General features: G+C 50.7%; 3 protein-coding genes across 5 annotated transcripts; 2 read left to right on the top strand and 1 right to left on the bottom strand.

Annotated features, from left to right (window-relative positions):
* The first annotated feature begins 12,362 nt into the window (after nucleotides 1-12,362).
* On the top strand, nucleotides 12,363-88,023 carry ABCC8 (ATP binding cassette subfamily C member 8). 2 transcript variants are annotated; one of them, XM_045557617.1, is made up of 39 exons: nucleotides 12,363-12,568; nucleotides 13,773-13,914; nucleotides 18,549-18,670; nucleotides 23,166-23,332; nucleotides 24,981-25,223; nucleotides 26,104-26,292; nucleotides 33,454-33,618; nucleotides 36,680-36,835; nucleotides 41,431-41,565; nucleotides 41,845-42,007; nucleotides 50,834-50,874; nucleotides 52,329-52,474; nucleotides 54,574-54,679; nucleotides 54,840-54,950; nucleotides 55,325-55,400; nucleotides 56,091-56,196; nucleotides 65,028-65,060; nucleotides 66,541-66,576; nucleotides 67,266-67,364; nucleotides 68,352-68,436; nucleotides 69,025-69,105; nucleotides 70,689-70,826; nucleotides 72,256-72,381; nucleotides 73,281-73,383; nucleotides 73,611-73,852; nucleotides 73,951-74,117; nucleotides 75,289-75,358; nucleotides 75,859-76,016; nucleotides 77,508-77,600; nucleotides 81,924-82,026; nucleotides 82,573-82,686; nucleotides 83,358-83,478; nucleotides 83,631-83,761; nucleotides 85,120-85,198; nucleotides 85,391-85,499; nucleotides 85,800-85,903; nucleotides 86,670-86,803; nucleotides 87,264-87,326; nucleotides 87,841-88,023. In XM_045557617.1, the coding sequence occupies exons 1-39, from the start codon at nucleotides 12,421-12,423 to the stop codon at nucleotides 87,976-87,978; spliced, it is 4,743 nt and encodes a 1,580-aa protein (XP_045413573.1). In that variant the 5' UTR covers nucleotides 12,363-12,420; the 3' UTR covers nucleotides 87,979-88,023. The 2 variants fall into 2 exon arrangements, with proteins under 2 accessions (XP_045413573.1, XP_045413572.1); XM_045557616.1 differs by having other exon boundaries at nucleotides 65,025-65,060.
* Nucleotides 88,024-93,133: 5,110 nt separating this feature from the next.
* On the top strand, nucleotides 93,134-96,390 carry KCNJ11 (potassium inwardly rectifying channel subfamily J member 11). The gene has a single exon (XM_045557614.1). It carries the CDS (start codon nucleotides 93,654-93,656, stop codon nucleotides 94,824-94,826), a length of 1,173 nt encoding a protein of 390 aa, XP_045413570.1. The 5' UTR covers nucleotides 93,134-93,653; the 3' UTR covers nucleotides 94,827-96,390.
* Nucleotides 96,391-97,862: 1,472 nt separating this feature from the next.
* NCR3LG1 (natural killer cell cytotoxicity receptor 3 ligand 1) lies at nucleotides 97,863-112,207 on the bottom strand. Of its 2 annotated transcripts, XM_045557612.1 has the most exons (4): nucleotides 111,894-112,207; nucleotides 108,910-109,257; nucleotides 103,908-104,234; nucleotides 101,578-102,695 (listed from the first exon to the last, which is right to left on the bottom strand). In XM_045557612.1, exons 1-4 carry the CDS (start codon nucleotides 111,973-111,975, stop codon nucleotides 102,604-102,606), a joined length of 849 nt encoding a protein of 282 aa, XP_045413568.1. In that variant the 5' UTR covers nucleotides 111,976-112,207; the 3' UTR covers nucleotides 101,578-102,603. The 2 variants fall into 2 exon arrangements, with proteins under 2 accessions (XP_045413569.1, XP_045413568.1); XM_045557613.1 differs by lacking the exons at nucleotides 101,578-102,695; nucleotides 103,908-104,234 and adding an exon at nucleotides 97,863-98,000.
* Nucleotides 112,208-116,415: the final 4,208 nt, after the last annotated feature.

The raw sequence follows: 116,415 nt of genomic DNA, 5'->3' as shown, positions 1-116,415 counted from the left end.
TGAGAACTGGAGGGCAGGCACAGCCCCCTGGGGAAGAAGGTGGGGCTGCCCGATGCAGGGAGAGGGCAGAGGGCTGCAGTTGTCCTCCTGGGGCTTGGGGTTTGCTGTCCAGGAGCCGCTGCTGGTCTTAGTAGGAAAAAGATGACTGCTAATTCTAGGTGTGTCAAGCGCTGTGCTGAGCTCTAAATGTGCAATGACTCATTTAGTCATTACAACAAACCCTATGCAGTAGACAAGCCCTTACCTTCACTGAGGAAACTGAGGCACCAGGCATTAAGCGACATGCCTGAGGCTAAATAGACAGTAAGTAGCAGAGCGGGCAGGGTGGCTCCAGGAATCCACATCATCAATCGCTGTGCGATCCTGCTTCCAGTAGATGGCAAAGGACATACAGAATCTGATTTCAGGAGCACCAGGAAAATCTCCAGCTAGAAACTAATTCCTCTCTGTTTCTATTTTCTTCCTGCCTGGTCATGTCTTTCCCACTGCAGAGTGAACCAGCCAAAGCCTGAATCACATCTTCTCTGCCCTGCTTAAAAGTCTTCAATGGCTCCCTTGCTGTTCTCAGGAAAAAATCCAAACTTCTCAGCCTGACATTCAGAGCCCGAAATCCCCTCCCCCTCCCCCCCTCCCCAATTTCTCCAGCCCTGTTTCTTGCCAATCACTTCCTCTGCTTCAGCCACTTCGAACTCTTCCGTTTCCTTGGCCTGCCATGCTCCAGCATGTCTCTGTGTCTCTGCACATGTTCACTTCACCCTGCCCTCTTTATGCCTACATGAACTCCTACGCATCCTTCAAGGCCTAGGCCAATTGTAAAAAGGGAGCACTGGGCCTGACACAGAAAGAGAGCTCAGTCAGTGTGAACTTACTGCTCCCTCCTCCGATGGACCCTTTGGGTTCCAAGGGACAGAAACTCAACTCAGGAGGACCATCAGAGTGAAAAATCCAGGAGTATTTGATGTCAGGTTTGTCTGGATTAAGGTACTAAAACAACGACATCAGGAATCTGTTCTGGCCTAGCCATCTGGATTAGTTAGGGGTCTCCAGAAAATAGAAGCAATAAGTGGGGGGAGAAAGTGAGAGAGAGAGAAAGTTTTTTGGTTTTTGTTTTTTTTAAAGAATTGGCTGCATAATTGTGGGGCCCAGCAAGTCCAAAATCTGCAAGGCAGGCCAGTAGGCTGGGGACCCAGGGAAGAGTTGATATTGCAGCTCGAGTTCAAATTCAGTCGGTTGGCAGAATGCCGTCTTCCTTAAAGGACATCAGTCTTTTTTCTATTAAGGCCTTCAACTGATTAGATGAGGCCCACCCACATTATGGAGGGTAATCACTCGAAGTCTACTGATTTAAATGTTAATGTCATCTAAAAAATATCTTCACAGCAACATCTAGACATGTTTGACCAAATATCTGAGTACTGTGGCCTAGCTATGTTGACACATGAAATTAACCATCATACCATCTCTTAACTCTTCTGGTTTCATTCCCAGACAGGCTCTTCCCATATGGTGCCAAGAGGGCCTCCAATGCTCGAAATGTAGTCTACCGGGCAGTGCAACCCCAGTGGAAAAAGCACACCTATGTCCTAATAGCTCCAGCTAAATCCTGAGTGTTTACTCTGATTAGCTCAACTTGGGGGTATGGCCACCCCTGATTGGTCAGATCTGGGTCACACATGCACCCATGGAGCCAGGAGTAGAAGTCAGCCCCACTAGTACCACGTGGACTAAGAAAAGGGGAAGCGTGGTTCCCAAAAGGAAAACTGGGGTGCCGTTACAGAAGAGGGGAATGGATCTGGGAGGGCAAAAAAGGGTGTCCACTAAGGATTTCTAACGCCAAAAGTGCTCTCCCTCCCTCCTTTCCTGCTGTTCTTCCCTTTTCCTCTCCCTGTGACCTACCCTGGAAGGAGCTTGTGGCTCAGGACACCAGGGGCTCACTGCCTTGGTGTGTGGCACCCTCACCAATTCCCAGCTGCCAGGGCTGGCTGCTTGGCCGCCTCTTGGGGACAAGAAATGGGGAAGTGAGAGGGTCTGCTATGATCACAGGACCCCCAAGGGTAAGATACATGGGTTCCAACACTTGCTCCCCAAATGTCCTGAGAAGTGAGAACTGAAATCTGACTCTGGCCACATAACTTAAATCTCTATCTTAGTCTCTTCAACTATAAAAGGGATATAAATAGAACTTACTTCATAGAATTGTGAGGATCAAAGAAATACAGATAAAGTGCTTAGACACAGTTCTTGGCTCTCAAATTAATGTTAACATTTTTAAAATCTGAGATGGATGCTACAGAAAGAGCAGCATGGGGCCCATCTCACTTCTGAGGATGGAGCTTCCTAAAGATGAGCTCTGAGGCTCCTTCCTCTGCCTCTGTGTGCCCCACAGTTATACCTATAGCAACTGGGAGGGGGCTCTCTCCCCTCCCTGCATGTTAAGTGCATGCCCACATGTACATGTTGGGTTTTTAATGTTCATCTTTATTAATTTTATCCTGAAGGCACACATGAGGTAGAACAGAGACAGATTTCTTGTCAATTACTCTACATTAAATAATAAATGTGGCTGTGAGCTAGGTCGATGCCGTGGCACTCTACTGGGGTGACAGAGCGAGACTCTATCTCAAAATGATAATAATAATTTAAAGTGTGTCAGCTCCCCTTGCCCCAGACCTTCACCCTGGGTGACGTGATGAAAGCTGAATGGAAAATTCTCCTACACGAGTGGCAGGGGGTTCCATACAAGAGGGATTTTCTCTATTTATATACAGGAGATACATAGCCTGTATATCTGCAGAGAATCTTGGATTCTCACCCTAACCTTTGGGAATATAAATGCCCAGGGAGATAGCGGTTCTGATCTTTCTGGCACCTTAGGGGCTTAGTCTAGGGACCTAGTCCTGGATGTGATGCTTTGTTCCCCTTGGGGAGATAAGATTTATTTTCCTTTTTTAAAAATTATGGTAAAATACATATAACACAAAATTTACCATCTTAATCAGCGCACCTCATCCTGGCAGGACTCAGTAGCTCACTCACTGCATCTGGAAAATCCTACCTCATCCTCCCCTTTCACCCTGGTATTCCCTTTCCCAGCCAGACTGTCTTCCATCACCTGTACAGACCGGGCCAACCCTCAAGGTCAGCTTTCACTCTAAAGCTTCCATCAGGTAACCTTTCCATGCCCAATCAACTTTTTTTTTTTTTTTAATGTATGTTTACCTTGTTTCCCTAGCCAGACTGTAAGCCCTGGAGGGCAGGGACTGTCTGTTATTATTCCTCATCAGGTGACAACGTGGTAGAGAGCAATGGTTGTCAAACTTCAGCTCCAGTCACAATCACCTGGAGGACTTGTTGAAACAGACTTTTGGACTCCACCCCCAGAGTTTCAGATTTAGTAGATTTGGGACTGATCTGAGAAATTTGCATTTCTAACAAATTCCCAGGTAATGCTGCTAGGCCAGGGACTGTGTTTTTAGAACCACTGGGTCCAGACCCAGCTGAATCTGGCTTCCAGTCTAGGCTCTGAATCTTACTGGGCTGTGTGAGCTTGAGCAAGAACCTTAGCCTCTCTGGGCTTCAGTTTCCTGAGAACACAATAATATTCTGCAGGGCTGCAGAGAAACCCAGCTGGCACACAGCAGGTGCTTAATAAATGCCCATTACGAACTGCTTCAGTTACAGATCCGAGCACCCACTGGCTGAGCCAAGTTATTTCCCCAATTAGGGGAGCAAGCACCACCTCAGCACCCTCTTCCCCCAACCCTTCCCACTAGGGGGCTGGCCTCTGGGACAGCAGAGGAATTTTATGTGTCTCTGGCTCCAGTGGAAAAGGTGTTGTTTCTCTCCAAACCACTGGGCTCACTCTTAACAACAAAACGTCGCCAGGCTCTGTCCTCTGCCCAGGCCCCAGAGCACTCGCATCATTAAATAATTATCTTCTCAAAGACACACTGGCTATTAAAAAAAAACTTAAAATTTAATATATTTACCAACTTGAATTTTTATTGTACATATTTTAGCTAAAAATAGATTTTGGCTCTACATGGGGCACTTCAGCAATGTTTCCTTAGAGGAAGTAAATGATAGGTCCTTGCTGTGAGTCTGCCTCTGTCGCTGTCTCTCCCACCCCCAACTCTCTCCCATGCTCCCTCCCTCCTTTTCAGGTTTCTGCTTACCTGAGTGGACAGGCCCTTCTCTGACCAAGCACCAGAGAAGGTTTTCCTTCTTCCTCCCCCTGCAGAATCAAGGTGCAGGCGTGCCCACACTTACTTCCACTTACACACCGAGTTTTCACCAGTGCACACATGTCTTAGTCCATTCCAGCAGCTATCATAAAAATACCATAATCTGGATGAATTATAAACAACAGAAATTTATTTCTCATGGTTCTGGAGGCTGGGAAGTCCAAGATCAAGGTGTCGGTAGATTCAGTGTCTGGTGAGGGCTTCCTTTCTCATAGACAACTGTCTTCTCACCGTAATCTCACACGGTGGAAGGGGCAAATGAGCTCTCTGGGGTCTCTTTTATAAAGGTACTAATCCCATTCATGAGGGCTCTGCCATCATGAACTAATTATCTCCCAAAGACCCTACCTCCTAATACTGTCACCTTGGGGGTTAATATTTGGGGGACATAGCATTCAGCCCATTGCCACAGGGAAGTCAGCTACATACATTATGTACAGGCACACACTCCGATGGCCAGCGCCAAATGAGAACAGTTCTGCAGATACTGCCTCCGGACAAGTCCTTCCACCCACCCTCTTCCACATGGCTCCCACTCTCCTTTCAGTCTTCCTCATTTACCCCACCCTTACCTAAACCCACCCTTATATCTCAGAAGGATGCCCCTAGTAGGAGCCTGGACTCTGCCACCTACTTTACTGGGTGGCCCTGGACAATGGAATTTTCCTCTCTGCCTTATCCTCACCTGTGTAATGACAATCATACCACCTGCCTTAAAGAGAGATGAGGATCAAACCAGACAATGCAATAAATGACTTGGCACTAGGTAGGAACTCAGTCAGCTGTAAGAAAATCAGTGTCTTGGGGTTTCAGGCAAGAAGCCCTCAGCTGATCGGACAGTGGAAAAGCTTGACTTGAGTGTCTCCTGTGTGCCGGGCTTTCTCACACACGTGGTCCATGAGGGAGAGGTTTTCTTCCTATTTTACAGCCGAGGCTCAGGAAGGTTGACTCGCCCAAGGTCACACAGCTGGTGGGGGTGGAGCTGGGGCCTGAACTTCCCCTAGCACAGAGTCTGGGTCCAGGCAGGTTCTGCTCAGGTGACAGGAACTGAGATGCCCCTGGGAAGAAGGGAGGAAGGTGACAAGGAAGGGAGGTTATTAAGCAGTGCCCCACTTCACCTGGCCTCAGCCCCAGCTCTGGCCAGGCCTCACAGCTGAGGCCATGCTGTGTCTGCCATAGGCATCTGTCAGGGTCCAGGCTGTGCCAGAGAGAGGCGTCCTCCTTGGCTTGGCCCTGATGGAGATTCTGCTGCAGTGTGGCCTTGGGCAGGGAGAGGGTTCAGCCAGTGCACCTCATGGGATTCCACAGCACCGGGCCAGGCTGTGAGCTGTCCTTGTGCAGCTCACATGCGTCAGTCCCTTCTGCCACTAACAGCAGCTGTCTCTGAAGCAAACACTGCAGGGTCATTTGTGTGCCTCCTTCACCCATGGGGTGATGGCCCGGTCAGCAGGGCTCCTTCATACTTGAATCCTCCCATCTGGCCCCCTGACTGATGCCAGCAACAGGACGAGGCCTTTCCTTTGGTTTCTAACACAGAGAAAAGGCAAAATGTACAGATATAAAGGTTTCTCTAAAGGTCTGTTCTTCGGGACTTTTGCTCCCTCCTTGGGAACCAACGTCTCAGAGGCAGAAAAGTCCTCACCCCTCCAGGGTCCTGCTGGGAAGTGGTGAACAGCACAGGCTTTTGAGCCAGACCGAGCAGGGTTTTGATTCTTTCTCTCCCCTTCCCAGCTGTGCAACCTGGGGAAAGTGGCTTAAACCTTCCTGAGCCTCAGTTCTCTCTGACAGTTGTGACGCCCAGGCAGGTCATTACATCATGTGTGAAATTTAAAACACATAAAGTAGCTGGCATATACTAAGCACTCAACACGAGTTGGTGAAACAAAAAGAACATCTCATCCCCTACACCCTCAGGAAGCTGTCTAGGAAGAGAGCAGGCTTGGGGTCCCTTCGCCTCCCTTGGCGAAGGGAGGCTTGGGAAAGCCCACATGGGAAGGCAAGCTGAAGGCAAGGCTGACCTGCTCTGGGGAGCATGGGCATGTCTTTAAAAAGAGGCCGTATGGAAGGAAGGAAGAGGAGGTGTGAGGCAACACACAAGGGAGAGACCACCGGAGGCACAGGAGAAGTGGAGAATTTAACTAGGCTTCTGCTGCGAGATGGTGAATTACGCCCTTCCACCTCTCTGTAAAGAATTCAGTAAAGACTTCATTTTTTTCATCACTGGACTGGGAGTTGGATCTTTTGGAAAATGCAACAAGAGGCTAAGTTTGACTTTAAGTTGCCTCAAGGGTGTACAGCAACCAGGCCATGCATGGGAGTTGCCCTTCTGGGTTATATACTGTAGGGAGGGTGATCTTGGACCAAAACTTAAGCAGGCAAGAACAAGAACCTAATTTAATTTCTATATCAAGCCCCTCTCCCCCAGGCTGTCAGAAACAACCTTGGCCTTCTTGGAGTTCTTTCCCCACCTTCCCAGTTACGTGGTGCCAAGAGACTGGGGAGGCCCCATCTCGTTCCTGCCTCATACCCCTACATTCCAGTATAGCCGAGGGTCCCTGCCTCTGTCAGTCTGGTGGCCCTGCCCTGAGGCAAGGGAACCTTTCTTCAAAACAGCCCTTGCATAGGTGCACAGCCTGTCCCCTCTGGGTGGCTGTCCCCCCTGCCACCCCTACAATAGGCAGGCAGGAGGCTGGGCACAGGCTCCCTCTCTCCAGAACTCTCTCTTCTTCCCTCCCGACATGGGGCAGGATGGAGATGAGAGGGAGGTCACTTATTCCTCCCAGGTTCCAGCGAGACATTCCGTCAATACCTCCATCCTCCCTTTTCCTGGTTCTATAGTCTTCTAAGTTCCCCTGCGGACATTAGCTTTGAAACACCTGTGTCCGGCTGCATAGTCACCTGCTGGAATGGGAGGGAAAGGAGACATCTTTCCAGGTCAGTAGAGGTTTATCCTCTGCTTTATTCTCTGCACTTGTTGCGCAGTGTTCCACAGTATGGGTAATACATGATTTTTGTTTTGTTTTGTTTTTTTAACCACTGTCGATCGGGGTTACTGAAAGTGTTCATTTCTTAAGATATCACCCCACTCCATTATGTCACCATTATCATCGTGATGACCCCCTCTGCCACGATCACGGGCACACCCCGTCCACCAGATAGAGGTGGGGCGCTGAGGCCTGAACACTATCAGAGCTGGAAGGGCCTTTTTGGAAGCTCTGCACCAGCCCTTTACCTGCGCTGCTCAAGGCCACGCCCACCCAGCAGGCCAATGAGAGTGAGAATCCAGTCCCGAAACTCCAGCCCAGGTTTTCCATTTTGCTGGGAGGATGGCTGGGAATTCTCAGAAGGGGGTACCCTTGCTCAGAGCAGGCTCCCAGGGTCTGACCTTCTTCCAGCTCCAAGCAGGAGGGTGTTGCCAGAGGTGGGGAATTACCAGAGACCCAGCACCTCCCCACAGAGACACACACAGCTCTGTCACAGACATAAATGATTTCACGTGCCACACGCGGCTCGGCATCTGTGTCTTGGACATCTTTCCACGTCAGCACGCATAACCCTCCTTTATTCTCTGTGCTTGCTCCACAGTGTCCCACAGCATGGACAATACCATGTTTTTTGTTTGTTTGGGTTTTGCTTCTTTCTTTCTTTCTTTTATATATATATATATAAATATATATATATTTATATATATAAATATATATATATTTCTTTTTTTTTTTTGAGACAGAGTCTCGCTGTGTTGCCGGGGCTAGAGTGAGTGCCGTGGCGTCAGCCTAGCTCACAGCAACCTCAAACTCCTGGGCTTAAGTGATCCTCCTGCCTCAGCCTCCCCAGTAGCTGGGACTACAGGCATGCGCCACCATGCCTGGCTAATTTTTTCTATATATATATTTTTTAATTGGCCAGATAATTTCTTTCTATTTTTAGTAGAGACGGGGTCTCGCTCTTGCTGAGGCTGGTCTCGAACTCCTGACCTCGAGCAATCCACCCGCCTCGGCCTCCCAGAGTGCTAGGATTACAGGCGTGAGCCACCACGCCTGGCCTCTTTCTTTCTTTTAACCAGCCTCCTATTGAAGGGCATTTGACAAGATTACAGCCCACACTACAGAGGAAGTCCTCCCACGCCGCCTTGTGCACCTGACTCTGCACTTTTCAAAGTAACTCTCGCAGCCACATGGACGGCAGTGTGGTGGGTGCCCTCTCTATAGAGCTAGGTGCAGGGAAAGGTGGAATTTGTCCACGGTCACACTGTGAGTTTGTGCTAGAGATGGCAAACACAGGTCTCCAGACCTAACACTCTCTTAGTCCCAGATGATGTTCTCTTAACAGTCCTTTAATCTTGGGTCCAGCTTAGGCTGGACTGGACTTTTTGTTTATTTTAAATAGCCCAGAAGAGTCAAGTGTATGGGTTGTACCAGGCACTGTGAGGTGAGGGAGAGACCACTAAATAACCCTCATTGACTGAGGGGCTGCCAGTGTGGTCACACAGGGCATGAAGTAGCTTGGATGTCTCCCCAGCTTACAAAGCACATTCACACCCATGATCTCATTTTAATCCTGGGGTTGGGGGTCTGTATTATCTTTTCCTTTTAGAAATGAGGAAACTGAAGTGCAAAATGGTGACTTCCCCCAAATCAGACAACCAGTAGTGGTAGAGCCCAGACTGGTAACCTCATGCTTTAAAAATAAACACATTATTTCTACTAAAAAGAAAGATAGCATTGCTGAAAGTGTGAAAAATCGAATTGTAAGTACAAAAACAAAATAATAACATTGCAGAAAGTATAAAAAAATTTGAACCGAACAAAAAAATGGAAGAAAAAATTTTGTTGGGTGACCATAGACATATCATCTCATCTCTCTGAACCTCAGTTGTCTTATTTTAAAGAAAGGGAATGATGATAACAACTGCAGCAATGGTAGCTAACACATACTGAGCACCACCCTCACCCATTTCCAAGTCTGAGCTTCCCCTGCAGGCTTGCATTCAAACACACATACGAGGGGACTTTAAAAAGTTCACAAAGGTCTGGGACATGGTGGCTCACAGCTATAATCCTTGCACTCTGGGAGGCTGAGGCGGGAGGATGACCTGAGGTCAGGAGATAGAGACCAGCCTGAGTAAGAGTGAGACCTTGTCTCTACTAAAAATTAACTGGATGTGGTGGCTCTCATATATAGTCCCAGCTACTCCAGAGGCTGAGGCAGAAGGATCACTAGAGCCCAGGAATTAGATGTTGCAGTGAGCTATGATGATGCCACTGCACTCTAGCTAGGACAACAGAGTGAGACTCTGTCTCAAAACAAAAAAATTTCATGGAAAAATGTAATTAAAACATAAAAATAAAAATGCAAACTTTATTTCTCAACATAAGCTCTATCAAGTTCAAGACATTTTTGTAAGAGATGATACCAGTCATTTAGTCCATCCGTAAAGATCTGAGGGTCCTGAAATTTAACCATGTCAATGCAGTCTTTTTTACATAAGTACCTGAAGAAAAATGGGTGCCCTTCACAGATTTTTTAAGATTAGGAAAAAAATAAGTAAGAAGGGGCCAAATAAGGACTGTGAGGTGGATGCCTAATGATTTCCCATTGAAACTCCCCCAAAATTGCCCTTGTTGAAAGGAACGGGCAGCAGCATTGTTGTGGTAGAGAAGGGCTCTCTGGTGAAGCTTTTCCAGGTGTTTTCCTGCTAAAGCTTTGGCTGACTTTCTCAAAACACTCTTACATTATATAATAAGCCGATGTCATCATTCTTTGTCCCTCCAGAAAGTCAACAGCAAAACGCCTTGAGCATCCCAAAAAACTGTAGCCATGACCATGCTTTTGCTCTGACTGGACCACCTCCACCTCTCCGTAGCTACTGCTTTGATTGTGCTGGGTCTTCAGGATCACTCTGGCAGGGCCATGATTCACGTCCTGCTACAATTCTTTGAAGAAATGCTTAAGGATCTTGGTCCTACCAATTTAAAATTTCCATTGGAAACTCCGCTCTTGTTTAAAGCTGATCTGGACACAACAGTTTTGACACTCATCAAGTAGAAAGTTTGCTCAACTTTGATGTATTGTTTGTGCCATTAATTGTCAATCCTCTTCAATTAGAGCACAAACAAGATTAATTTTTTCCTCGAAATTCATGTGGATGTGGGTGGCAAAAGAAAATTTAAAAAAAAAAGACATTGATGTGGATAGTCTGTTACAGCGAGTTCATTGTCTCATCCCTTCTTGAAATGAGTTATCTGTTTGTAAACTGCTGATTTCTTTGGGGCAGTGTCCCCATAAACTTTTCATAAAACATCAGTGATTTCACCATTCTTCCACTGAAGCTTCACCATAAATTTGACATTTGTTCTTGCTTCAATTTTAGCAGAATTCATATTGTTCTGATAGGGGCTCTTTTCAAACTGATGTCTTATCCTTCTTAGTGCCTCAAACTAGATCCTATTCAGACATGTTATAACAAGTCAGTACCAGTTTATTTTGTTGCAAAAAAAATTGAAATCTATGCACAGTTTCTTCATAATATGAATTTTCCATGAAGACCTACTTAATATGGCTATAATCATAAAAAACACAATTTTGTTTCCTGTTTTTCACCTGACACTGTCTCCTAAACTTTTTCTATTTGGCTCCATGGACTCAGCTATCACCATTCCAGCAACTACATTTTCCCAGGTTAATTAACTCCTGTCCCTCGTCCTGGACATTTATTGCCACCAAGCCTTCATTCACTATTTTGGCCGGTGCTGCAAGAAACATCTTTCAGCTTCAGAGAGATTCCCAAAAGTCTGAGACTGTCTGAGGCCTTTGGACCCTAAACTCCTGCTCTCTTCGGGCCATGCGCCCACGCCGACCTGCGTGCTGCCCCACGGCCTGGGCACAGCAAGGCCTTGCCTGCCAGCGTGCCAGCATGCCAGCGTGCCAGCAAGGGCTCAGAGCAGCCTTGGCACAGGCTCAGGGGAGCTTGGGGTGTGTGGGCAAAGCTCAAGGGGTCTCCCTTTTGCATTCCCCTGACCTTTCCTGAGAACATGTGCATTTATGCTTCATAGTCTAACTCAGAAAGTTCCTCTTAAATCTAACCTAAAAATCCCATTTTTCTCTTCTTTCTACATACGATATAAACTTTCTTGGGCCACAGTCCCGTGAAAATCTCTCCAGAAAGTATAGGAAGGCATAACATCGTCTTTACAATTTCACAGTGTCCTTGAACCCGTTAAGCCTGCCCCAGGTTGGGTTAAGAATTTCAGTCCCTCTCCATCACCTCCAATCCGTCTGGCCAGATATTAAGACATTTCCAAAGCACCGCTTTCTCCACCTGGGGCTGGGACCTGTTCCACCCACCGGCCTGCCAGTCGCTGGAAGGTTGTGCTGTGTTAGAGGCATGAGTAAAGGAGGCGGGGTGAGGACGAAGGCATCTGAGGAGCGGGGTTCAAGCCATGCTTCCCTGCTTGCTGCCAGTGAGACCCAGGTCAGTCGTGTAACTAACTTCCCTTCGGCTCTCTCCGAAATTCGGTTTCCTTGTCAGAGAAATGGAAGAGATTATAACCTGCACTTGGCAGCAGTGTTGGGAGATCCCTCCCGTGAAAGCGCGGGATAGGCTGCCAAGTGTACCTAGGAGTTCCCCGCGCCTGGGACCCCTTTTGAAAATTTCCAAGCGCCTCCCAAGGTAGCGTGCTTCACCCCTTTTCTCATCCATATGGGGTGGGACTAGCGCCACTCCACCGCCACGGGTACCCTCCGATCTCACCACATCCATGCACACCATGCCCAGGTGAGCTCACACTCGGGACCCCGAACCCGCTCACTGCGGGCCCACGCGGACCTTCTGAGCCCCCCACCGTCCCACCCAGACTCGAGCGTACCCACCCTCCCACCTCCCTTCCTCCCCCAGAGCACGCGCGCAGCGACCCCAACACACATCTGGGCCACGCGCTGCCACATCTGGAGGGCGGGCCCGGGTGCAGCCGGGCTGGTCGGGTTCCCCGGCGGCCCCCGGGCCCCGCAGGTGGCGGAGCCGGGCCGGGTGCGGGAGAGGGAGCGCCGGCGGGGCGGGGCGGGGCCCGCGGGGGGGCCGCCGGGGCCCTGACGGCCGGGCAGGGCGGCGGAGCTGCGAGGGACAGAGGCGCAGGAGGCGCGCGGAGCCAGCCGAGCCCGCGCCCGCGCCCGCGCCGCCATGCCCCTGGCCTTCTGCGGCAGCGACAACCACTCGGCCGCCTACCGGGTGGACCAGGGCGTCCTCAACAACGTCTGCTTCGTGGACGCGCTCAACGTGGTGCCGCATGTCTTCCTGCTCTTCATCACCTTCCCCATCCTCTTCATCGGTGAGCGCGCGCCGCGAACGAACGGCGGAGGAGGGGAGGGCAGCGGGCAGGGAGGAGGGGGAGGCGCGGCGCCCCGCACCGCTCCGCGGCCCCTCCCAGCCCCGCGACCGCCGCTCGCCTCCCGCCCGGGCTGCCTGGCCCCGCGTTCCGCCCGCCGGTCCCCGCACTCCCACACTCGCCCATCCGTCCGCTCCCCGGGGTGCCCCCCAGCCCGCACCAAACACAGCGGATGTTCCCGACCCACGGGGATCCCCAAGTTTTGCCTCCACGGGGCCAGAGCTGGGATGGAGAAAGGGGAAAGCGGAGATCTCCGCACGCGCTGGAAGGTCAGGAGCGGGTCGGTGCACCCTCCGCGGCGCAGCGGAGGGAGCCGGGCCTCCCCTCCCCCAAGGCACCCTCCCTCTCAGCCGCCGCTGGGCCCGGGGAGGAGGGCAGCCTGCGCTTCGGAGGCCGGGATTTATCCAGACAGTGGTCGGTAGTGTTTGGTAGTCCACGGTCGCCGCCCCTGGAGGAGGAGAGGTGGGGGCTTGGATCCCCTTCCCCGCCACCCCACTCGGGCGAGCGTCCCCGGAGCACAACTTCTCAGGCTCTGTGCAAAGTTGCAAAGCTGCGACCCCAGCGCCCTTGCTTGCAAAGTTGGGTCCGCTGTCGGGACAGTCGTGCGTGCCTGTCCTCTTGGTTCCCCTTCGTCCCTTTCCAAGACCTTGACTCTCCCAGGCCAGTCAGCTCTGTCAACTCATCTGATGTCCCCTGGCTCCCAAAATGCGTTCATTCATTTTAAGAAAAAAGCAAATCTTAAAACTCATATACAGCTTTGGGGAAGAAAGGAAAGATTGTTGCAAAATTAAATTAAAAGGAGGTTGCTACAGAGGCAGAGTTGCCAGTTATTGACAAACAATTAGACAGAAATAGGAAGGAAACATACGTACATGCACATATGTACATCAGAAAATCAACAAAGAGCAGCATTTACAGTTCTCTTCTCAACCAAATGGTTTATTTACCTGGTGACTTGGCACATGAGAGGTCAGCATATAAATGGAGACCCTCAGAGATCCAGCCCTGGGAACACTCATGCACAAATGTACAAATGTGTACTCTCCTACCCATGCTGTGGGCCCAGCCCAAGCACCCCCTGGGGTCCATGCATGGTCCTCCAGACGCCCCGGCCCGGCTTCCCACCTCTGACAGTCTCTCCCTGCAGGGTGGGGCAGTCAGAGCTCCAAGGTGCACATCCACCACAGCACATGGCTCCATTTCCCTGGGCACAACCTGCGCTGGATCCTCACCTTCATGCTGCTCTTCGTCCTGGTGTGTGAGATCGCAGAGGGCATTCTGTCTGACGGGTGAGTGACTGTCTGAGGACTCAGGAGCTGAATCTGCCCCAGGGGGCTTCCTGAAAGGCCCAGGGAGACCCCAGCTCACCTGCGTACCAGGAGCCCAGAGGGTGAATTGCTAAGAATTCCAGCAACTCTTTACTTAATGTTTCCTGTGTGCCAGGCTCTCTGAGCCAGACACCAGACTCAAGTGAGACCTGGGTCCTGCCCTCAGTCCAGGAGGGTGATGAAATAATGTTAGAGCCTATCAGAATGCCCCAACTCCCGGGGATGAGGCTGGGCCTCCTCTACAGCTGCCAGAGTTACCTTCTTGGGGAAAGAAAAAATCTAAGCATGTCACTCACTCTTGCTTAAGACCTTTCCTTGGGTCTCAGCTGTTTACAAGATGTAGTCCCAGATCCTCAACCTGGGATCCAGGGTCCTCCCTGTCAACCCCTCCTGCCCCTGACCTCATTCCCAAAGGCCTTCTCCCCATGCCCACCTTTCCTCTGGGCCTCACACCTCTGCTCCAGCACAGATCATACTGTGTGTTAAAGTTTATATCTATTTGCAAAACTGTCTTCTGAGTCAGAAAGGCCTCGGAGTTAGAATCTGGGACTTATTCGTCTTCGTACTCACAGTGCAAGGCATATGACAAAGCTCCATGAACATGGAGTCCTTAGGAGAATAAGTGAAATCATGTTATGAGTAAGTACTCTGGGAGGAGAGAGGAAGGCACAATTGGGCAAGCTCCATGGTGGAGGGGGCTTCGGAGCTGAGTCTGGAAGGATCACTAGGGTTCTGACAGGCAGAGGAGTAAGAAGAGGGAGGCCTGCACCTGAGGGAGGAGGAACAAAGGCACCAAGAAGAAAAGTGGGTAGGATGGGAGCAGTGCAGCCCGGCTGGAGCATTAAACACGGGCAGGGGAGTGATGGAGGCTGAGGCTTGGAAACCGGGCTGGGGATGTCTTGGGAGGGCTTCAAATCCCACACTGCATGTTTGGGTTGGATTTGGCCAGCAGTTTGGAACAGAAGAGGGATGTCATCAACACAGCACTTTTAGGTGAGAACCTGAGGGGAGTGTCCAGGGCTGGTTGGAGGCTGGGAGATGCTGGGGGTAGGAACAGCAGTTAGGAGGTGATTGCATTAGTCTAGGTGAGAGATAACTGCAGCCGCAAATGGTGTCAGCAGTGGCGGACAGAAGACGAGATGGAGCAGCCTTCTCACTAAGGAAGAACTGAAGAATCAGTAAGGCTAGAAACTGCTGGGTGGCGGAGGGTGGTAGGGGGGAGGAATGTTTGGCTTGAGTATTTGAGGTCCAGCCCCTTTGAGCAGGGATCAAATTATGCTCAGACTCCACTCCTGCCAGCCCTGCCTGGCTCCTGCACCCAGACGGCAGGATGATGGCATCCTCATCCTTCCCCAACCCTCCCACCGCGAGTGTCCCTGCAATTTGGCTTCTGTGGTGATCTCTGTGATAACTGCTTGCCTTGAGGCCAGTATCTCCTCCTGATTACTGAGTCCCCAGGGCAGCAAGAAGACCAGGGGGCATACTGCTACATAACTGACAGGTGACAAGTCTGCTTCCGACTGCCATCCCCAGCACCCCTCCCAAAGCAGCACAAATGCCACAGAAGGGAGGGATGCCCTCAGAGCAGAAATGCTCACTGGGTTTTAATAAGTCAGGGTGACAGAGGAAAACACCCTGCCCACAAAGGAAGAAGACCTGGGTCTTCAGCTAGTGCTTCCGCTGCGTACCAGCTATGGGACTTTGGACAAGTCATTCAGCCTTTCTGGGCCTCACTTTCCCTACCTGTGAAACCAGCATCATAGTCCCTGGTTTGCCTGCTTCATGGGACTATGGAAGATGAATTTGAGCATGGACAGGTGCAGTGCCCAGAGTGGCAGAGCCCTGGGAAGACGCTGTATTTCCAGAACATGAGAAACTGGAGTGAATTGGTCGGGGGACTCCCTCCTGCTGGCTGTCAGCAGCCCCTCCTGTGTGTGGCTGCACCTGTGCCACAAACCGTTCCAGCGCAGTGCTCAGGGCCATCTCCTCCCCAGGGCACTTGTCACTTGGTCTTTGTGGGCTCACACCCCTGGGCAGGCAAGCATGAGGGGGCAGCATGGCAGGGGGCAGACAGGAAGAAGAGACATAGACCCTGCCTTGTGGCACCCCCAGTCCACCCCAGCCTGGATTGTCAGACCTTTCTGGAAGTTTAGGGGGCAGGCAGGATTAGGGGCTGGTTAAGGCAGCAGTCTTCAACCTCGGGTTTGATTTAGGATAAGTCTCATTTAGTGACTAATCGAGCCATCTTAAAGCTGCAGCGCTTCCTGTGTTCCTTTGGGTGTTATTTCTGTGTGTGATGCTCTGAATTCAGAATAACCAAAGCAGGATAGGTTAGTGAGGAAGAGTTAAAAATATATATGTACCAAACCAGAATGTCTTCTCAGACCATCACACACTGGATAAAGCCTCTATATAAAACTTTACCTAATTTCTTAACTAACTCAGTGTATTCAGCAAAACAGCTAAAACCTATTTTATTAAGTCATGCCATGGAATACTTACTCCAGTTATGGTTAATCCTTATCTTATTTTGTCTTATAAAATTCTAACATTTCTACCTCCTATTGCAAAAAAAAAGAATTTATTTAAACATATAACCTCTTAGATGTCAACTTAAAAATGTGGGAGAGTATCGAGTGTTTCAAAATTATTTTAAGGAGTACAGAGGCAAAAGTTTTGAAGATCCTTGGGCAGGGTGTTGGCTGTTCCTAGTGTTCCCACTTGTGATTGGCTTCTCTCTGGCCTTGTCTCTCTGGTACCTCCTGTGTTAGTTTGCAGACCTTTTTCAGAGAATATCCACTAATCAAGGCTTAAAGAATGTCAACATTCATAGTCTCATTGAATAAGAAATGTGGAGGTTGCCTTTTCTGGTTGGTTTGGTGGCTCACTGATGTCTTTAGGGACCTAGTCTCTTCCTATCTTTCCATCCCATCCTCTGTGTGTCAACCAAATCTTCCCCATGGTCACAAAGTGGCTGCCCAGCTCCGGGCATCACTTAGCAAGGGCAAAGGGGGCATGCTCCTGACATGCCTCTCCCTTATGAGGGAGATCATCCTCCGCAGACTTGCCTTTACATCTCACTGGCCAGAATTGGGTTATGTGGCCACCCTTAAACCAATCACTGGCAAAAGTATATGGAATGGCTGCTTAAACTAATCACCATCCATTTTCCCGTGTGGGATATATTGCTACTGGAGCAAACTTGTGGTTCCTTTAACAAGGAATAACAAGAGGATGCTACTTGGTGAACAGCCCCACTGTCTCTACATCTGCACATGCCAGACCCCTTGGGGTCCCAACATGGCTCTCCTCATGTCCCTCCTCCTTCTCCATTGGACTCTTATTCATCCTTAAAGTCTAGCCTGGTGCCACCTCCTCCTCTGTGGAGCCGTCCCTGGTTGCCCATTGCCTCTTCTTTGCTCCCTCAGCCTCTGTCCATCTGCAAACCACTTCTGTAGACTGTAGAGTCAGACAGGTAGCTTTGGGCATGGTGGCGCCCACTTCACCATCAGCTTCTCAAGGGCAGGGACCTCGGCGTGCTGGACAGAAGGAGCGAGTGAGCTCAGGCAGCACTGAAGCAGGAGGCTGGAGCAGACCGTCTGGGAGCGGAGAGGGTCCCAACAGGGCTAGTGCAGAAAGAGCAGGCAATGTGCTGGTGAAGTGGCTTGAGGCCAGATTGCCTGGGCCTCTGCTGCCAGGCTGGGCAGGGTGGATTTTGCTGTCTGCAGGAGGGAGTCGGGGAAGGGCATTTTTGGGGCAAACCAAGGTGGCCCCTCAGCATTCGTGGGCAAGCCTGGGGTCTGCGAGAAAGCTCTGGCTCTCTGTGGGGCCTTGTTGCCAGCCCAGCGTCCTCCTGCCACAGAGGCCCTGTCAGTTAAGTGGCCCGGCTATGAGCTGGTATTGACTGCCCCGTCCCCCATCCTGGGGGAGCAGACAAATGCAGTGACCCTGGGCATGCCTCTCTATGCCTCAGTCTCCTCAACATTAAAATGGGGAGACTAAAGTACCCACTTCATGGGGTGTTATGAAGATTATATGCGTTAATAGATATCAAGTGCTGAGAATGGTGCCTCGCCAGGGTAAATGCACAATAAACTTTGACCCTCATCAGTGTTATTATTACAATACCTGGGGCGGGTGTCAATGTTCACTTACATTGTTCATGTTAAATGGGGCTGTCACTAAGTGAGTTGCGGCGTACGGGGCCCCATACTGCTCAAGGGACCCCAGAGGCAGGGACCTAGTTGTGTTCACTCGCAGAGAAGTGGTTCTGGGCTTCGCAGCTGCCACTGCCAAAGTCTACTACCAATGCCGGATTCTACAAGCGTAGACCCAGGCAGAGAAGGCCGCGAGTTCCAAAGGCTGAACACCAAGCCTTCTAGCATCACTGTATGGACCCCTGGACCCCTCAGTTAACAGGCACGTTTGGGTATGGGCTGCGCAGAGCTGCTGGTACATGGAATGGAGCTGTGGATATGATCTGGAGGCCCTACTGTGTGCTGAGCCCTGAGCACAGGCCTGGGCTGCTCTACTGTGGTACTCAGCACATCCTCATCCTGTGTGTGTGTGTCTCTCTCTCTCCCCTCCCATCCCAGGGTAACTGAATCCCGCCATCTCCACCTGTACATGCCAGCCGGGATGGCGTTCATGGCTGCCGTCACCTCCGTGGTCTACTACCACAACATCGAGACCTCCAACTTCCCCAAGCTGCTGATTGGTAGGGAAGGAGGAGGGAGAAGGGAAGGGGGAGGGGGAGGTGCCTGCATTCATTCCTCCCAGTAATGTTTACTGAGGACTTACCATGTGCCAGGCACTGTTCTAGGTGCTAGAGAGTAACAAGGGAAGGAAAGAATCCCTGTCTTTGTGGAGTTTACAGTCTAACGAAGGAGGCAGTCAGGCAAGGATGGTGAATGAACAAGCAAAGAGATGACTAGGTGGTGGTGACGGTGACACTGTGAAGAAAATCAAGTGGGTGAAGGGTAGAGTGACGGCGATGCTGCTGTCTATGTAGGGGGGTCAGGGAAGGTCTCTGATGAGCGTGCAGATATCTGGGGGAAAGTGTCCATGCAGGAAGAACAGCAAGTGCAGGGGCCTTCTGATAGGAACAGACATGGCAGAGAGGCCGGTATGGGCAAAGGCCAACGAGCAAGGGGAAGAGTGGCAGGAGGTGAGGGTAGGGGCCAGGGAGGAGCCAGGGAGAGGCCCAGGCTTTGGGCCCGAGCGCCTGGGTGAACGTCGGTGTTACTAATATGGCAGAGCAGCAGGAGTCGGGGCTGGGCTGGGCATCAAGTTTCCTGTTGGGGGCACATGGCATTTGAGATGTCGCTGAGACAGCAACTCAAGTGTCAAGTGGGCAGTTGGGTAAATGAGTTGGGCATTCGTGGGCAGGATACACATTCAGCAGTTGGGCTGATCGGTGGCATCTAACGCTTGGGCCTGGATGAGGTCACCTGGAGAGAGAAGAAAAAGGCCCAGGACCAGAGCCCGAGGTTTGCCAACATTTAGCCTCAGGAAGGAGCGTCGGCTTAGAGCTCTGACGCTGTGTGGCTGGGGTCCCCGGCAGAAACACGCGATGACTGCTGACATCTGTTGAGCCAGTACTGTGCACCAGGCTCTCTGCTAGTCTCCTTATATGCGATGTCTCACGTCATTCCCACGCCCTCCCTATTGGTATTGTTAGTGTCCCCATTTCCCACACGTGGACACTGAGACTCAGAAACGTTAAAAATAATAACAGCAAACACTCATTTTGCACTTACTATATGCCAGGCTCTATCCTAAGCACTGTATGTATATTAACTCATTTAGTCCTTACAACAGCCCCATGAGGGAGGTGCCATTGTTATTTCCCCTTTACAGATCAGAAAACTGAGGCTCAGAGGATAAGTGACTTGTACTAGTCTACCCAGCTAGTCAGGGGGCAAAGCCAGGAAGGAGTCTGGCTCCTCTGGTTAGGAGCAGACTCCCAACCGTTTCTGAGGAAACTGCATGTCCAGGGTTCCTAAGACTGTGTCCTTGGGGGCAAAGGTATAAATCCACAGGTCTGCCTCTGTGTTCGGGCCCATTCTGCATGTCTAAGGCCTGGGCTATACATCTGGCAGTGAGCTGTATTCAGACTTGTGTCATTAAGTCAGACTGTGATTTTTAGGAATCACAGCTTCTCATTGACATCTGAGTCTGGAACACTGGGTGCTAAACCAGTGACATTGCAGGGTTGTCAGGGGATGAGGGTGTTTCTGAGCCAATCACAGGTCTGCCTTCCTATGTAAGGTGGAATCTGTGCTCCATCAGGATCATGCAGGTGACCCCTCCCACCCCAGGGGCCCCCGTGTGAATGTGGATGGGGCATGGGGCACATGTGAGGGGCGATGTTAGGCACAGGCTTCAGAGAGCCGCCTGCTTCGCTTTCTGAAGCAGCTCCTCATCTGCAGAAAACCCCTCATTAACCACCAGGGCCTGGCTGACCGTGTGCCCTTGGAAACACCCTGTCTGGGCATCTGGTGAGTTCATTTTCTCATTCCCTGGCAAGCCCATAATGTTCTCTCTTTAACACACAAATTACCCCCCATGGATGGATTAGTCCTTTCCAAAGGAACAGGGACTAACTCCCTCCATTCCCCCCGTTGGAGTTTTGCACCCCCTGAGAGGAGACTCCACAGAGTCAGAAATTCTACGCAGCAGAAAGTGGAGAGGGTGCACCCTATGAGCTGCAGGGATAGAGGGCAGTGGGTACTGGGGGAAAGCCAGCCCTCCGGGGAGGCTGATGTCTGGTCATAGGTCTAGAGCCCGCAGAAAGGTGCACCACAGTGCAGCTTATGTTGTCCCATGAAGAAGGCATGATCTTGTGGCCCCAAATGAGGTCAAGGAGGTGTTCTCTGAAAACATCATGTTTGAGCTGAGAACTAAAGGAACTAACTGGAAGAAGAAAGAGGAGAGTACTTCAGGCAGAGGGAATAGCATGCGCAAAGGCCCTGAGGCAGGAGGAGCAACACACATTAGGGAATCCAGAAGGAAAGGAGTGGCTGGAGTGCAGAGAGTGGCAGGAGCTAGACTTAGGTGAAGGCTGGAGCGGCAGGTGTGGCCTATACCAGGCATTGATCTTTATCCCAAGAGCAGTGGGAAGTTGTTTGTTTGGAGGGTTTTTTGTGTGTGGCAGCATATACATAACATAAACTTTACCACCTTACCCATGTTTAAGTGCACAATTCTGTGGCATTAAGTATGTCACATTGTTGTGCAACCATTACCACTGTCCATCTCCAGAACTTTTTCATCTTCCCAAACTGAAACTCTGTACCTATTAAACAATAACTGCCCATTCATCCCTCACCCCAGCCTCTGGGAACCACCATCCTACTTTCTATCTCTATGAATTTGACTACTCTAGGTACCACGTCTAAGTGGAATCATGCACCTTTTGTCCTTTTGTGACTGGCTTATTTCACTTAGTGTAATGTCCTCAAGGCTCATCCATGTGGTAGCATGTGCTGGAATTTCCTTCCTTTTAAGGCTGGATAATATTCCGTTGTATAGATATAAGAGATTTTGTTTATCCATCCATCTGTCAATGAACATTTGGGCTGCCTCCACCTTCTGACTATTGTGAATGGTGCTGCTGTGAACATGGGTGCATTGAGGGGCTTTCAACATACTCGTGTTTGTTGCTTTATGGAAGCCAGGCTGGAGGAGGCCAAGAGGGGGAGGAAGGAGGCAACCAGGGAGAAGGCTCTTGAGGGGGTACAGAGGAGACATGATGGTGGCCTGGACACGGATGGTACCAAGGGCGCAAAGAGAAGCAGATGGATTCAAGATATGTGGGAGGTAAAATATAACTTGCTGGCCGGGAGCGGTGGCTCATGCCTGTAATCCTAACACTCTGGGAGGCTGAGGCGGGAGGATCACTTGAGGTCAGGAGGTTGAGACCAGCCTGAATAAGAGTGAGATTCCATCTCTACAAAAAACAGAAAAATTAGCCAGGAGTGGTGGCATGCACCTGTAGTCCTAGCTATTTGGGAGGCTGAGGCAGGAGGATCACTTGAGCCCAGGAGTTTGAAGTTGCCGTGAGAGCTATGATGATGCCACCACTCTCTAGCAGGGGTGACGGAGCAGGACTCTGTCTCAAAAAAAAAAAAAGAAAAAGAATAAAAGAACTTGGTGATGGGGGGTGAGGCTGAGGGAGAACAGGCCGTCCATAAGGCACCCACTGCACGGCAGGCTTGTGTGCTGCATGCTTTCCGTACGTGCTCACAACAGCTTCAAGGTAGTGTTATTATTATCCCCATTTAATGGATGAGGAAACTGAAGTCTAGATGGGTTAAATGATATATCCTAGGTCACACAGCTATTGTGTCACAGGATCTGAGTCCAGGTGTATCTAGCTGCAGAGCCACACCTCTAACCACTATACTGCACTGCCTCACACAACTGTGACTCACTTTTTTTGTGTCCCCCACTCCCTGAGGCTCCCCGAGGAGCATCATCACACTGTGGAGGGCTCTGGACTGTGGGGAGAGGGATCTGGGTCCTCCCCTTCTCTCCGCCTCTAGCTGGCGGCAAGCTTGGACAAGTCACCTCCTCTGTCGGGGCCTCAGTTTTCTCATCTGTAAAATGAAAGTGCTGGATTGAATGACCATTAAGATCTCCCCCCACCTGGAAATTCCACAAGGAAGTCATTAGGGCCTGAGGCCTGCGTGCGTGGGCTCCAGCATTAGGCCAGCCCAGCTCTGCCACTTAATGGCCATGTCACCTTGGATCAGTTACCTAATCTTCCTGAGCCTCAATTCCTTTGTCTGATAAATTGGGTGTGACGGCAATACTTTCTTTGAAAGGTTATTGTAAGTCATAAATGAGATAATGTGTTTAAAGTGCTCACTTGGCACAGTGCCTGTAACTTAGTTAAGTTCAAGGAATAATTTTCCTATTCTTCTCATTATCCTTTATTGTTAAGGGAAATTTGGCCAGTTTGACTCATGAGATTATTGATGTTTTTGAACACGCCTGTCACGAAGGTTATGACGCACGTACGTCATCTCAAAGTGGCTCACGGGTATACTGCCGTGTGCACATTCCTTTACTCGGCAGTGCGCACGCGCACACGCCCATCTCCTTGACACCCGCGTTCTCTCCTTCCCTCTCACACACTTGCACACACGTGAGTGCACACCCACGGCGTGCACACACGTGCCCCGCGCTCTCCCGTCTGTCCCCGGCAGCCCTGCTGGTCTACTGGACCCTGGCCTTCATCACCAAGACCATCAAGTTCGTCAAGTTCTATGACCACGCCATCGGCCTCTCGCAGCTGCGCTTCTGCCTCACGGGGCTGCTGGTGGTGCTCTACGGGATGCTGCTGCTCGTGGAGGTCAACGTCATCAGGGTGCGGGTGAGCAGGCCGCTTGCGGACGCCCCTGGGCCGGGGCGAGGCGGGGCGGGGTTCTGAGCACTGCCCTGCCCGGTGCGGGCCCCACCCCGCCTCTCGGCCACACCCGAGAAGGAGCCGGCTTGTCTACCTGCCCCGCAAAGCGCCAAGCGGGCGTTGAGGCCAGTGGGAGACGTTTCCGCAGAGCCATGCCACCTGGCCCAGCTGTGCTCTGCGCCAGGAGGCAAGGAGGTGACGGGGTGTGACAGCTGAGGCTGAAGGGTGGGTTTACTCCCACAGAGAGGGAAGAATCTTCAGGGACATGCTTCTCCCGGTTTCTTTTCTTGTGGGGGGAGGGGCCTTGCCTGTGCTTTAATGTGTTCACGGTCACAGGTACACATGAACGAGAGCACATGCCTCTTTCGTTTTGTTACCGTTTTTATTTGCCACTTTCCTTCTCTCTTCCCCACCTCAGGCTCTAATTTTTCCCTTCCCCTGCCCCCACCTTCCCAGGTAACCCAGACTAACAGCCTCGTTTGTCTTTCCATACTTTGTTTTTATTTTTCCATACTTTGTTTTTATTAATGTAATACCATACACATCTATCTAAACTAATATCATTCAGATTTCCCCCCAATATTTGTTTTGTAAAGATAAAATCATATTATGCCCCATTTTCTGCATCATGCTTTTCTCATCCAATAAATATTAATGTTTCTTAGGACTCCCTTCAAGCCATCTGGTCCAACTAATTCAGTTGTCTTAATGGCTGTATAATATTCTATCCTGTGGATAACCACAATTTATTCATCTATTTCCCTATTAGTGGGCATTCACTTTGTTGCCAAGCTCTTGGCTTCACAAGTAATGGTGTATTGAACCTCCCTATATCTTTATATATTGTTGCTTTTATTTCCACAGGAGAGAGTCCAAGGAGTGGCGTTGCTGGGCCAAAGAATCTGTATATTTTAAATTTTGATTGATGTTGCAGATCACCTTCTAGAAAGGCTGTAATCTACTAGTAGTGAATGAGAAAACCCTTTTTCTACCCTCCAGCCAGAATGGGGATTGTAGCCCTTTCTAACCTGAGCTGGTCTAATGAGCATGAACTGCTATGCTAACCTGCATTTCTCTGACTCTTCTGCTTTAGTTGGTGATGCACAGGGTACAAAGCCCCTTGCATTCCCTTCCTCAGCTGACCCTCATAGTAACCCTGTGATGCAAGTGCCACCCCCTTTATAAATGAGGAAATACTTCAGATGAGGTTTGTCCAAAAACACCTTGCCAGTTAGTGAGGGAGGCAGGATTTGAACCCAGGTCTGCATAACTTCAAGTTCTGTGAACTCTATATGAACATAATGGTGTCCTTAGATCTGTAAAGAAGACAGTATAGGGGAAATTCCTGCTCTTCCCCAACTCAACTTAAACCCAACCCAGCCCAGCCAGGGAGTTTCAGACTAGACCTCAAGGAATAATTACAAAGTGAGGAGGCCCTGGCATTGGTGGCCAAGAGATGTTGGGAGATCCTTTTCCTGTGAATAATTATAGGCAAGAGATGGCTCATTTGTTAGAGGTCAGGTGTGGATGTCACAACCCCAGATCCTTGCTGGGACAAAGTGGGAAGCAGTGAAAAGTTGTACTTACCTATCCCCCATGGCCCATGTGCTCACAGAGATACATCTTCTTCAAGACACCAAGGGAGGTGAAGCCCCCCGAGGACCTGCAGGACCTGGGGGTACGCTTCCTGCAGCCCTTTGTGAACCTGCTCTCCAAGGGCACCTACTGGTGGATGAATGCCTTCATCAAGACTGCCCACAAGAAGCCCATCGACCTGCGAGCCATTGGGAAGCTGCCCATCGCCATGCGGGCCCTCACCAACTACCGGCGGCTCTGCGAGGCCTTTGACGCCCAGGTGGTCAGTGAGGGCATGGCCACACTGCCCATTCCCTACCCTCTGGTTTAGAGCCACAGACAGGGACCTCAGAGGATATCAGGAAGGGAAACTGAGGCCCAGTGAGGGGAAGAAGCTGCCCTAAGTCACACAGTGAACGAGGGACAAGTCTAAGACTAAAGATTCATAGGCTAGTCACAGTTGGAAGGGCTTTTACAATTAGGGTCATCTGGTCCAACATCCTTGTCCAGATGGGGAAACTGAGGCCCTGGGAAAGGAAGTGACCCCACTGGACTCTCTCGTGCCCCGTGGTCTTTCTTCTGGAGCTCAATGGCTATAAGGTGGGAATTTTCACTTGATTTGGAGGGCAGGGGTGTTAGTGGCCTGATCCTTACAAGAACTCTGTGAGTTGGGCCAGACATGGATCTCCCCACATCACTAAGGAGGAAACTGAGCCCCTGAGAAAGGCTGTGACCTGCCCAGAACTGGCCCACAGATGGTAGGTGGCAGAGCGAGTCTCCTGACTCCTGGTCCAATGCTTCTTCACTGCTTCCGTCCTAGCATGGGGTAGACCCCAAGACAGATACAGTGGCAGGTGGTAATGAGTGAGTATGGCACTCCCTCATCCCCATGCTGTGCTCATCACATAGGCCCTGACCAGCTCTGTCACCTTCAATGATCATCTGGCCTCAGTTTCCCCCTCTAGACCATATTGGTGCTGATAGGGCCCACCCAACTGTGCACTCAGTGATTCCATGATTTCTTCCTGGAGTTCACCTGTTTGCAAAGGACACAACCACAGGGCTTCCCCAGGTAGCAGGAGCCAGGGGCATCCTGGGAGGCTGGGCCCTGCCATGAACGAGCCCTTGGCCACTCTGACCTGGCCATGGGTCTCTCTGGGCAGCGGAAGGATGTGCAGAGCACGCAGGGTGCCCGGGCCATCTGGTGCGCACTCTGCCACGCCTTTGGGAGACGCCTGGTCCTCAGCAGCACTTTCCGCATCTTGGCCGACCTGCTGGGCTTCGCCGGGCCGCTGTGCATCTTTGGGATCGTGGACCACCTTGGGAAGGAGAACCACGTCTTCCAGCCCAAGGTAGGCCACCCCAGGGCTAGAGCAGGACACCCTCCAAAAGGCGTGAGCGTGCACACTCCTCACATGCACGGTACCCTCCAGAGGATGCTCTGCGTCTCATCAACAGACACTCACTCTAGGAGACGGGCATGTGCCCCAAGTTTTCTGGTGCCTTGCTCTCCCCACCACACCATCGCCACCGTGATACCTCCCCCGGCAGTTAAGCCACTCAGAACGTCACAGGAAGTGCATTTGTTTGCCCAGTGTCTAGAGTGTCTATGATTTGCTAGGTTTGTTGGTATTCAGTTCATATCATCTTAACAGACTGAGAAGTTTTCAGAGACCTATCTTCGGTTCTGTACACGCTACCACCTGAGGTTCTGCAGGGGCCTTGGGGCTGCTGTGGGAGTGAGGGAAGTGGGAAGGCTCCATGAGTGGGGCTCTCTCTCCCCCCACTCCAAACGTCATTCAAAGCTGCCCTCAGTTTTATCAATAGGTTGGATTTTACCATTAATTTTTTTAAAGAAAGGGTTAAAAATACTTGAAACTTATTGGACTAGATGATATCCAGTGGCCTTCCAGATGCGAAAATGCTACAAACTAAAATTTATTGAGCAGAAGAGCTAGAAATCCCTTTCTAGGGCGTGATGTTGCCGCGTGGGGCCTCAACATCCACTTCGGGGGCTGAGAGGTACTGAATTCTCTTGTCTGTTTCTTTGCAGCCACTTAGGTTTAGATGCCACGAAATGGAAAACTTTTCACCCCCTAATAAGACTCAGAGTTTTATTTTCCCAGTGAGAATTTCGTTATAGCATTTTAACCACAGAAAGTCCAAAAATAATGCAGAGAATTAGTAGTCAGGGATCTTAATAATTTATGATACCCCTTGTTTATTCATCTCATGAGCTCCAAAATCACAGATAGCAGTTCATCTTCAGAGGTTTATATCCATTTTTCTGGAGATATAGTCAGCTGAGCACTTTTGGTCAGAAATATGAGATAGGCCGAGTCTATTATCTGATTTATTCAGCGAATGTTTTACTGAACCCTATCGTGTGCCAGGCCTGGGTTGGGCTGTGGGAAGATGAAGGCAACGGTTATGAACACGGACTATTAACTGTAGTAACAGCCACTTACTGACCACATAATATATACCTGGCTGTGTGCAGAAGTTACCCATGTGTTATCTAATTCAATCCCTAAAACTACAGTTTGGGGTGAGTATATTTCTGTAAGAGCTTTACTGTAATATAATTCACATACCATACAATTCCTGAGATAGGTATTCTTTCCCCCATTTTATAGATGAGAAACTTGAAGCTCAGAAAGGTTAAGTAACTTTCCCCAGGGTCTCTCAGCTTGTTAGTAACATAGGATTTGAATCTAAGACCCTTTTACTCCATAGTCTGGGCACTTACAACCATGATGCTGAATTGACTATTATTACCAAGCCATCACCTCTGGCTCCGAGGACTGTGAAATCCAATGGAGGAGAGAAAAATCTAAATAAAATATTTTTATATCATGGGTTACATATGACTGTTAGGAGGTATTTACAGGGACTTGTGGGAAAAGGGAGTGATTAACTTAGCCCATGGTATGGACAGCTTCATAGAGGAGGGGGTATTTGACTGGGGCCTTGACAGAACAGTAGGAGTTTTCCAGGCTGGTATGGGCAGATTTCCTTTTTGATTAAGAATGGAAGGACTCTTTTTGCTTCTTTAGACTTTGATGGCTTTTGAGGCCTTCTCTTGCATTTTGAGCCTCTGTGCTTTACCTGGCCCAAAAAGGAAAGAACAAGTGGCTGCTTCTCTTGTCCACAGGAGTGTCTGTGGACAAGACACTTTAGTCTGACCATAGGTAACCCCAGAACACTCTACACTGACAATCCTGCAGCAGCATGGAGCCAGTTGTTAATATTAGGGGGAAGTGACACTGGCCAGAGCCCTTATCAGCTTGTCCACCCCATCCCCTTCTTCCTGTGTTTCCCAAAACCGTTGTGGGATTCTCCTAAGGAGAGAGCTCTGAGGCAGGATGTGCCACAGAGATGGTGAGAACACTTAGAATTTTAATTCATCTGAAAATTACCTTTGCCATTTTTTTCTCTTTATTTATACACAAACCCTGGAGTTTATTGCCCTCTCATTGGAATGCTCTTGTCCCACTTACTTATCAGCACACAAATCCCTGAGACAGATGGCCCTGCCTCAGTGGCCAGTGGCAGCAGGCCTTATCAGATTTAATGTTTGTTCTCTGCAGCCCAAATACAATCAGCAAATTTCCGACATAGAAACGAGAGTTGAAAGTAAATATAATCTCCAGTTTTCACAACAAAACACTCTCAATCGTGTGGTTGCCTGGGATATGGCTTATTTCTCATTGGGACTTCTGAGCCCAGAAAATGGGAGAAAGGGGTCATTTACTGAGGTCTTCTGGTTCCTCTCCCTGCCCCCCAGCAGTTCTTTTTTTTTTTTTTTTTTTTTGAGACAGAGTCTCACTCTGTTGCCCAGGCTAGAGTGAGTGCCGTGGCATCAACCTAGCTCACAGCAACCTCAAGCTCCTGGGCTCAAGCAATCCTCCTGCCTCAGCCTCCCGAGTAGCTGGGACTACAGGCATGTGCCACCATGCCCGGCTAATTTTTTCTATATGTTTTTAGTTGTCCATATAATTTCTTTCTATTTTTTTAGTAGAGACATGGTCTCGCTCTTGCTCAGGCTGGCCCCCAGCAGTTCTAACCGAAAGAGCTGGGTGCTGTTCTGGACTCGAGGAATGACAGAGAAGGCAGCTCCCTCGCTACATGTCACAGTGTTTAACAGTCTGGGTGAGGAAGCCCTTCTTTCTACCCAGCCTGAATCCATCCTGCTGCAGTCAGCATGGCTGGTCACCCATGGTTTATTCATCATCCGTGGCTGCCCCGTCCTCTCTTCCTTCCAGCACACTTACAGTTGGCAAGAAACACAGCGCCCTTGGTATCCTCAAGGACAAATGTTTCCGATGTCTTCTTTAGTTACTCAAAGTGTCTATGACCTGCTAGATCTTTTGATGTGTCTGTCCCCTCTGCCACTCCCCAGCGAAAGCTGGGACCCAGGCTCTGCCCAGGACCTAACTCTTCCCAGCCCCCTCTCTGGCCCAACCTCCACTCCCAATCTGTCACCTGCTGTGCATGCCACTGATCTGGCTGCAGGGCGAGGGAATTGGATTCAGAAAGAACTGCTGGTGTATGAAGCCTGCCAGCACCACTCCGGGATACCAGCTGAGCCAGAGGAAGAAAGAACCGTCTGGGTTTGATCTGAGGGCCAAAGCTTTAAACAGCCTCTAAACCTCAGTGGGGAAGTGTGTGGGTTTGTGAATGTGTATGTATTTATTTCTGAATGAGTTCTCCTAGGAACTTCTTATGGTTCTATATGTGTGTTCTTCTGTTTGTCCCTTGGTCTCTCAGTGTCTATTGTGTGTGTGCATGTGCGTGTGTGTGTGTGTGTGTGTGTGTGTGTGTGTGTGTGTGTGTGCGTTCCCATTTGGAAGGCCAAATTTGTGGCTGTCACTATGGGTGACTTAATGAACTTACATGCATTGGTGTTTCTGTGACTTTGTGATGTTGATGTGTGGATCAGCATCTTCACGATGATGTCCATGCAGTTGCTCTGGCCTGGAGTACCTGCCTTCACTTCAGTAACTCCTCCTCATCCACCAAGACTCTCTCAAATGTCACTTCTTCCAGGAAGCCTTCCCTGGTTGAATTAGTGCCTCTCCTCTGTGCTCCCATAACATCCTGTGACTCTATCATCAAAGCACCCCTTGTCTTTTCCCTGGCTTGACCCTGAGTCCTCCAAGACAGGAAGCTGCATTGTCTGACCTCTGTGTGCTCAGCACCCAGCCCCCTGTTTGACACCCAGGAGACACATGGGAAGTGGTTCTGCAATGAATAATGTACAAGTTACCCTATATTAAGTGCTTACGCTTGCATGTGTTGTTTTTTCTATATGCATTGAAGTTTCACTGCAGATCTCTGAAGTAGAAACCCATCATAGCCTCATTTTACAGGTGAGGAAACTGAGGCTCAGAGAGGTTGAGGAACTTACCTAAGGACACAACAGCTGATACATAATGAGTGAGGATTTGAACTCAGATATGGCTGACCTCCAAGTCCCGGCCCTTAACCACCATGTCAAATGGCAGTGCAGGATGGGTCAGTGTATTGGTCCGTGAGCTGTCAGAGATGTTCTTGTTTTTACCCAGGTTCTCCCAGGGCTGGGACCTATGGACAACTCACCTTTTGGCCCCAGCCAAAACAGGAAGCAAGAGCCCAAGTGACCACCTCTCCTTTAAGCTCTAGAGAACAAGGGAAGGAGACCTTTCTAGCCACACCTCTGTCCACACAGGGACAATGGCAGTCCAAACTGCAGAGTGAGGAGTCCTGGGTTCCAGTCCTCCCTCTGCAACTAACCCTCTGTGCTGCTCGTCATCCGTTACATTCCGCAGGCCTCAACTGCAAAGTGGGGAGATGTGTAATAACTCCTGTAGCAAGTACATGGGGCCTGAGGATCATATGCATTGATGACTTGAAACACATGTATTGAGCACTGTTGGGGAAACGCCTGGAAGCAAACACGGTATCTTCCTGAGAGCTTGCAAAAATGCAGAGCCAGGGTACGTGACCTTCTAAGCATTTCTTTTTCTCCACACGTCAGGTCGTGGGTCCTCAGCCTTTCCTCTCCTGCCTTGGTGCCTCTGGGGGGCTGGCCAGTGCCCTCGCACCCACTCCCTGCTGCCTAGGGCCCTCTTGTCACTGGACTTCACCGGGGCCTGCCTTCCTCGGGCAGCTCCCGGGCCTCTTGGCTAGTCTGGCACCCATTTCTTAATCAAAACTCAGCTATTCTGGGTTCCATCTCTTTTAAACTGTCTCTTTTTTGAAGAGAGACCTAATAATGACCTCATGACTTATATCTGCAGGGATATTTTCATTTTAACAGGTCACAAAATTCTTGATCTACAGCAATAGTTTTCTGACCCTAGGGTATGTGCGTTGAGGGGAGGGAGGGCGTCAAGGTTTTGCCTTTAGAACTGCAAAAACAGAATTTGTTGCTTTGTTAAAAGTGTACAAACACTGATGAGTACATTTAACAAGTACCATCCATAGTCGAAGCAACAAACATGATCAGTAGACTTTTCCGGCCCTCATCACCCAGCCTGTGTGTTTTCTGAGCACTGTGGCACCGCACCGTGTGGCATTCCGTGCTGCTCAAGAGCTTTCACGCGGTCAGCAGTCTTGGGTGCACAGTGTTCCCAGGAGCATCTTCATGTACCCAGCTGTTCCCTCCGGTTGGACATTTACGTGGGTTTTTTCACTCTCTCCCTGCTCTAACCCCAAGTTAAATGTCTTTGTGCTTACAGTCATTGCCTTGTGTTAACTTATTAATATGTCCTTTGGAATAAATTCTCATGTCGTGTTTTGTTGCTTTAAAATAATAGACTCCATTCTCCAGAACAGTCTCCGCAGAGGACACTGGGACAGAAGAATCTCAGGGCACGTTAAACAGGACCGGGTCTTCCTAAGCCCATGTGCCCACATTTTTGGCTCAGTACCAGCCAAGTGGGCATGTTTCTGCCTCCCACAGGTCACAAGCCTGCAACTGACAATAGGACACACGAGATCAAAGGGCTGGATGAGGCCTAGACGGTGGGTCTGGCTGGGGTAGTGTTTTTGGCAGGTTCACATTCACATATTGTCCCCTTACCAGCATGTGACCTTGGGCCAGCCACTAACCATACTGAAAGCCCATTTCTTCGTGTATGAAATGGGGCTAATAGTGGTACCCTTCTGATTAGGGTATTGTGAGGATGGAGTCTACACCCTCCCCTGTAACGTCAGGTCCCCGCTGCAGCTGAATTTTAAGGTCATTTTTCTGCTTCCAGCCCATCCTTTCCCTTCCCTCTCCTTCTCTTCCCTCTGGTACGTGGGCAAACAGGACAGAGAGTCAGGGGCTCTGGGCCTCTGTAGGTCCTTCCTCTCAGAGGCTTGTATGTGTCCTTCACTGGTCTCCCTGTGGCTGCTTCCTGCTGTCCCCAATAGGGAGAGACTTCTGTCCCACAGAGCAAGGGAGAGACAGTGGTGAACAGGACCAGACAGCTCCAGTGAGCAGTGAGGACTGGTTTGGGGAGCCTCTGTTAAACAGAGAGGTGAGGTCTTTCCTACCATCAGAAAGCCCTGCATCTGAGACCCCGGAGTGTCTGGCCCTAGGGAACGGACTGCACTGAGAGCCCTGGCCCTGTCAGCCTGATCCCGGTCGGTCGTGGACATGCGCACAGGCTCCTTCTCACCACTTTGTTCCATCCCTGCAGCAGCTCCCCCACCCTTCCAAATAGCATGCACAGCTCAGGGCAGTGTCTGAGAAAGGGGCAGTTCTGTCTTCCTGGAAATATTGATGTGGCTCTACGGGGGTATGATGGACTTACCAAGATCAAAGTTTTCCTGGGAGCCACTGATGCTCAATTTGGAAACAGACACGCTGTTGTTCCCTGGTATCTTTAGCAACAAAATCAAAATGTTTGTTTTTCTTCACTGGTTATCATCTGAGATCTTGTGGGAAGTACAGCAAGAGAACCCTACATCTAAAAGGAGGTCCTGGGAGCCCATGAGGCTGGCAGGCTCGGGTCTGTAATCTTTTTAGTCTATTGTAAGTGACAAGCTCCCATCTCTACCCCAGAAGCCACATTTCCCACTATCTTTCCTGCCTAGAGAGCCCTGCAGAGCAGGCTGCTGCTGAGTCTGGGACAGGCCCCTGCTGATTCTGTTCCTGCAGCAGAGAACATACATCAAGAGCCTTGTTGTAGCAGTTCTGGTTTTGACTGCTCCGTGATTTGCTCCTTGTCCCATTCAGAGTGTGTTCCTCTGGGCCTGGTGGTCACGACGCTGAGAGTCATATTTATGGGTCTTAAGTTAGAACTGGGCCCCATTCTGTTCCCTTAAGTGGGAAGGTGAAGGGTGTAGGCAACCTTCCCTGTAGTTAGAAGAATGTTTAGTTGGATTTATTGGTCTGATTTTTCACTCATAAACAATTGCATAAGGCTTTGCAACCATGGAAGGTCCTGTCGTAATCATGGCCATTATGGCACAGTGACGTGTACTGATGGTGGTCATTTTGCTGGTAATGACGGCCACCTCTGAACTTCTCTTTCCGACAGACACAATTTCTCGGGGTCTACTTCGTCTCATCCCAAGAATTCCTTGCTAATGCCTACGTCTTGTCCGTGCTTCTGTTCCTTGCCCTCCTACTGCAAAGGACATTTCTGCAAGCATCCTACTATGTTGCCATTGAAACCGGAATTAACTTGAGAGGAGCAATACAGGTACTGAGATGATTATTTTTTCACTTCACAATAAGAACCAGTATTGAGAATAATGTCCATGAGCATTATTCATCCTCATAGACACTCAAGAATAATTCTGCTGTGAATTTATTCTTTGTTTCCCTTTAACAGTGTTTTGAAATAATAACCGTTGGCAAGGCAGTGTGGGATAGTGGGAAGTGTCTTGGGCCGGACGTGGGAAGTGTAGTTCTAGCTCTGGGTCTGCCTTGCACTAGATCTAAGATGCCAACTGCCCAGCCCCTGGGCCTCCCCAGCCTTGAAAGTGGCAGACATCACCAGTCGATCACAGCACTCTTTCCCACTGAGTGCAAATGCAGCCTTAGAATCCTTCTCTAGATACCATTCCGGAGTTCTGCTGCCAGGAAGTCTTCTTTGGGTGCAAAAACAGGAACAGGTTTGACATACCAGGTCTAGATAGCTTCTAAGATCTATTCGAGCTCTTAAATCTTGGTTACTGATGAGAGAGATTTATCTAATCTGACAGATCACCTGGGTCTAGGCTCTTGGTCCTGCTTTCTATAGAGTTTGTTGGAAGGATGAACAAAGTTAGGGAGTATTCAGGGCCCCTTTGAAGAAGTGATGATGAGAGTTGCCCAAGTCCCAGAGTTATAATTAGAATCTTGGTTCAGATATTGGAATAGAGAGACCCTGTAGGAGAGCAGTTTAAATGAAGTTCCTTTATTTTTCACATAGAGTCAGGGTTGACACAGCAGCTATACAATCATCAGGGACCTGGCTTCTTCTATAATGTTGCTTTGCCAGCCTTCTTACATGGTCTCATGGCTATTGAAACTGCCACTATCATGTCTACATTTAAGTCAGCAAGAAGAAAGAAAGGACAAGAGGAAAAAATGCTGCTTTCTTTTACAATCGTAATGCAGAAGTTGCACATACCCTCTCCTATCCTATTGGTGAGAAATTGGCCAGATGGCCATACCTAGAGAGGCTAGAAAGTGTGGTCTTTATTCTTGACAGACATATATGCCATGGTAGAAATTCTCTACACAAAGGGGAGCATGGACGTTGGGGAATAACTAGCAGACTCTGCTAGTGATTTTCATGAAGCTGTGGCAAAATCCCAAAGCTACCTCATTCTTCAAAACTGTTCCTTAGAATCATTAACATTGCCTGGTCCTGTGGGAGCCAGGATCAGGGGCTTTACAAAAAAGGGACTGAGAGGAGAAGAGTATATCTTCTGAGGAACGTGTCAGGGTCCAAACTCTAGCAATCTTGGGAAAGTCCATGTCAATGGTGTCCCCTGAAGTTGTATAGTGCACAACCTCTGCAGCTGTATATGACAACACTGCCTATCCCCAGTGGTTTTTCAGTAGAAAAAAAAAACACCTCCTCAGGGATGTCATCATGTGACAATGGTGGTAAGAGGCCAGGAAAACCCAACACCATCTAAGATTCATGGGGCCCTGGAGCTAGGAGGAACCAAATTGTTGCTCCATTCAGAAAACCTCTCCAAAAATCCCAGCCTCTGCTCAGACCCCTCCAGTGACAGGCAGACATGCACCACCATAAACAGCAGCCAATTCTGTGGTTGGACAGTTTTGCAATTAAATCTACTTACTATTTGTATGTTGTAAATCACATACCAGCCCAGTATTTTCCAATTACACTAAAAGAGCCAAAAAATCGTTTTTTAATGTGTTAACATGTAATTGTTTTTATCAAACTGTTTTAATCTTTTGCATTAATGAGAGATTAATTACTATGCCACAGAAAGGAAATACTAGCATTACTTATGGAAGCAAATAAAGAAAAAAAAATTTTCTTCCTTTCAGAGATTTCCAGAAAATTATTTACAGCAAATTTACCTTTGTAGATGAGAGTCTGTCTCCTTGGGAGTTTGCAAATAACCACACTTTTTTGCATGAAAAGGTATTAAGCAAAATTCCTGAATTATATGTATAGTTTATAAAACAATATACTAGCTATCAGTCAGTTGTGCACTTCCATGTATACTGGCCTTTACTTAATATTGCATTATCTGTAGATTGCTCTGTGTCCCTACTTCACTGAAACCAGGTGATTATCTTTTGAAGCCTGATTTCACATAACCTAGAAGATGCACAGATTTGTCAATAAACTATTGCCATTAATTTAAACCATGGTTTATATATACTCACAGAAAGACATAGAATAGGTTTGTGCTTTAAGAAACACTGACCCACAAAAAAAGCCTGAGTTTACACAAAAGATGAATTAAGGGCTGGTCATCCACCTTACAGCAGAATGCACAATAGAATTTCACTCAAGAGCAGGCATCCCCAGGACATTTAAGACAGGAATGTATTTTTCCTAGTTCAAGAGTGCATGGCTTGGAAATTGCAATCTTTGTGGGCAACACAATCGCTCTGTACATAAAGCTTTTAGGTTTAGAGCTCAGGGGCAGTCATTACCATGGCTGCTGCCTGTCTGCCACTGGAACGACTCGTGGGATGGCACTGGGGCTGACCGGCACTTGAGGTTGTGTAACACATCAGACCTTCTGAGGCTGAACCCTTGTTTTGTTTCAAGGCTCAGTCATGACAAGACCTGGTCCCCGAGCATCCCTAACCCTAACCCTAACCCTCCCCAGGTTGGAGATGGCCACTTTAAAACAGACAGCTGGCCCTACTTCATCATTTTTATGGCTCTGACATTTGCTCTCCACTGGCCTCTGGTAAATCAAGAATACAACTGGCTGGACATGAAGATCTGCTTTTAAGATTTAAGAACTAATTAAGTCCTGTCCCCAAGGGACAGGCTCGCTTGCTGGGGAAGTAGCTTGCCATGCTGGCATGGATTTCTTGTTTGAATGCTGCCTCCCTGACTTGCTGGATCTGTAACAAAGCCCTTGAGCTCTCTGAGCTTTTGTTATCTCATTTGTAAAATTGGGACGGTGATACAGCTCCCCCTTGTAAAGCTACGCTAGGGCTCCATGGTGGATGCCTGAGAAGCCCCTGGCACATCGTAGACATGTGGCATCTGGGGTGGCAATTAGGATGATGATGATGATGATGAATGTGAAACACTCTGCTCTCATTTCTAGACCAAGATTTACAATAAAATTATGCACCTGTCCACCTCCAACCTGTCCATGGGGGAAATGACTGCCGGGCAGATCTGTAATCTGGTTGCCATCGACACCAACCAACTCATGTGGTTTTTCTTCTTGTGCCCAAACCTTTGGGCTATGCCAGTACAGGTACCAGACGTGTGCTGGGGAGTGGGGGGACAGGGAGGGGTGGCAGCAGGACACAAAACCAGAATCTGTTGGTCCATGTCCAGTGACTAGGAACTCAACATCTTCCATTCTATGTTTCCCTGTACCTTCCACTCCCTTGGGGTCTCCATGGGGTGTACCCCTAGGTTTCTATACTGTCCTATACTCTGCAAGAAATCTAGTCATCTCTCTTGATTACCAGAGAAGGCAGTATCATTAAGACTTTAGAAATGCAGCCAACTTTATAAACTATAGAATAATCATACATGGAACACTTTTGCAGATGTTAAAGGTTATGTTGAAGCAAATTACTTAATTAACATTGAAAAGTGTTCATGGTTGGGCACGGTGGCTCACACCAGTAATCCCAGCACTTTGGGAGGCCGAGGCAGGAGGATCACTTGAGCCCAGGAGCTCAAGACCAGCCTAAGCAACATAGGAAGACCCTGTCTCTACAAAAAATTTAAAAATTAGCAGGCATGGTGGCGCACATGTGTAGTCCCAGCTACTCAAGATGCTGAGGCAAGAGGATTGCTGAGCCCGGGAGTTTGAGGTTGCAGTAAGCTATGATGATGCCACTGCACTCTAGCCCAGGCAACAGAGAAAGACCCTGTCTCAAAAAAAAAAAAAACAACCAAAGAAACAAAAACTTAAAAAAAAAAGTGTTCGTGATGTATTTTTAAACAAAAAGAGTAAGTTACAAAGTAGTATATGCTGTATGATTACTACTAAGTTGAAATAAATGTACGTACAGATTTGCAGAGATTCACACAGAAAAGGAACTAGAAGTCTGCATGGCAGGATTACAAGCGATTTTTATTTTCTTTATGCATTTCTAAATTCTCCAATAATCATGACATCAAAAACGTGGTAATTTTAGAAGCCAGGCAATCTTTGGGGCTGGCTCAGGAGGAGGCACATTCTCCCCCAACAATAGTGGGAGAATCCTCAGCGTGGTCAACCTGAGCCCTGGCCTTGTCTACTCCATCTCCCATCCAGAGATCTCCAGGACTGGAGTCTGACCCCTGTCCTGTGCCTGGGAATGAATCTTAGCACGCTGGTGCCAGACCAGAAACCAGAATCCCAGACCCATTTCCAGAGGGCCTGCAGGTTCCACAGAGACTTTCTGGTATAGCAGAAAGGGTCTGGACCTGGGTGAGACAGGCTGATGCAAACACTTAACCTCTCTGAGCCTTGGTTTCCTTGTCTATGAAATGGGGATGATGCCTAATCTCTGGAGTTGCTGTGACACCTTAGTTAGATAGTGTAAGTAAAGCACGAAGCAGAGTGCCCAGCAGGGTGGTCACGTAGTGAATATCAGACCCCTTTAACTTGCAGACATTTGTTGTGAGCAAGACTTTTCCATTACTTGGGATGCAGATTTCATAAACCTTAATCTTGAGTGATTTTTATTGGTCCTCCCTGTCTTAGAATTCAAAGATATTAAAGGAACATAGGAGGAGGGGCTCACACAGGGAGACCGCTAGGTAAGATGGGGATGTAGGGAATCTGATGTCCTTTTTTACAGAAACGGCCATACATGCCACCCCCCATTACCACCTGCTCACGCCCAGTCTGCTCCCCGGCCCCACCGCCAAGATGGATCAATGACTGCAAAACCTACAGAAAGGCCTGGAGTACTTATCTATTAATAATAAAGTCACCAACCAGCCTTTTTTCCACAAGACCCTTTCTAAGATGCGTGCTGTGGCACACCCTGTAGTCTCAGCCACTTAGGAGGCTGAGATGGGAGAATTGGTTGAGCCTGGGAGTTCAAGTCCAGCCTGGGCAACATAGTGAAACCCCATCTCTAAAAAATTTTTAAAAACCAGGAGAAACGAATATTTCTCACCATGCTGCTCTCGTTAGTTAAAACTTCAGGCTGTGAGGGCCTGGGACAGAGAGAGACAGCCTGGGATGATGCTAACAAGTACACAGCACTCGAAAGTTTATAAGACTCTTTCTGTTGTGTCACCTTGAAAAGTCTATTTCGTACTATTTTATCTACCAAACCTGCTGCATTACTATTGTTAGTAGTACTTACAGTGTTTCTTGCACATGTGTCATTGTTAATAGTACTAACTAGTACGAAGTATCAACCCCTGTGTGTGGCTGGCCCTGTCCCAGCCCCGCTCACTTGTGAAATTTAACCTTCACAACACTTGGGGTGGGGAGGCGAGGGATTTTTATCTCCAGTAATTACTTTCCCTTGCTTATTTATCATGAAGTGTCATTTAGTTTCGGCTTTTAATTCACCAAAGACCATACCTTTGCCACTTATAGATTTGACTCAACTACTAGGAATTGATACAATCCCAGCCCGTGGCAAAGAAACTTGATGTGCTCAGGATTCCGTGTGCGGCCTGGTTAGCCACAGGGCACATGAGGCTTTTTGTAAGATTGAAATTAGCGCAGGAGCCCCATTCCAGTGTAAGCCCTGAGGGCTCTCCCTGGTTCGTAATCTTTTTTTGGTCACACGCACTTTTTAAAATCCACCCATTTAAAGTGTACAGCTCAGTGGTTTTTAGTATATTAAGAGTTATGTAGCCATCATCAAAAATTTAGCAATTTTCATCACCCCTACAAAGAAGCCCATACCCATTGGCAGTCACTCCTCGTCCCTGCCCCCAGCCCTGTGTGACCACTAATGTACACTTACTTTTGAAAAATCTAATGAAGCTTTCTTAGAAAAAACAAGCACTTGTTCACACATTTTGCCTATAATTTTAGCAGCTTCATGGCCCCACCCCTGAAGTTTATCAAGGGCACCAAGTTAAGGAACTTGGCCACAGTGGATACCTCTGTGTTTCCTAATCTCATGGGCGTCAGAGGCCCAGAGAGGGCAGGGGCCTGACCATAGGCCACACAGCGAATGACAGTGTAAGTAAGGATGCTCCAGTAGGAACATCTTACCCACGCATCTCCTTTCTGCAGTTCCCTCCTGACAGGATTCCCCTGAGGCTTTTTTGTTTGTTTGTTTTTAAGGAAGGTTAGCCACCTTGTATTGATCTCCAGGTATATGCCAGGCACTATTCTAGGTGCTTATCACAGAGGTTCATTTAATTGTCACAGCAGTCCTGAAAAGTGGGCATTATAATCACCATTTTAGAGATGAGGAAGCTGAGACTCAGAGAGGTTAAGTAACTTCCCTGAGATTGCACAGCTAAGAACTAGAGCTGCCTTCAAACTCAGAGCCATAGACTCCAGGGACTGTGTTCTCCTTACTGCACTAGACTGCTTTCCTAACCTGTAACTAAGAGACAAAATGGGCCTTTTCTTTCTCACATTTGCTTTGCACACCCAGAATCCCTCATTTCTGGTATTTTCCCCCATGAGGGCCATTCAGACCCCTGCAGAAGAGAGGGATGGACCAAGGAGGCTGGGGAGCACAAGAGGGGAGCATGAGGAGGAGCCGTGGAGCAGCAGCTGCATCCCCAGCTCCAACTCCAGCCACTGCCAGCCCCTTGGCAGTGGTGTGGGTACGGTGCTGCCCCCCAAGGTGCCCTATTAGTGATGCTGGGGCATCCTGGAATCTTTCTTTGTGTCTGGCACAACCGAGTCTGGCTGCAGAACACCCCGATTGCCTCCATATGCAGCACAGCTAATGCCAGGGATAGCTGTCCAGGAGCATGGTGGCAGCAGGCAGGAAGGGGTAGGAGGGGTCTTCATCTCCTAGAGTGGTCCTCTGCCCATCCATTAAACGCTGAGAGGCAGGTGGTGAGGGACCACTTCCCAGCCTCTAAGATACCTGCTAATGCAGGAGGCTTTCTGTGATTAGCAGAACTTTCAGAGCCTCCCACCTACTCCTCTGCCCTTGAGGCGGTGCAGGGAGCTTGATGCCAATCTGGTGCAGGGCCAGACCAGGTGGCCTTTCCCTCTCACCTGTTCTTTTTTCAGCTAAGGAAGCCAGCACATCTGTTCTTTGAGAATAAACCCTGTATTAAGAGTGCCTGCCTTTGAAGGCAACCTGAGAAACTGTCACCTTGCTGCTTTGGGGACAGGCAAGAGCAATTTACACTTCTCATAAATATTCAGAAGTAGACAGTCATTTACATAAAGCTAGAAACAGAATTAATTATCAGAGAATACTTGCTAGATTCATTAAAACATTAAAGGCACCAGGAGCATAAGAATGCAAAGCAAACCCTCAGACCCCGGCTGGTTTTGTCTGGCTGGATGCAGCGGTTGTGGCCCTTTGTTCATGCCTGGCTTTTTTCCAGTGAGAATGGAATGCCAGCCATGATAGACAGAAGACAGAACAAAAGGTGCTGTCACACTCATTGTGCAGTCTCAGCTCTGAGATTTCTCTCTGGAAAGTAGAGTTGGAGAGAATTAAGGTTTCAGCCAGCCTTGCAGATAAATGCAATTAGTTACCAGCCCAGAAACTCTCTGATGGTGTTAACCCATCCTTCTGAAATTGCTGTCACACCTCCTTCCGTGCACCCCCTCCGCAAGACAATTTGGAAACCTGGGCACCAAGGCATGTCCCACTCTAGGGGAAGGAGGGGTTTTCCCAACACCCCCTGCAAGGCAGCCGCCAGGTCAAAGGGAACTCATCCCCACACCCCCTTCCCTAGATCATCGTGGGTGTGATTCTCCTCTACTACATCCTCGGAGTCAGTGCCTTGATCGGAGCAGCTGTCATCATTCTGCTGGCTCCTGTCCAGTACTTCGTGGCCACCAAGCTCTCCCAGGCCCAGCGGAGCACGCTGGTGAGTGTCCGGAGGTGTGCAGGTCTCCCTGTTCCCATCCTTCCCCGTGTCTACCTGCTGCCTCCCCTCACGGCAGCGGGTCTCTTCCCTGACGCCCACACTGTCACTGACCTTGAGTGGGACACGTTTCCTGTCCAGGCCTCAGCTTCTTTGTCTGTGAAAGGGGGTTAATGGAGAGGGCGGGGAGCCTCCCTGTGGGCACAGGATCTGGGTGAGGGTGTTGACTTGGCGTCGGGTGGGGGCAGAGGAATCTCCTCTCTGACCCAGTGACCCCTGCAGGAGTATTCCAACGAGCGGCTGAAGCAGACCAACGAGATGCTGCGCGGCATCAAGCTGCTCAAGCTGTACGCCTGGGAGAACATCTTCCGCACGCGGGTGGAGGAGACCCGCAGGAAGGAGATGACCAGCCTCAGGGCCTTTGCCATCTACACCTCCATCTCCAGTGAGTTTGCCCAAGCAGCCAGCCCCGGGGCTGCTGCCCACATGCAAGGAGCAGGCGTCAGGGCGTGGGTGAGGGGGTGGGGGTGACAGACACAGCGACGCTTTGGTATTATCCCAGTATTCTTCATTCATTTATCCAGCAAACACATATTGAGAGCCTGCTATGTGCTGGGCGCTGTGCCAGCCGTCAGAGTACAGCGGTGAGAAAGAGAGATGAGGTCTCGTTCCTCCTGGAGCTGTTACGTTACTGACAGGTGGCAGTAAGCAAATAAATGACAATGGTTTAGGAGTTTGCAGTAAGTCAGACTGAGCTACCACTGCCCTGGGGAAGCTACGAGGAAGCTTCCGTCCCCCTGGGGACATGCAAAAGAAAAAGGTTAGTTCTCCTTAAAGATCAGAAGCCCAAACTTAAGGTATTCACAGGTGTTGGGACTAATTTATATTAAACAAGTGGTTTGGGAACCCCAAGCCAAAAGGAAAAAAAAGGCCAAAACTGGTAAAACTCCTAAGGTTCCAGCAGACACACATATTAAAACCACTTTACAAAGAATATGGGACTCGTATGGCAAAATTGTTGAACTGCTGAAGAATGAGCCAATAAGAAATAAAAGTCCACAAGAGGAAAATGAACACCAAAGTGAAAGTCACCAGATGCCAAAAAATAGGAGAATTAGTCCCTCAATACCTGGAGATGATAGAATAATCTAAAAGAGATAATAAAATAAGTAAATTTAAATAATTAAAGAGATTTTTAAAAAGGTATAAAACCCACAAGGCAATACAGGAAAGTATTAAGGGAAAAGATCCAAAAGAATTTCCCGAAGTTAACATTTTAGTTATTGAAATTAATTCAGAGAACGATAGTCACCTGGACAGAGTAAGGGCTCGTGTCCGTCAGGTGATCCCTAGAATCCCGGCCCAAGTTTATGTCACAGGTGGTCTCGTGAATCCACCCCAAGTGCATAATTGGAGTGTAAAGATATTTAGCAGCTGGCAGAGCCCACCCTAGTTCCCCGACCTGTCCAGTTTAAGAGCCATCATGGTAAGTAGGGCCAAGTGGAAGCCCACAAAGAGAAAAAACAAAAAAGAAACCAAAACGTCCTCGGTGTACAGGTTAAAAGAATTAGCATAGCTGAAGAGGGAATTTGTGAACTAGAACACAGATCTGTGGCAATTACACAGACTGTGACAAGGAGAATAAATGAAAAAGGTCTTCTGCAAGTTGAGAGAACAGTTGGGAAATCGAGGCCCAGAGGGGAGTGTGTTCCTGAGGTCACTCCTGAGATTAACAGCATGGCTCAGACTAGACCCTACAAAGTCTCGGAGGTCCCCCACAAAGAGCTGGGGACCTATGTAGGGTGAAGAAGACTTAGGACACCACAGGGCATCATTGTGAGGCTACTTTCTCTTAGAAGAGAAACAACCTAGAGTGGGCTCTGCCAGGAGTGGAAAATAGGGGAGGAAATTAGGAGAGGCTACTGACCACCCTCCCCACCCCCAGCTAAAATTCATTCTTTTGGTGTGCCTAGAAGAAACACACCTGTGGGGGACAATAATGGAGGGTGTGCTGGGAATATCTCCCAGTTAGGATTGTACAGCAAGCCTCATGGAGAATGAGACGGTTGCTCAGGTCGTCTGTGTGTCCTGGCATTCATGCTGCCTAGAGAGAGGGTCTGATGGAGCCAGGTGGCCGCCACCCTGGACGAGGGTTCTCACGGGGCTGGCACTGATCACCCAGGTGTCCAGCCTCCCATGTCCAGCCAGACCACGGTGTCCTGTGCCTCAGGCTGGGCCCCTGCTCCAGTCTAGTGGCTAAACCATCCACCATACATGGCACAAGCCATGGTATCTTTATGCAGGAAGTCTGCTAAGATCAGATTTTCTAGAATGGAGCTGTGAGCATGTCAGGCAGTCATTGCTGGATTCCTCACCAAGACACACCCAGTTCCAAGTCTCTCTCCTTTATCCTCATCCCTGACTCAGGCTGAGCACTCCATAGACAGGGGAGATTGGGAAGGAACATCTAGGAGCTCAGAAAAGCCAGTGTCCGCAGTGCCAGGCCCACTTCAGCCTTCTCTCTGTCAGCTCTGCCTGCCTGCCCCTGGGGGTGGTTAGTGAGCAGTAGCCCCACACTTGTGCGCAACCCCCGGAGTCACAGACAGTTCCCAGCAGTGGGAACAGCTGCTGGGGTAGGGGAGGGCTCCTCCCACGACTCGGGGACTTGCTCTCCCAGCAATGACATGGCAGGGTGGGAAGGGCAGGCTCACCATTCTAAGATGAAGAGAGGGAAGAGAAGCAGCAAGGACAGTGGGTCCCCAAGATTCCTGGCACACCAGGCAGCAGAGTGGGGGCAACCTTGGGTCATGTAGCTGGGGGCAGGAGGCAGCTACTCTGACTGCTCCTAGGAGATGTACACTCATTTCCAGCATTCCAAACGGCAACCTGGGCTATTTCCCTCTGTAAACAACATCGTAAGATGCTTAGAGTCTGGCTAGCCTGTCTAGTAGGCACTCCTTGTCCCATGGGGCCCTCGGAAGACAAGCCATTGCTTTGTGATGGGCCTGGGCCCAGGAGGACCTAGGGACATGTTGTCAAGAGCTGAGATGACTCTGGAAGAAGTAAGGGGCTTTGGAGCCGAGCAGGAGCCTACCAAGGGCCCCTCAGTTGTCCAAGCAACCTAGTCAGATACGCAGAGGAGCCCAGGTTGGAAGAGGGGAGTGGGGGGAGGGAGGGGAAGAAAGGAGAGGGAAGAGCCTCAGGGAGAGCTTTGAAAACCAAGTGCTGTTTGCTTAGTGTGTTTGCCCTTCCTGGGATGTGCTAGTCAGCAGTGGAGGGGGAGAGAGACGGGTGGCAGGAAGAGGGCACCTCCTGGCTGCAGGCATATGCTTTGAGTGTGTTTTCATTTACCTCCTCCCGGACTTCCTGCCTTCTGTTACCAGGGATCAGGACACAGGTCATTAGGCATGAGGTAATGGGGCATCTCTTGTTCTCACCCCTGGCGCCAGTCATGGGGTCTGGGCGCTGCAGAGGAGCTGCAGAGTCACATTTCCTGATGGGCCCGTCCCGGGGATGCCTGCTGGGCTTTCAGTCTGGCGGTCGCACGCCAGGCCATCGGGCTGCCGGGCAGATGACGTTACCTCTGACACGCTATCTGATGGCCTCACCATGAGTGTCACTGAGGGCTTCTGTGTATGCAGCCCTGAGCTGGTGCAGGGCAGTGTGGGGGACTGAAACGGAAATGGGTTCAGTGTCCCCAACATCAAAATCCAGAATCGATATTTCCTCTTGAAGACAAATAGAGATGTAAGTTATTCAGTGGGTGCAGAGTGAGCCCCCACCTGTGTGCCCCAGCCTGTGCTAAGCACCAGGAAGGAGGCAAGGGACAAGATGTGCCCCCCCTTCTCAAGGAGTCTGTGCTCTGCTGAGAAGTCAGGGCTGGCGTGCACAGAGCAGTGTGGCAGCGAGCCCCAAACCGTGTCCAGCCCTGTGCTGGCTGCCTGGCAAGCCCGACTGCGCTTAGTCCTCATAACAGCTTGGGGGGCATGTTGCTCCACTGTTCCATTTTGCAGCAGAGAGGACTGAGGCTCAGTGAGGCAAAATGACTCGATAAGGTCCTCAGCCAGTAAATGGCAGAGCACAGAGAAGGAGGCCCATGTGGGCCGGGAGTTCAGAGATCCGTGTGGGGCTACACCTTGCAAGATGGCAGGATTTCAGTGCATAGGGGACAAAGTGGGAGGAGGCTGGAGGCAAATGCCGTGGCCACTGCCTTTACAAGTCAGTTTGATCCTTTCCTTGCAGAGCAGTGAAACTCTAGGTGCTTCCTCGGTATCTGAGGACAAACCTGGCAGAGGTGACTAAGGGGTCCCAGGTCCTACTGGTCAAACACCCGATATGCTGCCAGTTCGTTCTGTCCTTTGTGCAGCACCCATTCTAGAGCCTTCTCTCAGCGCCAGGCTCTACAGAAGGCATGGACATTAAAGAGGAGGCAGGCATGGCCCCGGCCCTCCCGGTCTTGTGGGAGACTGACCAAGCCCATGAATGGTGGCTGTGCATGTGGTAGAGCCACACAGTCAGTTCCAAATACTCCTCTTTCTCTTTTGTGTTACTCGCCCAACCCTGGGTCATTTGTTTCTTGCATTCGCTTCTTTAACAAATACCTGCTGAGCACCTTCTTTGTGCCAGGTGCTGTGCTAGGCATGGGGGATGCGGAGGGGGGGCACAGATCAGTCCCAGCCCACAGGGTGCCAGACACGCAACAGCGTCATGAGTGACAGCAACAGAAAGGGGTATTCTGGGCATGCATGGAGTTACGAGTTGCACCCGACCTAGTCTTAGGAGCGGTGGGTGTCAGGGAAGTCTTGTCAGAGGCCAGTCCTCTTGCTAACTCCCAAAGGACGACCACCAGTTAGCCAGACGAGGGGAGCAGTGGCCCAGGCACAAAGGCTCAAGACTCAACGTGACTTGATGAGGGGAGGGTAGCAAGACCAGCCCACGCGGGACCCTGTGTGCTGTGTTCAGGCCCCTGGGTTTCCTCCTGAGCCAGGGGGAGCCACGGAAGAAGTTTAAGTAAAGGAAGATGAGTTTGCATCTCTCTCCATATTCTGTGCTCAGAGCTCTTCCCTGTTCCCCGTCGGGTTGGAACCACAGTCTGGCGGGGCCTCCTTGGATGAGTGGGACTGGCCTCATGCTGTGTCCTGAAAAACAGAAAACAAACCAAAACACCCACCTCAGCCATCAGTGGGCGGTTGGGGGACAGGATGGTGCTGGCGAGCCCCATGCACAGGGCACACAGCCCGGGGCCTGGCTTTTCTTTGCAAGTCTTGCTCTCCCTCTGTCCTCCTCGGCGGAGGCCCTGACTCAGAACAGCCAGCCTAGGGAGACAAGGTGACCTGGAGACCTGGTCCCCCTCCTTTTCCAGCGTCTCTGAAATTCTTCTTCGATATCTGCCCTTCCTTCCGCCCGTTGGTGCAGCTGCAGTGGGTTGCTTATGCATACCCTGGCTTGGTGGCAGGGTGGCTGAGGCAGAGCCTATGCTCATCAGTTAAGGAGGCCAAAATTAGTCTGGCTGTGGAGCCTCCTGCGCACTTCCTCAGCGGCCGGCAACAGACACACCGGTAACCTGATTGCCTCCCGCCTCTGTTGACTGTGCTGACTACTGGGCTAACTGGGAAATAGCCCCTGGAAGAAATTCATTTCCTCTCCTGCAGGTGCACCTTGCAGTTAGGCCCAGGCTGTGAGCCTGCACACCCCTCCCCTGGCCCTCTGCGGGCACCAAAGCTGAAGTTAACCAGAGGCACAAAAGGCTGGCTGTGCCTCCCTGGCTTCCGAAATATTTGTCGATGCTTTGGAAATGAAAAGGTCCTGGTATTGTAATGGCAGGCTGGCGCCCACACAGCCAGACAGCATTCCCTGGGCAAAGCCAGGGGGTGGGGGTGATCTGAGCCCTGCTCTGGTTTGTTAATTTGTTGTTTTGTTTTGTTTGGGGCAGAAGGAGAAGATGAAAAACTGACACAATCACTCATTACTACACCCCCTAGAACCCAGCATGATGCCTGGAACAGGGAAACCCTCAAAAAATAATCTTTGAATAAATAACTCTTAAAGGAAGTTTTTGGAGAGGATTAAAAAAAAATACCCATGTCTCTACACTATACAGAAAGGCTTTCACTTTTGGTGGCAGCCTTTCAGGCCTGCCTACACGCAACTAAACTTTTCCATAGCGGCGTCACACTTACACAAGGAGGTTTGGAATCTTTGTTCCACTTCACATTAATGTATTTCTTGCTCCCTAACATTTTTTAAGATTTGAGCATTGTCATGTTCTTCATTTTTTTGTTTTTGTTTTTTCCAAATCAAATCAAGGTGAGTCACGTGCCCATGTTGGAGAGAAATCTATTCTTGGCCAAATTTCTCACCCCTCCCCGCCGCCACCCACCACCACCTTAGAATCTTACAGACTGGAAGAAAGTGGAGGCAGGGCTGGGTGCTCAGCTCCTGCCCTGCCACCCCAGCCCCAGCTAGGGAACAGGGGCACAGGGCCACCTGCCATGCTCAGAGAGGCCCCAGCACCTGTAGCACCCCCAGACCTCCCAGTCTCCAGCACTGACATCCCAGGCCCAGCCACATCCCACCCCCCAGGACCCGATGGGATGATCTTCAGAGAGGCCTTTAAAACACAAGCCACGGGTGATCCCACTCCCGCACCCCCTCCCCACTCCGAAGGGGACCCAGAATTCCCTGCTCCCAGGCAGGGGAGGGTGAGGGAAATAGAAAATCACATTTTCATTCTTTGGCATCTCTGTACAACAGCCAGGCAGGACAAAAATTAATTATATCAGAAGCAAGCCCCATGTTGCTGCATCAGCTTTGGATTGTTCATTTGGTAATTTATTTATAGCTTGTCTCATTCCTTAAAGGAGTTCAGGCAGCTACTAAAATAAAGACAATAAAATAGAAAAATATATATATAAATTTAAAAAAATCATGACGAGGGAAAACATGCTAAAATGTCAATTATCACACGTTTTCTGACTACAAAATCTCCCGGAGAGTTGATGTGCCATCATGTACTAAAACAACCCCTCCTGTTGGATGTTTCTAATCTGTTTCATTTTGGGTGGTTTGTTGCTGTGGTTGTGGTTTTATTTTGCTGTGATGGATAGTGCTGTAGCCAACACCATCTTGCCGATGGCTTTGTGCCTCTCTTGAATGATTATTCAGGATAAATTCCCAGGAGGCGGATTATAGGATCAGAAGATCTGAACTTCGTGTGGCTCTAGCCGTAAAGCACTAGAGTGCTTTCCAAGAGAGTTGTACCAATTTGCAATCCAACTCGCAGCCTGTTCTTTAGCTGGGATGTGAGAGAGGGGTCTTGCCCTGGAGCAGGGGGCCGAGGGCACAGGTGCCCCCTGTGGCTGGAGCCCCTCCTCATTGGTTATCTGTGCAGATGGCAGGAAAGGAGGAGGAGAGGCCCCTGGCCTGAGGGAGCTCCCTGGAATAACTGGCCCTAGCAGGGATGAGCAAGGCTGCCTCACGTTTGGAACTACGTGGGTGGTGATGGCCGCTCAGACCTGATGGGCGTCCTGCTCCCTCTCCGTCTCCCTGGCCAGTGATGGCCACACTGTGTCCTGTGTCCCAGATCTGGGTCTTATGCAGGAAAACCAATAATGCTTATACTGCTGCCTGCCAGGAACTGTGCAGGAAGGAGGGCTGTGGCATTGTGGTGGGTACCTGGAGACCATCCAGCCTTCATCAGGAAGTGCAGTTAAAGCTCAGTCATGTGTGATACTGGTATTGATGAGAAGCCTTAAGGGCAGGGACATTAGCAGTACAGAAAGGGCTCCAGCCTGTATCCTCCACGAGCCTGGTAGCTCTCCAATGGCAGGGGCCTTGTCTCCCCTATCAGATTAGGAGTTCCTCAAGGATGGGGACAATGTCTTTCCTATCTGCTTGGGAACTTTCCAGTGACATGTTCTCTGTCTCTCCATCATATCTGGGGCTTCCTAGGAGCATAGTTTCTATCTCCTTCCTCAGACTGGAAGTCTCCTAAGGGCAGAGGCCATGTCTTTCCACCCAATCGGGGTTCTGTGTAGTTGGGGGCCATGTCTCCAGCATAGACTTTGTACCAGCTGGTGTAGGATTCTTGGAGTAAGTGGGAAGTCAGCTTCTTGGATCTACATTGATCCAACCTGCGTCAAATGTCGGAGTGTCAAAAGACTTCGCTATTCATTAGACAGCGGCCATGTGCACAAGCTGAGCCCTTGGCCTCTGGCTCCTGGCTCCTGGTCCTTCTGCTGTAATTAGGCTAATTACAGAGCCAGACTCCTTTCTGGGCTGGCCTGGAGAGCATCCTTGAAGGAGGAGGATGAGATGGGAAGGTGGCAGCTGAGATGATTACCTCTTAGAGAACTCCAGAGGGGCTGCTCTCTCTGGATGTTCAGGCCTTGAGTCAGGGCTCACACACCCGGGGACAGAGCAGAGGTGACCTGTGGAGCAGGGCTAAGCTAGTAGCCCAGGAGGCGTGACATTCAGGCAGCACTTAGGACTCACAGAGCCTGTTACTTCCATCATCCCCTCTGACCTTGGAAAGAGCTGGGGTATATGGACAAGTAAGTACAAGTTTACAAACATCAGGTGAGAAAACTGAGGCACGGGGAAGGTAAATGACATGCCAAGCCTAACTAACCGGGACTCCATCCTTTTCTGATTTCAAGTCCAGCTGTCTTTGCTCTCTGGAGTCTGCATGAAGGGTCTGAGGGCCACACTTTCAACAGAATAAGGAAGGAGCCTCTGTTGCAGCAAACCAGTGGCCTCACCCGGCATGGACTCTAAGGGACATCCTACTTTAAGCCGTCCTTCGTCACTAATGCCTCAGTGTGAATGGGTTTGAAGTCCTTCCCAAGAGCCATGGGAGATAGGAAGCCTCTAAGCTTCATAGAGAGCCTGGCTGGGGGAGATACAGGAGCCAAAGGCAGAGGAAGGAGTAGCAGCTTGGTGCCCCCAGAAACACATGCTGCTGACCTCACAGTTGGCCACAGGCAGCCAGCCCCCCAATCCTTTTCCCACCACTTTCCCATAGGGCTAACTTCACCCCGTCCACATGGAGGGACTAAAGGCTTAAATTCCAGAGACAGGGGCCAGGGACCAGAGTCATAAGGGAAACAGGGTATGGAGCTGAAAGTGCCACAGTGCTAGAGTTCTGCCCCTGCCTGCCCCCCCCCAGCTGTCCACCCACCCCAGGCTGCGCTGCTTCTGGACCATCCTGGGCATCTTCATGTGTAGCCGTCTCATTCCTCCCACTAAACTCACCCTTGTGCTTTCTCCGCAGTTTTCATGAACACAGCCATCCCCATTGCAGCTGTCCTCATAGTAAGTGGATCCTTTGTCCAGCTCCTGGGGGTGGGTGGAGGGGGAGGGCGCCTGTAGTGAGAGGCCACCCAGGGTTGGCCATTCCGCACAGGGACCTGGGAAGACAGGCTGAGCAGCAGGACACACGTCCCACCCCTACCCCACAGACAGGGGCGGCTGCCTCCCTGCCTGGAGGACCTGAGGCTTAGTGTTTAGAGAAATTAAACTTTAAAAGATAGCTACGAGGCCGGGCGCAGTGGCTCAGGCCTGTAATCCTAGTCCTCTGGGAGGCCGAGGTGGGTGGATCGCTCAAGGTCAGGAGTTCAAGACCAGCCTGAGCGAGACCCCGTCTCTACTAAAAATAGAAATAAAAATTATCTGGACAACTAAAAATATATATAGAAAAAATTAGCCAGGCATGGTGGCGCATGCCTGTAGTCCCAGCTACTCGGGAGGCTGAGGCAGTAGGATCGCTTGAGCCCAGGAGTTTGAGGTTGCTGTGAGCTAGGCTGACGCCATGGCACTCACTCTAGCCCGGGCAACAAAGTGAGACTCTGTCTCAAAAAAAAAAAAAAGATAGCTACGAAATTTGTTAACTGATTAAAGTGAAACATGTTTATTGTAGAAATGATGGGAAACTCAGAAAGGAAAGCACGAAGAGGATTAAAGTCACCCACAGTCCCACTGGTAGCATTTTTAATGTTTTTCTTTCCAAGCATATGACATGTCGTTTTCTACAAAAATAGGATTGTGCTGCACATGCAGTTTGGTAACCTGCTTTTTTAAATGTAAGAATCTGCCACACACAATTCTCCACATCATTAAATATCACGATGTGGATCTGAAAGGCGATGTTGACAAAAGCGATGTGTAAGCGCCGCGGTGGGGGGCAGGCAGCATGCAGGCCCGGGCCCCAGGCCTGCAGCCCCCTGGCCCAGCCTCCCATCCGGGCTCCTGTGATGCCCTCAGTTCTTTAAAAAGATCTATTTATTTCCCCGGGGGCCAGCGTCGCGGAGCTGTGTCGCGTTCACAGCCTGTCAGGCACACTTGGGAATTCATTTTCGATGTGATTTATTGGGCTGCTTCCTGCCCTGGGGCTCTTTGGGGAACCGTGGGTAACAGAGGCCAGTGCACGGCCAGGTGGCCGGGCAGGCCATGGTTTGGAACGACTGTGTTGGCGTCATTCAAGGAGGACCAGGGAAAGGCGCAGCCAAGCTGCTGTCTGGGGAGGGGGCAGTGCTGACCAACCGGGCAAGGAGGGGCAGGACCGGAGGGAGCAGCCCCTGCCCTCCAGCACTTGCTGGGACATTTCCTTGAGACGAGTGTGAGGATGACAGAGATGTCGCTAACCGAAAGGTCCCCTTAGGAGCCCTTCCCTGCCAGCCCTCTGGTCTCCTTCCCGGGGCTGAGCGTTTGGGTGTGGGAGGGGCCCACGCTCTGAGGCACCCCAGCCTCATCCGTGCCTCTGTCCACAGACCTTCGTGGGCCACGCCAGCTTCTTCAAAGAGGCCGACTTCTCGCCCTCCGTGGCCTTTGCCTCCCTCTCCCTCTTCCACATCCTGGTCACGCCGCTGTTCATGCTGTCCAGCGTGCTCCGGTCGACAGTCAAAGCTCTAGTGAGGTGAGGGGGCATCCGGGCGAGGGCGCTGGACAGGCAGCTCTTGCATCGGCCCAAGGCGTGCTCTAGTGACCGCTGGAACCACAGCTGTTCCCTCCCAGGACACACCCCCCGCTGATCTGCGCCTCGCTGAACCTGGTCGTGGTTGGTCAGAGGGACACTGGCCACGTCTGGTTTCCCAGCACGCCATCCCTGAGAAGGGACTTGCTTGCAACCTCCAAGGAGAGGGGACTCACTGTCACCTCCAAGACAACTCCGTTTAAAAAAAAAGTCAATGTTGAGCCAAGCTTGGCATTCTCCTAAATTCTACCCACTGCTCCTATTTCCACCCTCCAGAGCCACCCAGAATGAGTGTCGTCCCCTCCCACATGACAGCCCCTTGGATATCAGAAGGTGTCAGCTGCGCATCCCTGTTCTCTCCACAGTCCCCGAGCCTTCACAGCCTTGTCAGTGAAGCAGCCTCCCCCAGGCGCCTGCAGGTCCTGCCCCAGTGGGCCCCCGGCTCTGCAAGGCCCCCGGTCCAGGCTCTAGAGCCCCAGAAGTGACACTGCCACTCTCCCAGAGGCGTGGCCCTCTTGGGAATGAAATACGAAGGCAGAAGGCTGAGGCTGTGGCTGGGAAATGCCATACCTGGGGTGTGAAGATCTCCCCAGGCCCTTGAAATAGCTCCTGGAAAGCAAGAGCCTGTCTCACCTCTGGGGAGGGCTGGCTGCATCCCTACCCATAGCCAGAGGGACCAATGAGTAACACCTGTTCTCTGTGTCTTTAGCCTTGAGGAAGGTGACACTCCTGTCTCAAGGGCCCCTGGCAGTCCTGGGCAGCTGACAGGAAGGCGTGGCTGTGGGAATGAAGTAGCTGTAAAGGGGTAGCTTGCATGAGGAAGCTCTGGCGTGGGTTCAAAGGTGGAAGGGGCACATGACTCAGCGAAATTATGGTCAAAGGAGTATCTGAGCAGGGAGTAGCTGGCTGGAAAGGGATTAGCTCCCCATTTCCAGGGTCAGCTGTGTTGACTCAGTTTATTGGCCATGGCACTGTGACACCTAAGGATCACCCCTCCTCCTGCCACCCCCACTCCAGCCCTGTGATTCTGTGTGGAAGCCACAGATGCAAGGATGCTGCACCTGCCAGAAATCCATTGCGCTGATCCCAAGGCATTCACATTTCAAACACTACGAATCCCACTGTCTCCAGCAACGGAACGCCTCCTCCTTTTTGATGAGGGAGCTCAGGCCCTGGGCTGCAGGTGGGAGCAGGACACTACCTGAAGCTTTGCCCCAGGGGATGAGAACCAGCCGCAGCCTTCAGGGGACAGAGGCGGAGGCCTGGCAGTCTGCCCCTCTCTCCGAGGGGGCGGCACACAGAGCAAAAGAGCCCACAGCAGCGTGACAGTCCCACACTGCCCTTGCCTTAAGGGTCAGAATGGCTGATCTGGCCCCAGGCCTGCTGGACATTTAGCAAAAGCTAAGAAAGGGGACACAAATAATGCTCGAGCTTCCCGGACAGCATCCACACCTCCAGGGGTGGGAGAAAATGAACTGAAATAGCGAAGCTTCCAGGGCCTCTTCCAGTCCACAGGGAAATTCGGGGGAGGAGTAGCCTTCTCCTCCTTGAGTAATGACACCTGCAGCAGGTTATGGGGATTCGATTATATAATGCTTATGAAGCAGCTAACACGGCGTCTGGCGTATAGTAGGTGCTCACAAAATATTAGCTATTGTTAATAACCAATCCTCATCCTAACTAACCTTGACACTGACCAACCTCAACTCTAACAGTAATTAATAAAGCCCAGCACCAACTGTCCTTCAGTCTAACCCAGACTAACCAACTTTAACATTCAACTAACCCTAAAACTAACCAATCCCACCTCCAATCCATTCCCTAACTCACTCCTGCTGACTGGTCAACCCTAACAAACCCTGGTAACACCGATCACCTGCCCCCGCAGGGACACCCGCTGGTCTGTCCCCCTCCAGTGTGGGCTTCCTGGGGCCACACCTCAGGGCTGGAACCTTCTCAGAGCTTCTCTCTCAGGCCGCACTCTCCTTCCCCCTCCTCTGCCCCTGGCAGGGGTGCGGGGTGTCTCTGTGCTTCCTCTGCAGCGTGCAAAAGCTGAGCGAGTTCCTGTCCAGCGCAGAGATCCGTGAGGAGCAGTGTGCTCCCCGTGAGCCCGCACCCCAGGGCCAAGCCAGCAAGTACCAGGCGGTGGTGAGTGCCCGGCCTCCCCTTGCCGCTCCCAGCATTCCCCTCTAAGGCCTGAAGCTCGTGCCCTGCTGCATCATGCCTCCACCTTTTCCCCCAAAAGGAGGGGCTCCCTTCCCTACGCAGCTCCCAGCCAAGTGGGTCCTCACCTCCTCACCATCCCCAGCCCCTCAAGGTTGTGAACCGCAAGCGCCCAACCCGGGACGATTGCCTCATGGGCCCGCTGCAGAGCCTGGCCCCCAGTGCCGACGGGGATGCTGACGACTCCTGCGTCCAGGTGAGCCCTAGACCCTGCACCCCCACGCCAGGCCTCCCACCACCGTCCCCCGGGGGAGCTCAGCACCTGGAATGCTAGAGACCTGGGTGCCGGGTCCTCTGCACAGAGGACACCTGCCTACTGCAGGCAGGTCCGTAGGAGTCCTGAAATCAGGGACAACCGAGAGGGGGGACCCCAGCCTTCCTCTCAGGAGGGTGTCTCAGGCAGGGGCCAGCGTGAGAAGGCCAGTCCCCCTCTCCTCTGCCCTGGAAGTGATCCAGGGGCTGGAATCAGTGTCTTTTGGCTTTCATGGGGGAGGGGAGTCCAGAGACCATTCACATTGAGAACCAGCTGCCTTTCTCTTCTCTTCTGGCGGTGGGGCACGGGCAATGAAGATCATCGGAGGCTACTTCACGTGGACCCCCGATGGGATCCCCACGCTGTCCAACATCACCATCCGCATCCCCCGAGGTATGGCCACTCACCCTCCAGCACACCCCTCCCCTGTCCCACCGAATGACGTGGAGAGGAAAGACAAATGCACATGACTGAGCACTTCTCTCTGCTTATCTTGGTGGGGGCCTGGGGTATGAACCCTAGATGGGGTGGGCTATGTCCTCACAACATCCGTGTGCTGGGTGAGAGTGCATTAGCCAGGACAGGGTGAGACTGTGGGCCTTGATGTCAAACCATCCCTTGCAGACAGTCTGGGCGACTCACAGAAGATCGGATGTGAGTAGCCAAGGAAGGTGTGGAAGGGGGTGGGGTTTCTGAGAATGAGCAAGGTCCCTGGGGTCGTGAAGCAGGAGGACCTTCTGGCAGGAGTGGCACCGTGAGCACAGTATGGAGGTGGGTTGGGGGTGGGACCCAGGGTGGCGTTTGTTGGGATTGCAGGAGCTGAGCACTGAGAGGGAGAAGCTAATGCTTAGGAAGGGTGGAGGGCAGGAAATCGGAGTGGAGGCAGGACCTGAGCAGCCAGAGGAGGATGCTGATCCTGAGAAGGAAAGGCTCAAAGCGCGAGAGGACTTCTTAGAGAGTCTAGGTAGGAGGAAAGGAAACGGGGGCCCCAGAATTGGGACTATCTGTCTGTCTGTGTTTCTGGGTGATAGTGGTTCAGAGTCCCCCGGCCCCACTCCCACCTGCCCCCGTCTCTCCCTGTAGGCCAGCTGACCATGATCGTGGGGCAGGTGGGCTGCGGCAAGTCCTCGCTCCTCCTAGCCGCGCTGGGGGAGATGCAGAAGGTCTCAGGGGCTGTCTTCTGGAACAGGTAATAGATGCATCCTCGGGGCTCGGTTAGTGGGGAACCCTCCTTTCAACCACCCTTCTCAGTGGAGGATGCATCACGCATTGACTGGAGGGCCCACTCTGTGTGTTCAGTGAGTGCTTACTACATGCTGTTAATTGTTGGTCTCATCATCATCATCATCGGTATTTAGTCAGCCCTTACTCCGCACCAGGTTCTTTGCTAAAAGCTTTGCATGCATTATTTCATTTCATCTTTATACAGCTAGCAAGGTAAGTACTGTTATCCATTCTCATTTTACAGATGAGGGTTACACTATTTGCCTGAATTCACACAGCTAATAAGTGGCAGGGCTGGAATTCGAACTCAGCTCTGACTTCACAGCCCGTGCTCACTCAGCGGCACTGCCTCCCAGTGTGGCCGTTGCAGCACCGGCATGGGTTCCGGCTTGGTCCTCAGCAGGCTGACACAGTCAGTGGGTATTTTGAGGATCCAGAGATATCCCAGACAAATGCTGGTTTCTGGGCAAAGATCACTATCTTAATTAAAGAGTCGGAACTCCAGGCCGAGTCAATCGTTAATCTATTATTTATACCTCCATACTTCCAAAAAGCACTTGAAACTCCTTGATAAAAGATGCATTTAAAATAGAACGTTTTAAAAAAAGAAATGAAGAGCTGAGCAATGAAGAGGATGTTAAACAGTGTTCAGAGATTGGGCAGAGGACAACTACGGCAGTCAACACCTGGCTCTGAGACCGCTGGTGGCCAAGGGAAAGGGGCGTCTGGCCGGGGTTTGTGGCACTCATTTGGGAATAGAAGCTGCAGCCAGTTCAGCAGAAGGGCAGGCTTTTCCTATCCGTCACTTCTAGGGAGAAATTATCATCCAAGATGTCAGGCGTTTTATAAGCCTGACTGCAGAACTAGCAGGGAGAATACCAGCGTGCACCCCTCTTCCTGCTTTGCCAAAACATCCCTGAGTGGTACCTCCAACAGATGGCAAATTTTCCTCCTCATTGGGGCTGTGGGCTGGCAAGTGAGTCTCTCGGGTTTCCAGTAATTTCAGTCAGTCTCTTGAGCCTTAATTCTGTTGGGGACTGTGCTATGTTTGGGGGCAGAGGAATTTCTGTGTCTCCATCTTTTGGGAGAGAATCTCTCAACACAGCCTGACCGGGAAGGTCCAGGCATTGGTTTGCGGTCACTTTGCCAGACCCTTATACCGACTGCCTCTCAGGGCTTTGGAGTGAGGAGCCCTTGCCTGTTGTCCAGCTGCATGTCTGCAGCAGGAAGACAGGAGCCCCCAGGGAACCGTGAGCTGAGGAAAGCAACCAGTGTTTATCAGGCATCTCCCGTGGGCCAGCCCCTTTACTAAGCACGCTGTAAGTGTGGTCTCACTGAAGCCCCCCCAAACCGAAGAGGTGGGTGTTATTACCCCATTCCACAGAAGCAGGAACTGAGGCTCAGAGAGGTTGGGTGACTTACCGGTCAGTGTGTGGAGCAGGGACTCTGTGCCTGGGTTCTTTCCCTCAAGCCTGGCCATTGCCTCAGGCTGGGGCCCCCAGGTCCTAGTTGCAGGGGTTATTCTGGAAGTTTCATGTAGAGGGCAGGCTAGATCCAAGCCCTCCCCCAGGGCAGGCCTTTTCTACATGGGATTGCAGAGCTCGGAGACTGGAGCTGCCCTGGATTCCCCTGTCTGTGTCCTGCTCAGCATGGAAGTCAGAGCCCCCTCTGAACCTGGCCCCGTTGCCCCACTTTCTTTATCCCCCTCCCCCCACCTTGCCCTTACGCACCCTCATGCCAGCACTGCACCTCTCCTTGTCCTCTGCAGAGGCAGCAGACATGCTTGGCAAGGGCCCAGCCCTGCCCTGCTTCGGCCCACACCTCCTCTCCAAGCTGTGCCAACCCTCAGGGTCTGACTGCTGCCCCCTTCTCTCCAGAAGCCTCTGCCCCAGCCCAGAGGACTCAGGGGCTCCCCAGGGCAGCTAATACTGAGCACCTCTTATGTGCCAGGCACTGTTTCAGTCGGTCTTACCAGGCTTCGTACAGAGGTATTGTTATTATTCCCATTTAACAGATGACGAAGTTGCCCAAGGCCACCCAGCTCTTAAATGGCACAAGTGGGATTTGCACCTGGGTGCTCAAGGGCATGGGCTTTCCATTGTGTGCTGAAAGGGAAGGGACACAAGAGCATCTTGAAGAAGTCAGAGCTAGCCTGACAGTCCAGAGGCCAGCGGCCACTGTGGCTATGACACATGCCTGCCTCCTCAGCAGAGCCACCTTGTGCGTCCTCTCAGCTCTGTTCTCACCAACACTTCCTTCCTCAACAGGCAGCCCAGGCCCGCGCTCCAAGCTCTGTTCAAGGCTGGGGGAGGGGCAGTAGTGGAAAGGTTCTTGTTTCCCAGGATCCTCCTTGCTCCCCTGCATGGTCCAGCTCCCCTCACCCCCAGACACAGTGGGACGCATCACTTAGCTTGCAGCCAACCCTGGGAAATTGTGAGAATTTGCTCCTGACTCAACTCATGCTGTAGTTTCTCTACATTGATGTATTCACTCACCCAATATGGAGCTCCTACTGTGTGCCAGGCCCTGTGCACAGCAACAGGAATGCAGAGATGACTAAGACATGGCCCCTGTTTTTTTTTATTATTTCAACAAAATTCCCCTACTGGTCTTTCATTGTGTTCCAACCTGTCTCCCAGCAGAGACCGTAGTGAGCTCCCTGGCATATTACAGGGGTACAAATGTTTAGGTTCCATATATTCCCTTTGCCCCACCCAAGTCAGAGCTTCAAGCGTGTCCATCCCCCAGATGGTGCACACCACACCCATTAGGTTGAATATACCCATCCCCTCCTCCCCCCTCCCATCTGCCTGACAGATGAATGTTACTACTATTTGTGCACATAAGTGCTGATCAGTTAACACCAATTTGGTGGTGAGTACATGTGGTGCTTGCTTTTCCATTCTTGTGATACTTCACTTCGTAGAATGGGCTCCAGCTCTATCCAGGATAATACAAGAGGTGCTAGATCACCATTGTTTTTTGTGGCTGAGTAATATTCCATGGTATATATATATCACATTTTATTAATCCACTCATGTATTGATGGGTACTTGAGTTGTTTCCACATCTTTGCAATTGTGAATTGTGCTGCTATAAACATTCTAGTCCAGATGTCTTTTTTATAGAATGTCTTTTGTTCCTTTGGGTAGATGCCCAGTAATGGGACTGCTGGATTGGCCCCTGTTTTTAAGGGAGGGGAAGTGAGCTCAGGGCCATGATAGAGCAGAGGGGAACAGTTAACTCTGCAGTTAAGGAGAGAAGGCTCACTGTGGATGTGGAGTTTGGGCCTTGAGGGATGAATGTGGTTTCATCAGATGGAAAAGGTGGGGGTGGGAGAGGAGGGTGTTCCAGGGAGGGGGAATGGCATGGGCAAGGCTGTGCCGATATTACAGAACATGGTTCTGTGTGCCTGCAGGACTGGGTGCGTGGACTGCATGGTGGGAGACGAGACTGGGGAAATGAACTCGGCTTAGATTCACATTCCAGGACTAGGAAGTAAGATTTAGTCTGAAGGCTGTGCAAGAATCATGCTTGTGATAATGGATGATGGATGAGAGAGAGAGAGAGACACCGTAGGGAGGGAGGCTAGTCAGGAGCACATTACAATGGCTGGGAGAACGAGGGGTCTAGGCAGCCACAACTCAGTTGGCTTCATCTGCTGTTTGTCTCTCAAAATCCTGGACATGTACACGACTCTCTCTGGCCCACCTATCCTGGCCAAGGAGTTAATCATGGGGGCTGTACACTGGAGCCCCCTACATTACTGGCAGGAGCTCCATGCCTCAGATGTTGGGTCCAGGGAAGCGATGCGCTTGCAACGTAAGCCAAGAGCAAAATAGCTTTTGACCTGGTGGCCTGTCCTGAGTCTGCACGTCTGCAGCCGGAGGGAGGGTGATGCCAGGCTGCTCCAGTGTTGTTAGCCACGCCTGGGCTGAGACCTGGTTACCAGGCAGCCAGAAAGAGTCCAGGAGGCACAAGGTGGGGGATTAGGAGGCACAGAATGGAGAATGCTCTGGGAAGATGGGTGCTTTGTTTGTACAACTGTTCATTGATTCCTCCGATGGCCAAATGCGCAGGATGGCTGAGCAGAGAGGCGCAGAGGAGCCAGGCTGCCTGGGCTCATATTTGGTTTCTGTGCTTTGGAAAATTCCATAATCTTTCTGTACCAGTTTCCCTTATTACCCGTGAGACTGATGTGAGGATTAACCTAGCATGGAGTAAGTGCCCTATAAATATTATTATAAATATTATTATTCAGCAGCGTACTTCCTTGCCAAGAACAAAATTCCCCTACTGGTCTTTCATTGTGCTCCAGCCTGTCTCCCAGGAGAGACTCTAGTGAGCTCCCTGGGGACAAGGGACCGTATCTTATTTGTCTCACTGTATCCATAGTGCTTTTGCTTAATGAATTCATTTGCTAAATGAATGAACCAGAAATAACTTAGGACCTCAAGAGACTGCGGTTATAAATACGTCTTGACATCTCTCTCCTTCCCACCCACATGCCTTTGCCTAAACTAGCCCCTAACCCAGAATTTCACTACCCAATTTTTCTACCAATATTGGGAATGAATGAATCTTATTGGTGCTTGCCTCGCACCATATTATGATTATTTGCTAACACATGTCTCCCCCACTACACTGAGATTCTTAAGGGATTGTTCCATGTTATACCCCAGGTGCCTGGTACAGGACGTGCATTTTATGAACTGCTCTGTGTAGGCTACAAAGGAAAAGGCCTGGCCCCTGCCCTCGGGGAGCTCACCAGTCCTCGGTGGTCAGAGGTTTGCAGAGCCCCAGGGTGGGCGTGGAGGGTCCACCAGCAGGGGTCCTGCAGACAGGAGTCCTGAGTGGAGCCTGTGTGTCAGCAGCCGGGCTCTTGGTCTCAGAGAGAACCACGTGGTGCCCAAGCATTCACTTTAGTAAGCGTCACCTGCCCCTCCCCGGCTCTCTGCTTCAAGGAACTGTCAGCCTGAGAATTTACCAATTCCCTCTTTAATCTTTAAGAGGAGAACATTTCGATAAAAAGTCAGTATCAGCAGATACTCTGGCAAAATTCTTTCCTGGGGAAATAAAGAGTAGGGCCATTAATATCCACAGTAGAATGACTGTGAATGCCCCCAGGGAGCCAGCAGGAAGCAGGGCCCTGAGGAAGGCACAGGGTGGGGAGGAGCTGCAAGTCCAGTGTCACCAGCGCTCCCCCTGCCCCTGCCCCACCTGCCGAGGCTCCCCCACGGGGACTCTGTGATGTCTGCACCCACTCAGGACGCCTCGCCTGGCTTGCACTGGGCCTGCCTCAGGGTGCTGTTGCCTTGTGGTAGTTGGTGCAAAGGCTGCCTGCCTAGGTCCTTGATTCCTCAGGAGGTGAGAAAAAGCCTTCTCAGCACTGCCCTGCGGTCCCATCTGCCCATACAGTTCCTGGAGCCTTCGGGGAGAGGGGGTCAGGGGCTCAGGTGCACCTGGGCTTCCTGGAGGAGGCAGGTGTGGCGAGACAGTGGCAGACAGGAGAAGGGACACTGTGTGGAAGTGACAAGCCAGGCTTGGGAACCAGATGGCCTCCAGATGTAGTCCAGATGCGGCCACTCGCTAGCTCTGTGGCCGTGGGCAGGTCACTTTACCTCTCTGAGACAGTTTCCCCATCTGGACAGTAGCAAGACCCTTTCTTTGCTCTCTTGGAGATTTGGCGTTGGGACCCAATGACATTAGCTGGAGAGGATGCTGGGATGAAAGGTAGCATTTCAGGACAGCAACAGGCCTGTCTGGGCAGGATGAATGGGCTGTGGACCCTATGAGTCTTAACTCACAATTCCAACCTCAGTTTCCACTTCTGCCCTTTTACTTATTGCTGGGGTCTTAAAGGAGTGTTGGGGGTATTTGATTCCCTCTTTGCCTGCACTTTAGGGACCAAGCACTGAGCTGAAAGGACGATTCCCCTAGTTCTGCAATCCCACGACCTTCCCTCTAGCCAGCTGTGAGCTGTGTCTATAATATATGCTCCCAGTGGCATCGTGAGGTTTTTATAGATAAGGAAAGAGAGGCTCCTCTGAGTCAAGGGGCTTGCCTCAGCCTCCACAACCAGTGAGTAGAAAAGTCTCGGATTGCAACTCTAGAGCCCATATTTTTCCCACTTCTCCACACTACCTGTCTTCATACGCTGTGTCTTCTTCCAGCCTCCGATTCCCTCGCTCCAACACCACCGTCTCAATTCTTCCCACCCTTCAGGGTTGGGCTCACCTGCGGCTCCTTCTATGAGCCTTTTCTCCTATTTCTTCCTTCTCCAAACTTTTAAAAATTAGGCCAGGCATGGTGACATGCACCTGTAGTCCCAGCTACTCGGGAGGTTGAGGCAGGAGGATCACTTGAGCCCGGGAGTTCCAAGCTGGAGTGAGCGATGATGGTGCCACTGCACTCCAGCCTGGGCAACAGAGTGAGACCCATCTCTAAAAATAAATAAACAAATTACATTTTTCTCTGATTCTAAAAGAATGTACATTAAATTAGAAAACATACACAATTATAAAGATAAAAATCACCTAATAGCCTATCACCCAGAAGTCTCCTGTTTTTTCTCCAGCATTTGTACATGTGTTTGTGTGTGCATCACCCCAAAATTTCTCTAATATTTATTGTTCCTACTTTTCTTTTGGCCCATATAATTTCCTGACTTTGGTACCCATCTGATTCGCCCTACCAGGCTATGAGCCCCTGGAGGGCAGGCTCTGTGCCCTGACTCAGGTTTGCACACAGGTGCCAGCTCCTAGGCGGCTGGAGGGAAGGGTGTGGCATTGGAAAACTAAGGGGAGTGGCCCTTTCACCCTAGTGCTTGGTCCCAAAAGTGCAGACAGAAGGGGAATCGATATCCTCAACACTCATTTAAGACCCCAGCAATCAATAAGATCAAGTACCTGCCAGATATACCATTCTTTACTTTTCAGATCAGAACAGATACAAAGCCTCAGGGAGGCCCATTCTAGGAGGCTGGGGCTACACTGGAAAGAGAAGATGAACTTGGATTCATACCCCAGCTTCCCTTCTTCCCAGGTCTATCATACTCAGCATGTTATGCAAACTCCAAGTCTCAGTTTTCCCATCTGTGAAATGGGGATAGGGTTTATAGGGTTATTATAGGGATGAAATGATGAGTGCAAACAACTTCTTGCGGTGCATGGGGAAGGCCTGAAATGAACACTAGTCCCTCCCTTCCTTCTTCCCAAATGATTAATATGCCAGTTCACAACCTCCATTTATTAGAGATCTGTCATGTGCTAAGCACCATGGGGGCTGAAAATGATGTTCTTCCTGCCTTAAAACCCCACTGGGGATGACAGACTCCCAGAGGAGCTGATTAGAGAGTAGAGCAGTCCCTTACCAGGGCTAATTGAGCAGCCCAGACAATGAAGCAAACTGAGTTAGGGCTGGTGCTCGTCTGTATGCTGGAGTCCCCAGGGGTGCCGAATGTGTAAATAACAACCTTTGCTACTCTGGAAGCAGGAAGACTCCAGAGATAAGCTTATCTGAGCTGTGGCCACGGGAGTTGGAATTTGTAAGCTTCAGGGTTTTCATCTGTCTGCTTTACCAGCTTGTCTGTAAATTGTAAATTACAGCAATCTGGTGGTTGGGGAATGCAGGTTAGGTTGGGTTAAGAGAATGAAGCGAGACCACAAAGATCAGAGAACAGGAACAGAGGGGGCTGGGGATTACCTATCCATCAGAGTCTTGCCCTCGCAGCAGGGATCAGGATTCTTTCCATCCCTGTTTTTGTCCATCCTGGTCTTCCTGACGGGAGGCATTTGTCAGAGCTGTGACGTGGGAAATCACAGGGAAGTAACGCAGTGGGAACATTTACAGCACGGAGTCAGGCCTATTTGCTCTGCTCCTTGTTGGCTGTGTGACATTGGGCAAGTTGCTTAGCCTCTCTGAGCCTCATTTTCTTTATCTGTAAAGACAACAAAATAAACCTCCTTCATATGGTTCTTTCGAGCTTTAAAATAGACAATGCTATGACGGTGCTTCTCACAATGAATTTCAGCTCTTTTTAGTATTACTAAAGCAAGGTCTGTGTGGAAATAAAGCAGATTGTTTTTCCTTGAATGTACATGCCAGAAGTACACATTCCATTGACAAGGGGCTGCTTCTGGAAGGTTGAGAGGTGGCATGAGGCAGGGGAAAGAGAACTGGCAAGGTTGGCACCACAGTCAATTCAGGTTACCTCACTTGTTTTTTTTTAAATTTTTTACTGTAATCCACAGTATGAAATGCATTTTACATCACAGTCCGCTACATTTATGCATTGTTAGATAAGAGAAAAAGATTCACAAAAAAATACAGATGTTGACTGCATGCAATGTACACTGATATCATTTATTCCTTTTTTTTCCCCCCTTTAATGCACTTGTTGCCTATTTATTTCAGACCCAACTCTTGGGTCCCTATCCACAGTTTGGAAACACCATATGAAATGATTGTGATCTTGGAAAAGTCACTTGCCCTCTCTGAGCACTAGTTTTTCCAACCATAAAACACTCCTGACGCCCAGCCAGCCTCACTGCTGCTCTGAGTCAATGCCAGGAACACTGATTTAGCACATGCTATTTGCGGGGTGCCCATCCCGGTGCTGTGGGAGGGACACAGACTGAGAAGAGCAGTTTCTGTCCCAAGGAAGCCATCTGGAAAGCCTGGGGATGGGTGGGAGGGTGAGGGGTGGGAGAGCTTCTCCCCTAAGAGCCAGCGTGGTGGAAAGTCAGTGGGGTGGGAAGTAACTGGTGTTGGCCTTCCCCGTTTGTGTCCTAGCAGCCTTCCCGACAGCGAGACCGGAGAAGACCACAGGTACAGCCTTAGGACTGGGTTGGAAATGGGTCCCAACAAAGGGAAGGAGCGGGTGGGATGGAGGCAGGGGGTTGTGGGTGGGGAATGGGGAGCACAGATTCCAGGAGGTGCAGCCTACACGCTTTCAGGGGCATGAGCCCAAGGCGTGCGTTTCCAATGAGGGCGAAATTTGGTTCTTGTTGGGGGAGAAAACACAAGGCTTTGTGGCCGTGCGAAGTACCAAACAGACGTCAGTACATCTGTGGTATTAAAATTTCATTGTGGATAGAGTTACACAGTGGATTAGTGGTTGCCAGGGGCTGGTGGGAGAAACAGGGAAGAGAGAGTGACTGCTAATGCCTACGGGGTTTCCTTTGGAGGGATGAATATGTCCTACAATTAGATAGTGGTGATGGTTGCACAACCCTGTGAATATATTTTAAAACACGCTGAAATGTTAAAAAAAAAAAAAAGTGGCAGGGAAAAGTCAATTACAAAAAACATGTCTGTAAAGGTTCTAGGGGTAATAATGAAAACAAAGTTGAGACACCTACAGCGAGTGTCCTGCAGGCCCAGTGGAACATTCAGTCTTGTGGCTTTATGTTCAATGTGCAAGTCTAAGACAAACAGCCACCCTCCCCACCCTCACCTCTCCGAAGCACATTTGCGACACACTAGAGGGGAGACGAAGTCAGGGCTGGAAGGGTGGGAAGGAGGCCTTCACGGTCCAACACCAGAGAGGCTTCACTTCCCCACGTTTCCTCTGCCCTTCCTTCCACCTTGTCCCCAAGTGCCGGGGTGTGATGACAGGCCCAGCTTCTCCAACCGCAGTGGCCGTATTTTTTGAGCCAAGAATCAGCCCTCATGGCATGTGACAAGTTTGAGGTGTGGATGAGAACAAAGTGGCAGAATGTTTGACACTGGGGCGGCTTGGGCAGTCCAGGGCACATGGCCCCGCAGCTGACACATCTTCCCTGGCAGATCCCCCGAATTCCACAGTTGTCTTCTGACAGGGCCACTCAGAGCTACAAATCATGCCTGGAGCCCTTCTCTGCTCCGCTGGCTGTAGGTTCCCACCCACAGAGTGCAGGTGCTGGTGTGGCCCTCCTGGCCTCCCTGCCCAGCTATTTGAGCAGCTGTCAGCCCGAAACCTCCCCCGGCTCCTCTCGCCCAAATGCAGAGGCCGAGTCTGGAGGAGCCACTGCTGGGCCTCATACTCCTCTGACCTGGGAAATTTCCCCCAAGAGGCTGCTCTGGTAGTGCCCCTGCCCCATTCTCCCTCTTAACTTAATCGGGTGCCCCAGGGCCCTCCTTGCCCACCCACGTATGTGGTCAGGCAGTAGAGTCGCCCCCAGGATGGCCACGCCCACTTTCCACACCTCTGTGTGCGGCACTTGTGGCTGTAGACTTGGTCCCAGGGATTGTGAAGGCACATTCAGGTCGGGTTTGGAGGCGCTGGAATCTTTAGTGAAATCTGAAGTGTCTTTCCTCCCTGTTGCAGCCCAGAGCGGGAGACAGCCGCCGACTTGGACATCAGGTACCAGGTCCTGGGAACACTTGTCCTCCAGGGCAGGCACCCTCAGAGGGCTCTCGGGCCTGAGGGAGCCACGTCACCCCGAGGGCAGCCCCCGTGTCCACCCAGCTGCTGGGGGAGGCCCAGGAGGGGCTCTGTGCTCCGCCAGGTGGTTTGGGGACAGCCATTGCCTCTGTGGATCAAGCTACTCCCTTCACACCAGGTCATTTTATCTTGTAGTTTTCTTTTCCTTTTGCGGGGTAGGGGGGCCCTTCAAAATCACACAAAATGTGGTTTCCTTGGCTCTGCTTTAAAAAAATTTTTTTTTTCCATTTGGAGACATCCCTTTGGACTTCACAGTCCAGTGGTTCAAGGACTCTTCAAGGAGGGAGGAAGCCAGAGGTTGAGTGTTTGCTTGCTTTGGTGGCACCGTGGGCTGCCGCCTGGCCCTGGGCATGCACTCAGGAAGGGACAGATGGCAGGCCGGGCAGGCTGGGTGTAGGGCAGGGAGGGGCCAAGTTGAGACTCGACCTCCCAAACTGCCTCAAGCCCTGGGGGAAGGAGAGGCCACCAGAGGCCACACTAGGCAGATTTCTGCCCACCGCACCTCCCCCACCCCTGCCCAGTCTAAGCTGCCAGCTTGGCGCCTGCTCGGTCAGGGAGCCCCTGGGAATGCCCCCACCCCTGCTGCACTCTGCTTTTTTACCCCTCAGGAAGAGAGGCCCCGTGGCCTATGCTTCTCAGAAACCATGGCTGCTGAATGCCACCGTGGAGGAGAACATCACCTTTGACAGTCCCTTCAACAAACAACGGTAAAAACCTCTCCTAAGGAGGAGGGCTGTGTGGGAGGGTTGGGGGAGGAATTGGTCTCTGGCACTGGCCAGCCGGCCCAGCCCCCGTCCCTCCATCTGTCACCCACGCCAGCCCAGCGGTGCTGCTCCCTGCGTGGCCCATCTGGGGAGCCTCGGGCAGTCTAGCTCCTGTGGACAGAGGGCGGGAGGGGAGGGAAGGGAGTGAGGGCCGCTGCCTCTCTGACCAGCTCTGCGGGATTCCCATCCTCACGGCTCCCGCACTGTCTTCCCTCTAAGGACGGCAACAAGGACTAGCACCGACTGAGCGCTTACCAGGTGCCCGGTGCAGCACCAGGCCCTTAGTGCTCGTGGTTTCCTCTAATGTTCACGACAACCTCAGTGGGCAGGTACTATTATTGTCCCCATTTTACAGATGAGGAGACCAAGGCCCAGAAAGGTTAGGTAACTTACCCAGCCAGTAAGTCACTGAAATGAGTCTCAAATCCAAAGCTATCCGACACCTAAGTACATGCTTGTTGCCAAGACACTCTGATACCTCCGTGAACGCTGCCTGGCACCTGCCCAGGCTAAGGGCTGGCCGAGGAAGTATGAGAGGAACAGGCTGGGCAAATATTTGACCAGCCATCATCATTACTGCCTAAATCAACCAGCAGTGATTGTCCTCGGCAGGCAGTGCCCCGAGCCTGGGCTCTGGCTGCAGCTTTTCCCACCATACGAGGAACATGGGCCCCCTCTCATCACTTACTCGGCATATTTGCTCCCATCCAATTTCATCCTTCAAATATTTAACCTGTCCCAAGGCTGCGAGAGGTGCTGACCTCAGCTCTTTTCAAGCTCACGTGGTGTTTGCTTGCAAACAGGCGGGAGGCCCATCAAAGCCATTGCTCCCCTGGGCACAGCTACCCAGAGACTAATGACCCTCTACAAGTGCTGGGGCACAATCTGGCCAGACTGATCAGCTGCTTCCCCCACTCCCACCCACCCCAGGTACAAGACCGTCATCGAGGCCTGCTCCCTGCAGCCGGACATCGACATCCTGCCCCATGGAGACCAGACTCAGATTGGGGAACGGGTTAGTAGCAGCCTCCAAGGAGTTTTCTCAAAGCTGAAACCCCCAACCTCCCCTGCTCCCCACCCATCACCCCCACCATGCCCCGAGACCCTTCTCAGGGAGAATGGGTATCTGGGAAATCGGAGAGGGTGAAGGCTGAAGAATTGCTGCAGTGGGTCAAACGTGGTTTCGTTGATGATGGTTGTTTGACAGGTTTTCAGTCCTGGTTGGTGAGTGAGGTCGGCTTAGCACCTTCCCAGGCTGGGGATGACTGGACGTCTCCTTCTTAGGCCCAGGGTTGTATTGCTTTTGTTCATGATGCAGGTGGAGGCCCCTCCACAAGCTTAGACAAATAGGATTCTCCCTCGATGGTCATCTGGTGTGTGATTTAAATCCCTACTTCCCCTGTCTTGGTTTGCACTGGTTTGCACCCCTCTTCTGAATGAATTCAGTAAACATGTACAGGTTCCTTCTCTCTGCAAGGTGAGGAGGGGCAAAGAGCGGGATAGAACCAGGCCTCCATCCCAAAGAGCTTACAGTCCAGTAGAGGCCAGGACAGTGTCCCCTGAATGGTTGAGAGCATGATCTGTTCCTCCCCCTTGGTGACAGGGCATCAACCTGTCTGGTGGTCAGCGCCAGCGGATCAGCGTGGCCCGAGCCCTCTACCAGCACGCCAACGTCGTTTTCTTGGTGAGTGCACCAGCTGGCACTTCCCCTGGGGCCCACACACATGTACACACACACACATACCATCACCCAACAACCTCCCTCTCCAGGAGCAAACCTCTCTTGCCAGAGACATTATAGCCTACTCATCTTATTGTCAGGGAAACCAAGGCAGGCAAGGATAGCAGAAATGACCCATTGCAGACTTCAGACTAAGCTTTAAAGTAGCCAGGAGGGCAGGCAAGTTGTAGCTCCACCCTTCCTCTCTGTAGGACGGCCCCAACCTATCGTTGCTCATGCAGCCCGACTGTAAGAGTGGCAAATGCATGGAATATGTGTGCAGCCACTCCCTGTCTATGGCCAGGGCAGACATTGCTAATTGATTACAACATTATTTCCCATGGAACTTGACTTGGCTTCAGAATCCTCCTCAACACAGCACTCCAGGTACACACTAGCAATCAAACACGAGATAAAACTTACTAGCCATCCCTGCCCTACCTCATGCCAAGCTCTGTGTGTCAGGTGCCTTGATAGATACAGAAGAATTCTAAGACTCAGCCCTTGGCCTCAAAAATTTAAAATCTGTTTAGGGAAACAGAGCTCACTGCACTCCAGAGGCACAGCCCAGTTCAAAGCCAAACTGAGTGGCACAGGCTATCCGGGGCCTTGTCCAAGGAGACAACTGTGAAGGCTAGAGTGATCAGGGAGGCCTTCCTTGGAAAAAGAGTTAAACAGAAGGAAAGAGGGAGACCATGTGGACAGGGAGTTGGAAGAAGGAACCTCAGGTCTCTGGTCCTAGATCTGTTCCCTCCCTTCTCCCTACAACACACACCGAAGCACTCCCCACTATAGATGCTTCACAATGTGAAGATTCATGATCTCTGTCACCATCTGATACATGCACAGCACTTTACAAAGTACGAGCTCATTAATGATCCCACATGAGATTTAAACGTGTTAGGGAAAGTAAGATGGATTTTTATTTCAACAAACTTTTATTAAGCTTCTACTCTGTACCAGGCATAGGCACCAGGCGTTTCAGTTCTTAGGGCCTCACAGTTAGGCGTGGACAAATATAATCAGAACTGGCTTTGTGCAAGGTGTCGCTGGAACAGAGAGGCAGGAAGAGTAGGTGTGAGCGTCAGGACAGGACACAGGAAAAGCTAGTGCTTGGGCAAGTGAAAGATGAATAAGAGTTCACTGGATAGACAAAAGGCAGAACATCCGGGCAGAGGGAATAGCTTGGGCCTGGAATGGTGAGCTCCTCGGGAACCTGGGAAGTAGGGAGCTTGGGAAGCACAGACCAGAAGTGAGTCTAGAAAGGGAGACTGAGCAGGTTGTAAGGGGCCTGGAATACCATGCTAAGCAGTTTGGGCTTTGGAGACAATGGGAAGCCATTGAAGGTCCAGGAGTCAGGAAGCGAAGTCATTCGATCTGTTTGAGAGCGATAACTGACAAGAATCCCATTTTAAGATAAGGTGACTGAGGCCCAGAGAAGTTGGGTGAGTTGTCCAAGGCCACACAGCTAACTAGTGTCACTCCTTAGACCAGAGTTGATATAACCTCTCCCCCACACCTGCCCCTACCTTCTCCCTTCTACCCAGGATGACCCCTTCTCAGCTCTGGACATCCATCTCAGTGACCACTTGATGCAAGCCGGGATCCTTGAGCTGCTCCGGGATGACAAGAGGACAGTGGTCCTAGTGACCCACAAGCTACAGTACCTGCCCCATGCAGACTGGGTGAGGGGCCACAAGGGGTCAGGCCACAAGGGGGGAGGGCTGAGGTGGGGAGGCAGTCAGGCATCTTTGAAGAACTCAATTGGGTATCTCAGTAGCAATTGCTGAGGGCCACAAAGCATAAGAGACCGGCATGGGATGGCCTCATGCAGGCTGAGCTGAGGGAGACCCTGTACAGGCCAGAAATTTGGTATCACCTAGAACCGCAGACATTCCCCATCCTGGCTGGGCCCCCTTTGGTACACTCAAGGCTGGCACCAGGAAACCTCAGGAAGAACCTTCTGATTCCTGCCCAGTTTGATGACTGAGCCCTTGGCCTTGGGGAGTGCCCATTTGGATGGAAGAACCATCTTCCCACCTTCTGACCGTCCTGGGGTGGGTGGATTCAAGTTGGGATCATATAAGAACTATGGAAACGAACAATAGCAGTAGTACTAGAAACTTCAATATTATCACTAGAATGCAATGCTGTGAAACCACATTAAATAAATTCCCATACTCTTCAGTATATTAAAAAAACAGTTACTTTTCAATTAATTGGCAAGCGCTTAATTTGAAGATCATGTGACTTTTGAAATCCAGGCTCTGCTTATTCCTGTATAATTTTCCCCTGAACAGCAGCCAAAATTTGAAGCCCTCTCTGAGCCTCAAGCCTGTGCCAAATGACTCTTCTAATTTCTCCTCAAATAAGTCTTCTTTCCATGTGTAATGAGATCCTCTTCTGCTATGACAAAGACAAAAAAAAATCCAGATTAAAAAAAAAAAGCTGTGAAACCAAGTGCAGAAAGAAGGTTTGTTTCTGAGTTTCTGTGGTGACCCTGGCTGGCAAGGCAGTTCAGGACAATCCTGAGTCCAAAGATGGCAGATACAGAGGTGGCAGGTTCCTTGAGGGGTCAGTGAGCAGGACTCCTGGGCATCCTCCCCAAACCCCAGCATGGGGTGGGTGGGGATGAAGGCAGCAGGGGTGGGTGTCTGAATTAACGGCAGGTCTATGTGATGGTGTCATTGAGTATTTCAAATAAAAAGTTTTATTGATTTCAAAGAATTGTGGCCATACAGACCAACAAGGCTTTGCTAAGCACTGATGGGGCCTTCCAGACCTGCCGTCAGGAGCAGCTATGGGTGTGTGTAATTAGCCCATTAAGTGTATAAAAACAGCTGCTGCTGATGGAGTCCTTGTGGGTAACTAGCCAGTTTGACCAGGATTTGCTGTGCAAACCCAACCCCTGAGAATTGCTCCCCCTAGATGTACCGAACTCTAAGTCCTGGGCGTACGTTGCGGGGGGGGGGGGGGCAGGTTATCACTACTGGCCCACCGTAGTGGGGGAAGGGATGTGTTCATGGCCATCTCAGACTCCACGGTCAGGAGGGTGTGACCACCACTCGGCCTCCCCAGCCAGCCCGCAAACTGGGTTTGTTTCTACCCTTCCAGATCATTGCTATGAAGGATGGCACCATCCAGAGAGAGGGTACACTCAAGGACTTCCAGAGGTCTGAGTGCCAGCTCTTTGAGCACTGGAAGACCCTCATGAACCGGCAGGACCAAGAGCTGGAGAAGGTGGGTATATCCTGGGGGCCAGGCAGCCCCCCTGGATGGGACGGTGTGCTAGAGCCTGAACTCATAAAGGCCTTCCTGTGCTCACTGCCCCAGGAAGCCCCCCAGAGGGCAGATGTGGGAGCTGGCCATGAACTTGCTACTACTAGAGGAGAGCTGGTACCTGTGCCAGGTACCCAGGGCAGAATCAGGTGGGCAACTTCCCCTTAACCTGAGGTAGTCAGATACCACTCAGTTGCAAACTTTCAGAAACTCTACTCCAACTGGCTTAGCAAAGAAAAGAGGGGAAGTTAAAGATGTTGGTTCATGAAACCAAAATGTCAAAGTGTGTCACAGCGTTAAGTGTAGCTGGATCCAGGTGGTCAAACAATGTCATAGGAATGTGTTTCTCCTCATCCCCTGGCTCTGCTCCCTCAAATTGGCTTCATTCTCATGGCAGCAGTGAGGGCCACCAGCAGTGTCAGTTTACGTCTCCCGGCTCAACAACTCTGCCAGAAACCGAGGGCCTCTTCCACAGTGGTTTGGCCAGAGTCCCAGGGCTGACTCTCATTGGTCCAATTCGGTCATGTGCCCACCCTGAACAAATCACTGTGGCCAGGGATGTAGAATGTGAGGATTGGCCAGTCCTGGGTCAGGTGCCCTCCCCCGGAGCCAGCCCCACCTGAATCTTTGAGACTAAGAATAGGGGAGGGGTAGCTGCCCACAGGGATATTGGGGTGCTATTAGCTTATGAAGGGGAAAGAGTAAATCCCGGCAAGATGAACGTGTGTGTCTCTGACTCTCCTTTAGGCAGGGACAACCTGGAAACCTGACACTGGTCGTCACCAGGGTGGTTGCCCCCTAACCTCCCTTTTCCCCCCATATACCCTGAGAACACTGGTCAGGCCCCATCTGTCTTTCAGGAGACTGTCATGGAGAGAAAGGCCACCCCAGAGCCACCCCAGGGCCTGCCCCGTGCCATGTCCTCGAGAGATGGCCTTCTGCAGGATGAGGAAGAGGACGAAGGTACAGACAATGTGACTGGGAGTGAAATTATGGCCCAAGGTCTGATCAGCCATGGGGAGACTAAGGTTTGGAGTCCTGGGTGTCGTGAGATAGTCTGCCTGCGATTAAATCCCTTCCCCTCTGTGTGCCTCAGTTTCCCCATCTGTAAGTGGGGATGAAGTGCCCCTGGTTCACCCTTAGAGGAATGTGAAATGTGAAGCCACAGGGTGGGTTCTTGCGGCCCACAGAGGAGGCAGCTGAGAGCGAGGAAGATGACAACCTGTCGTCGGTGCTGCACCAGCGTGCCAAGATCCCGTGGCGAGCCTGTGCCAAGTACTTGTCCTCTGCTGGCATCCTGCTCCTGTCCCTGCTCGTCCTCTCCCAGCTGCTCAAGCACATGGTCTTGGTGGCCATCGACTACTGGCTGGCCAAGTGGACCGACAGTGCCCTGATGCTGAGCCCCACAGCCAGGAACTGCTCCCTCAGCCAGGTGTGGCGGCAGCCCCACTGCAGCGGCTGGGGGTGGGTGAGGTGGGGGGCTGAGCCCTTGGACACCCCAGGACCCCACCTCATTCTCCCCCCACCCAGGAGTGCACGCTCGACCAGACTGTCTACGCCATGGTGTTCACGGTGCTCTGCAGCCTGGGCATTGTGCTGTGCCTTGTCACGTCTGTCACCGTGGAGTGGACGGGGCTGAAGGTGGCTAAGGCGTTGCACCACAGCCTGCTGAACCAGATCATCCTGGCCCCCATGAGGTACCCCTCCCCTCTGGCCACACCGGGGCTGTGGGCAAGTCACTGTTCTCTGAGCCTCAGTTCTCCCATCTACAAATGGGGATATATGACCTCTGTCACAGACTCATGGGCGTGACCCAAGGAAACTGTGTAAAAACGTCTTCCTCATGCGAGAAGCAGGAAGAAACTGGCATTTACTCCGCCAGACACAGAGCTAGGCATTTACATGGGTAGCTTATCTAATTGTCACGACAGCCTTCAACAGGAGCATCTGCAGGTCGGGGTAAAGGTTAGTTTCCCTTCCGTAGGTGGGTGCCATCTGCCCATCGCCACCCACAAGGGCAGCTCCCGGCCCTCCTCTCTCGCCCTGGCTTCTCTCCCTGTGCCAGCCTGCAGTGCTGACACTGGAGGCACGGGTAGCTGTTCTAATTTCCTGTAATGCGAAGGATAAAAATCTCAAAGGCCTCTTGGTGTGTAAGAGGTTTAAAATCATCACTGTCCAATGGTTGGTCAACTTGGTTTAAAAACACAATAGGCTTCTGTGACTTGGGCTATGAAAAAAAATAATAAAAATTTTAAAAATTAAAAAAAAAACACACACACACACAGCAGGCAAACAGGTTATCTGGCCCCTTACTGAAGCCAGACCCGACCATCTGACTACACTGTTTACTTTCCAGCCTCGTGAGCTCTCTGTGGCCCACAGATATGGCCTTCAAGGTTACTTACCCTCTATTTGCCCCAAATTTGTGTTTTTGAGAGTCTCTGGTTGGGGTTAGACTGACTCCGGGTCACAGCCAGAGAGCTGACGGCCAGAGTGGCCTCTCAGGGCCAGCCAGCTGACAGGCTGTCCCCAGGGCCCCGTTCCCCTTGGCGTATTGTCCCTCCAGAAAGGACTCTGTGTCCCAGGACAGCTGTTGAGTCAGGCCCAGCAAGCAGCTGAGAAAGGTGGCAGTGGTCACAAAGGGGCTTGAGAGTCAGAGAGGCTAACGAGGCGCCAGCACCCCTTTGGGCGGCTTTGGAGATTCTCAGGACACAGGCCAGATGTCTACAGATACGGTAAGGCAACCGCTCCCAGGGAGCCAGACCCATGAAGGACTCCAGAGACACTTAAATACATAACTACTCCATTCAATAAGTAGGATGTAAATCAACAGACGAATGAGTAACTGTTCTTCTGGTCTCCCCTTAGGTTTTTCGAGACCACGCCCCTTGGGAGCATCCTAAACAGATTTTCATCCGACTGTAACACCATCGACCAGGTATAGAGCACTGTGCCACATTTCCCCTAGTCCCGAGAGAGGCCTGGTGCCTGGGAGCTTTTCCTGTCCCATGCTGAGTTCCCCAAATCAGGTGATCCAAGCCCTGTGGGAGGAACGAGCGCCCCATCCGATTTTAATGCCGCCGCAGGGCCTGGGGCCTCCTGGGTGAGGCCTTCGTAATAAGGCCAAGGGAAACCAGTCCCCTTTGGCTTCTGCCCCAGACCCACTGGCTCACTCTAGTAAGGTTCCAGTGTGTTCTAAACCAAGGTGGCTGATTGTGCGGAGGATATTCATTCTGACCCAACTTGTGTGGTTTATTTGCCATCGTACTGGATGGTGAGGAAGCACAGTCCTGATTGCAGCCCTCAGGGAGCTTGCTGTGCACCTCGAGAGATAAGACGTGCACCTGTAATAAAGGGAGCAAGCCCAGGGCGCAGGTAACACTGAACATAGTCAAACACCTGAACGCACCTCGCTCTCTCGCCCTCCCCGCCCCACAGCACATCCCATCCACGCTGGAGTGCCTGAGCCGCTCCACCATGCTGTGTGTCTCGGCCGTGGCCGTCATCTCCTATGTCACACCTGTCTTCCTCGTGGCCCTCTTGCCCCTGGCTGTTGTGTGCTACTTCACCCAGAAATACTTCCGGGTGGCATCCAGGTGATGGCAGGGGCGGGGGGTGGTGAGTGGTGGGAGGTGCTTTGCAGTGGGCAGCTCGGTACACTTACTGGAATCATCATCATAAAAGTGGTAGGGTCATGTCCCCCCAAAAAAGAAAAATAAAAAATATGATAGAAATATTCACATACCTCCCAGCGCACTCGGGTGCAGGGCGTGGCAGAGCCGTACCGGAGGGGCCTCCCTCAGCGGTTCTCACTGATCACATTTGCCCTCGTGAGCCTTGCGGTCACGCACAGCTCTTTCCTTCTAGGAATTTCCTAAGAGTGTTCTCTAGGAAGTCTTTCTGGCAGTGATTCTGTTAAACTCATAGATTCAAAGAATTATAGGGAAACATTTAAAGAACCTCTAGGCCAGAGTTTCTCAAACTGCCAATTACAGCCCATTAGTGGGTCTTAAATTCAATATCATAGATCCAAACCAGCATTTAAAAAAAATGAAATAGAACAGAAAATATCTGACTGCATTCATATGGTAACAGCAGCTTTGCTTCATGAAACCTTTGTTTTGATCACATAGTTGTGTACGTAATGATTTGCAACATAAAATATATTTCTGACTGCAGGTTGTGACCACAAAAGTACCTTTCCTGAGTGCACATAGTTGGTTAGAAACAAGAGTCAAAATACTGATTAACAATAACAATAATTACATTTAGACGCATTTTGGCCACAATTACCTGCCCCAAAGGATCAACGTTTGTATAAACGGCTCTTTGCTTGAATGATCCAGAATCACCCAGCACCCACAGGAGGAACATAGTGTGTTGATATTCACAATATTACAGTGGCTTTTTAAACACGGTACAAGCTGTTCTACAAAGTTCGTTTCTTCTGCCAGAGAAACCACCCTGCTCCTCTGGCACCCTCTCTGGCCCTGGAGACGGTCTGTCCAGGAAAGCTACTTCCTGCATCCCAAACTGGCCTCCTGGCACTGACGTGCTTGTCAAGGTGCAGCTGTGGGGCTCAAGAGGCCATTCTGTTGCCATGGAAACCTCTGGCCTTACCCCCTCAAGGAACGAATTAGATCCTGGCCTGTGATGTGATGAAACCTATTGTGCTTATCAGGAAAGGGAGGATTGGAAGCTTGGAGTTTGGTCTGTCTGTTCCTTTGGCCAGCTGGCCCAAGGTTCACCTGTAAAAATGGAAGTAAGGATGCCCGCCCAGCCTTACCCCAGCATGAGGCTGTCTGGCAGAAGCCCAGGGAGGGTCACAGACGTTAGGCAGACGATGCCCAGGACAACAGCAACTGTGCGTTGCAGGCAGTGTCTAAGCATGTTACACAAAAGATCTCATTCAGTGCTCACTGCAGCTTGAGGGGTGGTACCGTTGCCATCCCTCTTCACAGGTGAGAAACTGAGGCCTGGAGAGGTGAAGCCATTTGCTCACACAGTGGTAGGATGGACTGGGATTCAGGCCAGGCTGAGCCCCAAGCCTGACCTTTTAACCGTTTCTGCTCTGTTCCCCGGCACAGGGACCTGCAGCAGCTGGACGACACCACCCAGCTCCCGCTGCTTTCTCACTTTGCTGAAACCGTGGAAGGCCTCACCACCATCCGGGCCTTCAGGTACGAGTCCAGATTCTCCCCAGGTACCAGTGGAGTGGAGCAGGGCCAGGGTCATAGGTCATGAGGTTCAGATTCTCAGGGATCCACTTAGGACACATCACTCTCAACGCCCCCCTCAAGCCCCAAGACCCAGGGGATGTCCACCAGCAGGGACAGGCCAGATGGGCTCCAGCTGTGTGTTCCAGAGAGGAAAATTGCTGCCCTGCAGACAAGCCCAGGGCCTCTGCGAACTAAGGCAGAGTAAGAAAAGCAACAAGGCTGGGACAAGTCTTCCCATATCAATGCTAGAAAGGGCCTTAGATCATGTGGACCGGCCCTGAGGCCTTCTTTTTCAGATGATATCCTGTGTGCCCAACACTGTGCTCAGTACTGTTCATGCCAACCCCATTCATTCTGCTCTGCAGCCCTAGGTGCTGAGCATGATCATTCCCATTGCACAGATAAGGAAACTGAGGCACACAGAGATTATATAACATTTGTAAGGTCCCACAAAGCCCAGACTTGACCCTACTTGTTTATTCAACAAACATTTACTGAGCACCTACCATGTGCTAAGCCCCCTGCCAGGTATGACAAACAGGAGTCAGATGAGCCACTCCCCTGGAGGCATTTACAGCCCAGACTTTGAGCAGACCCAGAAAATCCTATGTGCCAGGTGCTCTGAAAGAAGAGGGCACAAGGGCTGTGGGAGCATAGAAGGGAGGCAGTCGTGGAAGGTTTCCTGGAGAAGGTGACATCAGAGCTAAGACTCAAAGAATGGGCGAGAGTTCACTAGGCTGAAGGAATTCCCTGAAAATTCCTGCCGGTCACACACCCATGGAGAAGCCCCCGTCTCACACATGCCCCTGCCATCCTCTCGCAACCCTGAGTTGTGATGTTGGGCTGAATGGAAGCATCAGGTCGGGCGCAGTGGCTCACACCTGTAATCCTAGCACTCTGGGAGGCCGAGGCAGGACGATCCTCGAGGCCAGGAGTTTAAGACCATCCTGAGCAAGAGCGAGACCCCCATCTCTACTAAAAATAGAAAAATTAGCTGGGCATGGTGGCTTGCGCCTGTAATCCTAGCTACTCAGGAGGCTTGAGCCAAGGAGTTTGAGGTTGCTGTGAGCTAGGCTGATGCCACGGCACTGTAGCCCAGGTGACAGAGTGAAACTCCGTCTCAAAAAAAAATAAAACAAAAACAAATGGGAGCATCGGAGGCTGCTGTTGCTCCCCCGTCCCCAAGTCTCCAGCATCTCTCCGCCAGACAGATAGGCCAGAGACCCCTGCCCTAGATAGTTGGGCTCTTGTCTCTAAGCCTCACCCAGAGCATGATGATAGGCTATTTTTAGGATGGCACAGCTGCTCGGGGTGTGACAGTAACCATGAGACACCAAGCCCCGTGTCCAGGAGTAAGCCCAGGGCTCAAAGGCCAGTGGAGGGTCCAAAGAGAGTTGCATCTCCTGCCTCTAATGTCCAGCTTCAGCCCTGGCAGAGGTGCCAGGCCCTGGCACAGCACTGCAGCCTCTGTTTACTCCCTGGGGCCCCAGAGGCCAGTGGGAGGCCGCCTTTCAGGGGTCTTGTCTGAGCAGATCAAAGCAGAGCACAGCTCTTCCCAGCCCCTGTCCAAGCCTGTGCTGGCGTCCACACAGAGCTGCTTGGAGCCTGGCAGATGGCTCCAGAGTCTCCTCCCAGACTCCTCCTTTCAAGCCTGACCTTCCCCTGTCCCTTCATCTTCCAGGTCCCTCAACACCTCTGGGCCTAGCCTTTGCTATCAGTTTTGGTGATGTCCCTCTTTTAATTGGTGTCCCTGAGGACCTTGGGCTGGGCCTGGGGTGGAGAGTTTGTGACTTTCCTAGAATGGTCAGACCCTCGGGTGGCTTCCTATAACCGGCCCCAGAGCAGGCCTGTGGTCAGCCAGAGGAACTGCTGCCAGCGAGGCCTTCCACACCCTGCACTGACACAGTGAATGATTTTTAAATGTGAATGAAAGATTTTTTAATCATCTCTATGTGTTTAATTCATTGGCTTTAGCCCAGCAGCCTGCCCTGTTGAGAGCCGATTAGCGTTCACTGACTGCACACTTAGTGCACGCCAGGCGCCGTGCTAAGTGCCGTGTGTGCCTTATTGTATTTAATCCTCACAAGCGTCTCATGACATAGGCACGCTTAGCCACGTTTTACAGGTGCAGAAATGAGACCCAGAGAGCCTGGGTCACCCATCGTGGTAACACAGACTGCGAGAACTGCTGCTGCCCTTGGAACCCAGACTTGTCAGGCCTTTTAGACTTTCCCAAAAGGCCATTTTTTCCCAAAAGAGTCTGAAGAGTGCCCGGCACGGGGCTCAGTGTTGGGCACAGAGGTTGTTGCAGTCCACAGAGGAACTGTCACTATTACTGTCCCCATTTTACTGATGAGAAAACTGAGTCTCCATTCTGATACAAAGGCAGGAAGTCGTGACGTTCGGACTCCAACCTGGGTTTGCGCAGTCCCACAGCTGAAGCTCTTTCCCAGTCCCCAGGCCGCTGGCACACACCCATGGAGAAGCCCCCATCTGACACATGCCCACCCCTCAGACTCTCCTGTCACTCACACATGGCCCTGAGACCCACATACGACGAAGGCCTCACACTCCTATCACCACACACACGCCTGTGCACACACACCTTCAACGCACACTTACTCAAATCCTTCAGACGGACGGATTCACGCGGGGCTCAGACACGCCACCCACCCTACACCTCCACCCCTTGCTATGCAATCGCACACTCTCTCCCACCTCGGAGACTCACTTAGCTCTCCTCAAACACATGCCTTCTACCCAGAAATAACCAAAGCTGAGTAAACACCTTCCCGGAGTAAAAAGCAAATGCCCAATAAGGCCCATCCTGGGTCCCTCTGAGTCCCCTGAGTTTGGACTTTATCAAGTCAGCGGTGATGAGACAGCTTTTCTTTCATTTCTTCATTCATCATCAGGCAAGTGCTCCGGTACTCCTCTGGGCTGGGCCCATGCCATCAACGTCTGAGGGAGGTGGCCAAGGAGAAGGGTGCGGGGAGCCCAGGCTGGTCAGAGAGAGGAGGCAGGTCCATGCTCCATAACACAGGGAGAACACGATGAGGACCTGAGGGTGGGAAAGAAACATCCAGAGTTCTTTGTACAAAGAGATCCCATGTACTTTAGAGGGTCAGGGAAGGCTCATTTACTCATTCAACAAACGTTCATTGATAGTGCCAGATTCCAGACTACATTGGTGAACAAAGCAGACATGGCCCCATCCTCATGGAATTTAGGGAGGGAGAGGGATCATAAACAGCAAAAGAAATGAATGTCCAGGCAGACACCATGGAGCACACAGGCTGCAGAGACAGAGGGTAAAAGGGGAAACCTACTTCAGGTGAGATAGTGGCAGGAAAAGCCTCTCTAAGGAGATACCATTTAAGGGAAGTCCCAAAGGTTGAGAAGGAGCCAGTCTTGTCAAGAGCAAGGGAGAAAGCATTCCAGGCAGAGGGAACAGCATGTGCAAAGGCCCTGGGGGTGAGGAAGACTGTGGCATTGTCACAAAACTTTTAAAAGGCTGGGGTGGCTGCAGCATAGTGTGCAAGGGAGTGTGTGGCAGGGGGTGGTTGGCAGAGGAGGTGGTTCTTTATCCTAAAAGCAAGGGGAGGTCATTGGTATTCTAAGCAGGGGAGAGATGGGACTCAGTGTGTGATTTAGAAAGATTCTGTGATGTCTGGGGTTGGGCACGCTTGTAGCTCTGACGTGGGTGGTGCAAAGGCAATTTGTGTAACAAAAGCCTTTGTATACCTAAATTCTAAAATAAAAAAATAAATAAAAATTAAATTAAATTTTAAAAAAAAGAAAGAAAGATTCTGTTGGCTGCTGTGCGGACAGTGGGCTGCAGGGGGACGGCAGGGACACCTGTCAGGGAACTGATGCAGAAGCGCAGGTGAGCGGGAGTGGTGGGGGGCAGGAAGCCGGGGAGCGCCCGATGGAAGGACCATTTGAGAGGTAGACGGGAGAAGATTGCTGAGGGACTGGACGGGAATCCAGATGGTTCCTGGGTTTCAGGCCTGAGAAGCTGGGTAGAGGGAGGTGCCCTTTACTGTAATGGGAAAGACCTAGAGAGAACGGGTCCTGGGGTGAAAACAGGAGTTTGAAGGCGGTGGGGCTCTGGACAGGCTTGAATAAGTGGAAAGGAGGAGCGAGGGCTAGCATGAGTAAGGTGGCAGAGGTGGCATGTCTGGGAGCTGGGAGCCCCAGGCGGCCCCCTCTGTGGGTAGTGAAAGCCATAGGAGCTACGTGGGCTGACTCTGTTCCCCCAGAACCTCCTCATCCTCCCTCCAGGTACGAGGCCCGGTTCCAGCAGAAGCTGCTCGAATACACAGACTCCAACAACATTGCCTCCCTCTTCCTCACGGCTGCCAACAGATGGCTGGAAGTCCGAATGGCAAGTGCCATCACCCCTAGCTTGGGACCCTGCAAGGGGGGTGCTGATAGGAGTGTGGGGCCAGAGCGAGGGCACCCACGGACGGGGGAAGGAGGCTGGGATACCAGATTGCGTGGACACTGAGCTCCTGCTTCCCCAGCCCTGGTGGTCCCCCACATGCAGCCTACGCCCCTGTTCCCCACATCTGCCTGGGGGCTTGTGTGTCTGAAGTGTGCACCCGTAGCTAACACAGCTGTATCTGTAACTGTGGTAAGTGTGTGTCTGCAGTGGGTCACACACATGCTGTATGTTGGGGGGGGCAGCTGGTGTGGCATGCATGTGCAGGTGTGTGCAGGTGGCTGGGGTGTGGGGGCACACAGCATGTGGGCACATGGTGGCTCCTGGAACCCCCACAGGCTTCATGTGTGTCTGGTGATGTGTGCGTGAGTTGCGGGGCTGGGGTGGAGGCTTGGCTGAGCTGTCCCGTGCCCCAAAAGGGAGTGAGGTGGGCCGGGGGCGCCTGAGGCTCAACCCCAAGTGCCCAGGCTGGCTCCTCTCCCTCCGCAGGAGTACATCGGGGCATGTGTGGTGCTCATCGCAGCCGTGACCTCCATCTCCAACTCCCTGCACAGGGAGCTCTCTGCCGGCCTGGTGGGCCTGGGCCTCACCTACGCCCTCATGGTGAGTGGCAGTGGGCTAGGCCCGGGAAAGGGTCAGACACCAGCACGTGGGGAATCCTGGGGCACCTTCCCCAGCTGAGACGTGGGATACCCCCAGGCCTTACCCTAAGCTCATTTGAGTTTTATGTCAGAAGGACCTTGTGGGCAGGAAGGCTGACAGGCCGGGCCCAGGGCCCAGGCCCTAGACAGGCAGTGGGTGATGAGCCACATTCCTTGTGACACTCCCCATGGCTCCTGGGAGGGCCACTCTGAGCAGGCCACTGATGGGCAGCAAAAGGCATCTGGGGGCCAGGCATGGTGGCTGACACCTGTAATCCCAGCATTTTGAGAGGCCAAGTTGGGAGGATAGCTTGAGCCCAGGAGTTGAAGTCCAGTCTGGGCAACATAGCAAGACCCCATCTCTAAAAGAAATTAGCCAGGCATAGTGGCACATGCCTGTAGTCCCAGCTACTCAGGAGGCTGAGGCTGGAAGATCGCTTGAGCCCAGGAGTTTGAGGTTACAATGAGCTGTGATGACACCACTGCACTCTAGCCAGGTGACAGAGCAAGACCCTATCTCTAAAAAAAAAAGAGGCATCTGGGGCCCAGCCCCTCTCCAGCAGTAGGAAGAGCCACGTGGCCGAGGACAGGACCGGGTGGTCACTGAGTGTGTGTCTGGCTTGCTCCCCACAGGTCTCCAACTACCTCAACTGGCTAGTGAGGAACCTGGCGGACATGGAGCTGCAGCTGGGGGCCGTGAAGCGTATCCACGGGCTCCTGAAAACCGAGGCGGAGAGCTACGAGGGGCTCCTGGGTGAGGGGTGCAGGGAGAGGGCTCCAGGGGGAAGGGCCCAGAGGAGGAGTGTGTTTGGGTTGGGGACCACGAGGGAGCCTGGGGATGGGGTGGCATCCCTGGATGCTAGCTGTGGCCCACACCTGGAGGCTGAGCCCCAGCCCGGCCCCCAGCACCATCACTGATCCCGAAGAACTGGCCCGACCGAGGGAAGATCCAGATCCAGAACCTGAGCGTGCGCTACGACAGCTCCCTGAAGCCCGTGCTCAAGCACGTCAACGCCCTCATCTCCCCGGGACAGAAGGTCAGGCGAGCCCGCACCCTGCCCGCTCTGCAGGACGGGGCTGAGCAGGGCCGGGAGGGCGGGGACCAGGCAGCTGCACAGAGTCACCCTCCAGGCCTCACTCATCGGACCCTCATCTCCAGCCCTGGGCCCGTCAGGGTGCAGCCCACCTTTCCTCCCCCCACTCCCCTTCCCCTCCTGCTGCCTCAGGCCCTGTCTCCTCACTCATCCCCCACGGAGACGGACACCCCAGACTTCCCCAGCTGAGTGGACCTTTGTCAGGGCCCCCTCCCCACAGATGGCCAGGGCCCTTCCCCAGGACACTGCCCCAAGCTCCAGCACAGGGGCCTGGGGTGCAGGGCGAGGCCATCCTTGTTCTCGGGGAGAGAGCCCCTGCCTTGTGCTCTGGGCCACCTCTCCTCATGTCCCCCTCACTCCCCTTCTGTCTCTTGGTCTGTCTCTCTCACTCTGTCATTGTCTGTCCATTTCACTACCTCTGACCTTGGGATGTACCTCTGTCCCTGCCTCGGTCTCCTCCCATCTGTCCCTGCCTCTCTTGTCTTTCGATGTCACTGTCTCTGTCTTTGTAGTGGTCCTTTATTGTAATTTTTATTGACACCCAAGGCCAATGGGGTCAGAGATAGCTCCAGTTTAAGGTGGGGCACACAGACCCCTGCACACCACACTTGGCTGCCCTCTTGTCCTTCTGCCACACTCGTGCACATAGAGACACACCAGTGTCCCCAACTCCCCTGCAGCCAAGTACCCAGCACACCCAGAGCCACACCAAGACCCCAGTAAATGGACATCTACGCCCTGCACTTGCCTTCCAGTCCCCTTGTGAGCCCCCTGCGGACCCACCACAGGAAATAAGCCCAAACCTGCGTGGCCAGAGAGAAGCTGGTTGGGCCGGGGGCGGTGGCTCATACCAGTAATCCTAGCACTCTGGGAGGCTGAGGCAGGAGGATTGCTTGAGGTCAGGAGTTGAGACCAGCCTGAGCAAGAGTGAGATCCTGTCTCTACTAAAAAAATAGAAAAAAAGAATTAGCCAGGCAACTAAAAATAGAAAAAATTAACTGGGTGTGATGGTGAGCGCCTGTAGTCCCAGCTACTCAGGACACTGAGGCAGGAAGATCGCTTGAGCCCAGGAGTCTGAGGCTGCTGTGAGCTAGGCTGACACCACGGCACTCACTCTAGCCCGGGCAACAGAGTGAGACTCTCTCAAAAAAATAAATAAATAAATAAAGAGAAGCTGGTCAGGAAACCAACCAAGAAGAGACACTGAGACCTCCCCCACCTGTGCACACCCCCAGAGCTAGCACTAGGGGCTGCTCCCAGCAGCCGGAGCCCCAGCGGCGTGCCTGCTTCTCTCTTTCCAGATCGGGATCTGCGGCCGCACAGGCAGTGGGAAGTCCTCCTTCTCTCTCGCTTTCTTCCGCATGGTGGACATGTTCGAAGGTGAGTTGTATGGTGGGTACCCCATGTGTCCCCACAGCCCACAGCCCTGCTGTGTGATTACACGTCATGGGAGGCCCAGCAGTCACTGCCCTGCCCTGTATCCTGCCTGGGACCTATGACCCTGGCTGGGTCTGTCCCCAGCACCACCCTGACTCCTAGGGCCGCCCCACCTGTGACATCATCTCCATGCAGGGCGCATCATCATCGATGGCATTGACATCGCCAAACTGCCCCTGCATACCCTGCGCTCGCGCCTCTCCATCATCCTGCAGGACCCCGTCCTCTTCAGCGGCACCATCCGGTGAGCCCCACCACCCGCCAGGGCTGCCCCAGCTCCAGGGTCGGTGGGGAGGGACCAGGACACACCTCATTCCCTTCTCCTTCCCACCAGGCAGGCACTGGTAGGGGATCCCCACCTACGGGTCTGAGATGCTGTCCTCCACCCACTGCCACCACCTCAGTGCTCTCCCCACAGCCAGGCCCCCGAGGCAGTCGGTGCTCACTCACTGTCCCCTTTGCCTGCCTCAGCCTCCCAGCGACCCCTGCGGGTGGAAGTAGCACCCTGCTCGCCTCCCTACTGGGGCTTTCTGTGCACCTCCAGATTTAACCTGGACCCAGAGAAGAAGTGCTCGGACAGCACGCTGTGGGAGGCCCTGGAGATAGCCCAGCTGAAGCTGGTGGTGAAGGCGCTGCCGGGAGGCCTCGGTAACTGCTCCTGGCCGAGCAGGGCTTGGGCGCTCAAGCGCAGGGGAGGGAAGCCTCACACCCACGCTTTAGGTTTGCTCTGCGTTTGGAGTCTGGGGTCTGGCAGGACCCCAGAGAGCACTTAGTCTACCTCTCACCATACAGTGGCCCAGAGGGGTGAAGTGACTTGCCCCAGGTCACACAACTGGTCAGTTCAGGGTCTGGTCCCCCCTGATGGGACAGTAGGAGTCACTGTGAGACAGATTGCAAGTGCTGGTACCACAGGGGTATCTTCAGCCCCGCCCTGCACCCTACAGCCACCTACCCACTTCTGCCCAGGGGGAGGAGAGGACAGACGGAAATCACAAACCCAGCTCACTCATTGAGGCTACTGGGAAGACCCTGCTCCAGGCCAGCGGGCGGCAGAGCCTTGGTGTGTTTGCTGCAGCTCCTGGAGCAGTGGGGGCTGGCCAAGCCTTGGCTTCTGTGAATCATCGCCCCCCCAGGCCCACACGCATGCAGCACACCCACGCCGAGTGCACACACCCCCGGCACTGCCAGGGCCGCAGCAGCACACACCCCCAGGGGGCGCCCTCCTCATCGCAGTCCACGCAGGTGGCCTCTGTTTCATTGTGTCGGGTGCACCAGCCCTGCACACACTGTGCTCCCAGACACACACCCACATATTTGCCCCCATACGCACATTTCCCAGCAGCCCCCCGAGCCATCCCATCTGTTCCACTCACAGCACAGGATTAACTCAGCCCATCTCCGGGGCCACTTTCAGATGCCATCATCACGGAAGGCGGGGAGAATTTCAGCCAGGGCCAGAGGCAGCTGTTCTGCCTGGCCCGGGCCTTCGTGAGGAAGACCAGCATCTTCATCATGGACGAGGCCACAGCTTCCATCGACATGGCCACGGTCGGTCCCGGGCACATCCGTGGGATGGCAGTCTGGGAGAGGGTTGCAGTCGGGTCTTAGGGAGAAGTTTGCACAAAGTAGCCCTGAGGCTCACGTTGCCTCGGGGCTGTGTGTGGCGGAAAAGGTAAAGGGTGGGGGGCACAGACCCTGACTCCATTTGGTCCTAGGGAATGTTCATACACACACACACACACACACACACACACCCCACACACGAACACACACAAGCCACACACAGGCCCACATAGTCTTCACTCCGTCACCCACCACACAGCACACACATGGACACACAACACACAGGGACACGAAGCTGAGCTTCCAGGAACCTGGTCAGTCCCGTGGGAGTAGGGCCAGCTAGAGGGTAGGGGTGGGGCTAGGACTGGGCCCCACATCCAGAGGAAACCAGGCGAGACCCACCCACTGGGCAGGTGAGTCAACAGCTGCTGCCCCCACCCGGCAGGAGAACATCCTCCAGAAGGTGGTGATGACGGCCTTCGCAGACCGCACCGTGGTCACCATCGCGGTAAGGGGCCCATTGCTGGGGTGCAGGGGACACCCAGAGAGAGGGCTCACCTGGTTCTAGTAATCGAGAAAGGCCCCTGGTGCTGCAAGAGGGATGCTCTACGGGGCAAGAAGTCTGAAGGGCTTGCAGGGAGCCTGGGTTGCAGGAATTGGGGCATGGGGGGATTAGCACCTGCACTTCCCTCAGACCTCCCCTCTCTGTCTCCAGACTCCACGGTCTGCCCCGTCCCAAGGCCCTGTGAGCTAGGCCGGGGTTACTTCTCCGTAGGAGGTGGGGAGGGGGTCTCTGAGTCTTGAAGCCTGGAGGTGGGGCTGAGGTGGGACTTGGAGAGGGAAGAAGGGTAGTATTAGTGGATGCAGGGCTTGAAGTCACAGCCACCTCAGGAAGGGCAGTCACCGCAGAGACAGGACACTGTGACCCCATGCCTCCTCCTCCTCCAAGCTGCAGGAGGGACGCCCTCAGCTGCTGGCTTCTCCCCCTCCCACCACCCTGACCAGCCCCTCCCGCCCCCCAGCATCGAGTGCACACCATCCTGAGTGCAGACCTGGTGATTGTCCTCAAGCGCGGCGCCATCCTCGAGTTCGACAAGCCAGACACGCTGCTCAGCCAGAAGGACAGCGTCTTCGCCTCCTTCGTCCGTGCAGACAAGTAACCCACAAGCCCGAGTGCCATCCCACAAGCCCACCCTGCCCCACCCCCTGCCTGGGTTTCTAACTGTAAATCACTTGTAAATAAAGAGATTGATTATTTCCTACGGGAGGCCCTGAGTCTGGGGGCAGCGGCTGGCAGAGGATAGTAAGTGCTGTAAAGCCAGCCTGTCTTTGGCATCAGGCAGACCTGTGAGCGTGGGCAAGAGTATGTTTCCTCATCTGTGAACAGGGGGCTGTATTAGTCAGCTCAAGTGGCCACAACAGAATAGCACGACTGGGTGGCTTTAACAACAGAAGTTTATTGCTCACGGTTCTGGAGGCTGAAGTCCAAGATCAAGGTGCTGCAGATTTGGTTTCTCCTGAAGCCTCTCTCCTTGGCTTGCAGACAGCCACTTTCTTGCTGTGTCCTCACATGGCCCTTCCTTTGTGCACATGCATCCCTGGGATCTGTCTGTCTCTCCCTCTTCTTACAAGGACACCAGTCATACTGGATTAGGGCCCCATCCCTATGACCTCACTGAACCTTATCTCCTCACAGGCTCTGTCTCCAAATTCAGTTACATTGTGGGTTAGGGCTTCAATCTGTGAATCTGGGGGGACACATTTCAGTCCATAGCAAGAGTTTCTCTGGGCTGGGCCGGGCGCGGTGGCTCACGCCTGTAATCCTAGCACTCTGGGAGGCCGAGGCGGGTGGATCGCTCGAGGTCAGGAGTTCGAGACCAGCCTGAGCGAGACCCCGTCTCTACTAAAAATAGAAATAAATTATCTGGACAACTAAAAGTATATACAGAAAAAATTAGCCGGGCATGGTGGCACATGCCTGTAGTCCCAGTTACTCGGGAGGCTGAGGCAGTAGGATCGCTTAAGCCCAGGAGTTTGAGATTGCTGTGAGCTAGGCTGACGCCACACAACACTCTAGCCCGGGCAACAAAGTGAGACTCTGTCTCAAAAAAAAAAAAAAAAAAAAGAGTTTCTCTGATGACCTCATCAGATAAGGTAACAGATTTCTGTATAGCTTGGTCCCCTTTCTTCTCACTGGCACTCTTGGATTACAATTGTGGGGACTGGGTACCCTGGATTAGCACTATTTTCATTGCAAATGACAGGAACCCAACTCATAGTGGCTTAAACAAAAACTTGAATTTATTGCAGTCTGTGACTGAAAAGGCCAGGAGGTGCACTGCTTCAGGCATGGCCAGATCCAGGTGTCTGACAGCAGGGATGTGTCTCCATTTCTGGAATTCATTTTCTTCTCCCTCCTGGATGACAGATGGCCACTAGCAGCTCCAGTTTACATCCTACTCCAGGGCAACCCAAGAGGAAAAAAAGATGCTCTTTCCTAATAGTTCCAGCAAAAATCTTGGGAGCAAAGCTCAAGGGACCAACTTGGGTCACATCTTCATCCCCACCAATCACTGTGGTCAGAAAACTAGAATACACTGACTGGGTAGGCCTGGATCACATGTCCCCATCTCCATCTCCCAAACAGGGGCATTCAGAAGTGGGGGGAGGGTGGTCCTTCAGAGGGAAAGCGCAGTGCATGTACCACAAGTTAGTCAGATATGGCTGGGAGATGCTGGGGCCCAGATAGCAGGGAGACCAAAACAACTGTTCTGACGCTGTCTGCATCACAGAACAAGAGTGCACACCTACCCTCAGCCAAGAAATGGCAGGTGCTCGTGAACATCTCTCCCTTTTTTTTTTTGTAGAGACAGGGTGTCGCTATATTGCCCAGGCTGGTCTCAAACTCCTGGGCTCAAGTTATCTTCCTGCCTCAGCCTCCCAAAGTCCTGGGAGTGTAAGAGTGAGCCACTGTGTCTGGCCTACATCTCATTTTGTTGTCATTTGCATAGCACCTGCAACACTGGCTGTACCAGGCCTTACGGGGTAGACCTAGGAGTTGGGCCTGCATCCCTCTTGGCTGTAAGGGGGTGAGAGATACACAACATAAGGAAAACCCACCAATCATTAGAAGGGGGACCCAGCACAGACCCCTTTAATGGGGTCCTAGGTGTTCCAGGAGCCAAGGAAGTTCAGAAAGTAAGAGCTCTGTGAGGTCAGGCAGGCTGCCTGGGAAAGGCAGGATTTGCATTGGGCATGCGAGTGGTAGGGGTTGGACAGGCAGAGGGTTAGAGAAAAGGGCTGGGTGGGGGTGAGGGCAGCAGGAGCTAGGGAGAGATGGCTGGTCAGGGGGGTGGGAGGGAGATAAGGGCAGCAGGGAGGGCAGCAAGTCAAAGAACCTTGAATGCCAAGACAAGGAGTATGAAATAAGCCTATGGACAAAAGGGGAGTGGAAAAGGGTTTTGAGCAAGCAGGGACCTGCCATGTGCAGTGTTTGGAGAGATGAGCGTGAGCAAGTGCAGGATGGAGCAGAGCAGAAGACTGAGTCCTTTGGGTGTGGGACTTACCCCCCTAGAAGGGTGGAGCAGGGGACAGTTGAGGCCTCAGGGCCACACCTAGAATCAGCGCCTGGCCTTTCCAGCTCTGAGATGCCCTGGGGGGCCCAACAGCTCCCTCCACTGGTGGTCTCCCAGGAGCAGAGACAGGGAACAGAAAGAGGACGCCACATGGCTAACACTACCCCAAAGCCACCCCACTGAAAGGAAGTAGCAGGGGGCAGGGCAGGGCTCACAGTGAAGTGTCAAAGGGATGCCCAAGGCCATCCTGGCCTAAATCCCTCTGTAACATCCCTGATGGGCCACCAGCCTTGGTGGGCCATCTCTTTTGTTATGAGAACTGACTCTTGCATATGTGAAATCAAAGCCTGCCTCTGTTCCACTCTGTTCTGTCCTTTGGGCCACAGAAAACTACTAGTCCATCCTTCAACCTCAGGTATTTCTGCAATAGTATCCAAAGCCCCTGGGGGACTCTCCAAGGCTTCTTTTCTGATGTCTGAATAGCTGTAGTTGCCTCAGAGGTTTCCCATGTAACCCTGTCTCCTTCTGTCCCCCACTGTACTCATCCTGTTTTACCCTTCCCACCCTCGGCACTGCACCTCTATTTTTTTTGACTCTGTTGTCCAGGCTAGAGTGCCGTGGCATCAGCCTAGCTCACAGCAACCTCAAACTCCCGGGCTCAAGCGATCCTTCTGCCTCAGCCTCCCGAGTAGCTGGGACTACAGGCATGCGCCACCATGCCTGGCTAATTTTTTTCTATATATATTTTTAGTTGTCCAGCTAATTTCTTTCTATTTTAGTAGAGACGGGGTGTCACTCTTGCTCAGGCTGGTCTCGAACTCCTGAGCTCAAACAGTCCTCCTGCCTCAGCCTCCCAGAGTGCTAGGATTACAGGCGTGAGCCACCGTGCCTGGCCTGCACCTCTATTAATACAGCCCAAGATCACACTCACCCTTTGTAGTGATATTCACTCAGCCTGCAGGTGGGTATGGGACAGAAAAGAAAATCCAATATGAAAGTCACGCCCCGCCCCTCTATGGCCCACAGCCTCACACTCCCTACCTTTCCAGCCTCTGCCTCAAAGCCCCACTCCAAAAAATGGTCACACATAGGTCAGAAGTTCCTCCATAAGGATCTGAGCCCTAGAGAAGGGGTGGAGTCATTGCTGTTCCAAAAAAGACCTAGCAGTCTTTTCCTCCCACCTGAGAACTGGGGGGACAAGCCACAGGGCAACCTTAGGCTGATGCCTGCACCATGTCTGGGCCAAGAGCCTGGGTTCCTCAGTACCCAAGCCAGCCCTAATACACCTCCTCAGACCCAGCTCCCTCCCATCACCTAAGGTGGAAGAAATCAGGCTATGGGTGTAAGGAAGTGCAAAGCAGGTGCCAGCAGCTCAAACCCTCTTTAAAGTAGTGATGAGCCAGGCACGGTGGCTCATGCCTATAATCCCCGCACTTTGGGAGGCTGAGGCAGGAGGATCACATGAGCCCAGGAGTTCAAGACCAGCCTCGGCAATGTAGCAAGATCCCATCTCTTAAAAAATTTTTTTAATAAATTAGCCAGGCATGGTGGTGCAACTGTAGTCCCAGCTACCGAGGAAGCAGAGGCGGGAGGACCGTTGGAGCCCAGGAACTCGAGGCTGCAGTGAGCCGTGATGGTGCCACTGCACTCCAACCTGTGCGACAGAATCAGACTTTGTCTCTTAAATAAAAAGATAAATAGATAAAGTATGGATGGTCATGAGCCCAGGGTCCTGGGCTGCAGCATCAGGCATCCCCTTTAGTAGGTGTTAAACTGTGCCCCTACACCTACTGAGGTAACTTTTTTTTGTTTTTAAGTGGGAGGGAGTCCGAGCTTTCATCAGATTCTCAAAGGATTCAGGACTGAGAAAAGATGAAGAGCATCCTCCGAAGGGAAGAAGCTGTCAGTTGATAAGTCCCGGAGCCACCTAATTTACCGCAGCCCCGGGACTGGTGGCGCTGCCGCTCGGTGTCTCCTTTCCCCGGGAACCGGCAAAACCCAGCGCTGCGCTAGAGGCGGATATTGACCCAAATACGGATGGGAATATTGGAGGAGGGGAGCCAGGGCGACAGTGGCTGCGGTCCCCAGACGGGGGCGGGGGGGTCACAGCTCCTTCCTCTCACCCCAATTTCATAGGGCGTGGGCAGAAGGAACCTCTTTTGATGCATCAGATTTGACAAACCCCCAAGGCCAGACTTGCAAGTCCAGAGAAGGAAGGCCGTGAAGGGGGCTGGGGTGGGGGAGTAGGGCGAGGCGAGGGGCGGGGCTTGCGCCTGTCCCCGCCCCCTCTCCCGCTCAGGACTAGCTCGGGCTCCCCCTGGCGGCCCCCGGCCCCCGCTCCGCTCCTTGGGCGCCCCCCGCCCGCGGTCCTCTACCCTCACCCAACACAGGTCGGTCTCCACGGACCCGCGGACGGACCGACGAAACCGGAGCACAGCCCTCCGCGCGCACCCGGGCGGCGGGAGGGGGCGGGGAGGCGACGGCTGCGGCTTGAGGAGCAGGAGCAGGTGCAGCGGCGACGAGCGGGCGGGGACGGGGCGCGGGGCGGGGGGCGCGGGCGGGGGCGCGGGCGGGCGGCTGCCGGGAGCCGGGAGGCCGCGACCTGGAGCGAGCCCGGCCGGGTCGCGCGGGGGCTGAGGGGGTCCGGAGTTGAGCCGGGTGGGGTGGTGACTCCGGAGAGCGCAGGAGCCCAAGGAGACGGAGAGGACGAGCGCTGGAGAGGGATCCGAAGAGCGGCGGGGGCGCTACGGGACGGGTGGGGTAGGAAATAGGGGCATACCTGCAGAAGAGGCTGGGGGTGGTAAGGACATGAAGCTGGAGCTCGGAGGGGAGCCGGGGACCGAAATGGGTGAGGCGGGAGGCGCGGTGGGGGTTGTATGAGGTCTGGCTAGTTGGAAAGATCCGGAGGTGTTAAGTTCGGAGGTGTTTGGGCTGGGAGGGGAGAGGGAGTCCCAGCGAGGCCCCCGGGGTTCTCAGCTGGTGGAGGAGAGCTGGGAGGGGACCAGGTGAGAGTAGGCGGGGTTGGGGGCTCGGTAGGCAATGGGCAGGTGGGGTGAAGTGTGAAGCTGACAGAAAGAAGTGAAGCAGGATCCAGGTGTAGGAGAGAAAGGCTCGGCATCTCAGAAGGGAGGCCAGCACAGGCTGAGGGTGGCCCCAGGGTGAGAGTGTGCCCAAGGAGGGGACGCCACAGTGAGGTCCTAGGCCAGGTCAGGGGGTGCCCCCCCCATGGGGGAAGCCCCTCTCTGGGGGTCACTGGAGCCATGCTGTCCCGCAAGGGCATCATCCCTGAGGAGTATGTGCTGACACGTCTGGCAGAGGACCCCACCGAGCCCAGGTACCGCGCCCGAGAGCGGAGGGCCCGCTTTGTGTCCAAGAAAGGCAACTGCAACGTGGCCCACAAGAACATTCGGGAGCAGGGCCGCTTCCTGCAGGACGTGTTCACCACGCTGGTGGACCTCAAGTGGCCGCACACGCTGCTTATCTTCACCATGTCCTTCCTGTGCAGCTGGCTACTCTTCGCCATGGCCTGGTGGCTCATCGCCTTCGCCCACGGTGACCTGGCCCCCATTGAGGGCGCTGGGGAGCCCTGTGTCACCAGCATCCACTCCTTTTCATCTGCCTTCCTTTTCTCCATCGAGGTCCAGGTGACCATTGGTTTTGGTGGACGCATGGTGACCGAGGAGTGCCCCCTGGCCATCCTGGTGCTCATTGTGCAGAACATCGTGGGGCTCATGATCAACGCCATCATGCTGGGCTGCATCTTCATGAAGACCGCCCAGGCCCACCGCAGGGCCGAGACCCTCATCTTCAGCAAGCACGCCGTTATCGCCCTGCGCCACGGCCGCCTCTGCTTCATGCTGCGGGTGGGCGACCTCCGCAAGAGCATGATCATCAGCGCCACCATCCACATGCAGGTGGTGCGCAAGACCACCAGCCCTGAGGGCGAGGTGGTGCCCCTCCACCAGGTGGACATCCCCATGGAGAACGGCGTGGGAGGCAACAGCATCTTCCTGGTGGCGCCACTCATCATCTACCACGTCATCGATGCCAACAGCCCACTCTACGACCTGGCGCCCGGCGACCTGCACCACCATCAGGACCTCGAGATCATCGTCATCCTGGAAGGCGTGGTGGAAACCACGGGCATCACCACCCAGGCCCGCACCTCCTACCTGGCCGATGAGATCCTGTGGGGCCAGCGCTTTGTCCCCATTGTGGCTGAGGAGGATGGACGCTATTCCGTGGACTATTCCAAGTTTGGCAACACCATTAAAGTGCCCACGCCGCTCTGCACGGCCCGCCAGCTCGATGAGGACCGCAGCCTGCTGGACGCCCTGACCCTTGCCTCAGCCCGAGGGCCCCTGCGCAAGCGCAGCGTGGCCGTGGCCAAGGCCAAGCCCAAGTTTAGCATCTCTCCGGATTCCCTGTCCTGAGCTATGGTCCCTTGGGCCTGCCACATGCGCGTGTGCACACGGGCAGTGTGGTATGGTACGTAGTGTGGACGGCCCCTCAGCCAGGCCTGGGCCTGTGTGAGGCTGGCCCTCCTCAGCTCAGCTTCCCCCTGCTGCTCACCCAGGGTGTTACAAGGCACTTGTCACTACGCTATTTCTGGCCTCAGCAGGAGCCTGTACTGGATTATTTTTGTCCCTGCTCCTCCCAGCCCCAGCTCAGGACTGGCTTGCCCCTCTCCCCTCACCCAAGGCTGGGGAGGCTGTGGGAGGTGCTGGGCTCTAAAGCTGGGTCCCCAGCCAGTCCTGGGTCCCCATGATCGACTGGCCACAAGCTGCACAGGTGGCTGGGGAAGAACAGTCCCCTGGTTGGAGGCCTGATGCCCTGTTTCTGTGACTATAAGAAATGCCTGTGGTCACGTCCCAGCCCCACTTGGTCCCTGAAAAAGCTCTGGGCTAAGGACTGGGCCTGGCCAGCCAGGGAGGGCAGTGGATGAGAGAGCACGTTCCGGCTGGAGGGCAGGAGCTGCGAAGCCTACACAGATGGGCACAGGCCGAGGCTGACAGGCCTTGTCCACAGGGCAGGCTCAGGCCAGGGAGGGGAGACAGCAGAGGAGAGTGACATGAAGAGGTTCAGCTTTGCAGAACCCTGCTCAGGCACAGGGAGGAGATGCCCTTGGCCTTTGCCCCCAACACCAGCCTCCTGCAGTGAGGGCGGCCCCGTGGACTGGGGCTGCTGTGCCTGCCGCCTCCCGTTCTGTCCCCAGAGGCTGGGGAGAGGGGCCCCATGCCCACCACAATGATGGTCCTGGCTTCCCACTGGTGGCTGCTAATTACTTTGTCCAGAGGATGGTCTTGGGAATGAGTGTTTTGGGGCTGCTGGAAAAAGGAGGTGTTGGAAAGTTCAGGATGGTGAGGGTGAGTGAGGTCCTTGAGGCAAAGAAGCCCTTGGTCCTGGCGGGCTTGACTCCAGCCTGGACTCTTGGAGCAGGGCTGCATGTACTTGCCCAGAATTCTGCCTTCTCCGTCGTCAATAAAGCCTCCCCCTTCACGACCTAAACTCTGGGCTGTTCTTGCTGGGGAGGCAGTGAGCATGCTCGGGGCAAGGGAGGGCAGGGGCTGGCAGCTGCCACCCCATATTCAAAAGGTGCTATGGACCCTAGCAGGGAGGCCAGGGAAGGGACCTGCTGCTGGCTCCTCTTCCCCCAGCTCAGGGGGACATTCACCTCCTGCCTCAGGTGGCCCAGCATCTCAACCTTTGGGTACCTATCAGCCTTTGTAGCCCCGGGTCTGCCTCCACTCCCAGGGATCTGCTGGAAGGCTGGGGTGCTGGGGAGGGGGCAGGGATTCTGTAGGCATTAGTGTAGTGATTGGAGCATGAACTCTCAAGCCGACTGCCTGGGTTCGAATCCTGGCTCTAGCTATACGGCTTTGGTCAAGTAACCCTCTGTGTCTCATCTATAAAATGAAGATACTAGTAGTACCTACCTCATAGAATTGTTGTGGGAGTAAGTGAAAACATATGTACAATGCTTAAGTGCCTGGTCTGCAAGTGCTCAATAAATGTTAAGTATTGTGATTGCTGCTGAATCAGCCACATGATGAGAAAACTGACCAAACCTCTAGAGAGAAGATGCTTCTTTATTTCCCCTCAGGGATGTGTTTCTCGGTCTGGTCCTACCTTCTACACAGCGCCCCCTCCCGGCTCAGACCACGACTACAGGGGCTGTGGCAGCACCTGATACCTGGTCTCCTTGTCTCCAGGTGGCCCCCATCCCACTCCCCAGGCTCATCTGCCACGCAGCCTCCGGGCTGGCCTGAGAGGGGCTGGTCCCTCCCTCCCATGTGGAACACCTTCCGTAGTTCCCCACCCGCTCCCGGTGGACGCTAGACGTTGTAGCTCACTATTTCAGGCTAAGGCCGCCTTTCCAGCTTTACAGCCCATTATTGTCTTGCCAGGACTCCGCACTCACCTGCCTGCTTCCCCAGCTGCCTCCTATCCTGTCCCTTCCTTGCACGTAACATGGAGCTTCGTACCTCCGAGACTTTGCCTTGCCTGGACTGCCCAGGCCTCATCTCTATCTGTTGAAATCTATAAAACTCCAGGCCAAATGATGCCTCCTTGAAGCCCTCCCTGATTTCTCTGGAACAAGATGGTCCCTTCCCTCGCCTGCACTATGGGCATTCTCCTTTTGTCTGTGTTTATGGGTCTGTCTCCCCATCCCCACATCCATGGCTTCTTGAGGTCAGGGACTGTATCTGACTCAGCATTGTGCCTGACTCTGAGTAAGTACTGAATGAATGAACAAATGGATGAATGATGGATGGATGGATGGTGTTCAGGACAAGCTGGGGGTACGCTAGAGTGTGAGGCCCGCAGACAGGGCTTTAGCTGGATCAGTGAAGGTCAGAGGCACTGCCTAGGGTGCCAGGAAGTGACTACTGCTGGTGTGAAAGCTGCCCTCTCCCTGAACCTACCCAGTCCCCCAGTGTTGGTTCCCTTCCTTACAGAGCTGACTCATTTCTGGTTGAGGGTGAAGGGGTTAGCCCAGTGTTCTAGGAACCTGGCTCTTGTGACTCAGCTTGGCTGTCCTAGAGGCCAAGATGAGGGCCCAGATTCACTAAAGAGGAGCTCCTGCCCGCACCATCCAGAGTAACCTTCCTCCACCCTTTCATGGACCTTATACTGCTGGTGACAGTGAAGCTGAAGCTGGCAGAACTGAGGGCTCAGCGCCACCTCCTGGCCACAAGAATACCTACTTGATTCCAGAAAATCAGGGCCACTGGTCCTAGGCTCTCCACCAACTCTAAGGGAGGTCCCCAGCTTTAAGGCTTAGCTCAGGGAGGAGCTGGAAAGCTCCGGGTATTGAGGGGCAGCATAGAGTCGGCAAGCCCTCCTTGCCCCCACCCCAGGTGTTCTTGCCCACTGACGGTGCTACCTCCATCTGGGGGCACCCTTTCTTTAAGGCACTCGCCTCAGCTAGACCAGGAAGCGGAAGCTCCCCTGAGCTCCGCTCACTCCAGCAGGAACTTCTATGAGAATTTTATTTCTGCCTTTCTGCCTCCAGGACTGTATTCATTAGTCATCACATGAGAGCAAAGGAAGCAGTCCGAGCTAGTACACATCCCGTCTGCAGAGGCTGGCTCCACTCCAAGTCCCTGAAAAGGGGAAGCGAAGAACCATGTGTTACTGTGGTCTGATAGTACTGTAAGAGTACTACTACTCCGCATTAGTAGATGAAGAAACAGGATCAGAAGTGGAGGTGTCTTCGTCCATTTGGGCTTCCATCACAAAACACCATAGACTGGGTGGCTTATAAACAACAGAATTTTTTTTTTCACAGTTCTGGAGGCCAGCAAGTCCAAGATCAAGGTGCCAGAAGGTTCAGTGTCTGGTGAGGGTCTGCTTCTTAGGTAACAGTCTTCTCACTGTAGCCTCACGTGGTGGAAGGTGAGAAGGATCTTTCTGGTGCCTCTTTTCTAAGGACATTTATCCCATTTATGAGGGCTCTACTCTCATGAACTAATCACCTCCCAAAGGCCCCACCTTCAAATACCATCACCTTGGGCATTAGAATTTAACATGGATTTTAGGGGAACACAAGCATTTAGTCTATAGCAGAAGGTAATTTGTTAAGATCTCACAGCTAGTAGGTGGCAGGTCCAAACTTTGGACCCGAGTCTGTCTAATGCCAAAGCCCTGCCCTTTCTTCTCCACAACACAGTCCCAGTGGCCTGAGCTCCAGCTTTCAGTGGGGCTTCACCTTGTCGAGTGTCAAATCCACCACAGGGACAGAGTTGACTCCAGACTGAGAACAAGAGGGAAAGTGTAACTTGGGACGCCCCTGGGCCTCCCTGAGGTCCCAGATTGGAGACTGACAGCAGGCTCAGCTGTGTTAAGTGACAGCCTAGCTCTAGATTGTGTCCCGAACACCCATGGAGTCAGGGACTTCACTGGCACTTCCTGTGGCCCATATGCATGGTGAGCCCTCCACTTTCCCCCTTGTTGTAGGATGGGGATCCTTGCCTTCCAGGCTATTCTCCCAGCCAAACAGGTGGCAATGAAGCCTGATGGGGCACATCTGCCACCCACCTGTCCCCAACTCACATCAGTGGTATGACACGTGTCCTGGGCCTCGGTCCTTAGCTGAACATAGGAGGGAGGCCAGGCCACCCTTTCTGTAGTGAAGCAGTGCTAGTCTGGAAAAACTAGCCCACTAGCCATACCGGAACCTGCCCAGGCCTAATGCCTATGGATTTGGCATCTCCAGCCAGTCGCCAGTCTCACCATGAGGCCCAGCTGAGACCCATTAATGTGCACCTCTGGACTGTCTGCTGGAGGGGACTCATCCAGCTTCTACAGGACCCACTTCCTCTCCACAGGTGGCATCCTCCCAGCTCTGTCTTGCACTTGAGCTCCTCCTCCACACCCTGCTTTGGGGAGAATTTTCCCAGGGAGCTTACTGTCACAGGAGGAGAGCAGCAGCCTCCCCACGGGTCTCTGGGCTCCCTGGGACCTCTGAGGTCTCCCCAGGCCCAGGTGTCAGACACTCTGTGTTGTACCAACATGTGCAGAAGACTTTGGGAAAGAAGACATGAATTCTGCACATCAAAGTCATGTTGGGCCAAGACTGGGGCAGGCCTGAAGAACAGCAGATCAATTCCAGCTTGAAATGAGCTGGGGAAAGGAAGAACAGTGGGCTTGGTCAGAGCTGGGCCAGAAGCGGGTTCTGTTGCACTGGAATCTAGGTTATTGGCAGTATCTTTGCCAGGTTTACCCGCTTAGGGTGTTGTCTATCTGCACAGAAAGGGAAGCCAGTGCTACATATATTCTACTTCTACTCCGGGTAGGCCCAACTCTGGAGTGACATGAAGAGCAGGCTGCCTGGACTGGCCACCCTGGGTCCAGAGGTGTGAACTTCTGCCTTTCCCTGACCTTACTTCCTTGCAGGCATTGATGCCAGTGAGTGGAACGGGTGACACAAAGCACACATGCAACTCCACAATTTATTACTTTCACAGGTATGTAGCACAGGTAAGCACTACCTAGCAGCTTTCTTCAGCGTACAGACTCAAGTTAAGCCTTTTCTGTTAGTTATGTACCTCCCCTTCATGAAAGGATGTCATTCCTTATAGCATAAACACGTCCCAGCTCCTCATTCCCAAACCATCAGCATCCAAGCTGAAGCAAACCAAATTTTCGGTTTTTATTTGATCTTTATTTGATCAATTGCAGTGTTTCCCATAATGCCATTATTATCAGGGAAAGGGGGGTAACTTCAAGGTAATCCAGAGAGAAGTAAACATAATACGGTTCTGACCGAGACTCTCATTCCTTTTTGTTAAATCCCTACTATATGTCCTTGGTTTCCCATCTTCCTTGCAAGTAGAAGAATCAAAATCATTCCATAGTTCCACCTCAAGGAGGGCAACTTGGACAGTCTCAGCCACCCCCACTGGGAGCTCCACCCGTGCTCAGTCGGTGGCAGTCCAGGGAGAGCGTGGCATCAGCTCGAATACTGAAGCAGACCCCGAGAGGCTGCAGTGGACAGTGCCGGCTCAGTACACTCCTCACGCAGGCTCTCTTGAAGCGGGTCTCAGGAGCGCCTCTGTGGCTACCTCACTCCTTCCGGTCGAGCCTCCGCTTCCTGAGGTGCTGAATTAGTTAGCTTTTGCTATGTAACAAGGTAGTCTAAAACAATGGCTTTTAAAAAATATTTTAAATATTAAACGTTAAGTATTACATAGAAATATTTTAAATATCAAAAGTATTCTCCAAAGTACATCAAAAATATTTAAATATCAAATGTATCCTCACACATTGCTGGCACTGCTGATCTCAGTTAGACTGGCTCACACAGAGTTGGGTGAGTGTCCTCTAACCCAGCCTGGCCTCTGCTAAGCAACGAGGATGACATAGCCTGTGTCTCTCATCCTCCAGCAGCCTGGACACGTCCTTCTCTCAGTAACATCAGAAGCACATGAGAAAGCAAATGGAAACACACAATTCTTCTTCTTCTTTTTTTTTTTTTTTTTTTGAGACAGAGTCTCGCTCTGTTGCCCAGGCTAGAGTGAGTGCCGTGGCATCAGCCTAGCTCACAGCAACCTCAAACTCCTGGGCTCACACAATCCTACTGCCTCAGCCTCCCGAGTAGCTGGGACTACAGGCATGCACCACTATGCCCGGCTAATTTTTTCTCTATATATTTTTTAGCTGTCCAAATCATTTCTTTCTATTTTTAGTAGAGACGGGGTCTTGCTTTTGCTCAGGCTGGTCTCGAACTCCTGACCTCGAGCGATCCCCCTGCCTCGGCCTTCCAGAGTGCTAGGATTACAGGTGTGAGCCACCGCGCCCGGCCAGTCTTCTTGAGGTCTAGGTTTGGAACTGGCATGCCTTCACCTTCATCTCATTACGTTGGCTGAAACAAGTCACGTGAATGGAGGGCACTGCAAAGTTACACGGCAATGGACATGGACATATGGAGGGTGAAGGATTGGAGCCCTCTTTGCAGGGCTGACCCTAACAGCTTTGTTTTCTTTTCCAATAAGCATCAATAGGCCAGGTGGCTCACGCCCGTAATCCCTGGCACTTTGGGAGGATGAGGCAGGAGGACCGCTTGAGGCCAGGAGTTCAAGACCAGTCTGAGCAACATAGTGAGGCCCTATCTCTACAAAAAACTTTATAAAAATAAATTAGCTGGGCATGATGGTGTGCACCTGTAGTCATAGCTACTCAGGATGCTGAGGTAGAAGGATCAGTTGAGCCCAGGAATTCGAGGTTATTTGATTGTGCCACTGCACTCCCACTCCAGCATGAGCAATAGAGCAAGATCTGGTGTCTAAAAAAGAATAAAAGAAAGCATTAATGCTGGCTCTTGGGGTTATCACAATAGTACCTGGATATCAGAGAAAGGCAAGAAATATGACAAAAATCACAAATATCACAATAAACATTTGAAAACCCACTTTATATCCAGTTTACTCATTGGCCTAGATCCAACCAGGAGAATAGTCCCGTGAATCCAGTTGGCCAACTTTAGATAAACAGACTTTTTTCTTGATTAAATGACTATTCCACTTTTCCTAAAGCATTTACAAAGAGATGTATCAGTATTGCACAGATTTTGCCTTGGCAGACCCATAGTAATTAAGGGCCATTTTATTATCTAGAACCATTTTAACCAATGCTTTTATATTGGTCTCTCAAGCCCCTAAAGCTTGAGCTGTTTTATTTGCTATCTGGGTCACAGTCAGGGATAAACATGTTTGGAAACATGTTAGTTTGGATATTTAGAAATTATCTAGTGAAGGAGGGTTAGAAATTCTTGGTCAAACCCGTGGAATCTGGTTGTAAATTATTCCATTGAGGTATAAACAAAATAGGAGCAATTGATAGAAGGAACTCCACTCTCTGAGCCAGAGTTTCTGTATGTGTGAGAACAGCAATGCAGCCCACACAGAGTTCAAAGGCCTGTCTGAACTAGTAAGGTCAGGTTTAATTCACAGTGAAACTTGTTCAGTAGGGAGAAACAGAGGGAGGCTTTACAGTACATCTCCCCAAAGTCATAAACTACCACATGGAGATCAGATGGCAAAGTTTTTCCCCCATGCAACATCAGAAAAAGCCACACACCACAAACACACACCACACTAACGATACCTCAGCATCATTCCTGAGAACTCCAACACCATCCAATGGCTATGATCCCTGAACTCCTAGAGCTAACTCCAAGACACAGGGCTGAACCTTGCTTTGGAGCCCTTACCTTTTCCAAAAACACAAACCAATCAATAATAAAATCAGTCCAAGAAAAGGAAGAAAAATAATCCCCAAGGCATCTCTCTTCTTAGATCCTGCAGAAACAAAGACAAAGAGAACATTAAGAGGAAACATACTGGCAAGGGCCAGAGAGACCACACAACTGCTGCTAGCATCTGTGTGGTTGTGTCATTTTCCTTGTCAGAGACCTAACCACCAACCCTCTGCCATGTGTCTCAGCATCTCCATTCCTACCACACACACCTCCATACGTCAAACACTGTATGGAGCACTTGCCAGAAATAAGGAGGATTGAACACCATATATCATATACATGTGCCACCCACACCTTCAAAGCTTCCATACTACACACCATCTTGTATCACTCATGTACATCCCACCCAAACCCCTCATGCCATACACACAAAGCACATTTCAATTTCATACTTCCCATACCTCACATGTACCCCACCTGCACCCCGGAACATACCACCCACACATACCCCTCATCCTCACTTCCAAGAACAATTCTTCTCTCCCTCGAGGACGATCCCAGGCCCTACCTGGCACACCCTGACCATATTCCTCAAGGGCCCTAGTCAGTCCTTGCCTTCCTTACTCATTTCAGCCCCAGGAATTCTGAACAGTAGGGTCATCCCCATGCAAGACCAGAGCTGTGACCAGGCAACCAGGATATGAGCTCAAAAAGCTCCACCCCACCAGTAGGAGGGGTTCTGCAGTGAGTTGTGTTGTCCTAAGGACCTGATGTGCCTGGGAAAGCCCTGGGCATCTGCAGGACCCTCTACTATAGCCTCCCCATCTTGGGATACAGCCCATAAGACAGGACTACTGATTCGCCCTCTACAAGCCAACAGTTTTAGGGGACCTGCAGCCTGACTAGAAGAGCTGCTGGCAGGGCTGGTCCCTGGCCCCAACAGCCCCTTATCTTCAGGGGTCATGGGCAGGATCCTGTCCCCATTCCCCTCACAGCTGGCAAGCTTCCTACTCCAGGCCATATGGACCCCCAGAACCCTGAAGCTGCCATGAGCTGACAAGTAGCCCTGTTCTCACCTGAAAGCTACTATCACCACTCTCCACCTACCAGACCATCTGCCCTGGTGCAGGGACCTCATCTGGACTGTTGATTCAGGCTGAGCTAGGCCAGACCCCAGCTTAGTCCCTCTAGTCCAAGCTTTCTCTCCTTCCCCATCAGCCTCCAGCAAAGACTCTAGACTACGTGGGAATCAGAGTCTTGATTACACCCCCGCAAGGTGAAAAGTAGGGAAAATGTCCAGAAAGACTCTTACCTATCACAGTCTGGGTGAAGTTGACCCTCAAGGGGGTGAGCAAGGATGTATGCCATACCACACACTGGTAGACAGTCCCACTGTCTTCCAGGGAGGACTGCAGGTTCAAGTAGCTAGTGACATTAAATGTACCATCTTCATTCTTGGTGGCAGGACTAGTGACAACGCCCTCAGAAATCTCTAGGTGATGAGGAACCTTCTGGGTCCACTTTTCCCACGTTATATTAATAGCTTCCGGGTAGAATCCACTTGACTTACACACAATACGTGTGTCTTCATTTCCCTTCACCATGGCTTGCTGCAGAAATAGTCTGCTGGCTGGGTAAGCTGCCAGAGGAGAGAGGTCATACAGAGCTGGGCCCAGCACCCAACTACCCTTTTATCCTTCCATCTTACACTAACTGCCTTCTCCCACACTTACACGCCTGGCCATCACTGCTCCTGCAGCCAGACAAGACAAAAAACACAGGATGCCTACTCTGCTTAATGATGGGGACTCTGAGGTATAGGTACAGCTGCAACCATGCCCAGCAATGAGAATTGCTACAGTACCAGATTGGGAGCTCCTCATTATCAGCCCGATGTCTGACCCACGGCAAGCCTTCAGGACATGAGAGTGAACTGAATGGAAGTCTGTTTAGGCTAAATATTCTGGGTATGTCGATGCCAGTGCCAGCAGGGTGTTGACACGCTGTGGTTTTATAAAGCAGAGTTTCTTAAGCTATTTTGTGTCATAGACACCTTTCAGAATCTGAGGAATCCTTTGGGACACTGTTGTGGTAGAGATTGCTAATTGCTACCCAGTTTCCATTCTACACATTTTTAGTTGGACAGGACATATCCAGGTTAAAGCTAAAACACCGAACCTCCACTGCAGGTTGGGGTAGCCATGTGAACTTAGGGTCTAGTAGGTCTGGATATAATCAAAATGGCATGAGCAACTTGCAGGACATATCCTTAAATAAAAAGAGTGTCTTAAAGAAAATAACTGTGCCCTTATCTCCCTGAGCCCTTCATACTTCCTGCAGAGTGGCTGGAATGCCATGTGATGGCTGAAGATGGAGAAACCATTTCTAAACACAAGGTGGAAGTCACATGTTGAAGATGGCAGAATGACCATAAAAGGATCCTGGTTCCCAGATGATCACAGAATTGACATATCTACCCTGGGCTAGCTATATTAGTGTGGAAAAAAAAATAAACTGCCTTTTAGAAAGCCACTATTGGCCGGGTATGGTGGCTCACACCCATAATCCAAGCACTCTGGGAGGCCAAGATGGGAGGATCCCTTGAGGTCAAGAGTCTGAGACCAGGCTGAGCAAGAGTGAGACCTTGTCTCTACTAATATTAGAAAAATTAGCTGGGTGTGGTGGCGCGTGCCTGTCATCCCGGCTACTCGGGAGGCTGAGGCAGGAGGATCACTTGAGGCCAGGAGTTTGAGGTTATTGTGAGCTAGGCTGATGCCACTGCACTCTAGCCTGAGGGACAGAGTGAGACTTTGTGTCTAAATAAATAAATAATAAAATTAAATTCAAAAATAAAATATTAAGAGCATTAACATTGGAAAAAGCAAATACCATGCAGAAATGGATGGGTAATATAAGCAGAGAGATGAAAACTCTTAAGAAAGAATCAAAAGGAAATGCTAGAAATCAAAATACTATAAAAGAAATGAAGAATGCCTTTGATGGGTTCATCAGTAAACTTGACACCGACAAGGAAAGAATCAGTGAGCTTGAAGATGTCAGTAGAAGCTTCCCAAACTGAATGCAAAGAGAAAAAAGAATAATTATAATAATAAAAAAACCCAGAATATCCAAGAACTGTGGGATAATTTAAAAATGTGTAACATATATGTAATGGGAATACCAGAAGAAAAAAGAGCAGAAGAAATATTTTGAAGAAATAATGGCTGAGAATTTTCCAAAATTCATGATAGATACCAAACTACAGATCCAGGAAGCTTAGAGAATGCCAAGCAGGATAAATACCAAAAAATCTGCATACCTAGGCATATCATATTCAAACTTTAGAAAGACAAAGAGAAAATTATGAGAAAAGCTGCAGGAAGAAAACTGACAGAACTGCCAAAGAAACTGACAAATCCACAGTTATAGTTGGAGGCTTCAGCCCCTCTTTCATTAATTGATGGATCCAATAGGCAGAGAAGCAGTAAGAATATAGTTAAACTGAACAGCACTACCAGTGAATTGGACCTAATTGACATTTATAGAATATCCAACAACAGCAGAATACACATTCTTTTCGAGCTCACATGGAACATTTACCAAGGCAGATCATATTCTGGGTCAGAAAATACATCTTAGCATATTTAAAAGAATAGAAATCATGCAAAGTATGTTCTTAGACCACAAGGAAATTAAACTAGATTTCAATAAGCAGAAAGATAGCTGGAAATATCCCAAATTACCTGGAAAATAAACCACATACTTCTAAATAATACATGAGTAAAGAAGAAGTCTCAAGAGAAATTTTTAAATATTTTGAATGAAATGAAATTAAAATGAAAATACAACTTATCAAAAGTTGTGGGATGCAACAAAAGCAATGCTGACAGGGGAGTTTACGGCATTGAATAAATTAGAAAAGAGAAAACATGTAAAAAGAGGAAAGATGTGCTAAAATGAACAATCTTAATAAGCTTCTACCTTAGGAAGCTAGAGGAAGAACAGAAATTTAAGCCTAAAGCAAGTAGAAGAAAAGAAATAACAAAAATTAGACCGGACAGTGGTGAAATTGAATAGGAAATCAATAGAGAAAATCAAGGAAACCAAAAGCTGGTTCTTTGAAAAGATCAATAAAATTGACAAGCTTCTAGGTAGGCTAACTAAGGAAAAAAGAGAGAAGACTAATTACTAATATCAGAAATGAAAAAGGGATTATTAGTGATCCTGTGGACGTTAAAAGGATAATAAAAGAATACTACCAACAACTCAATGGCCACAAATTTGATAACTTAAATGAAATGGACCAATTTCTTGAAAGACACAAACTACCAAAACTCACAGAAGAAGAAATAGATAAATTGGATAGGGCTATATGCACCCATTAAAGAAACTGAATCAATATAACCAATTTAAAAAAAAAAGAAATCACCTTCAAAAACAGAAAGCACCAGCTCAGATGCTTTCACTGGTGAATTGTACCAAACATGTAAGGAAAAAGTAATATGAATTTTTTATAAAGACATTACAAGAAAAGATAACTAAAGACCAATATCTCTCATTAAAATACATGTAAAAATTCTCAATAAAATATTAGCAAATCTAATCCAATAATGTATAAAAAGGATTATACACCACAACCAAGAGGGACTTATTATAGGTATGTAAGCCTGGCTTATCCTTTAAAAATCAGCGGTCGGAGTGATATAGGAACTCTGTATTATCTTTGCAATTTTTCTATAAATCTAAAACTGCCCTAAAAAATAAACTATATTAATTTTTTTAAAGCTACTGTTTCCAGGCTTTCTATGGGCTGCAGAGGAAACGAATCCTAACTAATATACTTCCCCACCCCCAAAATTAATGTATACAAAACGTTCAAAGTCTTATGTATAATTATGGAAGGCTCATATATACTGCTCTTCTGCTATGGTCTGAATTTTGTCCCCCTAAAATTCATGTGCTCCCCCCAAATTCCCAGTATCTGTGAATGTGACTGTATCTGGAGATGGGACGTAATTAAGTTAAAATGAGGTCATTGGGATGGCCCCTAATCCAATATGACGGGTATCCTTATAAGAAGAGAAAATTAAGACACAGACATGTGGACAGAGGAAAGACCTCATGAACACAGGGAGAAGTCGGCCAAAGGAGAGAGGCCTCAGAAGCAACCAACCCTGCTGACACCTTGTTCTCAGACTTCTCGCCTCCAGAATTATGAGAAAATAAATGGCTGTTGAATGAGGAGGCCCCAGGCATTGAGGAAACAGGGTCTGGACCAGAAAGAGGTGGGCAGAGCTCCGTGCCTCAGGGCTTCCTCAGAAGTTGGGGAAATGAGAAGGGAATACTTAGGAAAGAGCTAAACTGCATTCTTATCATCCCTCTGCCTGTCTGCTCATATGACCTCTCCCTGCTCCCTGAGAAATCTCAAATCTGAAATTTGATTTCTTCCTTGAATACGAACACATTGCTCTGAAAGTTCAGCTACTTTCCCAATCTAAACTCAGAGCAGCCAGAAAAGATAATAAAAACAACCATGTGTAATAAATAAATAGCTGTTGTTTAAGCCACCCAGTCAGTGGCCTTTTGCGATGGCAGCCTCAGCAAATTAATATATCCACCAAGCTCAGCCACATATTATCAGACCATTTTATAATAGAGAAAAGTGGAGCTCAAACAGGTATTAGGGGGATGGTGGTATTGTTATAAGCCTTGATTAAGAACCAACCCACCTCACAACAGGTACTCAGCTGGGCATTTTCACATGTTACCTTATTTTGAGGCAGGTAAGTTAACACCTCATTTTGTATATGGGAAAATTCAAGCCCAGAGATAGTAAATGCTTGGCCCAACCACTCCATTTGGAAGCAGCAAGGTTGGAATAAGATTTAGATCTGTGGGGCCAGAGCCCCGCATCTCTTTCCTTTCCCAACTACTTTTCAGAGGTGCCTCTTCAGTAAAGACTGTGCACACAATAGGTGAGTTATGTAATATTACTATGGCTGTCTTTCACTGAGCACTTACAATAGACCAAGCACTATGCTAAGCATTTCACCTGCACTTCTCATAGAGTCTTCTGTAAAATCCTCTTAAATAGGTAATGTTACCTTTGTTTAGAGGGAAGAGCACTGAGATTCAGAGTGATTGATAACTTGCCCAAAGTTGTCCAACTGTCTGTGGAAGCCCAGGACTCAAACCCATGTCTGTCTGACTCCCAGGCCCATGCTCTAAACCTCTGCTCCCCTCAGCCCACCTAACGTCTCCACCCCAAACCCCAGCACCACAGGAACCACAGGGTACTTCCCTCAGACACTCACCCACAACTTCGATCCAGACCCTTCCTTGTGCCTTCTGTGGAGTGACCACCACCTCACAACGGTACTCTCCTGCTTCCCCCACCTGGACCTCAGGCAGCTGCAGCGAGGCATCCCCCTTCTCCAGCCTCCATGGGGACACGATGGCTCCAGGTCGGAATGCCACTTGATGATCTCCAAAAAATTCAAACAGCTTGACCTCTTTTTCAGACATCTGACTCTTTCGAAACCAGGTAATACCCATAATCTTGATGTTCAGGTGTGGGGAACCGGGGATCTTGCAGAAGATGGTCACATTGTCATTCAGGGACACGATCTGGGTTCTCCCCGCCATCTCCACTTCCAGGAAATCTGTGGCAATAACGGAACACAGTTATGGAAGACCCTTGGAAAAAACATAGGCCTGACACTGTCAAACACTACCATGCAGTTGGAAACAAATATCTTTTAGGGGTGGAAGGACTCAGTACAGAGACCCTTAGTTCATAGCCCCTTATCAATCCACATAAGATCCCTCCAACTTTGTTCTTCTTTTACAAGATTGTTTTGGCTATTATGGGTCTCTTGCAATTCCATATGAATTTTAGAATCGCCTTATCAATTTCTATGAAGAAGTCAGCTGCTGATATGAATTACATTGAATCTGTAGATCAATTTGGGGAGTACTGCCACCTTAACACTGTTAAGTTTTCCTATCTATGAACATTGGATGTGCTATGGACTAAATGTTTGTGTCCTCCCAAAATTCATATGTTGAGGTCTGAACCCTGATGCAATGGTATTTGATGGTAGGGGCTCTGGGAGGTGATTAGGTCATAAGGGGGGAGTCCTCATGAATGGGATAAGTATACTTATAAGAAAAGGCAGGAGATATCTCTCTCTCTCTCTCTCTCTCTCTCTCTCTCTCTCTCTCTCTCTCTCTCTCTCTCTGCCGCCATGTGAAGGTACAGCAAGAAGGTGTCCTTCTGCAAAGCAGAAATAGAGCCCTCACCAGAAACCAAATCAGCCACACCATCATCTTGGACTTCCCAGCCTCCAAAACTGTAAGAAATAAATTTCTGTTTAAGACACTCAGTCTGCAGTATTGTTATAGTAGTCCAAATAGACTAAGACGGGAATTTTTTTCCCATTTCATTTATTTAGATCTTCCTAAATTTCTTTCAGCAATATTTTCATTTCCAGAGTGTATATTTTATGTTCCTTTTGTTAAATTTATTCCTAAATATTTTATTCTTTTTGAAGCTATTGTAAAGGGAATTGTTTTTCTTAATTTTATTTTCAGATTGCTCATTACAAACATATATAAATACCATTATTTTTTATTTTCATTTCTCTTGCCCATCAGGCAACCATTCTAAGTTGTTTAATGTCTATATTTTCATTCTTTTAAAGACTGTGTCGTGTTTTGTTTCTCAAACTTACAGAAATGATATTGAGTTAAATGTCTCATTCTTTTTCTTCTTGGCACTATATTCTCAAGATCCTTTCACGTTGCTATGTGTATGGCTAGTCCACTGCTTGAAGTGGCTACCCCATTCTTCACAGTGAGCATACATCTTTGGGTGGCTTAGGCCTCCTTGATTCCCATGCCCCTCCACCATCCCTTGGCATCACAGAGCTATTTTGGCCAGTCTAGTAAGTGTCAAGTGATATCTCATTGCTGTTTAATTTCTATTCTTCTAGTTAGGAATGAGTTTAAATATCTCTCCATATGTGTTTCAGCCTTTTAATTTTCTGTTCAATATATTAGGCAGAATGTGTCCATCAGAGTTCCCAGAAATGTAAAAGAGAACGTTTGGATGCCACCATGGGGTTAAAACATTCCCCAACTCACTGAAACCCATGTGGAGTGCAGAGTTTTGGGTTTCAGATTTTGTTGTTTTTTTTTAAGACTAGTCAAGTACAGTAGTTAAAAGGGGGAAAGTAGTAAACAAGGAGTTCAATCTGTAACTGTCTAACAATCAACTGAGATAACTCACTACACCTTCTGACAACGGAAAAGAAGCCAAATTCTGTAAAATAATTTTAAAGAAATTTATTCTGAGCCAAATTTGAGGACCATGACCCGGAGCCATGCCCAAGAAGCCTTGAACAAGTGGACAAGCACCCATATTTGTTGTTTTTATTTATTTATTTTTATTTATTTATTTTTTTTAGAGACGGGGGTCTCCCTCTTGCTCAGGCTGGTCTCGAACTCCTGAGCTCAAACAATCCTCCCGCCTCGGCCTCCCAGAGTGCTAGGATTACAGACGTTGAGTCACTGTGCCTGGCATGGAGTATTTTTCTTATTTTTCTTCCCAGCTCCAGCTGCGACGCTGATGTCAGAGAGGTCCCATATAGGGAGGCACTAAGAGCTGAGACCCGGAAGGAGGCACTGCCTCGGGCTTGTACAAGTGAGCAGCCTTCAGTATAAATCTGTTGAGTCGGTAGATGAATCTGTTAGGTTTGTTCCACGTGGGAACTCCAAAAGTGTGTATGGGCTGGAATGCGGTTAATAGAAAACCGAGGTTTGTGAAACAATAGCCGCAGGAGTCTGGAGAGTCCCCGGAGGTTATAAAATCTGACAGCTGCGGCATTCTCTCCCCCACCCACGCCATAAGGACGAAACTACTCTCCTCTCTTATCTCCACGGGATGAGACTGATGCAGGGGTCCCAGAAATTGGTTGTTTAAAAAAAAAATTTATTGCAGCGGCTGTTCTGGCCCAGGTACTCCCTACCCCCTAAGAAACCCTCTATAAAACCCAAGGCTTTCCCCTCCCTGGACGCTTTTTCGCCTCCACCCATCTGCACCCAGATGCCGAAAATAAACAGCATTTTGCTACACCTGAGGCTTTGTATGTCTCCCCCTCGGCTCCGGACCTAACAGAATCCACATTTCACAAGGGACGGCTCAGAGAGGGGAGCTTTAAAAATACAACTTCAGGATGCTGACGAGCAGCCCTACCTCGCCGCCCCCCACTCCACCCCCATCCCGCCGCGGTCCTACCTGCCGTCGTCAGCCGGCGCCCCAGGACCAGGAGCAGCAGCCAGAAGTCCCAGGACGCGGAGGCCGCGGACCTCCCAGCCATCTCCACGGCGCTTCCGAGGCCCTCTCTCTGCAGGAGTTGCCTCCTCCGGGACTAGCGGGGACCGCGGACCTGAAGAGTGGGACAGCTCTTCAGCAACGACCAGGCGTAGGAGCACATGAGATTCCTAACACCGTATCAGCAAGTCCTAGATCTTTGGGCCCCCTCGGCAACTCTGCTTAGTCGTTTTGGTTCCTCGGATTCACACAGGAAGAAAGTGATCGGATGTGACGGCCCAGCCACACCTCGGCCAGGGTCCCGGAAGCCGCGTGGCCCAGGCCGGCAGCGGGCGGGCAGCGCGCACCAACCCCCACCGCGCTCCCCACCGCCCCCCAGGGGCGCGACAGCTTGGCCGGGGATTCGGGTCATCCTCTTGGCACGCTTGGTAAATTTTTTTTTCACGAGTTTAGATATCATTAGTTTATTACAAAAGAGAGACATGGAAATTATTTACATGATGAAAGATTTCAGAACTTCAGTAGAATGGGGAGCTTCATGTCCCTGCCATTTCAATAGTGATTTATGGAATCAAAAGTCTACATACTTTCCAAGAATGTCACCATCTCTAAGAAATAATCCTGGTCATCTAGAACTACTTTGGTGCCTCCATATTCTGGAAGAGCTTTATCTCCGACTTTCACAATAACTGGTTGAATCTTTCCACCCTTTGCTTTATTTATTTTTTGAGACAGAGTCTGACTCTGTCACCCCTTGTAGAGTGCCGTGGTGTCAGCCTAGCTCACAGCAACCTCAAACTCCTGGGCTCAAGCGATCCTACTGCCTCAGCCTACCGAGTAGCTGGGACTACAGGCGCATGGCATCACGCCCAGTTAATTTTTTTTTCTTGGTTGCCCAGCTAATTTTTTCCATTATTAGTAGAGACAGGGTGTCACTCTTGCTCAGGCTGGTCTCGAACTTCTGACCTCAAGCGATCCTCCCTCCTCAGCCTCCCAGAGAGCTAGGATTACAAGAATGAGGCACCATGCCTGGCCTGTTTTTGTTTTTTTGAGATGGGGTCTTAGTCTGTTGCCCAGGCTAGAGTGTGTGGCATCACCATAGCTCGCTGCAACCTCAAACTTCCAGGCTCAAGGGATCCTCCTGCCTCAGCCTCCTGAGTAGCTGGAACTACAGACAACCCCTGCACGCCTGGCTAATTTTTGTATTTTTTGCAGAAATGGAGTCTCACCATGTTGCCCAGGCTGGTCTCAAACTCCTGGCCTAAAATGATCCTTCTCTCTCAGGCTCCCAAAGTGCTGGGATTATAGGCATGAGCCACCATGCCCAGCTGGTAAATGTGTTTTAAAAAGGAAATCATCTATATATCACTAAACACCAAGAACAGAAAGGGTAAATTCAAAAGTAAAGCAAATCCAAATCACTTTAACAACTGAAGGGTCAGAGTGGATAGCAAAGGAGGCAAAGCAACATGGTACAAAACAAATACAGGATGGCACAGGCTATATATGTGATTCACACCCCACGTACAGGGAATCTAAAGCGAGGAGAGGGATTGAATTAAATGATACATATTGTGACATTACTAAAAATACACATGTAAAATGGACAAAAATTGAACAGAAATAATGCCAAATACGATTCATGGGAGATAGCAAAGAGAAGATACGATTTTATTTTTTCTCTCTCAATTTTTAAATCACTTGGACAAGTCATAATTTTAAAATCACATGGAAAACAAATCATTACTCATTTAAAAGTTCCATGGAGGAACAAATTATAAGAAATTTGTAAAGTAAATTATAAGAAATGTAAAATAAATATTTTAACACTCTGAGATGTATATTCATAAATCTGAAAAGACTTGGGAAAGATATTATTACTAAAGATAAAATAAGGTAAGTAAATTTGCATAGCAAAAGTCAAATCTATTGCTTACAATAGATTATAAACAAATTATAAACAAAAAAAACTTGTTTACACAGGCAGGCAGAGCTTTGAGGGCAACCAGAAGGGTGAACACGACACTGTCGGGGGATGGCTGACAGCCAAGCTGGTATTTGGCATCCATCATCATCAAGAGCATGACTGACATTAATGAAAATATATACTAAAAGCTCTGCAGTAAAAATTGTAAACATTTATAAACATGAAATGTCATTTTTCTACATAATTCTATAGGAAATATTTGAAAAAAATCTAAATTCCTAAAATTAAATCAAAAGTTTCATTGGTTTTGTTTTGCTTTGCTTTTATCTCAATAAACAGGTCGACAGTGCTAGAAACCATAAATCCAAATTTTTCAAATTGGTGTCTTCATCACTTGCTGCTGCTGCTTGTTCTGGCTCAGCTCTTGGATTTTCGAAGAAATGGCTACTAATTCATAGCTAACTGCTCATTTAAATAAACAAATAAATAAGTGGAGTAGGGAAAGACTGGAATCCTGCTAATGATACTGCGTTAAAAAAAAAATCAAGGAAAAAGTCTGATTTCTTTCAAATTTCACATCTTGAAAGCAGGTTGTCATTACACTCTTCCCACTATATTCACCCACAAGGAACGAAAAAGTAAACTCTGTATTTTACTTAATACACCTATTTCCCAATTCCAACACAGACAGATGAATTTAAAAAGCATTAAGTTGAGGCACCGGTGGTTAAAGGTGAAGTTGGACTTCTCTAGCAGGTTCTTCAGGTGATAAAAATCTTACATGAAAATGATGAAGCTCATCATCTAACTCTGGCTTTTTATCCATTTCTTCTTGATTGTACTGCACAGCTATAAAACAAAGACTCAGATGTATTTGGTAACCAGAACTCAGCTTGTCGAAATTTCACTCTAAGGAAAACAAAATAGATTTCTTACCCCCCTCTTTTAATTAGCTAGGCTATCTTTAAAATTACATTGTCACAAAACATTAAAGTTTTCTTTATATTTTTCCTCATGTGAAAGACAGATTTTCATTTAGGCTTATTAGTAATATAAATCTGTTCAATTAGCATAAAAATAATGCTATTTTAAACAAATCTTGGCTTAAAAAAATGTATAGCCATGTCTCAGAGGATTTTTCACCATTACTTCTAAATTGCAGTTGCCTTTAGTGAGAGTTAAACATTCTAGAGAACTACCATCTTTTAAGATCTAATTTTAATTCTATATACAGTTTGAGCATCTCAAATCTGAAAATCTGAAACCTGAAATGCTACAAAATCCAAAAATTTTTGAGTGCCGACATGATGCTCAAAGGAAATGTTCATTGAAGCATTTCAGATTTGGGGTTTTGAAATTTGGGATGCTCAACTGCTAAAAGTATAATGCAAATATTCCAGAATCTGAGAAATTCCAAAATCCAAAATACTTCTGGTCCCAAGAATCTCGAGTAAGGGATACTTAACTTGTACTTCAGTATACTATAAAATCTATATGCTTCATGAAAATTCATGTCAAACAAAACTTCAGCTTATTAATATGAATATATACTACTAAGTCAGCTACAACTAAGTCTTGGTTTACAAAGACTATGTAATAACTAAAGAAATATTGAATGATATAAATTAAACACAAGACTAATACTTCCTAACAGAGCTGAAAAGAATACCATTTGCAACATTCTCAGAAGTAATATTCACTCATAAATGCCCAGTACTCACAAAAACTGGAATTCCTTAAATCCATAAATAATTTTAGGCTTAATAATTCTTTTCTGAGTAATATAAATTACAGCAATTTGCTGGAAACTGTGAGCTATTTCTACATCCATCCCTTATTTGCTTATGCCAAAAAAGCATTTCTTGAAATTGTTCTTAAGTTCTCCTTCAATTACTTTCTGATTTAATCCTGGTTCACCATCTAAAAAAGTTTACTCAAAAGAATGCCTGTCTTATCAGTTTCTGGTCACAGATAGAAGTCATCAACAAAAGGATATTCCAAACCACTTTTCCACGTTGCCTACAATTTAAACAATAGAGACAGAAATTCTACTCCGTCTCTAAAAACAGAGCACTATTACTATGTTGACTGTTTTTTATGGGTTTTTTAAAGCTGTATATAAGGAGAACTTTTCTCAATTGCTGTATTTAATTTTGGGACCATGACTTAAGAAAAAACACCCAAGTATGTTTAGAGGAATATGCAATGATTATTTAAAAATTTATACAATAAGGAGTAAGAGTTTAAAAATTATTAACGTTAAGAGAAATGTAATGTAAAATTATGAGGTGCTAGAGTAGATCGATTCATTCAACAGCTTTTAACATGCATTCCTATAACACAGAGGTAGGCAACTTAAACACTGTATTTCCCAACCTCCCTTGTAGGTAGGGTTTCAGATATGATTGGTCCAATCAATCAGATGTACTCACTTGAGATTTTTACTCAGAACCAAGTTATATGTGCAGAGGGGCAGGACAGGAGGTATCCATTTTTGCCGGCGCAAAGCATGGCAGAGGTGGTGTGGCTCTAGAGCTGGCAACTGGTCACAGCTTCCAG

Source organism: Lemur catta, chromosome 7 (assembly GCF_020740605.2).
Source record: "Lemur catta isolate mLemCat1 chromosome 7, mLemCat1.pri, whole genome shotgun sequence".
Classification (NCBI taxonomy): Eukaryota; Metazoa; Chordata; class Mammalia; order Primates; family Lemuridae; genus Lemur; species Lemur catta.
This window is presented reverse-complemented; position numbering and strand designations above follow the sequence as displayed.

What these genes read in the sequence shown, in the direction of transcription:
- ABCC8 (XM_045557616.1), top strand. Translation starts at nt 12,421, where the DNA reads ATGCCCCTGGCCTTCTGCGGCAGCGACAACCACTCGGCCGCCTACCGG. An exon ending in CCATTGCAGCTGTCCTCATA is followed by an intron (nt 50,875 to 52,328) that starts GTAAGTGGATCC and finishes CTCTGTCCACAG; the next exon opens with ACCTTCGTGGGCCACGCCAG. An exon ending in GGGGCTGTCTTCTGGAACAG is followed by an intron (nt 56,197 to 65,024) that starts GTAATAGATGCA and finishes TTTGTGTCCTAG; the next exon opens with CAGCCTTCCCGACAGCGAGA.
- KCNJ11 (XM_045557614.1), top strand. Translation starts at nt 93,654, where the DNA reads ATGCTGTCCCGCAAGGGCATCATCCCTGAGGAGTATGTGCTGACACGT.
- NCR3LG1 (XM_045557612.1), bottom strand. Translation starts at nt 111,975, where the DNA reads ATGGCTGGGAGGTCCGCGGCCTCCGCGTCCTGGGACTTCTGGCTGCTG. An exon ending in GGTCTGGATCGAAGTTGTGG is followed by an intron (nt 104,235 to 108,909) that starts GTGAGTGTCTGA and finishes CTCCTCTGGCAG; the next exon opens with CTTACCCAGCCAGCAGACTA. An exon ending in CTTCACCCAGACTGTGATAG is followed by an intron (nt 102,696 to 103,907) that starts GTAAGAGTCTTT and finishes TTGTTTCTGCAG; the next exon opens with GATCTAAGAAGAGAGATGCC.